The 144,179-nt window shown below is 50.2% G+C and overlaps 2 long non-coding RNA genes across 3 annotated transcripts; both read left to right on the forward strand.

The window, feature by feature from the left end:
• The first annotated feature begins 889 nt into the window (after positions 1 to 889).
• Positions 890 to 72,459, forward strand: LOC120371354. Its single transcript, XR_005584302.1, has 4 exons — positions 890 to 973; positions 1,738 to 1,924; positions 21,596 to 21,718; positions 72,359 to 72,459. It is a non-coding gene; the product is annotated as an uncharacterized LOC120371354 (long non-coding RNA).
• A 5,304-nt stretch (positions 72,460 to 77,763) lies between these two features.
• Positions 77,764 to 118,302, forward strand: LOC120371353. Of its 2 annotated transcripts, XR_005584300.1 has the most exons (6): positions 77,764 to 77,923; positions 80,245 to 80,307; positions 91,332 to 91,481; positions 101,036 to 101,122; positions 116,180 to 116,257; positions 117,998 to 118,302. It is a non-coding gene; the product is annotated as an uncharacterized LOC120371353 (long non-coding RNA). The 2 variants fall into 2 exon arrangements; XR_005584301.1 differs by lacking the exons at positions 116,180 to 116,257; positions 117,998 to 118,302 and adding an exon at positions 106,259 to 106,622.
• The last annotated feature ends 25,877 nt before the right edge of the window (positions 118,303 to 144,179 follow it).

The raw sequence follows: 144,179 nt of genomic DNA on the forward strand, positions 1-144,179 counted from the left end.
CAGCCTCAGGCACACACCTAACTGGCCTGGCACTCAACCCCCAAAGGGGCCCAAGCGCCGGTGAGAACCGGAGCTGTCTGCGACAGGGAGAGGCCGGTCACCTGCCACTTTGGAAGGTGAAACATCCAGGCTTCCTGCTGCCAGCACCTCCAGCTGAGCCCGATAAGGGATTGCTGGAAAGGATCCCTTGCCCCAACCCCTTCCTCAAGTGCCTGCGTCTGCCCACTCGCACTGGGATTTTTTCCCTACACACTTGTGCCCCTGGAACGAGGAGAGCAGTGAGCAGCAGGGGAAGCGGGCGTGGCCATAACTACCTGACTTGGGACAGGCCCCCCCTGCCGTCTACTCAAATAAAACACAAGAACAACCAGTGAAAACAAAAGGTCTGACATCAAGTGGTCATGGGGCCAGCCAGGGGCTTCCCTGTGGCTGGCTGGGGGGAGCCCCTCCCTGTGCCCCCCATGGCTGGCTGGGGGCCCTCCCTCTGCTCCCCTTTTTCACAGAGGTTCCCAAATCCAGCAGCAATTGAGCACAAGGCCCCATAGGTAAGTACAAGCCTGGCCAACACAGATGCATTATGGGAGACACCACTTTTTATGTCACTGCCCATCTGTTAAGACCTGACAGTATCTAGCCCCAGCCTGCCAGCTTCCCATGGCAGGTCCCCGGGAGGAGAGAGAGAGAGAGAGAGAGACGCCTTCCTGGATGTCCCAAGCCCAGGCCTAGTAAAGCTGCTCTCCCCAGAGAGACCCAGCCCCAGCTGGGGTGGTTGGAACACTCACTGGCCCTCTGCCCGGTTGTAATGATGGGTTTACGTGCCAGTGGATTGGTGCTAACTTACCCTTTATGACGTCAGGCATTTACAGGACAGCGCTAATTGCCCTTATAGGGGTGTTGCTGAAGGACACCTGGGACCAGGCCTCTGAAGATGGGGCAGTCCCAGCTCAGGGGCCAGCCAGCTGTGTTTGGAAAGGTGCGAATCCACCAGGAACTAATTGTGTGTTTACAGCCTCCGTGGGACGGACGGCGTCGAGCCCCGGCAACGACAGACATTGTTGGCCAAGGGCAAGGGCCACCAGGCTGTTTTACTGCTGATTCCTGCACTCGGTCCCTCCCTCAGCCCAGCACACAATGAAAACAGGCCAGGCTCTCGGGGCACCTGCTACCTCTGCCCAGTGGCCTGTTCCTGGGCCGTCCTGCAGCACAACGCAGGCTGGAGGGACACGAGTCCGTTGAGGGAGAGGGTGGACCCCAGTGCAGGCCAGGGCCCTTGAGAGAGATGATGCCTCAGAGCCACTTAGCGGAGTGCTCACCATGGATTTTCATCCTAGCATCGGGTCTGGGAAGCTCCCCCTGGGCCTGAGTCAATAATCCTCCAGATGACCCCATCTACAGGAACCACCCAGAATCCCAGACAGGGGGGAGGGGGCCCGCCCAGCACCCCGGAGTGGGGCCATTGCAAGGGGACTGCCTGGTGCCCCCACAGAGTGAGGTCGGGCCTGCTTGACTCCCACAGGAGAGGGACTAGCTGGGGTGGGAAGGTACTGACCAGTACGACGGGGTGGTGGAAGCGAGGGAGGGGGCGTGGCGGTGCCCGTGAGAGAAGGTGGAGCAGGGCTGGGTAGTCATCTCTCTGCCAGGATTTGGGAAGTGACCAAATGGGAGCTGGGCTCCCCGCCCCCCTCACAGCCGAGGGCAATGCAAGAAGCCAAGCGCTCGCTCTCTCTGCTATGGCAGGCCACAGCAGCCCAGCTGTTACGTCTGGCTTGATCTCAGGGAGCGTCGTCACGGGTGACTGAGAACCGGGGCTTGAACAGCACGTTAAGGAAATCCTCCGCCGAGTCCAAACGAGACGCGTTGCAGTGGGGGCCGGGGGAACAAGAGGGCAGCTGCACGGCGTGTCGCTTCCATTTGCAATGAGATGGTGAGTCCAAAAGAATCTCCCAGTTTAACAAGCGGGAGGTTTTAAGAGTGAGCACAATACACAGGGCAGTAATGCTGAAAGAGCGCCAGGGAGGGCTGTGCCTAGAGCCCATGGAGCTGGGGGTGGGGCAGCAGGGGAATGACACATGCTGCATAGGTTAGCTACAGAAATACAAGAAGCCAGGCCCTAGACAGGTGAGAGCAGACCCCTTCCCCCGTTTTGTTTCCATACGATGCCCTGTGTATACGCGTTGCCTAGCTAGGAGGGGCCTGCACAGATACAGCGAGAGGGGTTTGCAATGTGACAGAGAAGTGGAAAATGGCCTCTACAGGTTTGGGCTTCACATCACAGAGCAGGGAGGGGACAGGCCCCTTCCCCACTGCTGTGGGGCAACACCACCTGGAATGGTGCATCCTCGTTGCCAGATATTGACAAAGCAGGTGGGTTCAGGGAAGCGCAAGAAAAGTGGCCAGAGGGACCGATTGAAGGGAACAGGTTACAAGAGTTGAAGACGTAGCGCGTGGCTAGGGGGCCCCTTGCTTGCCCCCTAGGAGGAACGGAAAGAGGGATGTCTAGGGTGGAACAAGAGCGGTAACTATGGAGAAAAGGGGTGGACTGGAGAATGTGAAAATTGAGGCTGAATCTCAGGAAAAATTCCCTGACAGCACAATGGATCCAGATGGAGAATTAACTCCCAGGAAGGGGCTGGGAGCACCGTCGCTTAAGATATTTAAACTGGACTGCCAAAGCCCTGGAGAATAGACTGCAGAGAAGATGCCTGGCTCTGTCCCCAGAGGGGGCTCCTTCCCAACTGTGTAGAATAGGCTGGAGGGCTGCAAATACTCTCCTTTCTATTTACATTACAAGGAATGTCGAAAATTGGGAGCGGGAGGGGGAGTATTGGCTGATTGCTCCCAGGATCTCCTTGTCAGAATCCCTCCCTGCTCTGTTAGTGTCTCTTGATAGATGGCTTGCATTAGGGGGATGAAAGTGAGGCATAGCTCAGGGGTTTGGCACGACAATCCCCATTAAACGCTCACTGGGAACATGATTCCAAAAAGTATTTGGAGGTTGAATCACTTCATACACTAACTAAGCGCCGAGTGGTTCATACAGCATGGCGCAAATGGCTCTGTCAGACGGGCCTGGCATCCCTGCCGGGACAGCGACTGAGAGGGTGCTTCTCAGGGAGCAGCTTCTGCGCTGGGCTCAAGCCGCGTGAAGAGCAAACCAGACTCATAGCCAAAGCCTCGCCAGGCAGGCGAGAGCTGCTTTGCCCGGATCTGGGGGTTTAATCCCAGGGCGGATGTGTGGCTGGGCAGATATCAGGGCATGGCAGAGTGGGGCAGCTGTACCTGGAGAAGAGAGTGGCACATCTGCCTAGGGGTTAGGACCTGTGAAGAGTGGCCCTGGGTGCCAGGATGGCTCACTTGGTCGCAGCCAGTGGGGAAGCGGGTTGGCCGGGCCTTGCTTTAGTGTCTCGCTAAAGGACAGTTGTTCTTCACGCCACGCCTATGCAAGCATCGCTAGCACCCACAGCCTCAGCAGCCACCCTCTGTGCTCCAAGCGCCAGGGAAACTCTTCCTGGAGGGAGCTGCCTGCCCGCCGACCCTCCTCCTTGCGCTAGGGAGGGGGCTGAGCAGGTTCGGGCCCCCGCGGGTTCACAGGAAACACGGCTCCAACCGTTCCCATTTGCTTGGCGAGGACCAAAGAAGCTAGGGGAGTTCTCTGGGCCTCCCTGGAACCCCGACAGAGCTGGAGGCTGTGCCCAGACCTGTGCAGCGCCTTGGACCAGCATGGCACCCTTAACCCAGCGATGCCGAGCTCGACTCTCTTGTGCCAGGCTCTGCCCTTCGCACCTGCTCTTGGTGGTCAAAGGTGCAGCAGCCATTGTGAAATCACAGCTGGCAGGGGGCTCAGCCTTTGCGGGCTGGGGCCTTAAACCATAAGACAGGTCAGGTGGAGAGCGGGAGCTGTCCCTGGGCTGGCCACGTGAGCTTGATAGCTACATGGCATTGGCGGCCCATGGGTTTGCTGCTCCTCTCCCATGGGGGAAGCAGCAGGAATGAGAAGAGCTGGTGAGCGCAGCTCTGCTTTATGTTAACCCCCCTTCTTCTAATCTGCTGAGAGTGGGGTCTGTGAAACCAGGAAACTGTGACTCGAGGTCACAAACATCTGGAACGTTAAAAAAAAAAAATGGAAGAGATGCAAAAGCAACTTATGTTAATGCAAAGCCCTGAGGCTGGCCCTGGCCCACCACACTGCGTGTGGAGCTCCCGCACTGGGCTGGAGAGTGCTGGCTCATTGGCCCAGTGCTCAGCCGCAGCCCAGCCCCCCTGGCCCTGGCTGAAGGCTTCAGAGGCACAAAGGGGCTGGGGTACACACCTGCCCGCGATGCTTAGCCCTGCTGATAACGTCTCATCGCGTGCGGATGGCACGAGCTCCTGGGAAGCCACCTCCGGCTCTAGTTAATTTCTGATCCCACCTGAGCACGATTTGGCGTGAGTTGGGGGTGGTGCAGGTGCTCTGAGTTTGGGGCACCCATGAAGATCCCTGAGTTCAGGCAGCGCCCCTCGAAGTGTGAGTTTGGGGTGACTGGGCTGGGGGGGGAGCCCTGAGAGATGGGCGTGGGGTTCTCAAGCTATGTTTGGGCGGGGCCGTGAGGGCTGAGTGTGGGGTTCTTGGGCTGTGGGTGTGTGGCTCTGAGGGCCGAGCGTGGGCTTGTCGGGCCAGGGAGGTGGTGGAGTTCAGGGTTCCTCGGCTCATCACGCCTTGCCCGGCGTGACAGCGGCTGGGGCTGCGTTTCCCTGCGCTCACAGATTTGTTTATTATCATCTCCTCTGTTTGTTTAATGAGTGTGGCTGGTGGAGCTGCCTGCCAGGGAGTGGGAGGGAAAGCAGGAGGGGCCTCGGCCCCAAACACGGCAGGCTGGACCTGAGATCCTCCTTGCCTTTGTTGTTCCTGGCACACTCCCCTCTTCCCTTCATCAGCTTCCTTGGGACTGGCTCTAGAGCAGAGATTGTGTTTAATTTATATCCTGCCCCCCAGGCTACTGGCCCCTGCTGAACACACAAACAGAATGAGACACTGCAAGGTGTGGCAGGGGCCTGCGGCACTTTCCTCCTCCCGCTCCCGCTTGAAGATTTCTCCGGCACAAAGTTGCCTTGTAGTGGAGGCACTTGGCACAGTGCCGGTTCTAGCCATGTGCTCCAGGACGTATCCGTAAAGCACCAGGTGGGAGCAAGCAGCTGCACACATGCCTAGGGACGGCCCCACTGTCTGTCTAGGGACCCATATGGCCTCCTCCTGGCAGCATCTGAGTCCTGAGGAGTCGGAGGACTGCTCTGTCCACACGTCCCGCCTTTTCTGCTTCCTGGTTGCGCTAGGCACTTGCTGTGGGCCCCCCCAGGGTAAATCAAGCTGCTGGAGGCCCGGAGAGCAGGGCTGGGGAACAAACCCTCAGCAGGATTTGGTCTTGGCCATGCTGAGCTATGCTTCCTCACCTGGGCCCGAGGCAGGAAAGCACTTAAGCGCATGCTTAAAGTTAAACGTGTATGTCGGGAACGTAAGTTCCTGAATCCAGGCCACATGGAGTAAGAGCAAGCAGGGCCTGGTAAGAGCAGCAGCAGTTTCCAGGACCTTGTGGAGCAACAGTAACTTCATACGTTGAGACTGTACCTTCCTGAGAGTCAGTCCCGACAGCACAGGCAGGGAGGGAGGGTGGCTTGTTTCAGCTGTGACCATCGTGCACCCTAACTGTGAGCATCCCCAACCGCTCTACACGTCGTTAGCAATACAGCAGCAGCAGCTGCCACGCAGGGGGCACTGTGGGGCGGGAGCTACTTGAGCCTGCCAGGTCCATTGGCCCGCAAAGCCCCTGTTGCAGGTGATGTGCTCCAGGGCGAACAGAGGGTCTGCTGCAGACTTCACAGTGGAGAGGCCCAGGCTCGCTCCGCATCCTTGATTCAGCTGCAGTGATGGGTTTTGCTGCTGCTGGCGGAGAGGATGAGGAGGAGCATCATCCTCAGGAGGATGCCTAACAGTGAAGGGGTTTAGCCTACGAGGCCTGGCCACATACCCAAAGGGTGAAGAGAGGCCTGCAGAGACACTGAGGCAGGAGGAGGGAGTGGAAGGGCTGTGCCTGTGCGGAGAAGGAGACAGGCTTGGACCCATCCCACCTTCCCTGGCTGTGCAGCCCCATCTCACTCTGGAAAGAGCCCCATTTTTGGAAGATGGGATGTTTTAGCTAAAACACCTGACATTGCAGCAGCTTCTGTGCTGTTCATGAAGGGCTTTTATTCTGTAGTGTTCTTGGGCCTACTGTGCATCGTATCCATTAAAGGTTGGGGATGCTGGTACCAGGCGATGGAGCCAGTAGAAGGTGTAATGGGGTGCAAGGGAGGAAAGCCAAGTGTGCAGTAAACACCACGAAAGCCTGGCTGGCAATGAGGTGTGTGGAATCATCTCCTGGAGGGTTGGGGGGGGGGGGGGGGAGGGGAAGAGAAGGGAAGGGCAGGAGCTCCAGGGCTTGAAACACTTGGCATTCGACAAAACATTGAACAACAGACTTGAATGGAGAAATCCAGCTCTGGCCAGATGAGCTAGCTGGCCTTTTCCCGGTCTAACTCTCAGGATTCTCTGGATCTAGGATGGCAGACTGCAGACACACTGCATCTTCGGCAGTACAGCACTCAATGCTTTGCTGGCAACAGCAGGCGCTGTGCTGCTGAGGGGCTCCCCTCCCCTGGCATTCGGGGGTGCTGTGCCATCAGGTTGGAATATTGGGGGCAAGGGGCTGGGGTGTAGCCAGGATATAAATGACAGCACCTCCAGCGACATAGCATCACCTAACCCTCAGGTGAGTGGCAGCACCCCTCACACAGCACAGAATCCTCATGCACCACGGGGATGGGCCGTTCGGCCGTGGTGTGCCCCCTACTGCCATGCTGGAGCACCGGCAAGTGGAGCCACCTCACTGGCTGTAGCTCACCCAGGCCCGACCCTCTCCCAGCTGCCCCTCTTCCAGACAATGATCTTGTTCCTTTGCTGTGTGAGCAGAGTCCTCTTCTGACGCCCTCGTAGATGGCCTGGCTCGTTTCCACAGGCAGCCATTTTAACCCTTTCTCTCCCTCGCTCAGCAGCTCCCACGTTCCACAGGGGCTGTGCTGCCTCAGGCGTGCTGCCCATGGACGATGCTGCAGCTGTCCTGACCTTTCCTGCCTTCAGAGCCCCTCAAAATCCTACTTGGAATCAATCTCCACAAGGCCAAGGCCAATGGCTCTGCTCATGGTCTCTGGCTGATACAGGCCAAGGAAGAGAACCCGTGGGGGAAGCTGAACCTGCGGCTCCATTCAGTGGTGAAGGAGGATACTGCAGGTTTCCTCACCCTCTCCTGCCACTGCTGGGTCCATCCTACTGACCGGCATTCAGCATGTGAGCCCCCTGGAGGAAGCTCCTGTCCCGCCCATTAGGAAGTGTCATGACTCCAGTTCTCTATGGACTGGAGCGGCATGTGGAGGCTGACTAGGATGACTAGACAGCAAGTGTGAAAAATCAGGATGAGGGTGGGGGGTAATAGAACCCTATATAAGAAAAAGACCCCAAAATTGGGACTGTCCCTATAAAATCGGGACATCTGGTCACCCTAAGATTAGAGAATGCTGCAGGAAATGCGAGCCACAGGCGTGTGTATTGGGTATAGCCCCTGTGGTGGCCAAGGGGTGGTGTTCATATGCTAACAGGTTTGAGAGACAAGGGGGGTGAGGTAATATATCTTTTACTGGAACAACAGCTGTTGGTGAAAGAGACAAGCTTTCCAAGCTACTCAGAGCAATTCTTCAGGTCTGGGAAAGGTACTCCTGGCCCACGGTGCTACAGATTGTTTAGCATAAGTAGTTAGCACATATTGTAAGGGACCATTCAAGACAGAGTGGCCCGTTAACACCTCTGCACAGGACAAAAAGAGGGGGTTAGTAGGTTACAGATTGTTGTAATAAGCCACAAATAAATCCCATGTCTTCTGTTCAGTCCATGATTTTTAGTGTGTAGCAGAATAATGAATTTAAGCTCCCAAGCTTGTCTTTTGAAAGCGATGTGCAGGTTTCCTTTGAGAACATAAGAATGGTCATACTGGGTCAGACCAATGGTCCATCTAGCCCAGTATCCTGTCTTCCAAGAATGGCCAATGCCAGGTGCCCCAGAGGGAATGAACAGAACAGGTAATCAGCAAGTGATCTATCACTGTGATGTTCCCCTCTGGTGTTATCTGGACCGGTGATCTGCTAGGTTACTCCAATCCTTGACTCTGGGAGTCAGCCAGCCTTACCCATCTCTGCTGTGAGAACCCCCAATCCTGGGCTGTTCATGCACAGCTTCTGACATGTAAGCAAGCTGCAAGCGAATGACACTAGCCAATATCTCCGGTCCCAGACACAACCTTAGGAACCTCCGTCTTGGAATGTCCAGTTATGCCAGCTGGATGCTGCAAGCTTATACGACTTTGTCAATTTAACAAAGAAATTGATATGTACCAGGCTTGTTATCCCAAGGGGAGTCTCTGACATGCTTCAAACCAAAGGCACTGCTTCAACAACCAGTTTATTAACTACAAAGATAGATTTTAAGTGATTATAAGTCAAAGCATAACAAGTCAGATTTGGTCAGGTGAGCATCACCTCATCGCAGTCCCAAACTGACCAAAGGAAGGGGCATGACTCCCTCGAGAATCTAACAGATTCTTTCGTTGCGGCCTAGGCAGCGTCCTTTGTTCCTGTGAGGCTGGGCTGGGTTTGTTCCATACACGCCCTGATGAGGTGTGAACTGCCCCTCTGCTCTTAGAGAGGTTTTCCCTGGGTTTATTTTAAGTCATGAGGATACATTTTCAGCCTCATAACTACATACATGAAATTATAACCTATAACATTACTGTAACAATTACTATAACATCACTTTAACAACAATGCTCAGTGCATCATGAGCCTTCTGAAGACACCCAACATGACAAACTTTGCACTGGATACCACACAATCATATTATAAAGATGAACATGGGGGTGTAGGGTGTTCCCCCGAGGTACAGAGCACCACAGTTGCCCAGTCCCAGCTTCTGGCAAACAGAGGCTAGGGACACTTCAGAGCATGGTTTTTGCATCCCTTGATGGACCTGACCTTATCTAGTTCTAGTTCTTGAGGATGAGGACTGATAGTTCAGACATACAGTGACTGCTTTGTAAAAAGTGTCCACCCACAGGTGATGACGTGTTTTGTCTTGTATCGTTTTCCTGCGTGAGTTCATTCGAGAGCACAGTGATTGTCTGGTTTCACCCGTATAGTTGTTATTGGGGCATTTAGCGCACTGGATGAGGCACACCACAGGTTGTGATGGGTATGTGTAGGATCCATGGAGCTTGAAACATGTGGCGTGGCCGTGTTGATCATCCTAGCAGTGGAGACATGTCTGCCAGTTTTGCATCTGTTGTTCTGGCAGGGTCTGGTGCCACTTTGAGTTGGTGTGTCCTGCTCTTTGGGGAGCTTGCTTCTGATGATGATCCTGAAGGCCAGAAGTGGGACAGACACGGCTACAACTACACTGCATAGGACAGGTTTGGGAGACAGGCTGAGGAGCTTTTGGCCTCTTCGACAGTTGGCCACCTTAGCCTCAGCAGATACTGCCCTTGGCACAAGACCATCCGCCCCTTCCTCATCACTGGGGCAGGCCCCTCCCCCATACCAAGCGCCAGGAGGGTGATGGGCACTGAGACATGCCAGGCTTCACAATAGCACATTTTCCTCTAGCTCTGCTGGGGTGGGGGGAGGGCGAGAGGAACTGTTAAAAATGAAAAGCGAGACTCTGGAAAGGCTCCAGCTCTGTTTTAATTAACCTGAACAAGCCAGAGCTTCGGTTTCTAAGCCAAGCCGAACTCTTTCGGTTAGGAAAAGCCTGCAGTACCTGGCAGTAATTTAATAATGCTTATTTCTAGCTCTCTCATAGCAGGGCTGTGGAATGGCTCCAAACCCTCCGGTATCCCTGCCTTTCCGCAGGAAAGTTGCCTTTATTGCTATAACGCAATAGTAACAGAGATACCAGTGTTAATACCTTACCTCAAACTCAGCTGGCAGGGAAGGGCCTGTCAAAGCCGAGGGAAGAAACCCAACGGTGTGTGCGTCTCTGAGCTCTGGTTGGGCCCCAGAACACCAGCTCCACAGTCCAGTGCTCCCGGGACCACCTACACACCAGATTCCACCTACACACCACACTAGCCCCTTGCTGCCCCCTTCACACATGCTCCCTCCTCCAGGCAGGGACCTGGCTCTGACTAATAACCCTTGGCTAACACTGTCCCTTTGTCAAGGCCCTGGGACTCCCAGTGCGTGGCTGGGGAACAGACACACGCATGCAGCCAATAGGGCGAGACCAGGTCTAGGGGGACGAGGCTTTCGAGGGATGGTAAAACAGGAGTCTCTGTGCCGAGGGAAGTGGCGGGATGTGGGAGTGACCCGCTAGGTAGCGCGAGGTGTGGAAAGTTCACGCCTGCCATCGCTCTGGGAACAGCCTCCTTCCAGGGAACGTATCTGCCGTTGTTAGTGGGGCGAGGGCTCCATCCGCAGCCAGGGCAGCCTGACGGCTTCAAAGGGCCCCCGTTCTCTCAGCAGCTCCGCTCGCCCAGGGAGCTGCCAAGAACAGCAGGGATTTGGAGCGCTGGCCTCCAAGCCCTCCTGCTCCCGCCAGCTTTAAACTCTCTGAACAGCACTTCCTGAGGCAGGGGCTCAAATTACCTGCATCTCAGTTCAGGGATTCCCCCCGCCCCCCATTGCTCCAGCAGCCTTTCCTGACTGGCTCCATGGCTGCAATTAGCTTGATTACACAAACCCCAGAGAGGGGCTGGAGTGCTCCCGGTACAGCTCCAAGGAAACTCCCAATCCAGGGGGGGAAGGCAGGGGCTTCTCCCAGGTAGCTACATTTGTTCTCCAGAGTCTGCCCTGCAGGGAGAACCATCCCACCTCTGGACAAGAATAGCCACCGGGAGGTGCCTTCTGTACAGACCCTACTTTGCCCCAGTCATCTCCACTGCTGTCCAAAAGGCTGAGGCGTGCCGCTGAAGTTCCAGAGCGTGCTATTTAAAGACATGCACCCCACCTTAATTAAAGCTCCCAGGTCTATAATTCTGGGGCACGTCCCTTGTCCCACCTTTGAACGTCCACAAGCTGGAACGCTGCACCACAGAAGCTCCTCCACAGTAAGACGTGTCTAGTTACCCCAGTGACCAGCAAAGGGCTGGCTAATATTTAACCAGAGCTCCCGTAAAATTCCCCCCACCCGCACCGTCCCTGTGCCCAAGGGACGGTGGACACTGGGCAAGTCTAAATGGGAAGACGCATGAACAAACAAAATGCTTCCTCGCTCCCCACCGAGCTGGGAGGCAGCGGCACAGAACAAACAAACTCCACGCTGCTGAGCTGAACTTGGCTAGAAATGCTGCTGCTGCCTTCCTGAAAAATCCACCCAGGCTACTGACAGCTGGGGCACAGTTCAGCTCAACCCGGCACCGGGGTCACCTTCCTTGGGAAGTGCTTTGACAGCATCGGCCCATTGGTGCAATCCGGTTCACTCCAAAGGCAATTACTCTACAGAAATAGAAGGGATAAGTCGCCTCGGGCAGGGCGGAGATAGCAACACCCACAGGGGATGACTCCACCAGACAAGTCATAGAGGTTACGGCCAGAAGGAACCATTGGGATCGTCTAGTCTGACCTCCTGCCCAGCATGGGACAGAGAATCTCAATCAGCCATTCCTGCACCGAGCCCAATCCTCCCAGCTTCCTGCTCTGTTTGGTGGTGGGAGGTAACGAGGGTTCCCAGGAGCCCCCACCACGTTTCCCTGCACCTGACCCAGCGGAGAGACATGACAGCCTGTGGCTTCCCCAGAGCCAGACTTTGATTTGGCGCCCAGATCCGGGAATGGGAAGTTGGACGTTTCTGCACAGGCCCCAGCAACTTCTTTACCAAAATGAGTTAGCGGGGCGGGGGGAAGGGAGGCCACAGGCAACAGTACGTGAGAGAGCGGGAGAGCTGGAGACTGTGTGCTGGAGGTGCTGGACTCGGAAGCAGGAGAGCTACATTCTAGCCACTGACCTGCCCCGTGGTCTGGAGATTTTCTTCCCTTCCCTGGGAGCTTCTATTTCCCCTCCCTTTGTCTGTCTTTAGACTGTAAGATCTTCAGGGCAGGGACAGTGTCTGGACAGCACCTAGCAGGGGCCTGGTCTATGCTGGGGCCTAGTGTAATGTAAATTAATACTAACCATTGGCATGTTCCTATTGAGCGACTCTCAACCAGCAGAATAAAGCAGCAGAGGATGCTGAGCGTGACAGGTGCAGCACGAGACGCCTGGTCTGGGCGCTGTGCTAATGACAGGAGAGCCCAGGGACACTCCAGCGCCCTGAGTGTAAATCCTGGAGTCGGGGTAGGACTTGCTGAGGCCAGGCACTGGGCATCGAGAGGGGTTCGTTAAGGACTCCTCAGCAGGCCGACGCATCCGAGGAAAGAGCAAGAGGGGCAGAGAGAACCAGCTGGCAAATGGCACCTTGGAGCTCGAAATAATTGCAGCTCTCTGAAAGCAGCCCAGCTGTGAGCGCAGGCAGGGCACAAGCTGCGTGGGCCCTCCATGTGCTGCTCTGCGGCGGTCGTGTTAGAGTTGGAGTCCCAGGGGACAGCAGGCTGAAATTAATTGTGTAAAAGCCACTGGCCTTTCCCAATAGCCAGCACATGGAACCTACAAAAGCAGCACTGTTCTGCTTTATTGGATTGAAAACAGATGCCTGCTCCAAGTGGAGCCCCTGACACTGTCTGTGGGGGACAGGACAGGCTGTCTGAGACGCAGGGAGAGGAAATGCTGACACACAGTGCGCCAGACCCTACTGGAAATTCCAGCGGAACATTTCCTACTGGTTCCAGTTGGGAACTAGGCTTGTACAGAGTAGCAGATCTCCTAGGCGGCTCACGCCTGGGGTCAGTAATAAAGTCTACTGGCACTTTCTCCGCTACGATCCACCATGTTCCCAGCCTTTCTTGGCCTTCTCTTCAGTAGGACCCATTATAGCGTGTAAGGGTCCGGTGTGGGGGCTCGGCCCTCTCAGGAGCGGCCGGGAGCCAGGCCGCCTCACTACACGGCCTAAATCAGTAATTCAGTCTCCGAAGGTCCAAGCCCCAGGTCAGGGCGGGCAACAAACAATAGTCCAAGGGCTCAGACCGTCAGGCAGGGGCTGAGCAAACTAAACAATAATTCAAGCCCAAGCCCTCAGTCAGGGCGGGGCAACAAACAGTAGTTCAAGGAGCTCAGACCCTCAGGCAGGGGCTGAGCAAACAGAGTCAGTAAAGCCCTAGCCCTAGTCAGGGCGGGGCAACAAGCAGTAGTTCAAGGGCTCAGGTCCTCAGGCAGGAGCTGAGCAAAACAAACAGTTAGTGAAGCCCAGCCCTAGGTCAGGGCGGGGCAACAAACAGCAGTTCAAGGGGGCTCAGGCCCTCAGGCAGGAGCTGAGCAACAGCAATAGTTCAGGGCTCAGGTCCTTGGGCAGGAGCTGAGCAAAACAGCAGGTAAGTCCAGGCTTCTATGTCTGAGCGCGGGTGTGAGGGGGAGACTGCCACCCGCGAGTGGGGGGGGGCAGGGGGGACACAGGCCCACCCACTCCACTGTGTCCCAGCCCGGGGCCCTAACAGCGGCAGTTAGTCTGCTGCTGTGTCGGTGGGGTCCTGACCGCAACACACCGACATCGGCTCAAAGTCTGCTGTAGCCAGACTGGGGTCAGCTACCCCCGGGCTACTTCCCATCTCCCCCTCCATGGGTACCTGCTCATCTCTGGTGTCCGGCGCTAGGTCCCACACCATGGGCTCCTCGACGTGCTAAGGGCCGGCTGGCTCGGGCTGCCCCTCAGGACTCCGGTCGGGGGGACGCTCGAGCAGCTCCTCTGGGTACCGGGCTCGGGGCAGGCTCGGCCAGTCCTCCTCGGGGTACCGGGCTCGGGGAAGGCTCGGTCCAGCAGGAGCTCGGTCAGGAGCGTCTGTCCTCTCCGGCCGCCGGGCAGCAACTGAGCGCTGGGGCCGGGCCTTTATACTTCCTGTCCCGCCCCTTGACTTCCAGGGGGTGGGGACAGGCAGCAGTAGCTCCGCCCACTGTTCTGGCTCCTCCCTCTCAGGAGCGGCCGGGAGCCAGGCCGCCTCACTACATAGCCACACCCATGTGTTCAGCAACTTGCCTGGTCCCTTTAAAACCAGCACTGGGAAGCTGATGTCGGGCTCCAGCGGGATTCATGGGCTACAGTGACCATCCCTGCACTCAGTGGAAGGGGGAGCTGGGGCAGCAACGTCTGCACTGAGATTTCAGGCAAATGGATCAGCACCAGTACCGCCTTGTGTGCTGCCCCTTCTGCAGCAGGATTTGAACAGGGACAGTATAACTTGCCCTAGGGCTGTAGCATTGACAGGGAAGCTGTACCCTGGTGCACAGTGCCTGGTGCAACAGGTTGGAGCAGGGTCAATACAACCTGGCACAGTGCCCCCTGTACACTAGAATTGGCAGCGTCACTATGCCCTGGCACAGTGCTCCTGGCAGAGCAGAAGTGCACTCTGGCACAGGGCTCCAGCAAAGTATAATTGGAGCAGGGCTGGTATTCCGTGGCACAGTTCCCTTCATGCAGGAAAATTTGACCAAATCTAGTTCAACTGCTAGCATGATGCCTCTAGTCCAGTAGGACAAGGCAGTGCACCCTAGCATGGTATCCCCAGTCCAGTATAACTGGCACTGCCAGTGTATCTGATCCTGGGGCACCCAGTCTAGTACAACAAACAGCAGGTCTCTGGGCCGGCCACATGCAGCATGGAGCGTTTCACCCTCTTGGGTTTCTCTGAAGTGCCACTTGCAACAGCCACCTCCCTCCAGTTCTTTGCCAGTTTCCTTTCCCGATGGAAGGACTCCAGAGGCTACATTTGCATCATTGGTTTCCTTCTGACCCAGTGGAATAAGGTTCTGAGGCACAAGGGTGCTGGGGAGAGAGTGGACTTTATTCCTAACCAGGAGGCAGTGAGATATAGTGGATAGTGCACTAGATTAGGAGTCAGGGGACCCTGGTTCTGTTCCTGCCTCCACCACTGATCTAATGTTGGCTTCCCCTCCCACCCATTGCGTGTGCTGCCTGTTTAGACTGTCAGCTTGAATTCCTTGGCCTGGTTACATGAGCTGGGTTAGGGTGGCAAAGGTCAGTGACCCATTGCACCAAGGGTCAGCCTGCAGTAGCCACTGTTATGCCCGGAAACAGATACCATGAGGTGGGAAGGGGCCCCTGAGTGGATCTAGTCCTGCATACCCTTCCACAGTAAAGCCAAGCCAACACAACGCCTAACAAAGAGTTTGTTTTGAGAGCAATCCAGCCCGACGCACAGAACAGAACACAGGTTAAAAAGGCAGCGTGGGCCACCTGATTCCCAAATGACAGGAAAGCAAGAAACTCCCAAGCTCCCAAGATACAAAAAATAATCCTTGGTAGCAGGTTTCAGCCCTTAAAGCAGTATCTCCCCGCTGGACCTCTTAAACTGCCCGCTCCCTGTTCCAGGCAGACTGGCAGCAAAGCCTTTCTGACAGAAGAGAATCCCAAACACCACTTTCATAGCAAAGTCCTTCCTTCCCCGGCCTCTCTGCGGGGGCGTCTTCCAGTTTCCTCCACTACTTGGAGGTCAGGTCAAGCTACCGCTGTCCTTTCTCCCTTGGGCTGGAAGAGGCAAGCAGTCCTCCTCCTGCTAACGTCTCCCTCATTGTGAGGGAGGGCAGGTTATATGCTGCTCTTCCCAGAACTTGTCCTCACTGGCTGATGGGGGAGGAGCAGGGGAACCTGGGCCCACCTTGCACTACAAAGCTCCTGGTCCTGAGCCCTTAAAGAAACAGTAACTTGGGTTTTCCCCAGACACTAATACCCCAGGACCACGTCCTCTCTCCCAGCACCTGCCTCTGCCATTACCTGGTCCCAAGTCTACTCCAAAACTCCTGGAGTGGGGCAGCTTGGCCCGCTCTGGCCTTAAAGTGCCCGCATACCCCATTTATACCTTCCATGAGCCAAAACAGGAGAGCAGAACTCTCCTGCCCTCCCCAGAAGGGAGCTAGTGCTGTAGGTGACAAGAGCGTACTCAATGTCCGTATATATGTAAAGTGCTAGTGAAGAGAGAAAGTGCCAGTAGATGGTACTCAGAAACATGTAGCATGTGCTCTCCGAGGTGTGTAGGACCAATAAACATTGCTGTGCGCTGCGAGTGTCTGCCTTTGCTGGAGGCATAGGGCTGGACCTGTGTGCGTCACTGCATTGCGTTACACTGTGCAAAAGCTGTCTCTCTCTGCTGTCACCTGAAGAGAAGGTTCTGGAGTCCCCTGGGGCCCTCGATGGAGGAGCATCTGCCTTTCGTTGCCTGGTGACGTCAATCCCACTTGACCTCAGGCTTCTTGAGGGAATCTAGAGCAATATCTGGCCCCCTCCCGCTGATTGGCCCATGCATGGTTTTATGGACTAAGAAGTATAGCCTTGGCCAGCCCTCGTTGGGTAACACCTGGTGAGTGCCATCACTCCTGTGAGCAAAGGCCCGTGAGTAGTGGTGCGGCCGGGTTCTGGCACAACTGCTGTCTACAGCTGGGTTTCAAAGGTGCCCAAAATAAAGCACAACCTAGGAAGCAAACCTGGAAGCCACAAAGCACTGGGTCACAATGGGGAGACTGGCCTCGAGTGACGCAGTGAGGTGCCCACCAAAAGGAAAGGCTGCTACCTGCAGATCCTTCAGCCATGGAAAGCCAGTTCTGACAGAGGTTTCCACTTTCAGCTTCTGGCTAAGAGTGTGCCCCAAGCTGGGAGCTCTTCTCAGCTCACTCAGGGCAAAGCAGATGAGTAGATATGGCAGCCACTTTCCATGCAAGGTCCTGCAGACATTCCCTCTCCAAGCCATGACTTCAGTGGGAGCGGAGGGCACTCAGTAGCGCCTTTTTGGATCAGGCCCAATATTTCCATCTTCTCTCCCATGAGGCTCAGCCAGCTGTGTCACCCTAACCTGCAATCTCAGCGCGGCCCCACAGCAGCGCTGAGCCAATCAGAAGGAATGGCAAGCGACCCGGGCTGTGGAAGTGTACAGGTGACACCGCACATCAGGCCTGGCTAGTTCTGTGGGGCTTCACATACACACGCTGAGCAGCAGTGGTGACACCAACCCTGTGAGACTCCATCTGGGAGGGTAACCGAGCAACTCTCTCTCGTTGTTCTTTTCTCTCCCAGAATACACTTCTCCAAAGGGACCAGGTTATGCCCTGTCTCCCCCACTGCCCACACGCTGGGATGAGCACGAGGGTGATTGTGGAGATGATCGGCAGCACCTACACGTGAGGAAGTCCTGCCCTGACGTTTACACAGCCAGAGTGCTGCGCAGGCCGCTGGCTCCTGGTCGATCAGGCCCCGTCCTGGAGGTCTGCCAAGTGCGCCGACCACTGCCCTGAGCAGCTGAAGCTGGTCAGCTGCATGCAAGGTGTGACGGTGAGGCCGGAGCTGCTGCAGGGATTCTTGCATTGTGGCAGCAAGGAGAGGAGGCCCAGAGCAGCAGGCCATACCGGGTTGGGTTTAGAACATAGCTTCTAAGTCAAAGAAGCTGCAGGTGAGTGCTAATGTATAACTGCTGCTTATCCGCTCCATTCCAGCTCATAAATCTGGCAGCAAAATCATCCTGGAATTTACTGACTTATTCTTCACCCTCCCCACCCGCATACTGCTACAGCCATCCCATCAAATTCTGATCTCTGCAGCCAGGGCCTCTCACCCGGACCTCCTCTTCTCCCATGAAAATGAGCCCAACACTCTACTTTTCTCCATAATCTGGATCCATCTGACCTGGGACCGTCTTTACTGCCCTCAGAAGTCTCCTTCCTGTGGGACAGTGCCCAGTGCCCAGATGGTCTATCTGCCCTCCACACCAACAGCATCCTCCCCACAGTAGGTCACTCTTCCCTTTAGCCAGCAATGAAAGGGCCTGAGCTGAAACCAACGTTATGGGGGTGCTGTGCTTCTGGAGATACCATTTCAGATAAGACCTAAAACTAGGGAACTTTAATGATCTGATGGCATTTTTCTGTCAACCCCAGTGTCCTGCCCAAATTCCAGCTTGCACAGTCCCATTCTGCCTCCCTGAATTCCCCCTGCAATTTCCATGGGCTATGGAGGTCTTCTTCACGTCTTGTGCTCAGCTCTTGCCTAGAGTTGCTGCGTTCCACCCCAGAGGTGTGCGCATTCCAGTGGCGCGTAAAGGCGTGATCTTGGCCTGCCCCTTGCCGACAGTATTACGCGGGAGAATTGTGTTGTTTCATTAGTTAATGTTTGTCCCCGACGCTTGCTCTCGGGATGAAGGGAGTTAGGGACGTGCTAAGTGTCATTTTGTGTTCAGTCCTGCTGCTAATACCTTCTTGGCTTTCTTACTGCAGCGCCAATAAATTTCAAATCCTTTCCCTATTTCCCCTCCTATTCCATGCCTGTGCCCGAACCATTCGCCTTTCATCTGTAATATTCTGAAACGCTTCAGTACAGCACGGTCCCTTGAATTCGCCTTATCTAGCAAAGCAGTCATAGCCTCAAAGGACTCCAGCAGGCTAGTGAAACACCTCACCTCTCATGCTTGACTCCATCTGGCTATTCTTTAGCCTGGCTTTCCATGTGTTCCTCTGCAGAGAGTATCTAAGATGCACGTGATCCAGCCGTGGTGCTTTCCTGCCAGCAGCTAGGAGTTGCTGTCAATCTTATTTTACAGATCAGAGCCTGAAAATGGCAGTAAAGAGCACAAAAGGGCCAATTTTTAAAGATGCCTGACCACAGCCTCTAATTTTGCACCAGCCTGGGTGATTGCAGGTTCAAATAATAGTATTTAGACATCATAATAACTGATTTGCAGATGCATTTGAGACAACCACACCTAAATGCTGGCATTTGCAACACCAGCTAATTGTGTCTGCAATTGATTGTGGGGGCAAAATCTCAAGCTGTTCTTAAGTCTGTCCCCAAAATGTCTACAGCTGAATACACCAAGTACAGGCTCAGATTCAAGTCAGAGGCGGTTTTCAGCACAATTAAATGGGATGTAGAGTGACAGGTGCAATTTAAATGAATCTTCTACCTGGAATTCTGTACAAACCCAGTTTATTGCTCCTAAACATTAATAAAACATTTCAAAGCTACTTGGGAATAGGGTGAAGAACAATGGTAAGGGGTTAGAGTATGCTAAATCAATCAACGTACTGAATGGATGGAATCTTGCATTTGCAGGGATTGAAAGGTACAGGGGTCTGAGGATTGGCACTAGTCATAATTCAGCCCTAGAGTAGTGCCAAGAAAGCACGGCTGGGCCAAAAGGTCTAAGGTCCAATACTATACAGACCACCAGGGCTAAAAACAAAGCATTAAGCCATTTGACAGCTGGGATTCCCAGGCTTCCCCAGTTGCATCTCAGGAGCTTCGACGTTCCATGGACAGGAGCTCTTTGGCTCCCAGTCCAGTTCACAAGCTCCACTGTGGTGTTTGTAGGGCGCTGTTCCTTAAAGCAGAGTTCTGCCGATTCTGCCGAGTACAGAGTCCATGGGTTATGCCAGCAGAGTGTATATCCTACACATGACCTATGAAAAAATGTACAATATCCACCAAGTCTTGATAGAGCTCTCAGAGGCGTGAGTCTTTGCAGCAAATAAATCCAAATTCCCCCCAACATATAGTAGTGGAAAAAAAGCCATTTTGTGCCCTACTTCCCATTAAAGGACCAGTTGATAAAACAGAGCTGGAATTTCTAGACCAACCCATTCCTGAGAAGAAGAGAAGATAAGCATACTCCAAAGTGAAATCAATTCTTTACACTAAATCCCACAGTTCCAAAAACATCATGTCCAGTTAACCTCAAACTTTCTGCTCCAAATTCTCCTCTAACTATAAAGCACATATGGGACATTTTATGCTAAAAGAGCTTTTTCCAGAAGGTCTGGGGGAGAGAAAAGAAGGGATGACCTTATATGGAAAGGGTCTGACAGCCTTAATTATGGAGTCACTACTGAGGACACAGAATACCTTGGAGAGATGGTCAGATGCTAAGACGCTCAGGCTCATGGACAAAGGGAAGATGCCAAGGAATGGAGTCTGGGGGACAGGGAAATCACTGATGAGATGGAGCCAGTAGTTTGAGGGGATGGAATGGGCTACGTAAATGGAAAACTGACTTGAAGGGATGTGGACAGCTACCATGTCCCATTCTGCCATCACCACAGAGTTGGACTGTTCCGTCCCTGCGAGACATTTTTGGCCAGCTGAGAGTTCTGCTTCCTGCACAGAAGTTCCAGACTCTTTCCTGGGGCCCTGCTTGCAGCCCTGTCCCCTCACACATTTCAGGTCCTGAGGATTGACTACCAAGCTGTGTCCCTTCTACGAGACCCTCTGCTGCAGACTAGTTGTAGCTCCATTCCAGGTTGCATAGTGCAGCCCAGGACACAGACCTGCTCACGGGCAGCATGGAGGCAAAACACAAACATCTCGAAAACATGAAAAGCCCTGAGGGCCTGAGGGCCCAGTCAAGCAAAGCCTAGAAGGGTGAGCTTTAATGGTAAGCAGAGGAGGCTCATCAAGGCCATATTCACACAAGAACCGCAGAGTGCAAATTAATGTGAAAGACTTCCAGCGAGTCCCGGTCGTATGGGAGAGAGCTGCGTGCAGAGCTCCACCGAGCAGTTTAATCAACTCAAAAGGCAATTTGTTCGCTCTCTGTTTATAACCTTGACAAGCCAGCAAGTTATTTTTAAGCACATCACCAAGTGCAGAAGCTCTCTCCTCCAAAGACAATTCCCAGGCTGTGTCAGAGGGGAGCTCATCCCTCGCTCTGAACACAAATCACGTTGAACCAGGTAACCAGCCACTCAGAAACCCACAGACCAGAAACACTGGCTAAAGAAGCCAAGATGCTGATGTCTTTCCGTCAGCAAGCAACAAAAATCACACGGCGGTTTAACGGCTTAACTCCCAAGCGAGGGATGGAGCAGTTGGTGGAGAGAAGCCACAAAGATCAGGGAACAATGCAGAGGTGTCCACGATAAGGTCAGAGGTGCAATTATACTGACACAAAGAGAGAGAAGGCTCCAGGAACACGGCAAACATCAAGGATAGGGTTAGGGTTAGGGTCAAGGCCCAGGGTAAAATCTGAGGGGGACCCCTGTTCCCTAGTAATAAATCCAAAGCAAAATGCCCATTAACTTTGGGTGGGAGCAGGATTTGGTCCTGAAGCAGAGCCTAGAACAGGCTACTGATAATAGCTACAGTGTGGACTGAACTAAACCCTGGAAAAGAAAGCACAGGGCAAAATGAATGCAAATAGGCACCAGGGAATGGGAATCTTTCCCCAGCTCTTATTTCCTGGGGCCATGTCTTCCCTACGTGCTGTATAGGGGTCTATGGCCTGTGTAATGCAGGAGGTAAGACGAAGTGATCTAGTCTTAAAATGTGTGACTCTGTGAACACACGGCACATTTACTTAGTAAGAAAACCCCACGCACAATGTTCCCGGCAGGGGTGGGAGGGTAATGGGGAGGAACCATGTCTGATTGACATTGGTCTCTCTGTTTAATTCCCTAATTCCAGAAACCACGGTGATGGGCGCAGGAGAAGAACCAACTGGACTAGAAACAGAATCCTCTCCACAGTAACGTGAAAGGACACAGCATTAACCCAGAACAACAGAGACCTTTCCTGCCAGCTTTCCATGTAAGCGATTAGTCTACCTGTCATAGGTTCTTATCCCCATAATCTCTGATCACCTCCTAGTCTTCAACATATTCAGCCTTACAACACCCTCATAAGGTAGGGCAGCGTTCTCATCCCCACTCAGAGAGTGACTGACTTGACCAAGGTCACAGATGTCCATGGTAGAGTCGGGAATTGAACCTGCAGTTCCTAAGTCCCAGGCTAGCTCCCTAACCATTAGACCATCCTGCCTTTCCAAGAGTCACTCCTTGTTCTGCAGGCTACCTGTGCCCGCACCAGGCCTTTTGCAGCCCAAGAAGCCAGCAGCAGTTGGGATGAATGGGAAAGTTCTGTCGCTAATTCCCAGCAGTCTGCGCTCTCTGCAGAGACGCGCCGCGGATCTGATAAGTTTTGCCTCTCCGAGTCTCATTAACAAAGTGAGAAAGGGGCAAACTGGAACAATATGGCTGGAAAATAGTGACCTGGAAACCTGAGACTAAAAGCAGCTGCCTCTAAAGCACTTTCTGTCCTTAGGGTCCCAGGGCAATGTTTGCTTTGGCCCGTTGCTGCCTGGAGCACCAAGAACAGCTGTTCAGATTTGCTGATGATATCACAATTAGCAGCAAATTGTTTAATACTTTCCCAGTAACAGTCAAACCAGGGTTACAGTCAGGCGCCTCCCTGGCCACCTCATCTGGCTCATGCTGAGTCCAAAGTAACTCAAAGAGTGGTCTGCGCTAGGACAGTAGATCCAAGCGGCTGAGATCTCTGGTCTCCAAACTCTAACATACCTGTGTTCTTATGGCCAGGAGAAGCTCAAGTGTTTCTCACCATGTCCTTCCAGCCTCACACCCCAAAGTTTTCAGAAGAGACCTCTGCTCCTGGGTTCCCAGCTAGAGACGCCAGCAGGGCTTGCTGAGCATCTGTGGCTCCCACTGACGTCACCTGGGCTCTCGGTGCTCTGAAAATCAAGCCCTCAGGCTTGGAATCCAAACTCTGAGCCACCCAACCTCAGAGGCCACAATCTGAAAATTGTTGCCATTGTCTTTGCATCCCTGAGAAAACTGACCTGATGCGTGGTGGACAAGACATAAAAATGGACTGGTGGTTAGGTGGAGGGGATTGGGGTTTCCAGTGAGGAATCAGGGTGGGAACAGGTCAAGAAGCATACTTCTCTGCACACGCATGCAGGGTGCCCTCCCCGCCCCACCATGGGAAAACTGCCATTCTACCCCCATACCAGCCTCCCGCATCCAACCAGCCCCTTTCCTCCCAGCCCCGTCAGTCTCCTGCGCCACCCCCACCTACAACCCATCCCGCCTGGTATCCTACCCCAGCTCATCACCGGCTCTGTACTTTTTCTTCTATCCTCACTGACCTGTTGGCTTCCTGCGCCCAACAGCCCCAATCCTGACCCTCTCTCCCTCACATACATTCCCATACATCTTTCCCTGCCCCGCCACAGTTCCTTGTTCCAGTACCGGTCCTTCCAGGGCCACACATGGGGATCAGGGGCCACCCTCTGGCTTTAGTCCCATTGAGAACAATGGAAGAGGGAAGCCATTTTTAGTAAGGGCCAAAAAAATAAAATCACAACCCTTCCCTCCCAAAATCATGAATCTGGGACTAATCTCTGGAGAGCTGGGATGAGCTGGGCCACAAGCCGGGGGACAGAAGAGGCTGAACAGAAGGCGTGAGGACAAGCTGTCATGTGTCCTAGGCCCAACCGACCCGGAGAGCGGCCACCGCCGAGCCAGATCCGAATAGCCCCTCGCCACCCTGACCGTAGGGCCTCCCCGAGGACAGAGCATTGGCGGAGGGGCACTCAATGCAGCAACCATCTCTAGGGGGAAGGGTGGGGACGCAAAGCACTCGGATGAGTCCTATTGCACAGAGATCACCAGGAAGGGAGGGGGCCTGGTGGGCCCATTTAATAAAACCAATGGCCAAGGCCCTCACACTTTAGTAATTTATTTAAAAATTGTTTAAAAACAAATATGTTTAAAGTTGAAAATATCCCATATAAGTAAACAATTAAGTAAAAAATGAATAAATCAGTAAAAATAAAAGTATATAATATCACTACAAATAAACCACAAAAATCTGTAATTAAATTAATAAATTGCATAGTAAAGTAAATATAATGGCTATTCCTAAAATTTGTACTGTGTTACATAAAAAAGGCCCTTAGTGTTATTTGGTTACCCAATTAGTAAATAATGAAACAAATACCCAAAAAGTTTGTTCTGCCACTAAAAATTTTACCTGCATTAAAACCATTCCAATAACTAATAATGTAACCCGTACCTTATTGCAATACACCCCCTCCTATGCTATTAATGTTAATGCCTCTTAAAAGTACCTAAAAATAGTGCAGCAGCCATTTAAAATAAAAGCCAAAAACATAATAAAAAATTGGGCCAACTGAAAAAGGCCACTAGCCTTATTTCTCCTACGAAGGCACGTGGTCCTGTCCACACAGCAAAAAGAGCAGCATCCCGAACCGGTTTCTGGGAGGTGACCACTGACCAGCTTAGGCCTCTGGCAGGGACACTGTTAACTGCCACGGTTACTAATGCAGCATCAACCTCGCACATCCCGTGCACAGAGCTGATCACGTGGCTGACTGGTTACAAACCCCATTGGGGGCTGTACCCCTCCCCCTGGGCCACAGGCTCCCCAGCCCTCAAAGGTACAGACTGTATAAGTCATAGGAACCCCAGACCACCCCTAGTCTTACTAGCACACAATACACTGCGTCCCTGGGCTGGGCTCTGCAAAGAGATACTGTTGCTACACAGACCTCAGCACTGTGGTGATCCTCAGGTCCTCTGCCTTTATCTGGAGGTTCAAATGGGAGGGCGGGAATGTGTTGCAGACGTGTCTACCTGGGAAGGAGTCTTCTGAGGAACGCCTGGGCGAGAGAAAACTGCTATTGACCCACGGCTGGCCCCTATGCCACACACTTGATCAACTTTAATGTGACAGGAATGAACAGGAACCACAAATGGACCCAGGGGATCAAACCCCAAACACAGCATCTGACCCCGTCTTGGAGGGGTCATCCCCACCCCTTATGGCCACTGGAGGGGGGGGGGGAGAATGTCCTTTTCCTACACGTTGGCGACATTTGTCTAGCTTGTCATGCCGGCAAGGTCTCACCTGACTTGAATTGTGACGCTTAGCTGCTGCTGTAGAGCAAACTCAACTTCAAATAGAATCCAAGTGCTGCAAAGGGGACTGAGACGAGAGCCCAGTCTCCATTTGTTGAATATTTCATCCTTTTTGGCCTCCGGCTTTCTTTTCTGTTCCTGTGTGAGCAGGCCTCTCTTTCGCCACCTGTTTCTGTTTTACATTTGTGTTTAAAAAGCGCAAGTGACAGTCCAAAAAGTTCCTGACAACCAGGGTGTTTGTATTGCTAAATGGAAACTTCCCCTCTTGTTTCCGGTGGAGGAACAGGATTCAGCGCCTCCCGCTGGCACCGCCAGATCACACCTCCGCCCCTGCAGCTCTGGGCTCCATGGTGCGTGGATATACAGATCTGCGTCACATATGAAAACCGGCTACAGTAAACAGAAAGTGATTTGCATTGTTTGGTTGCAAAGTCAAGCACTGAAAAATTAGGGAATGCCAGGGTTAAGATTGCCCCTGCAGATTTCATTCTCCACCCAAAAAACCCTTAAATTCAGCTTCTTGTGCTTAATTTGCCCCTCTTAAAATATCTCCTTTGCTGCAAAGTTTACAAAAAGCTTGACAAGAGTTGGGCGGCTGGTGTTCTGAGACCGCTGCTTATCATGCTGACTGATACTGTCACATTGTTTCCTTGTACTCCCCCATCTGTCTGTATCCACCTGTTGTCTCCTGTCTTTGAGAGTGAGGCCATGTCTAGACAAACAGCATGCAGCCTCCTGGGGTGTAACTCTACAGTGCTCCAGCGTGCCGCACACGAACTGTCCGTGTGGACTCCGCTACCAGTCCACGCACTACAAATTTCCTAGTGAGCTTTGACCGACTGAAACGAGCATGTGTAAATGCACATGATGGGGCAGGGCCCATCTTTATGTTCTGTTTGCATGTCACCTCGCGCAATGGGGTGCTTGTCCATGACTGGTGCTCCTAGACACGGCAGTAATACCAATCAGTATGATTAATAATCATCCATGATGCTACAGTCGTTAATAACCTACTCACTTGGTACTTTTTGCATAGGGTCCCGCCTTTCACTGTGGATGAACCGTTGGCTATGCATTCTTCGTCGTGCCTGGGGTACGACTGGGCACCCAAGCCCCAGGATATTTTTTCTGCTCCCCGACTGGATTACAAGCTTTGCAAAGAGGCGATTAGTGAATAACTAATGCTCCAGTTCGCACACGGCTCCCCCTGCTTATCATATCCACACATGGTTCTTTGTACAGAACAGCCTTTCCCCAGTTAGTTGCACCACCAAAAACCTGTTTGAATGAAAAGTGAGCAAGGGGCACGAACATGACTGACCCAAGCAATGGTGAGGAATCTGAATGGATTGGTCACAAATACAGGATTCCACCTACCTTCCCAATCCGACTTGCTGGGTCCCGAAGAGGGGCTACAATGTGACTAGGGAGATCTGTGCTCTGCACAGTCTGAGGAAGACACTCCACCATGTTGGGGCCTGCTTTGTGCCGGCTGAGTTCACTTCTTGCCCTGGGATGGTGCAGCTCCGATGGTTCCCTCTTGTCTTCTCACCTCCCGTTTATAGTGAACCAGACACACGGCTAAATATCGGGTAGGGTCTGGAGTAGCCATGAGCCCTTCAGGTCAGTGATGGTTTGATCACAATTCTGACATCCCTATTCTGTATGTCCTCAAACTAAAAACCTCAATGATGGTGGTGGGAAGAAAGAGGCACCAGGAGGAACTAGCAGGAGTCTTTACCAAGGGTTTCTGCCTTCTAGTTGTCAAGGGAGCCTGAAACTGGAGGGCGGGGGGAGGAGGAGGAGGAGGCGGCGTGTTTCTAATGGGCTTTTCACTATTCCTATAGGAGGTGGTTTTCAAAAGCTCTGGTCTCACTCCGCTCCCACTGAAGTCAATAGGAATTTTACCATTGACTTCAATGAGAGCTGAGTTAGGGCCAACACTTTTTGAAACCCTACCCATGATGACAAGCTGAATGGCCAGAAACACCTTCTCCACCTGTGGCTGGCCAGGAGGTGGATGTAGCTACCCCAATCCATGCTTTTACCACCTCAAGGCTGGATTGCTGCTAGGTGCTCCTGTGACATTCCCCTTTGGTGTTATCTGGACTGGTGATCTGCTAGGTCACTCAAATCCTTGACTCTGGGAGCCACCCTTACCCTGCTCTGCTGTGAGAACCCCAACTCCTGGGCTGTTCATGCACAGCCTCTGGCATGTAAGCTGCTCCTTGGATTGTGCAACCGAATAACACTAGCCAGTATCTCTGGTCCCAGACACAGCCCTAGGAACCTCCGTCTTGCAGTGTCCAGTTATGCCCGCTGGTTGCTGCAAGCTTATACGAGTTTGTCAGTTTAACAAAGAAATTGATATGTACCAGGCTTGTTATGCCAAGGAGAGTCTCTAACACGCTTCAAACCGAATGCTCTACTTCAGGTAGAATAAACAAATTTATTAACTAAAAAGATAGATTTTAAGTGATTATTAGTCAAAGCACAAGAAGTCAGATTTGGTCAAATGAAATAAAAGCAAAACGCATTCTAAGCTGATCTTGACACTTTCAATGCCCTTACAAACTACGTGCTTCTCACCACAGGCCGGCTGGTTGCTCTTCAGCCAGGCTCTCCCCTTTGATCAGTGCGTCAGTCGCTTGGTGCGGTGTCTGTAGATGTAGGTGGAAGAGAGAGGAAGAGCATGGCAAACGTCTCTCCCTTTTATCGTGTTCTTTCTTCCCTCTTGGCTTTGCCCCCCCTTCACCACAGTCAGGTGAGCATCACCTCATCACAGTCCCAAACTGACCAAAGGAAGGGGCATGACTCCCTCGAGAATCTAACAGATTCTTTTGTTGCTGCCTAGGCAGTTTCCTTTGTTCCTGTGAGGCTGGGCTGCGTTTGTTCCATACACGCCCTGATGAGGTGTGAACTGCCCCTCTGTTCTTAGAGAGGTTTTGCCTGGGTTTATTTTAAGCCATGAAGACACATTTTCAGCCTCATAACTATATACATGAAATTATAACCTATAACATTACTGTAACAACCAATACTATAAATCACAGTAACAACAATGCCCAGTGCATCGTGAGCCTTCTGAAGACACCCAACATGACAAACTTTGCATTGGATACCACACAATCATTTTACAAGGATGAACATGGGGGTGCTGGGTATTTCCCTGAGGTACAGAGCATCACAGCTCCATCTTGGCCTCCTGCAGACAGCCCCGTGCAAACTACCCCTTGTTCAAGATATGTCAGCCTGCGTGCTAAGTGGAGTAGACTAGCAAGAGAGCACTTCACACCCATACTCCACCTCCTTCATCAGACACCAGCCCAGTCCCACATATAGTCTGAGCTCCTGTTTCTGGGCTTCAGAGCCCTAGAAGGGCTCAGACTAAGTTGTCTCAGAGGCCACCTTGCTCTCCTCCTTCTATAGCTGTAGAGCTCACTTTCAAACTCAAAGAGGCCTATGGCGGGTATGTCCTTAACTGTGGCACGTATGCCACCAGAGATCAGGCTGAGCCCAGGTCCTGTAGCATTCACACCACAATCCCAAAGCCAGGCCTTTCAGCAGACATTTCCCATGCTGCAAAACAGCCTTGCTCGACCAGACCCAGCTAATCAGCAGAGGGAAGGACAACTGGACCCTTGGCTTGATAGATCACTCACGTGTGCTTGAATCTTTACAAGGATGCCTTGATTCTATGCTGATTGGTACCTTTAAATACATCAATAGTAACAAACAATATATTCACGCCAAGGAGCTTGTCTCATTTGCTGGCTGCCTCTTTCGAGGAATGATTTCCCTGCTTCAGAAAGAGAATCTGCTTCCTCTATCAGGCCAAGGTTCTTCCCACAGAGACCAGGGATCTGTCACAATCTTAGCAAATTGGCAAGCAGAGTTTTAGCTGTGGAACTGTACCATACTACAGACCTCATTCAGGCCACTCTCACTGCCACAGCTGTATGCACACACACATACACAATGACGCGTGTGGAGACTTACACTAGGGTGACCAGACAGCAAATGTGAAAAATCGGGACGAGGGTGGGGGGTAATGGGAGCCTATATAAGAAAAAGACCCAAAAATCAGGACTGTCCCTATAAAATCAGGACATCTGGTCACCCTAACTTACACGCTGATAAACACACACATACACACACTGACCCAATGCTGACATGAAAACAGACAGGCAATCATGCACATCGTATGCACATAAGGAAGTGCTCATGCAAGTACATACATGCCGCATACAACACCATGCATGTCCACTGTACACGCTGGCATGTGCCCACGACACCCACACTTGCATCGTAGGCAAGGATTTGTGGCTTGCGCACTGTGTATAAAATGTCACATACCCCGCCCCCTGTATACAACAGCACATACAGGCCACAAATCGCCTTCCGCCTTGTAAGTCTGTGGTGCAGAATGCAGCAAAAAGCTCACAACTGTTGTGCAAGGGTGAGCCGAGGCGATGGCCTGCTGTGAGTCGGCCCCTTGTGCTCCTGCTCCATCTCTCTCAAACGGGCAGGTAAATAAAGGACATGGGATGGGCGTCCAGTAGGAGACATGAGGTTAAGCAGGCGCCTCCTTGTGCCAATGAGAGTTTTAGCTCCTCATTCCCTTCTCAGGCCTCGCTCTTGCGACTAGGTAACTTTGCAGCCATTCAGCAGGGTCTCCTTAATGCAGGATCCGGCTCCCTGCCCATCCCTTTGTATCTGGCACTTCTGTGTGCCACACGGCATCTGTTATATACATGGACATGCTGTGTACAGCACAAGGGCATCTCCGAAGAGCAGCCCTGTGGCGGATGGAACACACACGTGTGTGTGTGTGTTTGTGTGTGTACACACACGTTATCCTGTTTCACATCCATATACACTGTATACAACAACATACACATCCGTTCCACACAAGTGACAGCCTCACTAGGGAATCTGAGCCCTGTCATATCCATGGAACAAACACACATGCACACAACCAAATTCGGCTCTGAATTACGCCACTGTGAAAACAGAGAATCGCTGCTGTTTTCAAGGGAGTTATGCTAATTTACACCAGCTGAGGTTCTGGCCCACAGTGGGGTAATGGAACAGAATTTAGCCCACTGTGGACAAAGGCACACGTTCCCACAGACAACGGCATTCACGTACTATGCACAATGTTACCTTACACTTACTACTATACAGCCTATACAACACACACACACTATCTCTGTCTCACACACACGCACGCACACACACACACACACACACTATCTCTGTCTCGTGCGCACACACACACACACACACAGACACAATATCTCTGTCTCGCACACACACACAGACAGATTTCTCTCTCCTCCTAATTCTGAATGAATGAACTTTCTCCCAGAATAAATAACAATCAAATGGAAGTTATTTTAGGGCTGGTCTCAGCCCTTGGAGTTTCCGTGCCTGCTGACGGTGGCCACATTGTTTTCTTTGCTTTTCTTGGCAAAGCCCCAATGCAGGGTTCAGAAGTTATTACTATAAAAGTCAAATTGCTTTGAGTGGAAAAGATGTGGGGGGGGATGGGAAGAAATGGGATTCTTGGAACTTTTCCAGCCCGGGATAATTGTGAGCTCCGCAAAGTTTGATCCGTCTCCTGCTGTCCTCTGGGGAGCATTTCGTTCGGCTCCCAGCCAGCTGGGAACGGTAGGATCCGATGTGGAGAAGAAGGACTCGCTTGTTACAGAATTGATGATTCATAGAAAGTAGAGTGCTGCAGAGGGTCTGGCACACACTGCACTGGGGCTTGTCTGAGAGCCTTCGACACAAAAGCAAAGAGGTCTGAGTGGCGCTCCGCTACCAAGTGGAACGCAGGTGGGTTTTGTGGATAGAACCGAGCGGGTGAGGCCAGTCACGTGAGCACACCAAGGCTTGCGAACAAAGCAGAATATGGGCTCTGGTACTATGGTACTAGAGGCCATGTAGCTCTCTGATAGGTTGTCCAATGTCAATTGCTTGTCCTTGTCTTCCATGCCCTGAACACCCCAGCCCACATCTTGGTCTTCCCTCTGGCCAGCCTCCGTCCGCTGTTCATTTCCTTCTCCCATTCCTGTCTCCCCTGCTGGCCCTCGTGCCCAGAACTCACGCTCTGCTTCTTTCTCCCTTGCTGTTTTCCAGGGTCTCAGCTGGACCCGGACTGCAGCTGGCTCTTACATGAGTGTGTGAGAGAGGTCTGGGACCAGGGGGCATCTCTGCCTCTTAGGCCCCAGTTCACGAGGTTGGGCACAATTGGAGACCTTGTTCTCAGGGAACCCAAGGACTGCACTGGGCTGGCACCACTCACCTCTGCAAAAGGACTGGAGAGAAGCTGAGCCCCAGACCCTGCACTGGCCAGCTGTGGAAGTCTTTACACGTCCTGCTCCCCGTGAAGCAAAGTGGCTGTATGGAGGGCTCAAAGATCTAAGGGCATATTTCCCGACAGCCTCAGCTGCCTTGTTTGCTTCCCCGCTGCCTCTCCATTGCCAGCCAAGAGTTCAGTTCCTGCTGATCCTCCAGCCGGCGCTTCGTAAAACGAGCCTGGCTGCCTTTTCGCGTCTTCTTCGGTTCTCACCGGCCTCGGAGCCTGCTGTGCCTTCGTTACGGCTCTTCCTCCTTTTCCCACACTTCAATGCTTCCTCCCACTGCGCCTCATTACATTTCTCCATTTCCCCCTGTTCGCTGTTTGGAACTAGAACATGCTGGTATTCAGAGAATCAGAGACGTGTGGGATAGAGAGCCGGCTAGCTCCCGCACAGCCCCGCCCCCAGGGCCAACAGAGCGCTGCTCCCTATTAGAGTGCTGGGCAGTCTCATTTTAAAAGTCCCAAATGACGGGACTCCCACCAAGTCCCTTGGGACGCTGTTCCAGGGCCCAAGACCATGCACTGCAAGGAAGCATCCCCTCCTAGGCAGCCTATATTCCCCCCATCTTAACTGAATCCTAGTTACTCCTCAATGCACCAGAGTCAAATTTCCCCTTCCTGGGCATTAGAGATTGGCTTAAACCCCAGAGCATGAGGTAGTCTATCTCCTCTTGCCCATTCCCAGCTTCTGGCAAACGGAGGCTAGGGGCACCAGTGTGCTAATAGCCATTGATGGACCTAGCCTCCATGACATTATCTATTTCCTTTTTGAGCCCTGTTATAGTCTTGACCTTCACAACACCCCCTGGCAATGAGTTCCACAGGTTGACTGTGCGTTGCGTGAAGAAATACCTCCTTTTGTTTGTTTTAAACCCGCTGCCTATGAATTTCAGGTTCAGGAACCAAATTAGCGATCGACATCACCCAAAAGAGTCAGAGTAGTGTGAACTCATTGTTCCATTTACTATAGTACTATGTATTCATATTTAAACACTGTGACATGGGAAATATTCTGTGTGTGTGTGTGTGTGTGTGTGTAGATCTAGAGATATAATTCTCATATCAAAATGACTGACCAAGTGTTATTATTTTCTCCACTACAGATGGTTCATAACATAGGCAAAGCATTCTGACTGGTTAATAATTAAATCACACGGTGTTATAATATCATGTACTGCAAAGAGCCGCAGGAGCCACATTAAAGAGCCACTCGCGGCTTGCAAGCCTCAGTCGGAGTATCACCGTGTTAAATAAAAGCGGTCCTAGCCCTGATCCCTGCAGCGCCTGCCCCCCGCCCCCAGTCCTGATAGCCCCCACCCCAGTCCCTACAGACCCCCACCCCAAGCCCTCCCTCTGCTTTAAAATGTTGTCATTCTCATTGCCCTCTTTATGGATCTTTTGCCAACTTTCAATACTGCCAATGGGAATTAATTTTCCAATTAAGGTTTTGCTAGATGTTGTATCCAGAGCTTCACTTAAGCCCGGATACATGGCATCTGCTGCACTCCACTTTGCCGTTTTGTTGTCATCTATCAAATAAAACAAGCAATCAAGTTTGGCTGGCAAAACATATCCTTTTTTTCTAAACCCCAGAGCTGCTGCCTGAGGAAGGCATTGTCATTCCTGAGATGCAGAGCGATTATTTTTTTCTTAGTCAGTGTTGACATTAACCTCGGAGGATGGTAATGATCAGAATCAATGTTTCCTTTCAACTACTGTTCCAGTTCCTCTCCAGCTCATCAGGATGTACAGAAAATTACTACCGTGTGCAATGTCCCCATTCCTCGCAGTGGTGAATTCAAGCAGCTTCCCCGTTATCTTTCCATTGTCAATCAATGCCTTTCGAGCAGTACCATGTTACTCCAGGATGGTCTTTACCAGGGCTGGATTCTCTACTTTTTGCATCATAATGTTTCCCTCTCTGTAACTTAGGAATCTCTTTGATTACGCATGTTTGGCTGTATCAGTTACTGAACAGATGGCTGGGTTGTGAAAGACCACGGGAGTACGGCATCCTTGAAAGCTGGTCTAGAAATTTTTCATCCTTACTCCCCTCCAGTCTGGGGCTCGGCAGCAGGTGCTGACTGCATTTTTGCCAGCACTTTTAATTCCTCGTATCTTTAGCCAAGGTGTTTCGCTGCCATGCTCTTCGTTGTCAATCTGTATCTTGCAAATGCTTCAGTGCGAGAGACTATCACAGCATCAGCTGTATATTTCCTCCCCTGCATTACTGTGTAGTGCTGCTGTGCTGTTAAACAGACGCCACATTCCACCACAGAGTGGCTGCATTTCCGTGGGGAGTAAAGTGACCCCTGGTACTGTGGTCTGTAAATCATTTGGGGATCCTTCAGGCTGCTAGACGAATGTAAGATGTTGGGTCTGCGTTTCATTTTCAGCACAGCCCCTTTACACAGTTCTGGTAGGGTGCAGAGCCCTTAGAGGGTAAAGTTACGTATGCCCACTTGACGTCCGCTTTCTGATGCCAGACACATGTACAGCAGCCTCAGGGTGTGCACTAAACTTGTTGGTCATAGTATTAGCACCCAGGGGAGAAAAGCAAGGCGACGGCATTGATTATTTCCATCTCTGGAAACAAAACGATGGGCTGGACAGAGGCCACCATACCAGACCCTGGCAAGTGCAGAAAGAACCAGTCCAACACTTTTGTGACCATACCAGTTATCCCTCCCCAGTGCTCTAGAGGAAAATGAAGTTTCCTAAAAGGTCCCTGCTAACGTGCCCTGAGGAAATCCATTCTCTCCTTGGCCACTGGCTGAACCCAATATGTGAGCAGGGATCACCATTGTTCAGCACCAAGCCCTGTTTCACCCCAACATACTGCTGGTGTCCAAGTGATCCTCTGGTTACCCGTGGAATCCTATTGAGGTGGGTTATGCCAAAGCCTTCCGGGAAAACAACCCCAAGCTGTGATCATGAGGTGAAAAACCTGCATGTGTCTTCTTAAATGTAAGGTACTTCTATGGTCCCCATTACCAGGATCCTCACATTTTTCAATGTACTTATCCTCGCCGCACCCCTTGGAGGTAGGGCAGGGCTGTTCTCCCTACTTTGCAGAGGAGGGACTGAGGCTTTGGCTACACTTACACTTCAAAGCGCCTGCGGCGGGGCTGCCGCTGCGCGCCGCGCGCTAAGCTGCTAAGTGTCAGCGCCAGCTGGGAGAGAGAGAAGCGCCTCTCCGCACCGCCTCCCTCCTGTGGGGGATGGGTGCACAGCGCTGCCGGCCGCGCCCAGCAGTGCTGGGGGGCTACACTGGCGCTAGCTTTGCAGCGCTGCAATTTGCTGGCTGAGAGTGGGTTTGTTTTCACACCCCTGTGCAGCGCTCTGCAAATTTGTAAATGGCACAGAGGGACTAAGTGACTTTCCCAGGGTCACCCAGAGTCTGTGGCGGAACAGGAATTGACCCTTGGTATCCAAGTCCCAGGCTAACACCCTAACAACCACTGAACTCTTTCTTTCATTAACCTAAGCTGCGTATTTTTTAATTTCCAGGAAATTACATGATCCCCGCTGCCACTTTGCTTTAATAGCGTCATTAAAACTGGCGGTAGTCTCCTTTTTTCTCCAGAAGGCATTGCTATTATTATTATTTAATATCACAGTTGCGTCCAGAGTCCTCAGTCAGAACAGAGGCTCCATCGAGATGGGCGCCTCACAAATACACAAACCCTGCCCTGAAGAGTTTACGATCAGATCAGAATCATTTTAAAGCCACCACAATATACACTAACCTGGGAGGGGTTGCAAACACCACCGAGGAGGAGATCAATATAAAGAAGCCTAGAGCAGCCAGAAATAGAGACAGAAGATAAGAAAATGAGGTTGTGTTTTGATGAATGTAGCTTATTACGACTTGAGCAAAATAATCGGAAAGCCTGGTATTGAGTGGAAAGGAGACATTATAGGACAATGTTAGCTCGTGTGAAACAGTAACATGGAGAGTCTTACGGGTGACAGTGCATAGCACACAGATAATTCTTTGCAATGTCACATGGCAGCAAGAATGATCCAGGCAATTTTGAGATGCACAATGGCACTAAAAGACAACCTCTCCATGGAAATTAATAGAGGTGATAGCTCAACGCTCCTCCTACTTGACCTCTCTGCAGCTTTTGCCATGGTGAACCACAGGTCGCTGCTGTCCTGCTTACGTGACAAAGTTGGCTCCAGTCTTCAACAAGATGCAGCGAACAGGGATAGGCATCTGCTTCTCTTCCCCCAAAACCTTTCCCTGTGAAGACGCCAGGGATCTATCCTGCTTCCTCTCCCTTTCAATATCTACATGAGACCACCTGCAGTGGTGGGGAGATACACTGAGCTTTACTGCCAAAAATATGACATTACCATTCTTTTTCTACCAATGCAACCAGCTCCATGGCAATCCTGGAGGAGATCAGAGCCTGCACGAACAGTGGGGTCAAACTCATCCCAGGCAAAACTGAGGTGATGCAGCTGGTCAGAAAGGGAAGTATTTTGAGGAACTGTCCTCCCCGGCCCCTTCCCCAAACTGGTGCAAAGCCTCAGGGTCCTGTTTGACTCATAGAATCACAGAAGATTAGGGTTGGAAGGGACCTCAGGAGGTTCTAGTCCAACTCCCTGCTCAAAGCAGGACCAATCCCCAACTAAATCATCCCAGCCAGGGCTTTGTCAAACCTGACCTTAAAAACCTCTAACAATGGAGATTCCACCACCTCCCTAGGGAACCCACTCTAGTGCTCATCATTCACCCTAAATGACCAGGTAGCATCAGTGACATTTTCTTTGATCTCCAGTTGGCTAGGATGCCTCCCTTCTTCCTCCAGGATGGGGATGCGGCCACAGCTATCCATACATTCATCTCCTCCAGGCTGGATTACTGTACTCACTCTGCCTGGGTTGAATAAAGAAGCAATGCAAAGGTCATCTCCAGGGCAAACACCCCTATTGTTGTGAAGAGGTCCCTGAGGTTTTGAATCACCACACGTGCTCCAGATCTCAGATTTACATCTCACTAGAGAGAGAATAACTCCAGAAACACAGCTGCCCCTGCTACCACACTGGGGCATGGGCTTAGTGTGGACTTTAAAGGAACAGGTGCAGCTATTAAATCATAAGCAGCAATTGGGTTTTCCTTGGATGCCTCCTATCCAAGTACTGACCGAACCCAATCACGCTTAGCTGGTGAGAGCTTATGTGGGGCACGCCTGCAGGTTCCTGTGCTTGTACTTCATTTGCAAGCTTTGTGGGCACATGGACCATGTTTGGTTGTGTGTTTGTACAACACGATGGAGTCTTGGTCCGTGACTGGGACTCCTACACGCTATCACGTTACAAATGAATACGCAACTAATAATAGCTGACCCACACGAGGGCGCCTCTACCGCCTTCCTTAAGCGACGTTCCCACAGTTAGACTCCTCACCGTTAAGAATTTTTTATTGATATTTAGCCTGAAATTCAACTCTTGCCTCTTAGCCAGGTCCCCCCCGTGCCACTCTAAACAACTTCCTTCCCCTTGGGTTTACTGTACGTCCTTCAACGACTCATCCTTGTTCCTTTCCCTTGGAGGCTTAATAATGGATCTGACAGACACTCTTTGCATTCAACTTTGCCCCAGTCTCTGGGGTAGGTTTGGTTTTATTGGAGCCTCTGTTTTTCCTCTGCAGTCTGCTGCAAACCAAGAACCCTGCCAGGGTAATAAACATGTGATGTAAATCCCAAACGGTTTCTCTCCCTTCCGCCGGCAGTTGCCTCAGGAGTTCCCAAGTGGCTGGAGACTCTAGGATGCCTTCTCTATACCTTCAGACAGAGACGTTGTAAAAACCAGGAAAGCATCTGCAGGATAGAGATGACTGTGGGGAGGGGCAGAGGGAAACTGGGTAACTGGAATCAGATTATAAACTAAGTAAATAATATTACAAGAGTAAGTGCCTGTTGAGCATTGGCCTCTAGGGTCATGTTAACCCATGAACGTTACAATTAATTTACCAAGTAACTGGCTCAGCATTAGAACCCCTCCGGGTGGACCCCGGACTATGTGTGGTAACAGAAAGCAAGAGATGCGCGTTGTATTATTTTCTAATTTAAAATCAATTGCGTCTCGGTATTGAACGACTTCAGGCTCCGAGCAGCTCCCCTGTGGGCTGAGGAAAGAGAGAGGAAGCAAATGAGAGAGAAAGGGGGGAGGGGGATTGTGGGTGGGAAGGGGAGGCATAGTTTGAAAGAGAGGTAGCAGAAATTAACCTTGGAACGCATTCAAATTAAGCTGTGTAATAAGAGAACCACTTCTCTGGGCAAATTTGTTAGGATTAGGTCTAACTGAGCTGTTGAGGAGAATTCAGTGTGGCTCCCAGCCAAGGGAAAACAAGGCTCCTGGCTTCACCCACTGCAGGAGAGCCCAGGCTAATGGCTTTAGTTCAAACTTTGATAGCAAAAAAAAATCCAGGAACAAAGACACTAATTCTTCCCAAAGCCCCAGAATCTCAGTTGATACATTTCTGTTTATGTTCATTCATAATGGATACACACAGCTGTTCTTATCATTCATATTCAAATTCCATATGCATCTTTATTATTTATAACTTTAGCTTCGAAACCACTTGGAAATAGATGCGCCAGGCACAGCAATCCCCTGGACAAGCCTCTCGCCGGAACTGCATCCTGGGCTGAGAGTCAGGGTCAAGCCCCACACGTGCTCAGTCCTGGCTTCCTGAGGCCTTGCTAAAATCACTCCTGGTGGGGAGGAGTTGTCCCCATCCCCTGGCACGGCTTTCTCAATGGATCTCAGACTGGACCCTCCCTTTTCTTATGGACCCATTGAGGGCTCTTCCTCTTCAATCACAACTTTTGCTGACCTACCATGAATCTGTGCTTCAAAGGTCCATCCACCCTGTCAGGCCCATAGCAGCCACTCCCTTCTGCACTCTCTTGGCTATTCCCAGCCACCATCTTTATATTTGATGTGAACGCTACTGCTGTATTTGGAAAGCACCAGCAGCACACTAGGCCTTTTCCAGATAGCCATGAAGACAAGGTCCTTGCCCCAGAAAGGCTGCAGTCTAGACAGATATTTAATACTGGAGAGCTTGCTGTCTTCTCAGTGTGTAATGTCCACCCCGGACCCCAGCCAGATCCAGCCATTCAGATGCGAACGTACCGCTGAGATAGCAGGCACCGTGTAGGCAGCCTGATGAGCCGAAACCTCAGATGGGAGCTGCTGAAACCACTGCTAAGGCAGGACAATGCTGCCTGGGCCTTTCATTGTCTCAAGCCAATACATGTTGCTTTCCGACTCGCTTCGGAAGTGAGGAGTCGAGGCTCAAAGAGGAAACCCCGCAGAGTTCTTTTCAGTTCCATCTCTGCGAAGGTTCAATATTCTCGACAAAAAATCCCTCCTTCCTTTGTAGCTGGGAGTTATTTATACTGCACTGCAAGGCACATGGCACCTCTCAGCATTTAGGGAGGAGCCATCCTACGCCAGAAGCATGGACACAGGGTGAAGTTAAGCCAAGGGTGCAGTGAGAGGTAGAGGCTCTCCCCGGGGATGGTAACTCCCTGGGAGCGCTGCAAGGTGTAGACAGCTGGGGAAAGGAACTGGCGCAAATGAAAGCTTGGATTCTGTGCCAGCAGCGATTACAACTTTCCCCCAAATACTTAAGGGCCGTAATAAGCTGGAAAATAACGACAGGTCTGAAGTTTGGGAATGTTTTAAGAGTCTAGTGGAGCGGTGAGGTAACTCTCAGAGGGGCACACTACACTCGGATCAGCGGGAGGGGGTCTGGAACACATTCAGCGGCTCTGGGTACAATCACTGGCAAAGAGGCAATAAAGCATCACCTTACAGGGGCCAAGGAGAGCCAGCGTAGCCTCTGGGTGAGGCCCATGCTATTGAATAACGCTGAACTCACGGCTGCTCACAAAGGAAAGTGTGTTCGGAAAGAATGCAAGGCGTCTGAAAGGAGAGTTACTGCAAGGCCCAGGAGCTGCCTCTGCCCCCGAGCCTGGCATAAGTAGCTCAGGTGGGCTATGAACCTGGCCAGACTAGTTCCTTTAGAAACAGGCCTAGGAGAGATCGTCTGCAGGCTCTGATGACAGATGCATGGAAAGTAGAGGAGGTTCCTCGCAATCAGAGCTCTGGCTGGGACTCCGCCCATGGCTCCTGCAAAGTCCTCACACAGCTCTGCTCCTTACTACTCCCCCAGTCCACAATCTCTCCTTCTCTGCTGCCCTAACCCACCCCTGTTCTGCTCACATGATCCCTGCACCCATCACTTTGTTCCCCACTACTCTTCTCATGCTCACAAATCTGATCATCATCATGTGTTTCCTTCATGTGCCTCCATCTAGGAGGGTGGGGTGCACCAGTGCTGGCAAGCCAGGGTGGGACGTCAGCCCTGGAACGCTCACTGAAAGTCACGAGGGACGCCGGAGGAACAGAATGAATTGCAGACCTTCAGATGACACAGAGACAGTGTTAATGTCTCTGGTGGCTGACCTCGGCGGGAAGATGTCTATGCAGAAACCAACAGACTTCTTCATGGCCAGGTCTGCAGAACCACTGGGAATCTGAGGGAAAGTCTTCCAAATTCCTTTCCCCTTCCAGATCCTGCAGAAAATGTCAGCTAATGTGTGGGATTTGGGTTTTTTTTTTTTTTTTTTTTTTTAAAGATAATTCAACCAGAAATCCTGTGAAAAGACCAACATGAATTGTTGGGATCTTCAAGAAGTTGAATTTCTTGTTTTAAATTGAGTTTTTATTTCATCAGGTCTTTTCTTTTTAAAAGTGTCTCCTCCCTCCCTCGTATCTTCCATCCGCTTCCTTGTGATCTTTCCCCACTCCCTTAGAATGATTTCTTTTCTTCCCCTCACCCCCGGACTCCCACGCTAAAGAGCAATAAATCAGTATCAAATTGGATATCTGATGGAACGTTTGCGTCTTTTAGCATCTGCAGCCAGGAATTCAACCCCCCAGACAGAGCTCAGATATAGCTGCTCAAATGCTCACCAGCAACATTGTTAAGTTCATGTTGATATTTAAAGAGTTATCACTAGGCGTCTGCGTTAACCCTGCTAAGAACGAGCAGCAGTTCATATCTAACTTGGAGCTGTTGTTGCAGGCTGTGGAGCCAAGAATACAGTGCTGTAGCAGGATGAGAAAGGTGCGGGTTTATTTCTTAAGGAAAGCTTAGACTTTGCAGAAAACACTGCAATCTACAGAGAGACCCTAAGCCGGTGCAAAAGTGCTACATTTCTGCCGCATGCCTCTGCAATGATCTTGGTCATTACGTGTTCTTGTCTGGCCAGGCTATCCTCAGTTGAGGTGGCTTTTGCTCAAGGAGATCTCAGGTGATTTGACAGGCAATCATTCTTCCTCCTCACCTGTTGAGTGCCAGCAGTGTCAATCATGTTTCCGTCTGTTGTTCAGAGCACGCAATGCCATGGGGGAGCGCCCATCCATTGTTCTGGGCACTTTCACAATCAATACAAATGTGCACACTCAGAAATGAAATAAGCACCAACAGTAAAATAGATGTGTCGGCCCAACGCCAATCTGAGCCAGAGAGAATTTCACTTTGTCCTCCTCCTCCTGCAAGGGCTCAGACCAAAGTTGAACTTTGTGGCAAGTCTAAAGGGTTAATCTGCCTGTGGGATGCTTTGGATGCGCGTTTTTCTCCTCTCTCCCACTCCTCTTCCTTCTTCCCTCATCCCACTCTCTGGATTAGTGTGACTGGGATGTGCTGCACCCTGGAGTAGAGGAATTCCCTCACGCGCTGAATGGGGATGGGGAACCCACTGCAGCCTTTAAGCAGAGGTCACTCTTCTCTTGCGGTGCTGCCGGAGTTGGGTTGGGATGAGTACGCTATCCTGGGTGGATTGACTCATTTGGTATTTACATACCACAGTAAATTGAATTCTCCTCTCTCTCATGCCTGGTATCCTCCTATCTCTATCCCCTCCGATCGCCTCCTGCTGTGCATTCCTGCAGCTGCCCGCAGCGGCTCCATATGTTTGGAATAGACTCTAATAGTTGGCTCATGTCTCCCAGCGAAAGCCCAGAGCCAGAAGGAAAACATCAGTCTGGATGACGGGAGATGATTAAACTGTGTCCAGTCGAGGGGCATCCCGGGACCGACATTCTGCTTTGTCTGTCAGTCATTCGCTCAGTCAGTAGCTCCTCTAGCTGGGATCATTGCTCTGCATACGTAGTTCTGGCTGCCTAGACAGGATTGAGAAAGGAAGTTGAAGGAAGGGGATGGTCTTTCCAGCCCCAGGTGGTCATTTGGATGAGAGACTGGTGATGAAAACTCCAGCTTTCTCTTTTGTCAGGAGCCTCTGGCCTGGGTGGTCTAGAAGGAGGGTGGCTGAGGAGGAGATATTAGAGAAAGGCTGGAGGAACAAGGGTTGTGAGGGAAAGCAGAGAGTCTGCCTCCATCCCCAGAGTTCAGCCCCTGCACCTCCTCCCTGGTGTGTCTTTCTCCCACCATGTCCCCTAACCCCTGTGGTGTCTGGGGCCCAGATCCTCAAAGGTATGTAGCCTGCCCAGCTCCCATTAAAATCAATGCGACTCAGGCACCCAAATACCTTTGAGGATCTGGGTCTGGGTGGCTGGAGAAGGCAGAGAGCTAGCCACACTGGGACCACGGAACACCAACTTTATTAACTCCCTAGCACTGAGAGGTTGACGCATGTAAAATAAGGGGAGGATACCAGAGCAACCAGCGGGTGCCCTGCAGGAATGCGAACCCAGTGACCCAATTCCCCTGTTCCTCTGACCCCCCCGCCTAATAAACCCGTTACCCTCTCTCTTTCCCCAGCAGCCAGCTGCAGGGTGGAGCAGTGTCGCCAGGCTCAATCAGAAGGGGTGCAGGGTCAGCAGTCAGACCCAGGGTTGTGCCGGGATTGGTTGTGCAGGGCTCGGGGCCGGATTATATGGAACAATAATAGGGATGGAGGCATGGCGTGAAAGGCCAGAGCAGCAGCGCAAGTGGCCAGGGTGAATACACGGGTGCCCGGCACTCTTCCCTCTTAACGAGACAGCCATTACCCTCCGTCAGAAGGCCATGAGTGGGGAGGGGGTACTGCACTCCTTCCTCCTGCTCCCACGTCCCTCACTGCTGCCTTTGTGTCCTCCTCCTCTGAGCGCCCCATCACAGAGGCAGAAGCAGAGCTCGGCAGGTCCTTGTGAATGCTATGCTGCACTCGGCCATTTCCATTGGGGTTTTCCCCCTCGGGACTGGAGCTATGTGACGAGAGGAGGCCAGGTCTGTGGTGGGGCCGGTTGGGATTCATGGTATGTCCCACCAGCCCCTGCTGCCTGGACCCCCTGTCCTCACTCTGGGGCAGGCAGCAGCAGGGGCCAGGTGTGGGGCAGGAACCATGGGAGGAAGACAACACCGAGCCCAGAGAGACTTCACAGCGTCTGGGGAGCATGAGGCAGGTGACCTGTCAGACAGAAGGGCTCTTCCAATGGGACATGATGTGGCAGCAGCTCTTGGGGTGGAGGACAGAGGGAGAAGAGAGGCTTCATCTCAGAACCCTTATCTCTAGTGCTCTAAGGGTGAAGCAATTCCCCAGGGGTGCCCAGCGTGTTAGAACCCAGGAGCGCCTGGCTGCCAGCCCGCCACTCAGACCACGACTGTCTCTCATACCCATGTCCATTGGCAGGAGGATAAACTGCTGAACCTATGAGTTTGGGATGTTTTCATACAAAGCCAACAAGACCAACCCAGCTCCCCCTACCTGACCCACAATTGGCACTAGAGCATCTTAGAGAAGTGAAGGGCTCCATCCTCTCAGGGCAACACGGGCTGCTCAGGGACATGCCGAGGGAGGCTGGAGAAATGGAAATATGGCTAACCCAGACGTCTTCCACGTAATTAACCAACCCACAAAGTCCTGGAAGCAATAAATCCAGAAATCAGACTATAAAACCAAACATGGCAACAGCTCCCCCTGAGAACATCTCCTGCTCTGCTATGAGTTCAGAGGGAGGAGCAGCCCGCCAGCTGGGATGAGGAATGCAGACCCCATCCCCCCTTCAGGGCGGTTCCCTTAGATGGGAATGCTCCTGTTAGCAATTAGGATGCCTTAAAGGGTTCCCATTAGGGTGACCAGATGTCCCGATTTTATAGAGACAGTCCCAATTTTGGGGTCTTTTTCTTATATAGGCTGCTATTACCCCCCACCACCTCTCCCGATTTCTCAAACTTGCTGTCTGGTCACCCTAGTTCCCATTAGGGTGCTTAGGTGAAAAATGCAACCTAACTCAGAATGGTTTGTGAGGGGGTGCTCCACTCACCACTACGTATAGCGCCTCCTGCTGGCCCTTCAGGGGAATAGCTCACCAGGTCAACGCCCCTTCCCCGCCGTCTCTCTCTGGGTCTGCAGTCCCTCTCTCTCGCTCCACGAGCTGCTGCCGCCTCCTCACGACTCAGCCCTCAGGCCAGGTCACTCTATGCGTTTTCCCCTTCCGGGGTACCGGAGCCTTCTTTCAGCAGCCCTGGACAAGCTTCCCATTCACTGCCCTGTGGTGCCACTCCCTGAATGGCTGGCAGGGGAACCTCGGCCCACCCTGTACTCCGGGTTCCGGCTCAGGGACCCTCTGGCCAGCAGTCATGGTCTGTTCCCTTCTAGATCCTACTGCCTTTCCCTGAGCCCCTCCCTCCTACCTTCCTGGCCTCCCCCCGCTCCGGGTTTGCCAGCCCGAACACACCTCCCTCCTCCCAGGGAGCGACTGCAGATTGCCTCCGTGCAGCCCCCTTTCTGCTGCCAATTTCCCACCTTACTAGCCTCAACCCAGCTGGTTCCTTCTCAGCGGGGCTTCCTCACTCAGTTTGGGGATTGCTTAGCCACCTGATTCCTCTCAGCCGTGGGTTAATGAGCCCCTTCGTTGTCTTCATTAACTCTTTTAGGGCAAGTGTGGGCCAAACACCCCATCACATGGTGTGACGTTATTGATATAAATTGGGACCATATAGAACATGGGTTGCAACCAAGGTCCCGTAGTGGCACCAAATCTTAGGTAAAGGGGGTCATATAAGGTGTCTAAGACCAGGTTATGGGTTGCTGGTTATGATTATGCTGTCTGTGTGCATGTATCATTTTTAGTTGAAGTTATGTATATTGGCTCTATACTGTCTGTATTTCAAGTTGGTGATGTGCTTCTGGGTGATATCCCAGACAAGTTGGTGTTAGCTCTGCTTAGCCTGCTTGATGGCCCATTAAGGACCATCAGCTACACAATTGACCCATAGAGAGAAGGCAGACACGCCTTGTGACTCAGCAAAGTATGCAGGGACTGGCCCATGTGACTCCAGACTCCATTTTGCTGTAATTTTCCACAGTAAGGACAAAGAGGTTCTTACACCTGGAAAAGCCTATATAAGGCTGATGCATCATCTCCATCTTGTCTTCAATCCTGCTTCTTACCTCTGGAGGGACTTTGCTACAACCTGAAGCTCTGCACAAAGGACTGAATGACCTGTCCCAGCAGGGGATGTACTCCAGAGACTTGATTGGAACCTGCAGTTTATGCCATCACTGCTGCAAGCCTGAACTAAGAACTTTGTCATTACTGTATGTAATTGATTCCATTTAACCAACTATAGCTCTCATCTCTACCTTTTTCCTTTTATGAATAAACCTTTAGATTTTAGATTCTAAAGGATTGGCAACAGCGTGATTTGTGGGTAAGATCTGATGTGTATATTGACCTGGGTCTGGGGCTTGGTCCTTTGGGATCGAGATAGATGTGAGTGTTAATATTATTACTCACCTAGCACCCTTGAGTGTTCTTACGGAGAGTCTTCCCAATAACAGCCTCCATTTTGGTAGGTCCTAGGGAAAACGCTGTTTTAGTTCCTCTCTGCAGCAGCCAGTGACACACAAACACTCCTTCCAAGCTGGTGCTGCTGATGCCCAGGCACACAGGGATGTTGTGGGGTGGATAAAGGCACCTAGAGATTCTTGCTGAGGACAAGGTGCAAGGAGGAAGAATGGGTGTAGCCAGATAAGGATCTGTAGTGGCCCGAACATCCCTATGGATCTCACTCCAGATGTGATTCAGGACACAACTTCCCTTCATCATATGGAAAAGCACAGACTTGTTTAGGAAGCTACTCTGAGGGCTTCACAGCCACTGGAGGGTCCGGGCCCTGCCAGCGGAATTACACTTGGGCAGCTGTCGAATGGGACTGCCTCTCCTGTACAAACCTCAGGCTGCTGCTGAGAATGGAGCCAGGCTGCCTGCCCGGTCCCGGCTCCTGGCCCCCCACTCCCACTGAGCCCGCCCGTTCCACCAGCCTGGGCTCCCTCATCCTGTCCTGCTGTGCCAGGCCCTCAAGCCTCCTCTTAGCACACACACAGGTAGGGACACGCCCAGCTGCAGAAAGGCACAGACACTGAAATCAGCTCTGCATGGGAAGAATCAGCTAGGGGATTGCAAACCCAGAGTTAGAAGAATCATAGAATATCAGGGTTGGAAGGGACCTCAGGAGGTTCTAGTCCAACCCCCGACTCAAAGCAGGACCAACCCCAAATAAATCATCCCAGCCAGGGCTTTGTCAAGTCTTTGTATTGTCTTGTGCTGCACAGAAATCTGTACAGCGTAAACTCACGAAAATTGCCCCCTCCCTCAATGTGGAAGAAGATATGCACAGCTTTCTCCACCCCCTCCCCCCAGTTATGAATTACACAGACTGGTTTAAAGAAAACAAAACATGCTTATTAACTGCAAAGGTCGATTTTAAGTGATTATAAGGGTTAGCCAACAGATCAAAGCAGATTACTGAGCAAATAAAACAGAACACCCAAACTAAGCTCAATACATTAAAGAAACTGGTTACAAGTAGTATTTTCCCACCCTAAATATTGCTTTAGGTATTTCTTTCACAGGCCAGACACTTTTTCCAGCCTGAGCTCAGCATTTCTCCCCGCCTTAGTCCTTGTTTTTCAGATGTTCTCAGCTGTCATCCTGGGCAGTGAAGAATCAACCCTGATTACCTCACTCCCCAGCCTTACATAGGATTTGCATATGATGGGAATCCCTCGTTTCCCAGTTTGATTCCCACCCCCTACTAGTGGAAAAATACTAGCAGTCCAAGATGGAGTGCAGTACCAGGTGACATGATCATATGACCCTGCAGTGTCAATGCAGCATCCCAGGAAGCTTCTCAGGAAGGTGGAAGATTAACATTTTGAAAGTCCTATTGTTCTCCTTAATGGTTCATTAACTAACCAGCCAGTCAGATTGCATTTTGTCTGGTGGGCGTTCCCCAGGTGCAAACACAGTTGTAATTGTTACATAGTCAATATTCCTAACTTCAGATACAGAAATGATACACGCATACAATTAGGATAATCATATTCAGTAAGTCATAACCTTTCCAAGGATACCTCACCTGGCCCATCTTGCATAAAACATCTTAGTTATGCCGTATTCATATCATCATATCTCTATGAAGAATATGGGGCGTAGTGTCACAGGGACATGTACCTAAAACCTGCACTGACCCAAATGATTATTTAGACAATAATCCCATAATCTGCTCTAAACAAGCCTCTTCCAATGCACCTTCTATCACATCCGGCAAGAGCAAAATCCTCTCCCTGGCGGTGGGACGCAGCACATGGGCTGCTCCCCAAGTATTGGGATGTCAGCTAGAGGGGCCCATTGAAGTCAGTGGTAAACTTCTCACCAACTTCAGTGAGAGCAAACTCAGGCCTGAGAATGGGAGCAGACAGGGATGCTAGAAAAGGGAATAGGACCAAGTGAATTCACAGGTCACAGGCCCTAGAGAGGACTCTGAATTCCTGTCTCAGGGGCTCCCTCTACAGTTCTGAAATGGGGTGGTGCCAGCAGCGAGCATTCCTATGTTGTGCCAGGAACCCCAGTCCCCCACTGTGACAAGGGCTATCCTTCTCCAATCACAGCTATTAGAGAGGAAAGGGGTCCCATCCAACCCTTCCTCACAGGGAAACCACTGCAGGAATGTTCCCTACAATCTGTTCTCCAGGACTACGGCAAGTGTGGTTTAAATATCCCCAGTGATAGAGACGTGGGGGACTTCCACTTGTCGACCAGGAAGCTTCCCCTGAGTCAAACTACATTTGCCTTTGCTCTTCTTCACCCCATTCCCTCTCGTTATGCCCCCATGTATCATCCTAACTAATTCCATTCCCCCCTTGCAATACCCACAGCCTGTTATGGTGTCCATTAGCCATTCTCCCACCAAGCTCTCCAGGGTCAGCTCTATTTTTTAACTCCTTCCCACGTAACTCAGCCCCTACAGCGGCTGATGGGTATCCCTCATAGAGCTGGAAGGGACCCCGAAAAGTCATTGAGTCCAGCCCCCTGCCTTCACTAGCAGGACCAAGTACTGATTTTGCCCCAGATTCCTAAATGGCCCCCTCAAGAATTGAACTCACAACCCTGGATTTAGCCGGCCAATGCTCAAACTACTGAGCTATCCTTCTCCCACAATGTCTTTTGTTGCTTTTCTCGGCACCCCTCCAGTCTGCCAATACTTCCAGCAACGAGGGGCACAGAGCTGAGTGCAGAGTCCATCTGGGGTCTCCTCAAAACCATCCCGTCCCTGTACCAAACGTGAGGCCTCTCCAAACACAGAATCGCATTGGCCTATTTGTCTCACCGCAAATGCCTTTCTGGCTTGCTCCATTCTGCCCCAGGCCCAGCCATTCTGGCTTCAGGGGTTTCTCCCGCCCATTGGGTAAAAACAGGGCTCTGCTGGTTGGTGCAAGGTGCTTTTTAAATGCCCGGCTCTTTGGCTTGGAAGAGCAGGGAGGGGGCTGACAGCCCTGTGCTCCTTATGAATGACTTCCCATGCTTACCTTCTGCCTCCTCTTACTAAGCCCCTTGCCCCAAGATAGAGGCACATTTGGCAAGAACAATGAGGACTGTCCTCCCCCATTGCACCAGCACACGGCACCAGCTGGATAGTTAGAGGCCGGCCTGAAGAAACAGACGTGCTGGTGCCCTGCTCACGCTGGGCTAGAAATGCCCGGCCCCTGGAGCATAAGCAGGAGATGCCACCTTGTTAGGGATAGAGAAAGATCAGCTTTTCCTATGCTCCATGGAGCATCAGGCACTCGTCCCTGGTACAGAACGTCACTCTCCTAGAGTGCCTGGGAGGCTGCTGGTGACCCATGGTGCCTGTTTCAGACTGTTGATTCCCTAATTCCCCCCTCGCCCCTAAATCCCTTCTCCCAGCAGACATGCTCTATACAGTACAGTTTACTACATGCTTCCTCTTGAAGACCAAACATATATGCAAATCAATGGCATTTCCACATGCACCCCTCCAGCTTTCTCCCTGAAGGCATCTCTGACTTTAACTCCTCCATTTATATCGATCCATCTATCCAGCCTATATAGATCCTCTCTGCCCCTTCTTCCAGCCTTAGCTACTTCCTGCTGCCTCCTGCCCTTGCCACACATATGGCCTGTCACCCTCACCAGCCACACCATCTTCATTTGGTCTTTCTCACATCACTTGCCGGCACACGTCTTGCCTCCAGCTCCCTGTCGGGACAAAGGCCAATTTCTATCATCTCAGTTCAAACTAGACAAAGTCTCAGCGCTGTTTAACGAAGGCCTCTTACATAGCAATTGAACGTTCAGTTTTCTCATGTTCCATACTGAGGCCAGAGGCCAGGGACTCAGCAACACAAGTTAACTGTCATTTATAAAACAAGGTTTAAAATAAAAAAATAAAAAGAATAAGTCACAGCAGAAGCGCCAGAAAAAAATCTGCTCCATGCAGTCCCACCTGCAAACTAGTCAATCAGCCAGGGCACCTCTCCTTACCTGTCTTGGCAGTAAATCATCCCTTCAAAGGGAGCGGTAAGATATGATCTAGGCAGCTAGATATGGTTCAGAGCAAGAGCTTAATAGCAATAGTGATTGTAGCAGATAAGTGAATATGTGAACTCCAAGGTTTAAATTAACTAATCACTTCTGATGATTCGGATAGTCTGCAGGGGACGCAGAGGAGTGATTTATGAGGAAAGATTAAACAAACTAATTGGACCAGCCTCATCACTTAGGAGATTTGAAAGGAGAGTGGGGAGCAGACGGCAAAGCAGAACCCACAGTGGCCCCTGGGGGAAGGGTTTAGGTACCTGATTTTCAGTAACGAAGCGCAAGTGCACCTTTGCACTTACTTGACACGCACACACAGGCGCATGCAAAGAGATGATTTGGATGGATGCCTGGTTCGATTAGTGCAAACCCCAGATCTGCGTGTGCACCCGTAGCAGTGCAAATGCACACGAGGCCTGCCTTCGCCCAGGCACAGACGTTTGCGGACTTGGCTAGTGAAAATCAGGCCTTTTGTGACCCAATGGGTCTTTTTCATTTCTGCTTTTTTCATTTGTACAGTTAGTTACGGTCTGTTACTGCAGTACAGTTCTGCAAATGGAGCAGTCTCACGTTACAACCTCTCGGAAGGCCCTGGCTGAGTTTAACCCTTAACTCAGTAAAGGTTTGTTGTTTAGCACGATTGGGTCGACCCAGAGTCTCTCTTATTTATCACGCTGGGAACCTGCTGCTTTTGGTCCTCAGGACACCAAGAGAGATACAGAAATGATAGGCTTTAGGAAGCAGAATCCGTTGACGACTCCACTCTCTTGCATCAGGCTTCATCTTTCTCTAGTCAGGGCATGTGTCCTTCATGTCTGCTCAGGGCGGTCTCTCCTCTGGCTTCTTAGGAATTCTCCAGCAATCCCCTTTTGCAGCGCTTAATTTGTGTCATGGCTTGCCAGGGCTGAGCACTGCTAGGCTTGGCAGTTCATAGCCCCGACACCTCTGGGCTTGCCGCATCAGTTATGAACGTGAAAGAAATTGCTTGAGGCCCAGCACCTCTTTCATTACAAATTAAGCACTGCCCTATAGATTGTGGGGCTGTAAGCATGCGACTTGCTGGCTGGTGCACCCCTGGGTGGCTGGGTGTGGTGTAGCAGGCTCTCCTCCTTAGCGCTCCTTGCGACTCTGCCCTTCAGCCAGGTCACACAGAGTCTCCCCGTTCTGGAGTACCAACAGCCCAACCAAAAATAGCCCGTCAACTTCTTGTTGGCCCCTTGGTCCGAGTCTGGACTTGCTCGTCCCTCCCGTGGGTGTCAGGGGTTTCAGTAGCCCTTACCCCTTGTCGGGAGGGTGGTCCCCCTCACCTTCCTTGGTGGGGCAACCCAGGCCTTCCCCCTCTACTAGGTTCCAGTCCAGGAACCCTTAAATATGCAGTTAAGGCCTGGCTACATATAGGTAATAACTGGAGATATACCAATCTCCTAGAACTGGAAGGGACCTTGAAAGGTCATCAAGTCCAGCCTCCTGCCTTCACTAGCAGGACCAATTTTTGCCCCAGATCCCTAAGCAGCCCCCTCAAGGATTGAACTCACAACCCTGGGTTTAGCAGGCCAGTGCTCAAACCGCTGAGCTATCCCTCCCTCCATAGATGCTCGACTGCCTCCCTGGACCACTTCCTACCGTGCCCTGTCAGGGGCCTTTGCCTCAGCCTCTTCCTGGGTTCCCAATGTATCAGCCCTGCTCTCCCTCTGCCTTGTCCACTGGCTCACTGAAGAGCTTCCCAGCACTTTCTGATACCCGGCGGGTCCTGCTGGAGGGGAATTTCCTCCACCGCCCCGTCCTCCTGCTCCCTGCAGGCCCCAGGGCACAGAATCCGGGACGCACTCACTTCCTGCCACTCCTTCCCAGCTGCCTTGGGCTCCCTGGTCCAGAGCTACTTTCCTTCAGGGAGGCCCTGCCTACCAGAAGTCCCACCCTGCTCCCTGAGTTCAGCCACACTTCTCTCACTGAGAGCCAGAGATCTGCCCTCCTTCCGGGGACTGAGTCAGGTCCAACCTTTTAACTCTCCCTACTGCAGGTGTAGTGGGGTGAAGCTGATGGGGCCCACAGGCTCTCAGTAACTCTGCCAGGCCCTGTTTTACAATCTCTTACACCTCCATGGCATTTTTGTCCTGCATGGCTTGGATACTTCATGACTACGTCACTGGCTCACTGACAAAATGTTTCCCAGTCTCCCTTAGTTGTATAACAGAGATCTGCTGCCTGGGATCTCACTGACTGAGGCTCCCTCCTGGAAACCCAGTTATCCTATGAGATCCACCTACCCCTCCATGCTATGCCACCTCACCTCTCAGCACTTCATCTCCAAACAAACTAAGCCCCAGGGGAAGTCCCTCACCGTATCCTATTCAACCCCAGTACAGCTTCTGATCACGACAAGCAAGCAGCAAAAGGCTTGGTTTGGCCTGGCATTGAAATTTGAGGTTCCCTCTCTCCCATGACTTGCTTCAGCTCTGTCCCTTCCAGAGACCTTCTCCTGTCTCCTTCTTCCCGCTTCTCCCAGGGTGGTCCTCCCACACCCGGTGCTCCCATTTGCAGTCTCTCATTCCACGTTTGGGCCCACCCCTGTGTCTCTCCCTGGGCTGTGAGAAGGGGCTGAACCCCTGCTTGTTACAGTGACAGCTTTATTGCTGCCGTGAATTATGAACGAGAGTTGTGAGGAAGTTTAAATGCTTCTTGTCTTGTAGATGCTTTTCCTATTAGCAGATAATTTTTATTGTTCTCAGACAATGGTCTGTTGTTGTGAGAATGTAAATCACGGGCACATACTGTGCTCTGTTCTGCCCTGTGTTTACTCGCTTGCAGTCACTCACTTTCATGATCATGTGTCAGTGCATGTTGATTCCACCCTAAGCGGAAGTGCACCTTAACTTTGTGCTACTCCACTAAACCCGGCAGGAACTGCCGAGTCTCCGTCTACCCTGTTGGCTGCAATAGCCTCGAGTTTATCTCTGTGCTGCACTGACATTACATGTAATCAGCTGTAGCAGTCCCAGTTAGTGGAGTCTTTTCTCACGCTATGGGAAATGCACTTGTGGGTTTCCTCTTGTGGGAGCACTGGAGGTAGCCAATGGGCCTTCTCAGGGCTTCAAAGCACTGACAGTTGGTTGCTTCTTGGGCTGAGAACAAAGCTCGATTGAACAGTGGCCAGCAGTTGTTGTCTCTGTCCCTTGATGTGCCTCAGGCATCTGATCCCTGGTGCACGAAGACATTGCAGAGGGCGCCGTTTGCAGACAGTTGCAAGCTGCCTTTCTCACAGATGTTCTCTCTCTGCCCTCATTAAGCAGCTCGGCCTGCCCTGCTCTGAATGGGAAAGAGAAATGAGGCTCCCAGTTCAGTCCTTTCTGCATGGCACAGCATCACAGGTTTGTCTTGCACCTGGTCTCAGCTCAGCGAGGTGCCTCTTGGACAGGAGTTGATTTAGACAGGGCTGGGACTACGTTTGTTCCCCTCCCTTCAGTGCATAAATTGATTAGAAATTTACAAAGGGTGCAGCAAATTGTGCTACTGATTAAGGTCAAATCAAGAAACTTTGGAAGCTGATCTTTGACAGAAGCCCTGGGGCTCCTGGTCCAACACCAAGGAGTGAACCCTGGTCTTGGTAGCCTGAAGGGTAGCTTAATTTTCAGCACCATAAGTGCATCACCTCTTACACAAGGCCCTGGTACCGTATGGGGTAATGTGATTTTCAGCAGGGATTGTGAGCTTGACTGTGTAAATAACACAGTTAGAGCCACCGTGAAGCCAGCTGTTTTCATGTGAAAATGGAAAGTTAATCGAGTCCCAAGCAGGGGTTGCTGTGGCTGTTACGTGTGCAATAGCTACACGAAAGCCAATTCAATTTGGAGATGTTGCCAAACAAACAAACCAACCACACGTTCAGAATACACCATTGACCAGGCTTTGTGCAAGAAGCAACATTTGGAAATTGAGACTGCCCGCTAATAGCACACAGACCAGGAAGAAGTACAAGAATCCGGTGCCTTGATCTTGGTCGCCTTCCTCTTCCCCAACAGAGAAAGACGGGCAATAGGGGACAATTTCCCTGACCCCTCGAGTAGTCACTGTCACGGTTATCTGCACTGTGCAGGGTCCCTGGGATTGTCCCTGGATGGTGGGAAATGCAGGGAGTCATTCCAGGTCTAGCCAGAGCTGCTGCATCTCGTGTGTGCAAGCGCACTTGATGCACCTGATATTTTTCAAGTGATAAGGCTGGCGGAGAACCAGGACTCCCTTGTATGGATGGTCATGCCTAATGGGAGTCACACCCAGGAAACCAACATTAACATCTCTGTGGACCAGTGCAGCAGTCGCCCTTCCAGCACCCTCTGTCTGTCCCTTGGATTCTTTGACAGGAAACTGTGCTGGAACCAGTACCTCAGGAGGACAAGATGCAGGACCTTGTGAAGATCTTCAGGCTCACTGTTCAGGAGACGGCCCAGCCTGGTGCATTTGTATTATGATAAGTGATTTGCAGAAAAGCTGGGTGATTATTTTGGTTATCATCTGGCTTCCGGGCCCTCCCATAATGCCCTTGGTGTTGTCTGCACATGGAAGGTGGTGCAGTCTCTGCCCAAGCAGCTTGCTAAAATGACAAGCCACATACCACGAGTGGGAGACAAGGACAGTGTAAGCCTACCTTCAATCTACCCATTATTAGTCAAGCTGGCCCATTTCTGGGTGGCATCAGGGCAGAAATGGGTCTTAAGCATCAGTTTGGGAAGCAGATCAGACCAACTTCCCATTGGACTTCTCTCCTTGATGGTGAGGAGGTGGCAGTGGGAACTGTTTGGGGATTGCAGACCAGGAAACTTTCACCATGGTACTGTGCCATTCTGCTTCCCAATAGTTTTGTTCATTCTGTGATTTATCTGGCTGCAAGAGTCTAGCAGTAAGCTCTTTAGTGCTGCCACTTTGTCTAAGACTCCTTGTTTCAGCTGGCTGAAGTCATCCCAGTTTGAACTGGTGCAAAGGCTGTGATGCAGCCAGAGAGACCTGGAGAAGTCTGGGTTGTACTGTTGGGTCTGTTCAAGTATGGAGAAGGAATTCCCAGAGGTCTGTGCAGCCGATCTTGTGGAGAATGGCTTTGCTTTTGCCTTTGATTCAGAGAGAAAGAAATGTGGCCATCACATAGTTCCCTGATCCTGCAGTCTTCAGCTCTGGGATGGAGCTCCATGGGCTTTTCAGACAGAGGGGCTGGTTCACTGAGTTTCTTTCCCCGGGACCACTTCTCTCCTTACCCAGGGCACTGAGATCCTTTACTCACAGTCTGTGCTGTCCTTCTCTCTAAACTCTTCCATGCCTCCCTGCTCTGAGGGTTTCTGAAAAGAGATGGGACACGGGGGCTACACAGCCCCCTAACACACTGCAGTTATGGGGTGTGAGCATGTTCCCTGCTGCCCCAGTGGGATCAGGAATGAGGCCCTATGGGCCAAGCCCCACCTGGTGCTTACAGGCCCTGGCAGGAGCAGTGGGGAAGTTTGTTCATGTTTGGAAGCGGGAACCGCTGTTTGCTTTTATCCGTCCGCTCCCAGCCCATGCGCCGGTGCTCACCACCTGCAAGCCGTTTCCTAGGTAACAGAAGGACGTCATGTTTGTGTGGAGTCAGCAGCAGAAAAGCTCACGTGGAAAGTTGGTGGAAAGAGTCTCTGTAACTTACTGGAAGTCTGTTCAAGGAGCTGAAATCCCCCCTCCCAGCCCGAAAGGGAGCGGATGCAGCTCTCCGTGTGGGGAAGCCTGACATGGTGGAGACAGAGCAGCGACCGTGAATGGAGACCGGAGCACAGGACTGTGGACTAACCACAGGGCCGACTTGGGCGGCTGAGCATGTATGTAAAGAATTCCTGCGGGAGCTGGAGGGTGAAGGAGGGAATGAGCCCCAGTGCAGGCAGGAGGCAGGTGTTCTCCCGCAGCCCATCAATCCCTCCTCTGTTCCTACTCTACCTTCTGGAGACTAATTTGCTGGCAGGACCCCGCCTGTGGGGCTGTCTGGAAAGTTGCTGACGCGCCGGTTTACAGAGGAATAACTTCATCAGTGAAACATCCCAACTTCCGCCAAAGAAAAGGGGGATTAGCCTTGAAAGGGACCTGTCTGTGTGTGGAGAGGGGGAGCTCCTGGGGCTGAGCTAAACCCCTTTTGTATGCAGACACTGCAGTGCCTAATTGAGGCCTAAACATTCCTATTCTGAGCAGAGTTTCTATTCCCCAGCGGCACACGGGCTCCACAATCCTTCATTCATTACCGCTGCCTTTTATGGAGCGGGAAACCATGGATTTAGCGAAGCGGGAGATGCCAGCTCCTGATACACGGTACAGTACAGCGTGGGGCTAGGTGCCCCAGAAACCCAGTGCTGACAGGAGTGAGCAATAGGGTGGGTGATGGAGATGACAGGAGAAAGAGCTGGGCAGCTTGGGGCAGAGATGGGGGGGGGGGAAGAGGTGGGGGAACTTGGAGAGAATAGGGGAGAGTGGCCTAGCACATGGGGGAGCGCAGTTATCCATGTCACAGGTGAGCATTAACTCCTCCAGGGATGAGATCCTTGGCCTGCATGACCCCACACAGCAATGGCTTCCTTAGCCTGATTGCTAGTCCTTACCCATGGTGCGTGATGGTAACCAGATGACGTGGCAGGGGTTCTCGCCCTGACGGAGACTTGATTCAATGGGAGGAGGAGGAGGAATACCTTCCCTTTGTGTGCATGATGGACAAAATTAGACAAAAACTGGGTAACATTTACTTCGCTGTCCTGTGTATTCCCCAGTGTCTCACACACCCAGCAGCCCCAGCACCGCACGAGCTGCACTGCAGGCCAGCCAGGGGTACGCCAACCAGCCCCAGTACCTCCTGCCTCAGACACCGAGCACTAGCCAGCCCCAGTGCCGCAAATCTCACCAACCACGTAACAGCCAGTCCTGGCTCCAAACGCCTCACGTGCTGCATGCTGGCTGTCCCAGGCACCCAACACTTCATGTGCCACATGCCACCCAGCCCTGGCACCTCACGTCACCTGCCATGTACCAGCCCGTCCCGGCGCCAAACGTCTCTCATGGTGTGCATGAGCCAGCCCTGGCGCTGAATGCCTTGTGTGCTGCCTGGCTACCAGCCCGGCTGCCTCACACCTCAGACACTGCACGCCAACCAGCCCTGGTGCTTCACACACCATGTGCCAGCCAGCCCTGGTGCCTCACATCACAGACGCTGAGAGCCTGCCAGCCCCAGTGCCTCACCTCACGCCTCATACGGCCCGGGCACCTCAAGCATTGCGCACCAGCCAGCCTCAGGGCTTCACACCACCTATGCTGAAAGCCAGCCCGCCCTGGTGCCTCACACACTAAGCACCAGCCAATCCTAGTGCCGAACGCCTATCACACTACGTGCCAGGCAGCCCTCAGTGCCAAACATCCTCCAGCACCAGCCAGGCCCGGCACCTGATGCCTCCTATGCTGCACGCCAACTGTCCCGGATGCTTCATGCCTCATGCACTGCATGCCAACAGCCTGGACGCCTCACACCTCACATGCTGCGCCCCTGCCCGCCCCAGTGCTCAGCGTCTTGTCTGATGAACGCCAACCAGCCCTGGCACCTCATGGCTCAAGCACTGCATGCCAGCCAGCTTCAGGTCAGCCAGCGCCAGCCCCAAACGCCTCATGCACCATGTGCCAGCCAGACCCAGCACCTCATGTACTAGCCAGCCCTGGCACCGAACGCCTCATGAGCTGCACACCAGCCTCAGGCCTCGCCTCATTCACCACACACTGCCAAATTTCTGCTAGGAATGAGGCAGGTGTGAAAGGCTCGTTAGAACAAACTCTAAAACCAGGTGTAAATGTATTACATGGGCCAACTTAATCCCTGATTAAACCCTGCTGAGGTCAATTGAGTTACTGGAGCTGGTCAAACAACAGAAAAAGTTATTCACAAGCAATTATTCAATGCACAAATATTTCTAAAATTGGTAATGAATTATTCAGGCAGCTCTCAGAGTTATATCTGGGACAATCTGGCTCTGTCTATCCCAGAAAGAGCATTCCAGATCTCTACAGCAAACAGAAAACATTATGAGCAGTGTATGATCTGATTTGTACTGGGTGCTGGGCAAGGCACAGATGTAGATATGGTCCCCATCCCGTAAGAGCTTCCGATCTAATTATCAGTGAGAAGGGCAGTCCTGAACTGCATACAAGACCTCAGAAGGGACAGATCATTCCATTGTGACTCTAAACCAATTCCCGCTGTAGCAGCTTATGGAAAGGTGCCATTTGACCTGGGCCAAAAAGGTAACAGCTGGGAGATGTTCTCCAGATCCAGGCATCCTGGCACAAGGTTCCACTCACCGCTAGGGTGCCTCCTCCTGGTTGCGCTGGGGATTAGCTCTTTCTGGTCCAACGCCCCCTTCTGCCGCCCGATGTGTGCCCTGCCGCCTCTCTCTCTCTCTCTCAGACTCCAGGTGCTCTCCCTGCCTGACCTGGCCCTCCAGCCAAGTCACTGTGTATTTTCCCCCTTCCGGGGTATCAAAAGTCTTTCCTTACAAACTGTCTCAAGCAACCTCTCCTTTCACTTCCCCCGCGGCTGGTAGGGGACCCCGGGCCTGCTCTCTTATCCAGGTTCAGGCTCAGGGACCTGCTGATCAGCAGCCAAGCTCTACAGTGTCTTAAACCTTGTTGCTAATTCCCTGAGCCTTTTCCTACACCCTCTCCCCTAGGTTTCCTTCCTTCCCTCTCTACTGTACAGAGTAGCTGCCGGCTCCCTCCCTGCAGCCCCCTTTCTGCCGCCAACTTCCTGGCTCTATACCAGCCTGCCGGTTCCTTCTCAGCTGGGCTCCATCATCAGTCAGCCTTTCAATCCCTGTCCCTTCCCCAGGGGCAGCCTCTCTGGTTAACTAACCTAATTTAACCTGCTCTGCCTTGTGTGGGGTGGACACCCCATCTGTCACGGAGTGTGGGGGACAAGGCCCTGCACCCCCGACTTCCTGCGATTCACCAGGACTCTCAGCCAGCCAGTAAAACAGAAGGTTTATTTAGATGACAGGAACACAGTCCAAGACAGGTCTTGCAGGTACAGACAACAGGTCCCCCTTCAGTTAGGTCCACCTTGGGTGGGAGGCAGAGAAGCCAGAGCCCCGTTGGGAGGCCAGAACCCCATCTGGGCTCCCCTCCATTTCCCCACCAGCTCCAAACTGAAACTCCCTCCAGCCGTCTCCCTCAGCCTCCCCGCAGCTCTTCCTCCACCCTTTGTCTCGGGCGGAGGTGTCATATGGCCTCCAACCCCCTTCCTGGGTTCTCATGTTAGGTGCTCAGGTATCCTCCCTCAAGGCAAGTCTCCCATCCCCAATGCAGACAGTCCCAGCCAAACTCCCCTGCAACCTTCCCAGGTCAATACTTCCCACTCAGCATTCAAAGAACACATTAAGAACAGTCCCACTTCGTCACACCATCACACCCTCACTGGCTGTATTTATACATTGATTATGGTACAATTAATCTGCTGAAGCCAGACAAATTCACATGACCACTGGAACAAACTAGCAAGGGAAGTGATGGATTCCCCACCTCTTGCTATCTTCAAATCTGGAAGGCATTCCTGAGCCAAACACAAGTGATTGGACCCCATACAGGGGCGACAGGGTGGACTTTAGTGGTCCGTACTATACAGGTGGTCAGATTAAATGAGCTAATGGTTCCTTCTGGCTTTACAGTCTATGAAAACCTGCTCCTGGATGCTTAATGCAAGAAAACCAACCCAGGGATAACTTGATCAGCTCATTCCCCCCACACCAGTGCTATTACAATAGGGGGTCTGATTCACAAAGAAAGAACCAGGAAAATGGAGACCTCAGACTACACTTATGAGTTAGATCTGTTATATACAGTAATGAGCCAAATCCATCCCTCTGGAAGCCTGCGGATGAATCGGGCCTGATGTCCGCAAAGTGCTTTGGCTATGAAATGTGCTCTGTAAGTGATAAGTTTTTCATGCTACAAGAAGTGCCTTTCAACTTCCAAATAAACCAACAGAATCCAGAAGTAATACAGGGATAAAAGCATCTACTAAAGAGACTGCTATAGGACATGATTCTTTTTTTAATTAAAATAAAAAAAAAACCAACTTACATATTAAAAAACAGCAGCAGTAAGCAAGAAACAACCGCCTTCCTGAACCAGATTATTCTCCCCAAAGAGAATACAAGCTTTTCAAACAAACCAACAGAGCAACTGGAAACAGGCGGAGCAATAATAAATACTACTAATGGGCAAAAGCCCGAGGTGCTGACAGTTATCTGATTGACAGTGCTCACAACACTTAATTTGATTCAATAAGCCAAGTTGCCAGACACTCTTTGCCTTGCTATAACAACTGTACTTCATCAACATGCTAGAGACAAGCACCTCCCATGGGTTGTCTTCTGACTCAAGTGTCATGTGAACAATTCTGGCTCCAAGGTTAGAGAAGGTCTTTCATGAGAAGATCCTGTTCCTTTGCCCAATTTGGAGGCTTTCCCTCTTGCTATCATTTAGCTATCGAGCAAGTCCAACATGGGGGTGGTGGTACTTTTTAACTGAGGACTCAGATACCTATGGACTAGGACTCATTTTATTATGTGGGTTGAAGTCAAACTAAAGCCAAAGTCTTGACTAATGGATGAGAATCCATCGGCGTTTTTCTGTTTTGCTGTCTGCAAAGCATCCAACAGATTGTTGGTGCTTTGTGAAATTCTGGGATTCCATAAAATGAACATCCTAACCGAGAGACAACTTGGGGTTTCTTGTACTGTATAATCTCCTCTTCCCCTTTCTTCCCCTCATCTCCATGCTCACACACGGGGTTTACAGCCACTCTCTCCAATTCTTCTTCAAATTCATTCTGGATCCTCAACAATCTAGTGCCCACCCCCTTTGTTCCAATGAAGGCCATGGCTTCTTCCTGTCTATGTCTCAAGGCCTCTACTCCATCCTCATCCTCTCTGTTGCTTCTGACTTGATCAGTCAGACCTTCCTCCTTGACAACTCCCTAATCCTTTCCTCTCATAACCTCTCCTGGTTCTCGTCCTACCTTTCTGCCTTTTCCATTAATCTCTTCTTCGGTGGGCCTTTCTCCCATCCTGTGGCCCCTGGCCATCCCTTTGGAACATCTCTTCCTCCCCCATTCCGGGTCACTGTTGGTCACAGGAACCTCCTCTCTTTCCCCATTCTTGATCAATGCTGATCACAGGCCATTCTCTTGGTCATTCAAGCCCAAAACCTGGGATCATCTTCCCTCTTTACTTACTCCCAGGTGGTGTCCAAATCTTGCTGCTTCTTGCTTTAGAACATCCCTGAAACCTGGTATTTCTTCTCTGTTCTCAAGGCTCAGACTCCCATCCATGCCCTTGTCATCCCCTGTCTGGATTACTGTACCCAGCCCTCCTGTCTGATGCCCACATCATGCTCCCTGCTGCACCTAGTTCGTACAAAGTCCAGCCTTGCCTGTCCTTTTGAGCACATCAGCCTCCTTCCACTGGTCTGCCCTCCTCCATCGCACCCAGGTCAAGCGTCTTATGCTCATTTCATGTATGCTGTCCTTTGTCTCTTGTGCCTCCTCCTCTCTTCCCAATGAGGTCAGCTTCGTTAATCCATTTGTCCCACTTCATCAGATGCACTGAGTGAAAAATACAGTAGGCAGGTATATATATATATATTACAGCACATGAATAATATAGTATATATATACACACCTGCCTACTGTATTTTTCACTCAGTGCATCTGATGAAGTGGGTTTTAGCCCACGAAAGTTTATGCCCAAATAAATTTGTTAGTCTCTAAGGTGCAACAAGGACTCCTCGCTGTTTTTGCTGATACGGACTAACACGGCTACCCCTCTGAAACCTGTTACTTGACCAAGACCTCTACTTATTTCATTCATTTACCAGGCAAGCAATTTCATGCAGGCTGAGGTGGTCAAATGATGGGTGGGAGGGGCTTAAGGAGGCTGGAACCAAAGCGAGGGGTTGCTACGGGATGAGATGAGGGGGTTGAAAGGTGGAGGAAGGATGGGACAGGGGAACCTAGTGTGTTTAACTTTAAAAGGCCAAGCAGAACTAATAAGCCATGCTCTATTTCCTGCCCCCTCGCCCCTGATACATCTGCTTGTAAGTTGTATCCCTTTCCTGCAGCCTCTCTGTCTCCTTGGACTCTGAGCTCTTCGGGGCAGAGAATGTGATCCTCTGTGTTACAAAAGCGTTTGGGGCCCTGTGAGGATATAAACAACAACAGGTCCTCCTCCAGGTTCAACTGCCCTATAATTCTCCAAGAAGTCCAGATCCTTTGGTTGGATTTTTCTGTAATTGACAGAAATTCTCTGTCGCCTTGTCTGATCCGACAGTGGGATTCCGTATGAGAACGTGGAGAGAGAGATAAAGAGGTCAATGAAAGGGATCTAAGAAACCACTCTGCATTTCCTGTTTCCCCTCTACTGCTCCCTGCCTTTCCCTTACTCCTCCTTTACCCCCGGCACCTCCTGTGCCAGCTTTGCTATCATACCCTGCACCCCTCACATCCACTGAGTCGCCTACAGTGGGAGTTCAAGGGCAACACTTGATGGATCTTTAAAAACCGGAGAGATACCATCTGCGTCTGGGCTGGTCTCATCACGTTTCTTTCCCTTCGTGGTGCAAGTCATTTCCCCTTCCCACACGCAGCACATCAGTCCGCAGCCATATGAAGCTGGCTGCTGGGATGGGGCCATCTCTTCTTGGAGCGTTCAGAGGCAGGCAGGGAAGTTCCCTGTACAAGCGAGAACCCAAAGCATTGCCATATCTCATACAGACGGCATGCAGCACTGGCTCGCCTGCAGGAAACATATGTCACCAGTTAAACAGATCATGAAAGCTTCAATCACTTCCTTATGCTGGAGCCTGGCTGGGCTCTTACCAACAGCCGACGTCTTCAGCTGCCTCACTTGCTTTCAGAAAGGATGGGGATGACTTCAGGATCTGCCACAAAGCTTCCTCAAGCTGAGCTGAGGGGCGATTCTCACCTCCCACCCCCAGCACCGAAGGAGCCAGCTCCAGCCAAGGTGAGAGATGCTGCAGATTCATGCCGTTTCTGTCATACTCTCTCGCAGTCTCCCTCTCTAAGGAGATGAGCTGGCTCCACCCCTTTGAGAGGAGCAATGAAAAACCATCCAGAAAGAAAAACAGGTTCCTGTCAGTGCCTTGTTAGCTCCCCAGCACCGAGAACCATAATGCTCCACTCACCGCAGGCGGACCTGTCTGCAGTTCTCATTCCTGAGCTTATAAAGACGGGAGAGCCCCATCAGGTCTCAACCAGCCAATCCCCTGGGCCAGGAGCAGAAATGTCCCCTTTAGCAAAGGTTCTACTGCTCTGAAAGGCAGCCTGCTATCTCTGCGGGGGAGCAGATTATCCCACATCTGCTCCTGCAGGGCTCTTACACCGTCCTCTGAAGCAGCTGTTGCTGGTCACTGTCAGAGCCACAATACTGGTGCCAGGCTGCCTGGGCTAACTCAAGTGCATGAGTACCAGCCTCAGGGCAGACTGTTACGAAGCAGGGCGCAAACCCCACATTGGCTCTGAGTTCTGTACTTAGATTTCACCAAACATTTATTACATGTAATCCCCTCAGGCGCTATAACAGCCTTCACCTGAAATCACAGACAGTCCTCCTGGGCACTTTGGTCTATCTCACCACCCTGGGAAGTTTGCCTTTGTGATAGATGGTCTGTTACCTCCCAATCACAAAAACATCAAGGTTACTCTCAGTCCCAAAGGACCGGGCACTTACCCCAGGACAATAGCCCCTTAGATCTCACACCAAAGACAATGCTTGTAGCCAAACCTACAATAAACTAACAAGAACTAGAAAAAGGAAATAAGTGTTATTTACAAGATTAAAGTAGGCAATCACACACACACACAGGGGCGAATGAGTTACAGTCTTAAGTTTCAAAGGTAATAGAAGCTCCTATAATACGCAAGATCTATATGTCCCTTAGGACTAGCACAGACTAAGTAGCTGGGGATCCCTTGCTTATGCCTAGAAATCTTGGGCCCCCCCCTCCCAAGTCCAAGCTGAAAAGAGATACAGTTCCTCCTTGTTAGAGCTTTTTATTTCTTCCCCTTCTGCTTTGAGTTGCGCACTTAGCTGATGGGAGGAATTCGCTAGCAGGTCTCCTCTTCATGGCGGTCTCTGTGTGTGTGTGTAGGGGGAAGCAATCAACAAAGTCTTTTGTCCTCTGATGTTCCATAATAGTTTCTCTGGTGTCAATGGGCCATCTGTGTTGGGAAAGACAAAAAAAACACCTCCTGTTGGAAAGTAGCATTTCACACTAGCTCATGTCTCTTTGCTGTGTGGTGATTTACACCGATACAGCAGTTTACACAGCACACACACAAATATTACCTATAACATGGGATACCGATGTGATAAGTGAGATTAATGCATGCAGTAACTTGCAAGCAATCAATGCAGTCTAAACAGGAGGCACAATTTTATAATTCAAATGCCTATTTGAACAATACTAATACACAGGTGAGCCAGACTAATTCCAGCTAAGTGTTCGCCACTTTCATTTGAGACATGGGGTCCTTGGCACGAGCTGGCCCCTGGTTTGCCAGGGTCAGAACTGGACCAGCTGGACCATGGATCTGTTCCAGTCTGGCAATTCTTATGAGCTGCAGAAAGACCCACTGACGGGGTCAGATTCAGGCTGGGGTGGAGGGGGCTCAGTGATGAGGTCAGGCCTCTGCTGGAGGGGGAGGATGGATACCCAGTACAGTCATGTTTTATCTGCTAGTGAAAACTCCATCATCTGGGTGCAGCAGATACCACTGTGCTCAGTGCCTTATAGCTATGTAATAATAACTCTTTATTCCCTGTGGTACCACCAGTGAGGCCAGACTCTTCCCATCCACGTGCTTTCAGTACGGAGCAGTGATAGAACACCCATCTAAGGCCCTGTGTATGAGATGGTGTCTCTGCTCTGGGTAATCCAGGGCGGAAGACATGGATTCACTATCCTTATCTTGCCAATGGCATTTCCACCAGCTGGGCACAGACAATGTGTAGGCAGAGGAGAGCTCTCCTGGTGCAAATCTCATAGCTGGTACTGATACCTCCTCAGGAGACACACACACAGAGTCATCTTTCCTGGACTAGATAAACATAGCACTCCTAGCGTCTCCCTCCCTCTCCATGTTGCTTTTTCGATAGGTTCTCAAAGTTCTCCTTAAGACATGGGGACCAGATTCCCCCCCCTCCCTTCTACAACATCTGGTTTAAAATGTGTCCAATAGCCCAGTGCAAACCTCTGCCTTATAAAACACACTGCCTTGCACTTTGTGTCATCACTCATCTCTGTGCAAAGTAGATGTCAAATGCTGCCATTGTGTGGTGGGAGCAGTTTGCACCTAAGGTGCACAGGTGCCGATAACCCCATAAGGTGCCAGGCAGGTGAGAGTCAGACAGTCGTGTCGTCAGTGCTCCAGATGGACCCTGGCACATCCAGTCAGTGACACATCACTTGCCAAATACCCTCTGTCAGTCTTCTACCAGAGTCCTTTGTGTGAGTCTGAGTGATAGGTACTTTCAGTTCCCAGCGGGCTGGAAAACGCCTTTTTTTTGCTGGGAAGCTTAGCATATGCTTGTGTGACGATGCTGATGCCCGTAGTCATCTGGTCCCAGCCCCACGGCAGGATGGAAAAGCTTGCTCAGCTCCCTTGCTATGTGAACTAGCAACTCTGCTGCCTTCACCACTACAGGCCCTGGGTTTGCAACTCAGTTCTGAACTGGCCTGGCCTCACCAGCAAAACAAAACCTGCCTAGCTCAGCAATAAGACACTTTTGCTGCTAGAGCACCCTTCACTGGTGGTATTGCTAATGCTTGATGCTTTCCAGGTAGCTGTAGTCTTCTCCCATGTTACCTGGGTGGGTCATTCCCTCTATTTCATAATTATTCATACCGAATCTCATCTCATTATTTGCTGGTTTATTCTGTCCAGATGACTTTGCCATTGGATCCGGTGCTCCTGTGTTTGTAACCCATCTGATTTGGCTGGTGTTGGCAAATCTGATCATGGTTGAATCTCCACCTTCCTCAACTCACTAATGAAAATATTAAATATAAGACTCCATGCCAGCCCCTCCAGTTCCCTGCTTGACACTACGCCCCACCTGAGAACCTGCCCATTAATGATTACAAGCTAGTGTCTCTGCACCACTGGTTTCTAATGGAGTGAGTTTCTGTGCCTCAGTGTTGAGTGAATTGGCACTGGAGTTGGCTGCCCTGTCTCCTCAGCCCACGAAGGACTCACTGTTACACCCAGAGTCGTTTTCCAGGAGCAGTTTTATTCTCCAAACACGAAACCTCTAACACAAACCAGTTCCTCAGCCCACCCAGGGGCTTTCCCCCTTTGCCTCTCTGTTGGGACAACCAGATAGCAAGTGTGAAAAATCGGGATGGGAGTGGTGGGGGAGAATAGGTGCCAACAAAGCCCCATATATCGAGACTGACCCTATACAATTGGGACATCTGGTCATCCTACTCTGTCCTTCCTTCCTGCTTCAGCGCCTACTGAAGGAGCCTGTCTCCCTCTTTCAATTCCTCCGTCTTCTGCCAGGCCACCTACCTGGGAGTGACCCTCCTCCAGGGCTTCCCAGTGGAGCCAGCTACCCTTCTGCAGCTTCCCTTGCTAACTGCACTCTCTCACCCTTTATAGGCACCCTGTGACCCCTTCCTTCCCAGCTGGGTCTAACATCTGTACAGGGCCATCTGATCCTTAGCCAATCAGGTTCAGCTGGGAAGATGGCTGATTTGTCACTGGCGAGGCTGGGTCTGACCCTTCTCCAAGGGCCATCCTGCCTGTGACAGTCACTAATCAGTCTCTGATTGTCTTGCAGGGCTAAAGCTGTTTGTCCCCCCACTTTGTAAAACATCTGGGACCTTACACCATGATGAACTGGCAGGAGCAGGGGCTGTGCTCTGGGTAGATGTAAGCAGTTGGTGTTTTATAACCCCAGACCATTGGCATGGCACAGAAGAAGGAAAAGGTGCACAGCTTACTGAGAGCATCAGCCCTACTTACTGAGAAGTCTTGCTCTGTGTGTTATGCTAAGAGGCCCCCCCCCAAAGGTCCCCAACATCTTTCAACTGCAACTTTTCACTCATGACCTTTTCACTCATGTGAGCGTATTGGCTGGATTGGGGTATTGCTAGCAGTCTCCAGAGGACCCATCCGCTGCTCCTAGTGGCAGGAGGCTGCCAGCGCAGCTTTTGAATAGATCAGGCCACCGCCCCGGGAACTTTGGTTGGAACTGACCTGGCACGGCAAAACCTGGGACAGTGCCAGCCAAAATGGGACAGCTGGCAAACGTGCTCCTGAGGGACGGAGGGTTAAGATGCTGGTGAAGAGTCCTGCCCATGAGGGTTTCAGGCTGGATGACTCACACCGTCCCTTGATGTAGGATACTTTAGAACACGCATTAGCTACATTTCATCTACTTGGCTTGATTTCTCACTTTTGAAGGCAAACTTCCTGCTGAGTTTTCATGAGTCTTTTATGTACTGAATTTTGATTCAGTCATAGAATCATAGAATCGAGTATCAGGGTTGGAAGGGACCTCAGGAGGTCATCTAGTCCAACCCCCTGCTCAAAGCAGGACCAACCCCAACTAAATCATCCCAGCCAGGGCTTTGTCAAGCCTGACCTTAAAAACCTCAAATGACTGGCTTCCCAGATCCCAGCACTGAAAGGCAGGACCCATCCCCACCTCATCCCCCCACGAGAAGAGGGTTTCATGACACTGATGGCCCATGGCAGGGGGTCAGAAACTAGCCTGTGAGGGAGCCATCCAGATACTCATATTAGCCCTGGCTGAACAAACTAATCTTGACTCAGTCCTGCAAAACAGGAGTGGTTCCTGGAAGAAGGACTGCTCATCCCAGGTGCCACAAAGACAAACTGAGGATTCATGCCTCTGGTGGATAAAATATATCAGCCTCCAGGAAAGACAAATTCAACTTACAAGAGATGGTTTTTGTCACATAACTCAGTAAGAAACTTGACGGGGATGCTGGGAATTATCGGCTAAATGCTGCTGCTCAGATATGCATCCCCGGTTGTCACTGGCTACTGGAGGACACACATACGCGTGTCTGAGGGCAGGATTTAGCTCGGTTTGTCTCAAATAAGATCTCAGCCCTAGTCAGGGGATTTTCCAGAGACAACAGATGCAGGCTGATACTCTGAAGCACACCTGGACTTCCACACGTTTTTACATGTTACAGGATCTACTGTAACTCTTCAGCTTTTCGTGGTTGGAACAAACACTTATTTTCAAATTCAGCCTCTATTTCAAAGAGCCCTTTGGTTCCATTTATGTTCCATTATGCTCCCGGTTTTCTTTCTTGATGTCCATCCCTTGTCTTTTACGCAGAGCTTGGTTCACTGAAATTTACCAACTGTTAAAAATATTTGATGTGGCTCTGTAAAAATCACACACATTTAAGGCCATTTAGCACCTGAATTATGTTTTAAAATGTGGCCCAATTCGTAAGCATCATAAAAAATCTGAAATAAGTCATCTTGGAAATAACAGCAGGGAAATTACAATGCTGGCTTCCAGCTGAGGGGCCGTGCCCTGCGTACTAGTTCGGCAGCTCCGTGACTAATGCAAGTACAGAGCTGCAGGGCCTTCCAGGGACTGTATTTTAGTCATCGAGTTGGCCATAACTGGGGGCTGTTTCAAGATTGATATTTACTTAGCTCACCTCTTGTCACGAGAGTGTGTGGTTGTTTCAAGAGCCTGTGTATGTGACACTTGTAATCACCGGTTTTGATACAGACCCATCACACTGAAACCAAAGACAGTGATGGGAACCAGGCAATGGTGCAGCCATAGGGAAGCTGTATAGGATGATGGGGACTCTATGGATGCGGGGGTAGGGGGGAATAGGTGAGAGAGGAGATGTGTAGGTTGTGAGCCTGAGTAATAGAGAGGATGGTGATGGCTGAGATTGGACCCTTCACTCCTCAGTAGATCAGGATGCAGCTACCCTGGCTGAACCAGGACCTGTCAGCCGGTGACAGTGCTATGGTAGACAGAGCTCAGGCATTTTACCTGAGATGGGTTTGTCTGAGCTGGGTGAGACATACCTGCAAAAACATGAGTCTTCCCTGCGTTAGTACTCACACCCGTGATTGCCACCAATAGAGCTGCAGAGGCTGAACTGAGAGGTTAGGTGCAGACAAGCCATTGCTGTCTGAACTCTGCTGTCAGTTTTAGCACCGTAAGCTCCTGGGGACCAGGACCTGTCTCTATCATCCAGCAGCAAACACAGCAAGAAAAACACCCTTTCCAACAAGCTCCAGTTGCCTAGACAGGGCAATAGCCCAGCCCCAGCTCGGTCTGTTGTATTAGCGTTCTCTGCCGGCTCCGGTGGGAGATGACTCTACAACTGAGTTCTATAGACTTCAGTGTAACTCAAGAACTTCACTGCATTTCATTACTCTGCATTATACCCCCATATCCACACTCGATAATTCTTGCCCTCCTAGGTGTCTGCAGATACTTGTTGTGTCTCCCTTAGTCATTATTTAGCAAAAACAAGATGTACCCAAACCCTGACTTTCAGGTCAGACCCTCCAACCCCCTATATATTTGTTTCTCTCTTCTGAGCTCCCTCTGTTTTGCCAATATCTTCCGGGTAGGGAGGTCTCTAGAATTAAACACAACGTGCCAGATTCTCACAGGCATAACGGGAGTGGAAAGTCACTAGCTCTCCCCAGCGTGGGGAAGACATCTGTGAACACAGAGCCACCATGGCTGGCTCCTATGCCACCCTCCGCATCCCCCTAGCATAGGTGCACGTCTACAGGAGGCTCTAATCTACACCGGAGCCAGGACTGGTATAGAAATGGTTCCAAATTCAGCAAAGGCAGCCGGCTCCCCTTGCAATCCCCCTTCATCTGTTTCACACGTGTAAGCTAACGTAATGCCATTGATTTCAAAAGAGCGGCACATGTTTACACTTGCAGGGAATCTGGCCCATGTCCCACGTGCATTTGCCCCACAGCTATGTGGAGAGGAAAGATTATTACCTCGGTCCCATGAAGCAACACCTCCGTGCATGCAGCCTCAAACTGACCTGGCCTTTTTGGAAGCCATGATCTATGCAGACTCGGATCTAATTTGCTATCCACTGGAAGGGGAGGGATGCAGGAGGAGAGGAAGATGAGATGGGGTGATTGGAAGGTCATGCAAATCATCTGCAGGGGAATTCTCCACACAGATCCCTAGATCCTGATTGCAGACAAGGCCCTCAGCCTTGAATGCATCCCTGAGGCCAGCCTAGATAGTGTCACCAAGCTAGCATTGGCACAGGCTGCTCTGGCAGGCTGCCATGTGCAGCACAATGCAAGAGTTTGCATGAACTATGTGTCGTAAAATTAAACGACACGACGAGCAACATAAAGATCCGCAGCAGAGGAAAAGCTGCAGGCAGCCGCTGGGAGGAAATCCAGCCCATTTATCTGTGTTTCCATTCCCAATCTGTCTCCAATGTAGAAGTGGTTTCCCAGCTCACTGACCTGCTGATTCTTTCCAGAGCTTTTCCATCCCAAGGACTCCGGCTGTTCGGCGCTTTGCCCTCCTGCTTTCCTAAACTCCTAACAGATTTCTCGCCGCGTCTTCAAAGGGAACAAACCAGCAGCGATGGCCACAGCATGAGTTTTTTTGCAAAAAGCTGTACAGTTATAGCAACCTGCTGCAGCCAATGAAAGCAGGGATCGGAGGTGTGTTTTAAAGCCACCCATCCTTACCGCAGAGCTAGCAGGTTTGGGGAGTGGGTGCCATTGGAGGAAGGTGTTAATAAAGACCAACTGAACAGGCTTCAATTAGGCTTCTGGCAGGGAATCGGCTAGCCAAGTTCTGTTGTGCTGCCAGGTCATCAATGGATCCATCAAGCAGTGCCTGCAAGGCGCCAAATCTATCAGCTTCCCCATACGGATGCCATCTACAGAGAGCCATTTCCTGCCTAATCGGTATCAGCCCTGCTCCTCCCTCCCCGACAGTGTTCTTTACAGCCGGCTGTAACTGTGTACACGGTGTTTTACAGTAGGTAAATGACACACACACACACACCCCCGCCACACACACGCACGATATGATACCCAAAGACTTTGCAATGCAGGGAGACTGTACTGCCTGGGCTCTACCAAGTGTGCCCAGAGTCTCAGGGCCCGAGTTTGCAGGGCAGCCACAGGGCAGGGCTGGCCCCTGTCTTTTGGCCCCTTGGAGCTCAATGCCAATTTGTATTCCAGTTTTCACTGAGGTTTTGAAGATGCCACACTGGGAGCCCTGCAGCCCTCAGCTGCTGCCCCACAAGAGAGAGGTGGTTAGTAACACATGGAGTGTGCTTGGTATTCCCCAGGGGAGAGCCTGCGCATGCAGGATGAAGGGGCTGCACCACACAGAGCGAAGGGCAGAGGGAGCTGTATCTCGTTCTCCACGCAGGGCGATGGGAGGGGGGCTGTCCCTCGTTTGCCATGCAGTGCAATGGGGGGGGGGTGTACCTCATTCCCCATGCAGGGCGAAGGGGCTGTATCTTGTTCTCCACACAGAGTGAAGGGCAGGGGGGGCTGTACCTCATTCCCCACGCAGGGCAATGGGAGGGGGGGCCATACCTTGTTCTCCACACAGAGCGAAGGGCAGGTGGATGCTGTATCTCGTTCCCCACACAGAGCGAAGGGCAGAGGGAGCTGTACCTCGCTCCCCACGCAGGGCAATGGGAGGGGGGGCCATATCTTGTTCTCCACACAGAGCCAAGGGCAGGTGGATGCTGTACCTAATTCCCCACGCAGGGCGATGGGGGGGGGGAGCTGTACCTCGCTCCCCACGCAGGGCAATGGGGGGGGGCTGTACCTCATTCCCCACATAGGGCAAAGGGTGGGGGGGTGGCTGTACCTTGTTCCCCATGCAGGGTAAAGGTTAGAGGGTGCTATATTTTTCCCCACACAGGGAAATGAGAGGGGGTGCTGTACCTAGTTCCCCACGCAGGATGAATGGGGGGGGGGCTGTACCTGGATCCCCACACAGGATGGGGAGGGGGTTGTACCTGATTCCCCAGGGAGGGTGAAGGGTGGGGTGCACTGTTCCTCATTCCCAGGCAGGGCTTGAGCGCGCAGGGCATTCAATAGAGTCAGTGGAAGTTTTCTGTGCATGACAGACAGGGATTGTTTTGGCTTTCATGTGGTCTCTGATGAAAGGGAGCCTGAAACAGAAGCAGATTTAAAAAAAAAAAAGGGAAATTTTGCAGCGTGAGGCTTCAGCTCCCCTTCCCTATAAACAGTGTTGACAGCAGGAGATGGCAGTGATGGGCACCAATATATGAGCCTAGACAGACAGGTAATTTGAGGTAAAGTGTTTCTCTGGTGATGTTTAGGTAAAAGTCGCCGCGTTTTGTTACAAACCAAAGCCCAGCCTCCTTCCAGAATAGTAAGATGGGCAGTGGGCTCATTCTTAAAAATCCCTGGACCGCTCTGGCTCCGTGCTATCTGAACACAAGAGGATTTTCTCTCTCTCATTAAACCCAGCTGATTTGCAGCTTGGCTGCATACCCAGGAGGGTCTATTTGGCCAGATTCACCCCAGGCCGGCTGTTCCTCCCTTTCTGAGCAGGGAGAGCCGTTTAGCATTCTCTGCACCTCCAGCAAAACATTTCACTTCTTCATTTGATGAGCTGTCACATAGTCTTAAAGTTAAACCTCTTCACAAACATTTGCTATTCTGGGAAATAATTTCTCCTGTTTAAAGATTCATTGATCCTGGGTGTTTGAGAGAAAACAGCTTCCCCACCCAACCCCCCTTCCTCTGGTACGAAATCACTGTGGGGTAAGATCACTTCTGATAACAATAAACACTAGCTCGGCCCCCGGACCAGCAGTACAATTTCCTGAGCCATGGGCAAAGGGGGTATAAATCCTAAAGCATCCAATAAAGAGTGTAAATGTTTTAACATGGGAGTGTGGGTATAAATTGTGCAGAGCTTTATACCTGTAGCAGAAATACAACCCTGCTGTTCAAATGGTGTAAAACATACACCATACTGGAAGTGATTCATTAGAGTAAAGTGGCATTAATCATACAGCATTGGGTAGAGCAGGTTTTTAATCCTATACCCTCAGGTAAAGACCTACCAGCCTGGGCTGTGATCTTATCAAACCAATTCTCCTCTCTTCTAATTTCCACATCAGTGGGTCTGCTGACCAGGAGAAAAGGGAGCAATGGAGGAGGATAAGGAAAGAGAAACTGAGTGACTTCTCTGCCTCAATCTTCACTACAAGGGACAGTGAGGGGGCATCTGCTTTTTTCCAGGTAATAAAGATGAGATGCTGTAAGAAACTGTGTCAAAAGAGGAAATGCTCCTGGAGCAAACTTGTAAATTAAAGAATGAGTGTGACAGCCCAGATGGTTATACCCAAGACCTTTGAAGGGTCTTATGTTTGAAAGCCCAGATTCTTGGGTATTTAAGCACATAACTCCCATTGATGTAGGTGCCTAAATACCTTTGAGGAACCGGGCCAAAGGGCTGTTAATAAAAATATGCAAATCATACATCATTTGAATCAGCTACTCGTTAAAATAATTAAATCAGCTACTCTTCTAGGGGATGGAGGGTGAGAATTTTAAAAGGATGTTAGAGGTGACCCTGGAGATTACAGACAAGTAAGCCTTACTTCATACTAGAGAATTGGGCTGAAACGATAATTTAAAAATAGAATTTTAAAATACATAGATTAATGAGATATGGTTCCAAAGAGGATGGATTTAGACTGTTCTCAGTGGTACCAGATGACGGAACAAGGAGTAATGGTCTCAAGTTGCAGAGAAGGAGGTTTAGGTTGGATATTAGGAAAAACTTTTTCACTAGGAGGGTGGTGAAGCACTGGAATGGGTTACCTAGGGAGGTGGTGGAATCTCCTTCCTTAGCGGTTTTTAAGGTCAGGCTTGACAAAATCCTGGCTGGGATGATTTAGTTGAGGATTGGTCCTGCTTTGAGCAGGCAGTTGGACTAGATGAGCTCCTCAGGTCCCTTCCAACCCTGATATTCTATGATTCTATGATAAGGGAAAGCCAGCCTGGCATCCTTAAAGGAAAATCATGCTTCTCTAATCTACTATGATTCTTTAAACCAGAGCCTTTGGCAAGATTCCTCACAAGAGGTTACTAAAGAAATTAAATAGCCTTGGGGTGAAAAGCAAAGTATCATCATGGATTAGAAATCAACTAAGAGACAGAAAACAAAGAATAGGAATAAATGGTCATTTTCCAGCATGGCCCAAGGTTAACAATGGGCTGCCCCAAGGTTCTGTATTAGGCCCAATGGTTAAATATTTCTATTAATGATCTAGAAAAAGGGGTGCGTGGTAAGATAACCAAATCTGAAAAGGCCCCACAATTATTTTTGTTAATCAAGGCTAGACAAGTTTGTGAGGAACTTCAGAGGGACCTAACAGAAGTAGGTGAATGGGCAGCAACATGGCAGATGAAATTCGATGTGGACAAATGCATGTTACAAAGAACAATTTGACCAAAATGCAAACAAAATGTTAGGATGCATAAGGAATGTGATAGGTATAACACTGGAACTATTTGTAATGTCAGTATATAAATCAAGGATACACCCTCCCCTTTGGAACAGTGTGTTCATTTCTGGTCACCTTATCTCAAACAGATGCTCAGATAATGCTTCTAAGATACATGTGAGAGGAGGTTATTCCTATTGCATTACTGCACAGAGGCCCCAAAATCGGGGCTGCGTAGTGCTTGGTGTTGTACGACCACCAGCAAGAGACGTTCCCTGCCCCGAAGGGCTGACAGTATAAATAGACTAAGAAATATTATCATCATCATCTTCTTTCTTCTGCTGGGGAACCAAGCCACCGAGAGAGTAAGCATTTGCCCAAGGTCACACCAGAAATCTGTGGCCGACCAGGTATTGAACCTAAATCTGCTGCCTCCCAGTCTGTCCCTTAACCCCCAGGTCATCCTTTCCTCTAAGGATGGGTAAGGCTGCTATGGGGTGGGGGTGGGGGCTAACTGACTGACTGAATAGTTTTTGTTTAAAAAGTGAACTCATTGGGGCAGAGCTTGTGCCTTCCTCTCCCCCTCCCCCTCGCCCCCCGTGCGTACTGCACCCTGCACGGCACGGGTACCACTGGAAATAATACCGATCCAATGATAATGACAGGATGGCAGCAGAATCCATAGAGCTCTTCAGCGTTCGGTTGAAAATGACAAACCTCTATGGTGGTTTTGCAGTGGGTGCAGATATTGAAAGAAAGGAGCTGGAATTGTGGGAACAGTGTGCATGTAGCTGGGATGGGATGGACGTGAGAGTCAGATTGCGGGGAGACAGGACAACATGGCAGTTTGCTAGGGGGCGGGAAAAGAGGGGCTGGCATTCAGCCTGGTGCAGGCCTCTGGAACACAGAGGGAAATGCGGTGCAGTAAGGTATCCCTGACACGGCATTAGCAGCTTGTCACGTTGCAGCACTGCATCCTGGGAAGAAGGTTCATTTGGCAAGGCTCTTTGCAGACTTGACACATGAGAGATACCAGGCTCAGATCAGGGGCCTCGCCTTGAAATCTGGACAAAGCGGCCCACGAAGATGGCTTTGGGGAATTCTCCATTACAAACAGGGAGGGGAATAACCGTAAAGCCAAACCAAATACCACAGGCCGATCCAGGGTAAACAGAGGCCGTTCAGAGCGGCTCACACAGAGCAGATGGGGAAAATGCAGTGGAAATGATACCAAGGAGAAAATATGTAAACAGTGCTGAGCAATCCACATATGGAGGGGGGCAGCAGAGGGGTGGAGGGTGTGCCTGAGGGCTCTGCCTTCCCTCACGGAGTCCCCGAAGACCTTGGCTCTCGCATACACATACACAGAAAGCGGCGCTGAGGCCTGGGCCTCTGACACAGGCCTGGATTCACAGACATTAGCCAGTGCAGCCAGCCTGCTTTACATAACGCTGTCGGCTGCAGTTCTGAGAACTTGGCACTGCGGAGAAGCTCGGCAGTAAAAGCGTCTCATTTTTCTTTTGAAGGTCCAGCCTGCTCTGCTCTCCCTAGCCCAACCCACAGCTGCACAGGGGCTGGGCTGTTTGGCTCTGCCTTCCTCCAGGGGTCACTGCGGGGCCCTTCTGGCTTCCGTCCCCCCCCACAAATGTCATCACGATCGCTGCCCCCTGCTTCCTCAGTGCCATGGCAGGGCTCCCGCTGATCAGCTCCGCACCACCTGGTGCCATGACGAGCCAATGCCGCTGGGCTGCCCCCCCTTGCCACCCCTCCATGGACTTCACCTACTACCATCATCCTGCCCCTTTGCCACAGTGAGGGAGAGGCTGCATTAATTCCTCAGCAACTGGAGGACTGAAGCTGGCATCAGCCTGCAAAGCCAAAGGAGAGCTCCCCAAGAGCCACGTGTGTGAGGCCTGGAGCATGAGCCGTGGCGAAGGAGAAGTGGCCTGTGCCCTCTTGAGCCCTCTGCTGCTCGGTAACATCTCTGGGATCATTAGCTCTTTTAATGGCATTAGGCAGATAGCGCAGGAAGCACACTGACGTCTCTGATTAATCTGCAGATCAGGAACATCCGTAACCCATTTCCTGGGCATGTCGGGGCAAGAATTCTGGCTGAGCTGTGGGAGGGACTCTCCCTCCTGCCTCAGTGAAGCACAAACCAGCATGAGCTTATCTGGAGCAGAGGGAGGTGGGAATAGACATGGGGTGGCCCAACTTACTGACCCTCTGAGCTGCAAACAACAGTCTTCAGACCTTTGAGAGATGCGGGAAGTGCCTACTGGGGCTCAGGGCTTCAGCTCTGAGCCCTGGCAGGGCAGAAGCCTCTTGCTCCACCACCCCACCATGAAGCAGAAGCTTCAAGCTCTCCCTTCCCCCGCAGTCTGGTAGGCAGAAAATGGAGGGGCCAGGGCGGGGGGCTCTGTGAGCTGCACTTTAACTGTAAAAGAGTTTGGTAAAAGTGGTTTGGCCACACCTGGAACAGACGGCACTGGCATCAACTTCAGGGACTACACTGCCCTTGAAGGTGTGACTGCAGCTCAGCTTGGCTGACCCACCTAGCTTCAATCTAGCTAGAGCGGCTAAAAGTAGCAGTGAAGACATGGTGGTGTGGGCTTCTGTGCAGGCTGGACAAGGCCACCTGGAGACCTAGGTACATACGCGTGTTGCTAGCCTGCACTGGGGTCTTCACTGCTCTTTTTAGCCATGCTAGCATGGTTATGGCTAGCAGGGATAAGCTGCCGTCACTCCTTGCAGTATAGGCAGACCCTAAGAGGACGGACACCAGAAACCCAAGGCACGGCCCCATTTCCCCAGCAGTTTAGAGCTACTTGGGAATAACAAGAGAAGAGGGGAGAGTGCCCAGAGGGGGGATGTTTTGGGAGAAGCAGACTCCTGTCACCCACTCTCCGGAACAGGTTTAAGTGGCCAGCAGGTTCCTCTGGAAATAAGTGCTTAGAAACCCTAGGAGGAGTCATATGGACGACTTCAGCATCTAGTGACAACCAAAGCTATTCCTCACCCTCTGCTGCGAACTGTAACCCAGGCTCAGCTGGACTAGAAGAAACCTGCCCTGAAAAGCAAAAAAAGCTGTGACTCAGAATCCCTCAGGATGCCCAGTCCATGGCCAAGAGAGGGCAGTTGGCCAACAGGGCCGTGGAGGGACGATATATAAAATATACTTGCATCAGGTCCTCTTTCTGCCACATCTTACATGCTTCATCTCAAAACAAATTACCATTAATACAAAGAGATAATGGATCAGATTATCATTTTCTGGCGAAGAGCGAAGCTAGCTTCCAGTAGGCCCTCACTGGGCTATCGGGCCCAGGAGCACTGGGCTGTCCATCCAGATTCTGTTTGGAAAGGCACTGTTTGTAGGCACAGAGGCATCCAGAAGAAAGTGAGTAAAGACTCCTGACGGGCCAATCCTGGATTTATATTGGACATTCAACTTCTTCAATAGCTAGTTTTCTACAAATAAATCCAATATTTATTTCCAACAAGTTGCTGGCGGGAGGGATAGGAAGGAAGGACACTTCTTGAATAATCGTACAACCTTCAAGAAAAGCCATACATTACCCAGCTCTATCTGTCACTATAATTTCCAGCCAAAGTCCTAATGAATCTTTCCAAACAATAGTGTGAGCACAGGGCTGAAAATGTATTGGACCTTACAAGTACTAGGGTAAGCAATGCAGAGGTATTAATAATAACCAGGAGACATCTGGAGCCAAAGTCGTGCCGTGGGGGCTGGGACTGTACATGTAGCCTTCTGTTTGTGACCGCTGCCTAAACTCTCCAGTGGTACCAGTGAGCTGAGTAGCTGGGAGCTGGGGCAGTGCTAGGGCAGGCGGTGGGATGGATGTGTGGATTCTAAATGAATGGCACAGGCAAGTGGGGTTTCCAAAGCAACGGGGGATAGAATGTGTTCTAGAGCAACGGGGATAGGAAGTGGGTTGCCAGGGGTGGGGAGATGGACTCTAGCACTACGGGGGTGGGGCAGGGGGAGGTGGGTTCTAGAACAGAATGATGGTCGGAATGCAGTGCGGGTTCTCGAAAAGAATGGAGAGAAGGAAAGTGGGGTTTTAAAGTCATGTGTTTGGCAGGGGAAGGGAGGGTTTCAGGGCAGCCACCATAGCAGGGAGGAATTATTGGCTTATAGAGGAAGGAGGAGAGCGTTGCATCTACTCACCCATCACATGATTCTGTGAAGACAGCCATGGCGTCTGAAGGGTAAGATGGATATGAAGATGGGGATTAGTCCCCAGGAGTCCACCTTGGATACCAGAAAGATGTCTCAGCCTCCTGGGAAGAGAGCAGAACCTTGTGCTCTTAGGAGAGCATCCCTATGCTAGGCAATTGACTGATGAACCCTGTAATAGCCCTGTGCAAGAAAGAGGACGGGCTGGAGTGGCCCCTGCTCCTTATAGCTACTACCTTTAGGGGGAGGAGGTCTAACCACAGGGTAGGAAAAATCTACAGGCTAGGAAGGGAGCCCAAGTTCTATCTTGCTCCGAGGATCCACCACATCCCTCTCCATATGGAAGAGCCTTTAACAAACAGGGCCTTTTGTGATAATACCCTTGATTCGGGAGGTTCAATAGATTAAATTGCCCTGACATAAATATAGGTTCACACAGGATGGAAACCATTATACCCAAGGACGGTTGGGAAAAAAAATCTCTTCTACCTGAAACAGCATTCAGAGACTGCCAGAGATCGCAAACCCAATTTCTCTAATGGGTGGAAAGAGTCCTTATCAGAGGGCTCCCCAACAGAAACATGAACTTGAAACAGGTTTTACAGGCTGTACAATCAGAAGATACACAATAATTCAGCCAATTTTGGCCCTGGAATGTCGGTACATTGAACAGGAGTGAGACAGATTTGTGCTCCTACTCTAGCACAGAGAGTGCATCCAAGTTAACACGCTGGAATGAAAAGCACAGCTCTGATTGGCAGTAATGAAACAGGGAAAACAGCTTCAATAAACCACTAATCTAGGAATCACTTCTCTACATAGCTAATTCAAACTCACCTTTGTCCCTTTTCTCCTAAGCCTTTTTCAGTGACAAGCATGTGAGAAGATTACTTCAAGTCAGAGAGCACAGGGCAGGGTAGGAGTAAGGGGGAATTTAACTTTGCTTTCCATGGATACATGTGTCTTCTTCCATTATACAACCTGTTGGCAACAATGTATTCAGCCTGAATTTTCTTCTTTATGGTGCCCTTCTGGGGCAGACCCCTTAGCATTCAGACAGAAGAGCACATCCATTTAAATTTTCCTACTCCACTAACAAAGCCCAGCCGAAGGCTGCAAATCAGCTTGTAATAGAGAAAATGCTTTAATTAGAGCCCTATTGTTCCTTGTGTGGGGCTCCCACTGAAGTCAATAGGCGCATGGAGCACTGATTTCCATCAGGATCAAGGTAGCTGAATCATTGCTTTCCGAAGAAACAATAATAAAGCTGCCAAGACTCTTAACTAAGAGTCCAATTATACTCTGAAGTCATCAATACTCTGTCAATCCCCCTGCCCCCCGAGAATATCTTGCACTTCACGGGCTATTCTTAGACTAAGGACATACTTCTAGATTTGCAGCAGGCTTCCATTGCATAGCAGGATCACGTATTGTCACCTGCAAACAGCTCCAGAGACTATCTGCCCTCCCCACATTGCCATCATCTCTGAAAACCTTCAATCTTTAATGCATTTATGCTCACAACATCCCTCTGAGAAAGGGCAAAGCTATTATTTCCATTTTATAGATGGGGAACTGAGAAACAGAGAGACTCAGACACATCCAAGGACACACAGGAAGCCTCTGGTGGAGCAGGGAATAAATCCAGGTCTCTTGGATCTCAGGGTAGCTTCCTAAATATCAGACCATCCTTCCTCTCCCACACCTGTGAAGAACCTGCCTCTGGAGAGGCTTCAGCTTCTATTGCCAGCATCCTCCACATCAGAACATTATTTACTGAGCCCTCAAATACAGCGGGAAACACCTCAGTCTCTCATCTGCTTGAATCACTATCATGCAAGTCACATGGCCGTGGTGCATCATGGGAGATGCAGTCCAGCTAATGAGCTCAGCCCATAGAGGAGAAAGAGGATATGAGGAACTCAAACTACAACTCTCATGAAGTTCCCGGGGGACAGAAAGTCCAATTTTCGACTAGTCCTAGAAATTATAAACATTAGGACTCAGTTTTTAATTACATGACACAAGACCTGTGTCACTCAGTGCACTGGATAGACAGGGAATGAGGCAGCAGGTTGCAGGAGGAGAAAGGAGGTTCTCTTGCAACTGAGACTCTGGACTGGAACTAAGGAGAGTTGGGCTGTATTCCGGTTCTGCCAGAGATTTCTTATATGATGTTGGGCTAGACACTATCCTAATGCATACAGCATGAAGGGGGTGAATTAAAAGCGCTTTGCCAATCTTAATTCTGGCATTTCCTAACCTTTGAGTGCTTCACTTTGCAACCTTAATATTCTTTTAAACACATTTTTTTAATGTAACGTCAGCTAAGTTCACCCTATGTCTTCATTAGATCTGAAGAATCCCCCATGTGAGAGGATCAGAACTGAAAGACCAGCAGTCATCTCACCTCCAGGTAACTGGCAACCTAACAGCATCTTGTAAGGATGGGGATAGAAGGGAGATGTACAGTTCTAGTCTGAGATTTTTTAAAAATGTGTGTTGAAAGTTAGGACCCAACACCGTATCTAGGCACCTAAACAAACAGCCTGATTTTCCAAAGGTGCTGAGAACCCAGCAGCTCCCATTACCTTCGTCGCTAATGAGAGGTGGAGTTAAGCCAGGTAAGCAGCTATGGCTCCCTGAACCCAGCTGAACAGTGAGCAGAAAGCAGCTAACAGTGAGGCTCTTAAGAGAAGTCTTAGAAAGGAGAGTACGTGTGTAGATTGTAACAGAGCAGGAGCTAATTGCTTAGATACTCACAGGCTCCAACAGCTGAAAGGAGATCACTTGAGGTATGAAGTGTCAACTGAGATACAAATGGCAACCAATGGAGCCAAGACAGTTTGATGCAGTCCGCAGAAGATGTGCAAAGCCTCTATTTCTGAACAGAGACCAAGGCACGCAGCACCAGCTGCTTTCCATTCCAGAGGAGAAGATGGAGGGACTTGAACAGCCGCTCTGTGTTTTTAAGACACACCACCGAAGCCAAATTGGGTAGGTCACAAAAGGGGGCGCGGTGACTCGGCAGAAGTATGTGTCAGGGTGAGACTCCAGAGGAGGAGATGTAAAGGACAATAAAGGAAGAGAAGAAGGGAAACACATCTGGAGTCATTTAACAGCCACCCGCATTAGTTGCTTTGATATTGATAAGAGGATGATCAGACTGAGAAGAGGCTAAGGACTGAAGCAGCCCAGGTGGTGATCACAAGACAAACGCTGAAAGGAAGTGCTGGGGCATCTGCACTGGAACCAGTGACCCCAGAGGAGAGAGACTGGGTAGATTCAGGCTGACTTCAGTGGCCTGGGGAGAGAACGGAAGGATGGGTCTATGCAAGGATCTTTTGGAGACCCAGTGCCAAGTGCAAATGAATGGCCTGGTCTACACTAGTGTAACTTTAGCGCCCTCGTGGCCAAGATGGAGTCTGCTCTGCAGGCAGCTCTGGCCAAGAGAAGGCGCGCGCACGAATGCAGCAGGAAAAATCCCTTCCACCCAGGGGCACCTGTTCCAAACCCCCCAGAGTGAACACACCCACCCACAGGAAAAGTACAATGGCTATAACAAAGGGAGATATTTATTTACAGAGGGATGAGAGGAGAAAAACAACAAGGGGAAATATAGGGGGAGCAGTAGAACAGGGCTGCATCCAAACCAAGGCCCCACAGGCCCAGTGGTAGCACAGTCTGGAAGGGCAGACACTGAGCAATGCGTCTGCACACAGAGTTCAGGGGTCCTGAGCAAAGTTCCAGTCCAGTGGTGAGTCTTGGGTGCTCCTGGTCGGCTTCGGCACCAGTGAACTTTCCCACAGCAAACCCCTCCGGTGCCCTCTTCTGCCGCTCTCTGCAAAGCCCCACCTCCCCACTTAACTGGCTAGCAGCCTCCCTCCTTGTTTCCAGTACAGAGTCACAAGCCCCAGTACTCACAGCCCCACGCAGCTCTGGGCAGGCGTGATACTGGGTCCGGTTCCGGCCTGTCCTTCTTGGGCGATTCCTCCCTGGCACAGGGCTCCTCCTGGCTCCCGTCCTGGGCTGTCCCCGATCAGCCGCCCCGTCCTTCCCAGGCTTCAGGCAGGTTCTCTCTGCTTCCTTTGCAAGGGCCTGCAGGCTGCTGCCTCTCTCTCCCTCCAAGCTCCAGAGCCACCCCCGCCACCCCCAAGTTTCCCTCCTTTCTTCCCCTCACTCTCTCTCTCCCCCCAGGAAAAAGATTTAAAGGGGCCATGCTCTCTAAACCCCAAAGGGGTTACACTGGGGAGAGGGGAGGGAGGAGGGGGAAATCGATCTAAGATACGCAACTTCAGCTATGAGAATAGCATAGCTGAAGTCAACGTATCTTAGATCAACTTAGATTGACTTACTTCCCGTCCTCGCGGCGCGGGATCGATGGCCGCCACTCCCCCGTCGACTCCGCTTCCGTCTCTTGCCCTGGTGGAGTTCTGGAGTTGACGGGGAGCACGTTCGAGGATCGATGTATCGCGTCTAGACAAGATGCAATACATCGATCCCCAATAGCTCGATCACTACCCGCCAATCCAGCGGGTAGTGTAGACATACCCACAGACACTTGAGTCCAACTGACGTAGGTGCTGATGATGTTGCTGGGAAGTGATGAGAGGTGAGCAGCTGGATTAGACAGTCTCCACTTAGAGAGAGGACCAGCACGCTGGCTCGAGAACTGGCAGAACTTGTTAGATGGGCTTTAAACTGAATAGGTAGGGAGGAAGGGGGTTGTTTTTGGTTTAGGAGGAAAAGTCTAACATAAAAACAAGACAGAAGAGGGAGACGTTCTGCAAAAGAAGATGCATAATAAAAGTAAGAGGAGTAGAAATGTCCTTACATGCTTTGTGCAGAGAAGAGGCAGATGGGAAACAGGCCTGGTGAGTGAGACTGACTGATGGGGATTAGCTCCATAGCTAAAACCTGGTGGTGCAATTTTCATAGGCTCATAGACTTTAAGGCCAGAAGGGACCATCATGATCATCTAATCTGACCTCCTGCACATCGCAGGCCACCGAATCTCCTCCAGATGTTCTCCTGTGCAGGAGGGCGAGAAAGGAAAGCGAGGCAGAGCTGCAGCACTGCAGTACACGTCAAATGTATTTGCAAAGCCAACGTGGGTCAATCTTTTAATGATCAAGTTGGCAGCAAATACTTTGGGTGAAGATATAAGAAATGAACAAACAACAACAAAGTACAAAGGGCATTGGCTTCCAAGGATGGCAAGAAAGTAAGTAAGGAATACTCCTCGGTGGAAGCTTAACTAGCAGACATCTATTTCATAACTGATATAATAACCAAGGATCAAAGAGTCACCATTTATTGTCTGTGCATATGCAGACAGCCAGTAGGTATTTGTGAGTATACTAATAAATCCTCAACATTTTACTTATTTTATCAAGTATATATTCATGGGAAAATTCATATGCCTTTCATTAGTATCATGGTTTAAAAGTTTCAGGCAGCATCCACTCTGGGAGTGGAAACAATACCACGTGACTGAGATGATCAATCATATACCGTGAATATAATGAGCAGATGAAGTGAACAGATTGCGAATACTCCATAGGAGGAAATTTGTTTGCATCAACCATTCAGAGAAGAGTTATTATTTCTGTGATAGTAGCACCGAAGAGCTTCATCATTCTAGGTTCTGTACATACACGTAGCAAAAGACATTTCCTGGCCCAAAAGACTTACAATCGAAACAAACATGAGAGACGAAGGACAGGAGAAAGGAAGTATTGTACCTGCATTTTACAGATGAGGAACTATGGAGCAGAGAGATTAAGTGACTTGCCCAAGGTCACAAGGAGTCAGGGTAGAGCTGGGAATTGACTCCAAAGCTCCTGAATCCCAGCCCCGTTCCTTCGCCAAACCACAAAACCATCCTTCCTCACTTCAAAGTACCTTTGCAGAAATCGGGATTGCATCAGAAAGGATTCAGGAAATGAAAAGTGATACGCTTGTAACAAATATTATTTGTCACCATCTAACTCCACACAGTGGAGCACTCTCTGATGCAGAAAGCTCAGGAGAAACCATCTGGTGTCATGTCATGGAACGGAAGCCACAGAAAACAATGAGTAGGAATAAATGGTCAATTATCAACATGACAAAAAAACAACAGTGGGGCTCCCAAGGTTCTGCACTAGAACCAATGTTTAGTACCGATCTGGCGAGAGACGTGAGCGATGAGGTGGCAAAGCTTGCAAACTTATTTTGCAGTGAGTTAGTCAAGGCTAGTGAACACAGTGCGGGACTACAAAAGGACCCGAGACAGTTAAGCCACTGGGCAGCACAACAGCTGACGTCGACCACTGCAGGACAATGGCCATTGGTAGGAACCTTTTGAATTACTCCTGCACATTGACTGGTTCCAGATTAACTGCAACCACTAAGGAAAAAGACGTGGGTATCGCTGATGAGATATCAGTGAAAACGTCTATACAGCATGTAGACGTGCTCAGAAAGCAAATGAAATGTTATAGGGTGTATAAAGGATGGGATAGAAAATAATACTGAAAATACTGTAGTGCCGTTATATAAATCTGTCTTCAAATCAAGACTGGATGTCCTTCTGGAAGATGTGCTTTAGCCAAACAAGTTATTCGGCTCAGTACAGGGGTCACTGGGTGAAATGTAATGGCCTGTGATTTAAGGGAGTTCAGACTAGATGATCTAGATCTAGCCTTCTGGCCTTAAACTCTATGAATATATAGTACATTCTCACCTGGAATAGTGTGTTCAGTTCCAGTCACCCCATCTCAAAAAAGATACAGCAGAAATAGAGGGAAATCTGTGATGGGCAATGAAGATGATTAGTGGCATGGAAAGATGGAAAAGATGGAAATTGTTTTGACTAGATAAGCAGAGAACAAGTGAGGATATGGCAAGGATATATATACAAAGCAATGCACAGTATGGAGAAGGTGACCCAGGTACTCCTATTTATCCTTTGACACAATATAAGAACAACGTAATAATCATTGAAACCAAAAAGCCACACATTTAAATTATGTTTTTTGCATAGCACACAATTAACCTGTGTAACTCACTGCCACAAGATATGATTGAAGCCAAGACTATTCCAAAAAGGATCCAAGATTTATATGGATAAGACAAATATCCAGTCATGTGAGATGGGCTGAGGACTGGTACATTTCAAGAAAGCAAATTTTGGGAACTTAAACCTGAAAGTCATGGTGCAAAGGGATGAAGTGCTAAATCTATGGCTGTAGAAGAGGGCTGGGGCATCCTAAAAGATAACATAGTTACAACTTCTTCTCAGAAAGAAAGATACAAGGGACAAAAAAAACCCACCACATTTGATACAAGGGACTGGCTTGAAGATTTGAGGGCAAACAAGGACTGGAAATGAGGAAGGTGCGAAAGCTGGGGAAGAACCAAAAACAAGGATACAGAGTCTGTTAAAGCTTCAGGGAAAAGATCATGCAACTAAAGAGCAGAATGAGTTAGTGCTAATGAAAAGGTTACAAGGAATATGTGATGGGCTTTTACAGGTACCGAGGGAAAAGAAATGCTAGAGACAGTAAGAGGATAATAAACAAGACAGGGGCTGGAATGAATGAATGGCGTTCAAATGGCTGTTACTGAATTGCTTTTTTTAAATTGCTCTTTAAGAAGATAACTAAAGAGGCACGCTCAATTAGGAAGTAATGAAGACTTTGTAAATACACTTACGGATAAAATGCTTGTAAGGGAAGTCTTGACAAACCAAACATATATAAATCAGCTGGTCCAGACAATGCACATCCTGAATTATTAAGGGAATTTGCTAATGAACGTACTGAACCACTGCCATAAAGAAAAAAAAAGTGGTGGGGCAAATGTTCTGCTGATGGAAATGGGCACAGTGCTACTGACTTTGACCCAGCTATGCCCATTTAGCCAACAGAGAATTTGGCCCTGGGAGTGCTGATGGAGCATGCAGAGGATTTGTGCATGGGGAAGGAAATATGAATTCAAACTCTCAAAAAATAAACTAAAAGGAAGAGAGAACCTGACAATTAATAACCTGCAAATTAGTTTCAAACACCCGGAACAGAACACAACAGAGATCTGAGATTAAGAAAAAGAAATGTCAGCCCCCAGGAGATAATGGAGCCAGGAACAATATAAAAATGGGGGATTTATAAAGCAGAAACTGTGCCAGTCAAACTTGATTGCTGTTTTACATATCATTTGCACCCCGAGTGGAGGAAGGGAACTGGCAGATTAGAGCTCGCTGGACTTCACCAAGGCATTCATGGTTCAGGATCTCTCAAAAACCTTGCTCGAAAAAATTAATTGGCTTGGAAAAAATTAATTGACACTGTCACTGTGGAAGGATCAATGGCAATGTCACCATAATGAGCTGGAGAAGTCCAGTGGCTGTTACAGGGACCAGGATCGGGCCTGGTCATAGTTACCACCACGAATGTTGATAACGAGGAAAAGGGTAACCGGCATATTAATTGCATTTGAAGATGATGTGTTGCAAAAGCCGCTGAGAACAGAAATAATACAAAGGGAACTAGGAAGGTTAGCAATAGGGGAAGGAATCAGGATGGTAACTAAGCTGGAAAAATGCAAGAGTCTTGGGGGGAAAGGCATCCCAAAAACAGATACCCAATGGGCGGAGAAACCTAGGGAGTATGAAAGACTTAGGAGACCTAAGGGTGGCTGTAGGCAGCAAATTAGATAGGAGCTTGCAATGCATCTAGTCCCTCCCTCCCAGCCATCGGATACTGTATAAGCTTCCTGTGTATTAGGTCATTCTTTGAGCATTAGTGGCACTGTGCAGTGCTGGGACGGTCTGGGCCATGCTGATTGTTAGTGCAGAGGACGTACTGTATGGAATTCTCGCACACTAGTGACTGGACATTCTCTTCTAGGTCAAGGCAACAGCTGCCGCTTTTGGATCTGAGGGGGTTGAGTTCAAATCCTAGCAAGGAACAGGTTCCCCCCTGTGGGTGCTGAGGCACACTGACTGCACTCAGAGGGCTAGGGGGGTGCACAACAGGGAGAGAAGGTTTAAGTCTAAGCCTGTGAGGCTGCAAAGAGAAAGCAATTTGTCCTGGAGCAGCCCCCTGGCATGGCCTCTTCACCATGCTTTAGGGAAGTGCACACAGATTTGTTTAGCACACGAGGAAACAACCTCCCATCAAACAACAAACTGGGAATGGAGAATGGAAATAAAAGCAGAGTGCTCCATCAGAGGGGGTGTTATTTGGGAGAACTGTCAGAGCTCTCACTCCCCAGACACCTCTGCTTCTCATCGGCCTGATGGAGGCTGACGTCGTGTGAACCTTGCCGAGCAAACCCAAATTATTTTAATTTCTAAATCCAAACAGCTCCAATTATATCATGTCCCTTGTGTAGAGCCTGGTAATTCCCTCCCTCTGCTCCCCTTCTAGGGCTATTGGGACCAGCATCTGCTAAAGCTGAAAGGGATAAGAACGTCACCAATCAGAAAGTCCTTTCAGGATTAACTCACAAGCTTCCTTGGGATAGTTCATCTCTTCCAGAGCTGCTCTTTTCCTGCTTCATTGGAACATGCTGATGCCAGCCCCACAGCAAGAGAAATTTCAGGAAGAGGCGAAATAAAAAAAGGACAATGCTACAGATTAAATGGAACCTAAGTCAGCAGTAGGACAAACCTCCAGAACCACATTCAGCAATTACTCCAGAGTCAGGGAGAGGCGAAATAGACAGAAAAAATGTCCCTATCATACCGAATATCTCAGGCCTGCCATCCTATATCATCCCTCCCATGAACTACCATACAGAGAGACCCATGTATCCTAGAACTTCAGACAGCTGCAGGCTGCATCTGGCCCACTGGACTCCATAGCGATCATCCAGATGTTGATATCATGGTGAGAGGAACTTTACAAATACCTTAGATTAGATTCAGATTTAAAGAGATAGCAGGAAATTTGTAAATTTCGGGGGGGGTTGGAAAACCAGAAAAATTTCAAAAAAACCCAGCTATTTTCTGTGCAAATTTTCATTTCCAAAAAAGGCAGTTTTTCATCAAAAGCAAGCTCCCCCCGCCCGAAGTAGCCTATGCCTAAGTTTTGAATGCGTTTTAACTCTATGGAAAGTTCACAGGGTTAGCAACAAGCTGGCTATTAACTAGAGAAACAAGAAAAAGTGAAATTCAGAAAAATTCCCTAAGGGCCCATTTTAATTAATTAACAGGTTTACTAGCAAATCCAGTGTTTGTTCACACCTTACATGGGGAGGGTGCATTGTAATCATACAAAACATTTCATAGTGGAGTCCTGGTCCACAAGTAGGGTTCCTAGGCACTACGATAATACAAATAAAATAATCATCTTAACCATGGAGCCATGAGCAGTGCCTCCACAGGACAGTCCATTGGGCATTTTTTCTCCTATAATTACCACTTCCTCCTTTTGTCGCCCATTAACATTTTAACATACTGGTATTACCCCAGTATGTAATGGACTGGAACACCTAACGTTTAGGGAGCGTGTATCAGACAAACAATTTATGCAGTTCTCCCCTCTCATTTTACAGTCTCCCAGCCTGGCATCTTCATGTCCTTGCAGCCTCCTGGGTTGGGTGACTTATCCTCTTCCTGAATCCAGTTTCTCCCAGTGTCAGGTTTTCTCTGGTTCTGTTTCACTTCCCTTTGCTGTCTGCTCCTTGCCTTCTCATTGTTTTTTTTTTTCTTTCCCATTTCAGCCAAGGCTTCCAGGCCTCTGCCTCCAGGAATACACCAAGTCCCGGTCCAATTCCCCCATCTTTTATTCCAAGCTATAGTCCCTCTGATGGTTCCCCTTTCCACATGGCTCTCCAGGCAAACACACTGCTTCTGCTAAACTGTGGCTTTAACCCCTCATTCGCCTTCTCAGTGCAAAGCTTGTGCTTTCACCTCCTGAACTGACAGCTGTGCTGTTAATTTAGGCCTGGGCTGACAGATAGGGTGCCCTGGATGTGTCAGATTGGCAGCTTTGACTCTAGGCCAACTCCCTTCATCTCATGGTAGCCCGCCCTCTCGTCTTCTCCTGCCTCCAGCTTCTTCTATTCAACACTAACCTCTCTGCCCAAACAGGAGCCCTCCTTGCCTAATTTCCACCCAGCACATTTATCAGCCTCCCTCCCTCCAGCTCTGAACGAGCTCCATGTCACCTGGCTTGCGGCTGTATCTGCCCTTTTTATGACCTGGCCGGGCTTCCAGCAGCTTCGCGGGTGATTAACTTGCCAGCTCCTCCTTTCTGCTTCTTATCTGGACATGTCTGGCAAGCTGGGCATTTCTACCATGCACTTTATTCCTGGGGTGACCTCAGGTGCTGTCCCTTTAGGCGTCATACAGCAACTGCACTGAGCAACGGTTTCTGAGTTTTAGTTCTGGTTTAAATTCTTTGCCCCTGCTCACGTTACAAAGGAACCGGGGTGTCACAGGGGATCCCGGCATGTCTCTACCAAATTAAAACACCTTTTATTCTCATTAAGGGGGGGAGAGGGAGTCTCCCTCTTCTCTATCTCCAAGTTTGAAGCTAATTAATTACTATTGACTTTCCCAGCAGACGTTCTGGCTTCGGCATTGGTAGAAAGATCAGTGATTTGTGAACCAAAGGCCTCCTGGTTTGGGCCAATGGAAGAACCCGGAGCACAGCACGTGGCCCTGTGGAGAAAGAGGAGACCATTTCCCAGCTGCTCTCGCTTTAGAAATGGGAGAGAAAGTGGCTGTTTATAAGAAAGAGGATTGTTGTTTTTCTTGGAAAGAAGCGAAATCCTCAGATAGGGGTAAAATCCTGATTCCACAGAAAATTAAGCAGTATAGATTTCAGTTGGGTCTGGTCGAAGGTTTATTTCCCTCAAACAAGAGACTTCACATAAATCACTGCTCTCTCCAAGGACGTTTGAAACCTGTGATACAAAACAGAACCTCCACTGTCCATGGAGCAGGCTCTGTCTACATAAAGCCTGACAGGACAGTCGTCCATCCCTGCAGCCTGAACCCCGCACCCCCTTCACTTTTCTGCATTGTTTTCCCTCTGTCTGGTTAAACTGTCACTGTGCCTCATAAAACTCTGGCAAAGAGAGAAGATGGAGATGAAGAAGTGACTTGGCCTGGGGCCGGAAGGCCCCTGGAGGAGAAAATCAGCCAGGCTTGGATCCCAGTGACAAACAGGGTCTGGCCCATCTGACCCAGCATCCAGATAAGCCGCACCAGCACTTAGTACAACACCTGTCGTCTCTGAGCCCTGGGAGTCCCGCTGGCCAGAGGAAGAAGCGGCAGTTTCAAGGTCTTGGACTTGCTTTAGAAGAACCAAAGATCCTGTTCTTGCAGATGATGCTCATGAGTACGGAGGGGTTCAGCGTGCCCAGCCCTGTACACAACACAGGGTAGGACCTGCTCCCTGTCAGGGAAATCGAGGGAGACCTCTCCCACGCCTGCCAAATGCACAGGAGACAGCAGTGGCAGCAGGGGAATATTTGTGCTTCGGGCCTGAAAGTGACAGGCCTCACGCAGGAGAAGCGGGATGGGACTGTGGAGAAGGGAGGGAGTTGCAAGACGAGGCCTGATCTGGAGGAAGGGGATGGAAAGGACAGCGGAAGAAAGCAAAATGGAGCATCGTGAAAGGGGGATTTGGGACAAGAGACACAGGCGGCAGCAGCACTGTGCAATACCCTGAAGGGGAGGAGGACGTGGCTGGTTCTGCTGTGGAAGTTGAAGGGAAGTGGTGGAAAGGACTGGATCTTTCCACCATATTCTGGTGAACTGGGAAGCTAGAAGACTGGGGGGGAGGAGACTCACACATCAGCTATCAGTGACTGAACTGCCCTGAGAACCCCCTTCTTCACAGGCCTGTATCTAGCAATCCGAAGCCGAGGGCTGAGTTGTCGGCCATCCGGAGGTTCCTGCAAGGTCCCCAGAGGGATCGCCGAACACAACGCGTGAGCTTGTTGGGGGAGGGGAGGGCTGAGGGCGCTCAGAGCCAACGGCTGGCACATTTCTCATGGGAGGGCTGTGGAAAGGCCCAGAAAAACCCAACGAGTAACAAGCCGCCCTGCCCTAACAACCATACAAATCACTTTGGCGATAACAGAGACTGACTAATAGCGATGGAAACCTCAGCGCTAATGAAATGCAGTGAAGTTAAGCAACCGTGGAAATGCCGGCGTAAAGGAGAAGGGCTACCAAACAGACACTAATGGAAACTTAAATCCCCAGAACTAAAGTGGCATGTTTGGACGGGGGGTGGGGGTGGGGGGGCTTCTGTGTGGTCTTGGGATGGTGCTAGGACTTTTGATTTCCCAGCTGCTGCTTTCCCAGAGGTGCCCCTTATGAAAGGGGAAGTATGTGTCTGGTCCAGAGGCACTGGAATTGGATGCTGCCAATAGAAAGCAGGAGGAAATCAGTGGGTTTCTTTCACAGGCCTTGACCCCTTTGCTTTTTCTTTCCAGAAGAGCGTTCAGCACCAGCAGAAAGTGCTGACTCTGAAGTGTGCTTCCGAATGAATTCAGCCATTGCGCTGAGAGTCCTGCCTGGCACTGACAGACCATTTCCCAGCAAGCAGTGGGTAGAAAATGGGATTTCAGCTCTTCCTTTTCATGGTAAACGTTTCTGATTCTGCTGGCTGATGTGTTCGCCTCTCGAGTTAATAGACAATAAGCAGTGCAGCGTCGGTCCTATTAAGGAGATAGAAAGGACTCCATTTACATGCAGCGTGGAGAGCAGCACAGGGAGGGCTGGAAAAGAATACCCCACAAGTGTCCGCGTTGCATTTAGGCGGCTCAGGGAACAGTGCAAGGGGGGAGGGATGCTTGCTCTCTCTCCCACAATGGAGATGGTCTGGGAGGATGGATAAATTATACCAGTAAAGGCCCTTTTTGGTGATATTTCCTTTGCTTTCCAAGCAATTTGAATCAAAATGACTTATGTAAAAGCAACCTCAGCAAACGGTCCCTGCGGCCTTTCCTTTGTTATTGGGACAGAGCTCTCTTCCTCCCACACCCCTGCTTTCTTCATCTCTCTACCCTCTCTGCTGCTTTTGGAGAGCAGCAAACTAGTCTTGTGCCTGCACGATAAATTGTGCCTTGCTGGAGAGAGACAAGTAATAGGGACCAAACCCGTTCAGACACCATCCATCTTCGCTACAGTCTGTAAGGTGCCAGTGGAACAGACTGACCAGGAGTAAGTTGGGAGAGAGCACATTTGCTGTAGGATACTTATTCATTGCATTAAACCCCCCCACATTAAGAGAATGATAAAGGCACACTGACTGTCAGCTTAAATGGTCTGAAAGTGACAAATTACAAAAATTCAGTTTCTGATCAAGCCTCTTTTAAATACCAAGGCTTGAATTTTCTTTTTTTAAATGGCTTTGAATGAAAAATTACAATGGCTTTCCACTCTCCTGATGATGTCCATAATGATCTTTTTCAGCAAGGGAGAGACTAAGCCCCTGATTCAGGACAGGACTTTAATCTGTACTTAACCTTAAGAACGTGCTTAACAGCCCTTCCTGGACAGGGCCTAAGTGACGAGACGGGGCAACGGTGGAAACAGACTGTACACAAAGTGCAGTCAAATGGACAAATCGGGATTTTCAAAGGACAGGCTTCTAACTCCTTTAGGCTCCTCCCAAAGTCCCAGCGAAAAGGTGACAAGAGGGTAAAAGAGAGAAAAAAAAGCATTTGTTTTTGCTAACTTCTTTCAGTTAAAGTGATTTTAGGTGTTGCCTGTGATTGTGGTAGGTGTGCAGTTTTCAGGGCACAATCCAAGCTCGCAAAAGTCAGGAAAGGATCAAATTAAGGTTATGCCCCTAACCTTAACTCTGCCCCGGCATGTGTCGGCATTATAGAATTTACAATTTCTCAATTAACATAGCATGTGATTTTTTCCCCCCCACAACCATACATCCGCCCATGTAACTTCATCAAGTACTATGTACAAAGTACTCTGTGTAGGCCAGGAAATAGAGTCCATAAACCTAGTCTATATGACGAGTACATGGTAAGTGGTCCTTATGAAAGATAATACAGCTCAAGTAGAACAATAAAGAAGGCTGTATAGGACATGAGAACAGGCAAAAGAAACACCATGGAGGCTGGCGATGCTATTGTACAAGTCTAAAACAGAGTTGGCATAGGGGCAGAATGGAAACTGGAATGGGACCTTCCCTCTCCTACCACACACCTATTCACCTGCAGCACACGTGTGACTGAAGAGAAGCGTTTGCCTCCCTGCAGCCTCGGATGGCTAAACGGTTCTAGACAAGAGCGACAGGGAATGGGACGGCAAAGGGGGCAGGTTTTGGAGACGGTCCAAGCAAGCAGGAGGCATTTGCTCCATTGCGCCGAGCTGTTCCTGAGTGTATAGAGTCCCTCCGTGCTCTTCCCTGCTGAGATTATGGACCCCACTCCCTTACAGCCCAGCTGGGAGCCTTGCCTGCCTTTATTCTCCTGGAAATCTCTGTGCTCATGTGCAGCAGCAACCCCATACCCACTATCCTGAGGGCCTTTGTGGAGCATAGTCTATAGACGCAGTAACAGAGTCACTGCCTTCTTCTAGCTCTCTAGACCCCAGCCCTAGCCCTAGCCTTTGCCTTCTGAGCCTTGCTGCAAACCTAGTGATCTCCTGGTCCCGTTCCTCACTGGGCCTGGCTAATGTTCTCTCCCTTTGTTAGCCCAGGGTCTCCTTTAGGGCTCAGCCTCCCTGATCTGACTGGCTGCTTTGCCTCCTCCTCCAACCCTGCCTTTCGCTCCCTGGTGAGCCAGATGCTCTGGCCTACCTCCATGAGAGATCTTTAAAACCATTGCTTCACATGGCTGGCTAAGAGCCACGGTCATGGAACTCCCAGGGGAAGGGGGCTCCATTCCACAGCCCTGCAAACTGGACTAACATCCTTTCCCTCCATGGGAGGCAGGAGGGAGGGAGAGGCTGTGCTTTCGCTCTGTGTAATCAACCAGACGGAGGGTTAGAGATCACATACATAGGCCCCTTCTAATCACTCCCATCTCAAGGCCGCCTGAACCACCCCTCCTGGTTACCCATTTGTAAAGCACAAGCCCAGCATGGAGAGTGTCTGCGTCTCTGCTTTCCAGGCCAGTGCTGGAGAAAACATGGTATGTGGCCGTAGACGTGCGGGACTCACCTGGCAGCGCCTCCTGCTGGTTGTCTTGGGGAATTAGCTCATCCAGCCTCCGGAGTGCCCTCTGCTGGCCGGTGATCTGCCTTACCTCATTCTGGCCCCCGTGTCCCACCCAGGACCTGGTGCCCCTTTAACTGGGTGCTGCCCCCTGGCAGTACCCCCACAGTTCTGGGTCTCCCCCTCCCAGGGGAACCCCCACCCACTATCCCCACTTCAGCTCAGTCTTGGCTACTGCCCAGTCTCCACCTCGCCCCCGTTCACTGGGGCAGACTGCAGTTTCAGCCACTCATCACAGGCAAAGGGGTCTGGACTGGCTGCTTTTACCCACCCTCAGGCTGCCCCTCTGCAACCCAATACCTGTGTGGGCCTAGCACCAGGCCCTGCAGCCTGGGGAGTTGCTGGTCTAGGGCTTCCCAGCCCCTCAGGCCTTTCCCCAGCCCTGCCTCACTCTAGGTCCCCAGGTGAGTTCCCCAGCAGCCAGGCCTGTCTCTCTCTCCAGTCAGAGTGAGACTCCTGAGCGGCTGGCTGCCCAGGCCTTCTTATAAGGCCTAGTTGCTCAGTTTGGGACATGGCCCAGCTGCAGCCACTTCCGCCAATCAGCCGGGGTTTTGCTCCCTTCCGTAGCCCCAGCCCTCTGCAGGGCTTTTCCAACCCCTTCCGGGCTGGAGCGGGTGTTCAGCCCGCTGCAGTGGCACACATGGCTGTCACCCCCTCCTCCACCGTGCATGTGTAAGGGGACTGTTGCCCCCTTACTAACATTCAGTGGGGGTGTTTTGGCTGCTAGCTCCCAGCACTAAAAGGGGAGGGATCGATGGCAAATCAGGACCCTGAGACTGACAGTCCCCAGGAACAATGGCAAGAGGCCAATGCTCCAGGTCAGCCTGATTGACAGGGCAGGCCGGCTAATCAGGGAGACAGAAGGCCAGTGTGGGTCCCGTCCTCCGTGTGTGAGCAGGAATGTGCCGGAGTCAGACAGAGTGGGGCCGAGCTAAGGAGGAAGCAGGGGCCCAAGCTGAGCTGGAGAACAGAGCCAGGCCAGATCCAGAGGGGCCAGAGCTGCAGCCAGAGAGCCAGAGGCACAGCCCAGAGAGAGCAGATCCTGTGCTGGGAGCAGAGCTGCAGCCAGAGAGCCAGAGGCACAGCCCAGAGAGAGCAGATCCTGTGCTAGGAGCAGAGCTGCAGCCAGAGAGCCAGAGGCACAGCCCAGAGAGAGCAGATCCTGTGCTGGGAGCGGAGCTGGGCCAGCCAGAGGCACAGCCCAGAGAGAGCAGATCCTGTGCTGGGAGCGGAGCTGCAGCCAGAGAGCCAGAGGCACAGCCCAGAGAGAGCAGATCCTGTGCTGGGAGCAGAGCTGCAGCCAGAGAGCCAGAGTGTGGTGAGCAACTGGGGCCAGCCAAGGGGGGGAACCTTGGTAAAAGGGCCCAGCGCAGAAAGACACTCCAGCCAAGGGTCCATGCAGGCCAGGCTGGGAGGGGGACCTTAACCTGCCGGGGGGCTGGCACTGGAAAGAAGGATCCCACCACCCAAAGCCCGGAGGTGTGTGGTCACCACCATTTCAAGTGTCCCACCCGCAGCATTCCTGCAGCACAGCCAGGGCCTGAGAAGGAGGCCTGGGGCCTACAAGGAACAGACTGCAAAGTGCCTTGATGTCCAGAGACATTGTTTGTAATGTTCCCTGCCACAGAGCAGGGTGATGTGTTTCCCTGTAACCGTTCCCATTTATTCTTATTCTTTTCTTTAAATTGATTGTTAAGTAAACAACTTGTATTTGCTTTAAATTGTATGGAATAATCAGTGGGTCAGGGAGGTGCCCAGTGCAGAGAGGGTACCCCGGAGTGGGGACACCTTAGCCCCTGTCCTAGGTGGCCACAGCAGGGTTGGGGGTTGAGCCCCCCAGGAATCCTGGGCCCAGTCTTGTTGGGGCTACGAGAACTCTGCCAAACAGGAGAGTCCTCAAGGGCAGGAGGCCTCTGGGTAAAGGAAGTGGGAGCAAGGACTCAGATCCTTTCGCTAGCCCACTTCACCCAGAAGCCAGGAAAGTTCCCCACAATAGCGGGACCATTCCCCCGCTTACATAATTGGCGTCACGAACAGGATCCTATCCACAGGGTCCACCCCATTGGTTTACTGGTTGAGTTCTAGTAGCACTGTCCAGGCCTGGTTGAGCACTCTACCATGGCTGGAATTGAAGAACTACGAACCCAGTTTGCTGAACTTCAGCGCAGATTATCAGACCAAGCGGAGGCATTACAACAAGCTAGAACTGAACAGAGAGAAGCCTTATCGCTGGCCAAGGCAGTAATAGACCAACAGGCAGCAGAAGCTAAGAAACCCGCTACTATTTATGTCCCACGGGAGCGGAAGGTCACAGAGTTTGGTGGCTTCCCGACAAGACCAGGAGACATTACGGTAGAAGAGTGGGTCAAGTCTGTGAAGGCAGCTCTGCGTGTGCTAAGAGTACCTGTAGAAGACCATGTAGACTTCATAGAGGAACATCTCAAGGGCCAGGCCAAGGCCACAGTAAAGTTCATGGCAGTGGCAGACAAGAAAGATGTGGAAAAGGTATTTGAACTCCTCCTAGAAGTGTATGGAGACAAGGTGCCTATTGGAACCCGACTAAAGGAGTTCTTTGAGAGAAAGCAGGAGCCTGGTGAAACTATCCGGGCATATGCATATGACCTCCAGGAGAGAATGAGCAAAGTGGAGACCCTCAACGAGTTCCAGACCCAGATACAGTTCTGAAAGAGCAGCTGGTGTTGGGGCTTCGTGATGACTCCCTCAGACGTGAAATGAAAAGGAGGTTTAAGGAAGAGCCCAGTAAGAAGTTCTATGAACTCATGCAGGCTGCCATTATGTGGTCAGAAGAAGAGGAAGTTCCTGTGGCAGAGACAGCCAAGAGTAACCCCTGTACACGAAGTGGGGCCTAGTGAATGCAGCTGCTGGGGAAAGGCCCTGCCCCAAACACAGCTAACATTGGAAAGCTTAAGTGAAGCTGTCCAAAACTGGCGGTCCAACAGGGGAGATGCTGAAAGTAATGACTGAGGTGATGAAAGAAAAACTCCACCAATATGCCAAGACATCCAAGGGCCCCAGGACCCCGAAGAAGAGCCCCACTGAAGGATGAGCTGGGAAGATACATTTGTTACACTTGTGACAGGCCAGGACATACTAGCCGAGAATGTTCACTGAGAAGGAGAACAGAGTCCCAGGCACTCGAAACCAATGGGGCACCAGGAGCGAGTGGTCCATCTAGAGTAGAAGGCCAAGCAGTGGCAGAAGGATTCCTAGGCCTGTCCTTGGTGGAAAATCCCTCTGCATACAGTGAGAGGAACGTGGTCAGTGCCAGCATATCTAGCGACTTCTGTGCATTTGGAGACTGTCTAACTGCTGAAGTATATATAGCAGGGGTGAAGACCAGATGTTTGGTAGATACTGGCTCCGAAGTCACCACCATTACAGAGTCGCATTTTAAAAAATATTTGAAGGACAAGGACCTGACCATGCACAGCACACGGTTTGTACGTCTAACAGCTGTTAATGGACTGGCAATCCCAGTGGCGGGGTGCCTTGAAGCAGACATAGAGTATATGGGCCAAACGCTGCCAGGAAAATGCATCTTCATCCTGAAAGACAAAGCGTCAAAGGAGCCATATGGGAGAAGAAGTTCCAGGGATTCTAGGAATGAACATCATCAGTGAGCTGAAGGAGCTACTCTTACCAGGAGAAGGAACCAGGAGGATGAACTGTCACGAGCACTATACGAAGAATGCTGTGCGGAGTAGAGTATTGGCTCGAGCGGAGAGGCAGAGTCATTCCCTGGGCCCCAGGAGGCATATTGGAAATGTTAAAGTGGGCAGAAAACAGAAGACCATTATTCCTCCGTGGAAAGGGAAGATCCTTGATGAACACCGCTGTGTACCAGAAAATGAGCTGCAGATGATGAGGGAGAAGGGAGGGCAGTTACCTTTCTTCCAGAAAGATGTGATGGGAGACTGCCAGTTCCTGTTCACGTGCACGCCAAGGGCTGATTCCTGCACATGTGGCTAACATAAGGCGTTGCCAGAGAAACATCAAGAAATCTTTTCTAAGGATGAGGTGACCAATTATGATGACCAAGTCAAGGTCACCATGACAGGCTGAAGATAGCCTGTGAAGTTGCTCTCAATACAACTAAAGACACTGCCCAAAGTAGGAAAAGGACTTATGATCGCAAGTCCAGTGGGGCTCTCATCAGGCCCGGTGACCGTGTACTAGTTCGTAACCATAGACACCGGGGGCGTAATAAAATACAGGACAAGTGGGAGTCAAAGCCCCACATTGTAGTTGCTCACACCAATCCCGAGCTACCAGTTTACACCATTCGGCCTGAACGAGGAGGTCCTGAGAGAGTAGTACACAGGGACCAGTTGAAACATTGCACTCTTAGTCCAGACAGGGACCATAGGAGGCGTAGATCAGTACACTCTGAGGAGGCTGAAACCAGTTGGGAAATGGTTCTAGTCCCACAAACCAAATACAGAGGGGGACAGAGTGGGGCAAACCCAAACCCTAACGAGAATGGCCAGATCCCTCAAACTGACCCAGTATTACCCGAGGATAGGGAAACAGAAAATATGGGTAACGAACCACCAGTTTTAAGGAGGTCCCAGAGGGCTAATAAAGGTGTACTTCCTGTTAGACTTAGAGATACTTATTTTATTGGTTCTATGTAGTGTGTTGATGAATATTGTTATGTATAGTATTAAGAAGTAGATGTGGAGTGTTAACTATGTTAAATGTTCTTTTCATAATTGTTAATGGGTTTTTAATATAATATGATGTGGATATATGTTGTTGTTATGGGGCCTGGATGTACCGGTGTAACTATTGTGGCTGTGGCAGAATTTTAGCAGGGGGGAATGTAAGGGGACTGTTGCCCCCTTACTAACATTCAGTGGGGGTGTTTTGGTTGCTAGCTCCCCGCACTAAAAGGGGAGGGATCGATGGCAAATCAGGACCCTGAGACTGACAGTCCCCAGGAACAATGGCAAGAGGCCAATGCTCCAGGTCAGCCTGATTGACAGGGCAGGCCGGCTAATCAGGGAGACAGAAGGCCAGGGTGGGCCCCGTCCTCCGTGTGAGCAGGAATGTGCGGGAGTCAGACAGAGTGGGGCCGAGCTAAGGAGGAAGCAGGGGCCCAAGCTGAGCTGGAGAACAGAGCCGGGCCAGATCCAGAGGGGCCAGAGCTGCAGTCAGAGAGCCAGAGGCACAGCCCAGAGAGAGCAGATCCTGTGCTGGGAGCAGAGCTGCAGCCAGAGAGCCAGAGGCTCAGCGCAGAGAGAGCAGATCCTGTGCTGGGAGCAGAGCTGCAGCCAGAGAGCCAGAGGCACAGCGCAGAGAGAGCAGATCCTGTGCTGGGAGCAGAGCTGCAGCCAGAGGCACATCCCAGGGAGAGCAGTTCCTGTGCTGGGAGCAGAGCTGCAGCCAGAGAGCCAGAGTGTGGTGAGCAACTGGGGCCAGCCAAGGGGGGGAACCTTGGTAAAAGGGCCCAGCGCAGAAAGACACTCCAGCCAAGGGTCCATGCAGGCCAGGCTGGGAGGGGGACCTTAACCTGCCGGGGGGCTGGCACTGGAAAGAAGGATCCCACCACCCAAAGCCCGGAGGTGTGTGGTCACCACCATTTCAAGTGTCCCACCCGCAGCATTCCTGCAGCACAGCCAGGGCCTGAGAAGGAGGCCTGGGGCCTACAAGGAACAGACTGCAAAGTGCTTTGATGTCCAGAGACATTGTTTGTAATGTTCCCTGCCACAGAGCAGGGTGATGTGTTTCCCTGTAACCGTTCCCATTTATTCTTATTCTTTTCTTTAAATTGATTGTTAAGTAAACAACTTGTATTTGCTTTAAATTGTATGGAATAATCAGTGGGTCAGGGAGGTGCCCAGTGCAGAGAGGGTACCCCGGAGTGGGGACACCTTAGCCCCTGTCCTAGGTGGCCACAGCAGGGTTGGGGGTTGAGCCCCCCAGGAATCCTGGGCCCAGTCTTGTTGGGGCTACGAGAACTCTGCCAAACAGGAGAGTCCTCAAGGGCAGGGAGGCCTCTGGGTAAAGGAAGTGGGAGCGAGGACTCAGATCCTTTCGCTAGCCCACTTCACCGGGGTACACAGAAGCCAGGAAAGTTCCCCACAATAGCGGGACCATTCCCCCGCTTACACATGCAAGGGGCAAAAATAGGCCCGAAGTCCGCTGAAGCCAGGATCCAGCCCCATAATGCCATCTGCCTGCAACGCGCACATGGCCCCCGCTTCTCCGCGTCCGCAGGAGACGCAGCGCCGATTAGCTTTATTTTTATATAGCTCGGAAAGGGCCTTACAAACTGATTCCAATCCCAGAGATCACTCACCCAGCACTGAAAATGCAGCCACCTCTGGGGAGGAACCTGGCAGCTGTGTAAGAGCCACGCCACTGTTTAGGGTAGGAAGTGAAGACTTGTGTTTCCAGTTTAAACTTCAAGAGGAATTCAGAGAGGCAGGAGGTCATTATTCACACTGGACACCTGTGCCAACATCGCCTCTTGCTAAACGGACGTTTAATGACCACAAACAGGCAGGGCCCCGGTTTCAGGTCCCTGAAAGAGGATCCTAGCACCACTGCAAAACTGACACTGTACGAAAGTACTAGGGTAAGGACTGAGTTAGAGAGAAAAAGGCTCCCTACTGAGTCTCCAGCACCAGGTCCACAGCACCTGGGATTTCCTTGGAGTCTCCCACATTTCTAATCCGCCTCAAACCTGTATAGCTTGCGAGGGCATAAGATCATAGTCTATGGCACTATGGCCACTGGTACCCCTAACATGCCAGCTGCCCTCCAACCCACCCCCCGACCCACCCGTGGCTTTTTGTTTATGGAGAGCAAATCATGCCAGACAAAGCTGGTTGCTTTTTGGGGAGGGAACAAACCTAGTAGATTGGGAGACTAATGTATCATCATAAACCCTGATTTCTAGTGAAGCCTTTAATGGTGTCTGTTTCATGACAGCTTACTTGAAAAAAATGGATTCAAACTGGTTCGGGTAGGAGCCGTATCACCCGGGTGGAAAACAAGCCGAAGGACCGTAAGCAAAAGGTAACAATAACGCGCTGAGTGGGAAAGAGCTGCTTGGAGCCGCAAGGGTCTGTGTGAGGTTTGGCTTTATCTCACACCTTCAAGTAATTATCTAGAATAGGGAACAAACAGCACATTAATTAAATGTTCAGATGACATTACACGGAGAGGTGTTACAGACACCAGCAGACAGACAGAGGAGTAATGCAAAGGGGCCTAGTGAGGGGAGAAGTATTGAAAAAATGAAACTCAACCTGGCCAACTGCAGCTAATCCATCTGCAGGGTAAAATAACCCGAAACTCAGACGCTCCACGGGAGGGTGAGGCCTGGGGAGCCGGCAGCGGATCCAACAAGACCTCGTAGGTAATATGAGGGTGAAAAGCCCGACTGCAATTCTGGGCTGCGAATCTCTGCTATACCGGGGCACGATACAGACTAGAAGGGGGCTGTGTCACCCCTGCCTTGCAACCCTGGGTGCCTTACAATGCCTTGCTGGAGTAGCTCTCACCTGGGTCACTCACAACCAGCCTTCCAGCATGTCCTGTACTTTCTCCTGGGCAGTACAAATATATTAAGTCCATTATATGTTTAGTCCATTTTTCCAGCTTATTACCTCAAATAGAGTTAACCAGAAACTTCAATTTAAACACACTGGATTAGATAAAACAATAAAACAATTTTATTAACAACAAAGAGAGAGATTTGAAGTGAGTACAAGTAATGAGGCATACAAGTCAGAAACGGTTACAAGAAAACCAAAGATAAAATGCCTACTAGTGTCTTCTTAAGAAACAATCTTAGTTGCAAAGCAAACTTTCTCACCGCATGCTCCAGCAGATTACTGACCAAAGTTTCAGGTCAAGACTCCTCCCCTAGAGTCCAACTGTTGTTTCCTTTTGTCTTTTCAAGTACATTGGTGTGTTTGTCCTGCCTTTTTATAGTTTCAGTTTCCCTCTTGAAAAACATTTCCAGCTGAGAACCAGGAGACAGAGTCTATGTGGAAGGATGTTCCCTGCTGTCTTTTTTCACCTGTTTGAGCTTCCTTTGTTTCCCTTCCTGCTAGATGACTCTATTTACTGCTTAAATGCAACTTAAGGCAAGCACACATTCCTTTGTTTAGGACTTCTGTTGTTTGCCGACTTCTGTTTAGACAGGGCAGTGGGGTTTGGAACATGTGTTAATAACATCATACAGGGGGATTTTATAACTTCGCATACAGTGTTGCCACACATATTTGATCAGGAGAATGCTGACCAGCAAATTACGAGTTTTTAAATGATGCCTCCCAAGCAGGGCCGGCTCCAGACCCCAGCGCGCCAAGCGCGCGCGTGGGGCGGCATTTTAACTGGAGGGCGGCAGGCGGGTCCGGCGGACCTTCCGCAGTCATGCCTGCGGGAGGTCCAATGGAGCCGCGGGACGACCGGACCTCCCGCAGGCATGACTGCGGCGGGTGCGCTGGTCCCGCGGCTCCTGTGGACCTCCCGCAGGCGTGCCTGCGGAAGCTCCACCGTAGGCAGGGGGCCAGCGGCACATCTGCGGGAGGTCCCGCGGAGGCACGGGACCGGCGCCTGGCAGCGCGAGCGGCGCAGCGCGCCGCCCTGCTTGGGGTGGCGGAATTCGTAGAGCCGCCCCTGCTCACAAGGCATGCCTTGGACAAAGATTATTACAACGGTGTGCAGGGTGTGAATACAGGGGTGTATTCTGTCACAGGATCTCAGTACCGAGCATGGAGGGGCTGCCCCTCTTTGTACAGCTCCGTGGAGAACCCTTCCCCCACAGGTATTCAGTTCTGGCCCCTCAGTCACAGAGCAGGGAGGAGATTGTCCTGGGGAGACCCCACCTGGGATGTAATGCTCAGTTCTGGGCTCCTCAGCCAACTTTCCAAGTGCTTCCATTATCCCTATACATGTGCTGACACCCAATCCAAGTCCCAGCTTCTGGATACGCTCCCGCAACCCACACTCTGTCCTGCATCTTCCCCCGGACAGCTCCCAGCACCTAGGAGGCTCTGGCTTCAGGGGTCAGCCGGATGACCAGGATCTGCTGGAACACCCTACAGCACTGTGCAGTCAGTCCCAGGAGCCAGGCAGCAACTCGCAGCCTCAGCACTGACCTCCGAGCTCTGCTCAGCAGGGAGTTAGGGAAAGAATCCTTCCCACCCCGGCCTCCAAAGTCACTCTGTGGCTGCTATTGCAGAGCTAAGACTGCAGAATATCCTCTATGTCCCAGTGCACCCCCTCTGCTGTGGGTGAGGGAAGAGGGAAGGTCCAGGTAGCAGCAGTTCCTCCCACCCCACTGACACCGTGACCTGGCCCCAGCCAGGGCCGGCTCTACATATTCGACTGTCCCAAGCAGTCATGCGCGGGAGACGCCCCGGAGCCCCGGGAGCAGCGGACCTCTCACTGGCTTGACTGGTGAGGGTCCACTAGTCGCGCGGCTCGGCTGGACCTCCCGCAGCTGCGGACAGTTGGCTGGTCCGGCGGCTCCGGTTGAGCTGCCGCAGTCATGCCTGCGGGAGGTCCATCGGAGCCCCGGGACGACCGGACCTGCTGCAGTCATGCCTGTGGGAGGCCCAGCCGAGCCGCGCGACCAGCGAACCGTCCGCAGTCATGACTGCGGCAGGTCCGGTCGTCCCGGGGCTCCGGTGGACCTCCCGCAGGCATGACTGCGGCAGGTCCGGTCGTCCCGGGGCTCCGGTGGACCTCCCGCAGGCATAACTGCGGCAGGTCCGCCGGCCCAATCTGCCGCCCCTGATGACAACTGCCGCCCCACGCGTGTGCTTGTCGCGCTGGGGTCTGGAGCCGGCCCTGGCCCCAGCCCCCTCTGCAGGGGCCTTCGGGAGCTGACTCCCACAGTGAAGCTTCCCTCCACAAGTGCCTCTTACAAACACGGCACTTCACCAGAGAAGCACACATTGTATTGAACAGAGGCAGTTCTATCCTTGCTCCAAGCGCCCTTCAGCTGCCCAGAAAGAAACAAGTCCGGGGTCCCTAGTCCACACACGCCTTTCAGCTGACTTAGGCAGAGCCTCGTGGACATGTATGGAGCATGGCTATCTTGGCAGATCCAGCCCATGCAGTGCTTCTAAGATCAGTGTCAGTCCAGGACGAGCTTTCAAACACTCATAGACTCCAGCTGCTGGCAGGCAGAACGGCCCCAGAATCTCACATTTGCTTTGGCTTCCAGCTGGAAGGAGAGATGGGCAGGCACCACTCAGCTGTTCCCATCATTCAGTGCTTCATGCACACAAATCCTTCTCTGCTAAAAGCGATTCAGCACATACCGCGTTACCTCCATAAGACTGTATGAGCTGAAAAACCCATACGTGCCCAAACCATCATGAACAAAATGCAGCTCCCTCTTCTCTCCCTCCCTCCCACCAGCCACTGACTTCTCCAGCTGAAATGAAGTGGAGGGTGCTGGTTCTGCATCTCCTACCAACAGCTGGGACTGATAAGTTCCCAAGCTCTATTCTAGTCTCTAAAAAAAAGAACAGGAGTACTTGTGGCACCTTAGCGACTAACAAATTTATTTCACCATGAGCTTTCTTGAGTTACAGCTCACTAGTCTCTGTGAACCTTAGAAGCCACAGCTGGGCTGGGTATGTGGAGAGGGATTGCACACAAGAGACACCCAACTTCATCTGGGAAGTGGAGAAGGATCTTGGAGCCGGAGGAGAACTTGGATCCTTCAGAGCAAAATGCTAGAGCCCATGCTGACCTGCACAAGCCTAATTTATGTGCTTAATATACCTTAAATTTATATTGTATTTAAAAAAAAACAAGGAAATTCATAGACAAAAACTTAATTAATTTAAGGGCAAGGCTGCTACAGGAAGTTACATAAACAGAAAGAATAAATATAAAGAACGTTTCCAAGAGAAGAAAAAAAAAGACCCCCAACCATTTAAACCTGGAAACGAAAAGTTAATATAATGAACATAAAGATTCTAATTTCCTTATAGTTCAGACATTTTCCAGCACAAAGCTAGACATCGGAAAATCAGAATTACCAATTACAATCTTAACTCTCACTCCCCCTTGTTTTTTTTTCCTGGTATAGTAATACAGTTGCTCAACAATGTGTCTAATAATTCTGACATGGTGCAGGAAGTTACTTACATAAGTACAATAATTAATGCAAGTCTAATGTGTTATTTTAGGAATTATATACTTAGTATAATAGAGGAAGTACTGTAGGAAGATGTATCTTGGTTATGTACTAGGATCACTATTAAATACAAAAAATGTTCTTGCTGTAATTCAATAGTTAAAACGGTAACATTTTGCAGTTAGAAGATGCATGTGTAATGCACCTTGAAGGGTATTTTTTATAGTCTGACGCAAGGCATAGTTACTGTAGATGTATTATATGTTATGTTTTGAAACAGGTGTTTGAAGTCTTTTAAAACTGTCCTTAACTCACAATTAACTACTATGTTTCTTGGTGGCTATGTTTGGGGGGTCAGAATGAAGGTGTTCTTGGAATATATACGGTTAATTCTCACATGCATGGATTTGTGTATATGAAAAGAAAGAAGATTCAAATCTTTACATATGTTACCTCCCTCTGGGTTTCCTAGCGGGTAGGCATTGTATTTTGTGCCTTTTCAAGCATCCAGGGCATTTTTGGTGCTTCATGGATATAATAAAATAACCATCTGAACGTCTCATTTCTCAACAATTAGGGGTTAATATTCTCTGGATTTTTTTTTCCTAATATTCATTAGACTTACTGCAGCAACTTTAATTGTAGTGTGACTATTTTGGCTAAGAATAAAGCAATCCCAAAGCAAACTACGGTTAGGATAACTGCGAGCACCTCTTAACATTTCATTACAAGGGACTGTTAAGGTGAGTATGAGTATGGGGGCACATGGTCAAGCCTAACACATATACACAATGCACACACACACACAGAGCACATGCACAAGCAATTGTGTATGTGCGCACTGAAAACATACCCAAAGTGTATAATTAAAAGAAACACTTGACCAGGGCTGTAAACCCAGATTCACCAGCACTCAGGAAGGAGCACAATGCAAGGAGAAACTCTGAGTTCCATTAATCAAGAGCAAAGGCCCAGTGCAGCCAAAGAGCGTTTAGATTTATCTCCCAACTGCCTGACTTGGCTTCTCTCCCCAAACTATTTGGCAGATGCAGCAGCTGAGAAGCAGCAGCTGACGGAAACCCAGGACTTTGTGAGATGCTCCAGCAGGTTTGGAGTGATTTCAGAAAACCTGTTGGTGATCTTTGTGGTGGGACAAGTTCTCCATCCAGAGAACCTGCCGAGATCTCTGTGGCACATGGCCAGTGACTCCAAAAGCATCCACCAGAGATCTGTGTAGTGCATGGAAAGTGCCTCCAGAGAACCCATCAGAGACCGCTGCAGCGCATGGCACGTGCCTCCAGATGAAATGTGGATTCTATTCCCAGCTTTGCTGCCAACCTGCTGTGTGACAGTGGGCAAGTCACATCCCCTTTCTGTGACTCTCCTTCCCCTCCCACCCATTATCCGCCTTTTCTGTGTGGATTGTAAGACCTTCAGCACAGGGTCTGTCTCTGACTAGGTGTATGTAGTACAGCCCCTACCACAATGGGACCACAGTCTTGACTGGAGCCTGTAGATGTTGCTATAATACAATTAAATAAGAATCAGAATAATCCCTGCAGCCTGTGGCGAGCGCCTCAGGAATACCTGCCATGAGTGCAGAGTCCTTCAAGGAACTTTCACAGAGGGGAAGTCTGCCTGGCCTGGCAAACCTCCTGGTTGTATCTGCACAGATGTGGCTTCTGGGAGGGGAGCTGGGCAAGTCATTTAAACTGTGTGAATAACGTGACACTTTTCAAATAAATGATCTGATGAATATTATCTGACCAAATCTGTTTTGGGGCCAGGGGCTAAGAAGGCCCCTAATTTTCAGGACAGTGAGGTCTAAACACATGGACAGAAACGCCTGCTAGCTGGGCCTAGTCTGAAAGAGAGAGAAGCTCTGGGTGTCCCGTGCTGTCCTGAGTTGGGACATGTCCTGTCCGCTGGGCCTCCTTCCAACACACCCGTGTAGAGAGAAGGGAAGGCAAGGCCTGATGCGCACATAAGCCATGCAAAGGACAGGGGCAGAGATGGAAAGGAAAGGGGACCGGCTAGGACAGTGGAGACATTGATCGTATTTGGTGGGGGAGAAAGGAGATTAGGATTTGTGGGGGGAAAGAAGTAGAGGGGGACGGCACCCCAAAAATAGCCTCACTGGGGAATGCCCTTATCCCAAAGCCAACTGCAGTCTGAGATGTTCCAACTGGCTCTGAATAGAGCATACACACAGCAGACCGTATACAAACCAAATCTGCTCCCTTCCTGGAATGTGGCTTTACTGGTAACTTAAATAACACCAGCAAAATATATCCATTGGCCTCTGCTTTCTCCCCACATTTGTCTGCTCCTAGAGTTTCTCTGAAGATTTCCCTCAGCCTAAGGGCAGCTCCAACTCGTTATGTCCTGGTTTGAGCCAGCTGGTAGCATGAGTCATTGGTAATTGCGCGGCATCTTGATGCAAGCTCCTAGCACCTGAGCTTGGAGTGGCTCGGCACAGGAGCCCCGGGTTCCTGTCCCACTGCCATGCTGACCTTGTAACTGTAGCTTGTGACCAATGGCTCATGTCCCTGTTCCTGGAAGTCATGAGACGTTGCAGTCCTCGTCTGTGGTCACATGTGCTTCTCCCAGGGCATGGTGCAGCTATGCTCTGAGATCTGGCTCTGGCCTCCAATCAATTTCCAGCTGGAATGTAAGGTGCTGGTTTCATCCTAGAAAAGCCTGGTATGTGGTTTGGGACCCGGCTCCCTGCCTCTCGACGCGTGGGATGCTGTGGCAGTAGCAGTTGTCGTGGCACTTCAGCTCACCGTCCCCTGATTGAGATGGGAAGGGGCAACGTGCAGCGAGGGGTCCATAGCTCTGGAATCAGCTCTTTCCTTTCAGTCCAACAGGGCTCTGATTTGTTGGCATCCCAGGCTCAGGCTTCCCCGGCGGGCTGGAGGGTAGCATGCAGGGTGAGGCTGTGGGAATGGGACCATGGATTTTGAAGACATGCTGGCCCACTGGTAATGGGTGTAGCATGCCCCAAGTTCAGGCTGGGCATTTACAAATCGAGTACATCAGATCAACGAGTGAAGAGCCCATGTCTCGCAGCTCTGCCTCTGCTGCTCTATAAGATGGTCTCCAATGTCCAGCTCTTCACTAGGACTTCAGCACACAAATCCCTGTGGATCTGGGCCACAATCCCTTCTAGGAGTGACAAGCAGAGCCGGAGTGAGCTGCCCGGCGTCACTGGTTTCCCCTGGGGGAACCACTGAGGAACTGGGGAACCACTGAGCCCTCTGACCCACCAGCCTGGACTCCCTCTCACACCGTGCTGCTGTGACAAGCTGCAAAGCCCTCCAGCCTGCACTTTCACCAGCATTCACACAGGTAGGGACACACCCAGCTGCAGTTACACGCAGGATATCTAACCACCGGCTCCCCAGCCTAGGACCCCAGAGCAGTACCACCCTGCCCTGGTCAAATCTGGCCAGTATATGGGTTTAATACCCGGTCCGCCTCTCCCTCCGTGTGCCGAGAACAATGCACACTTGTGGTAACCAAGTACAGATTTCCCCCAAGCACTCCAGTCAAAGCTCACTGGTTTGGATTAAAACATAAAATAAGTTTAACAACTACAAGGGATAGATTTTAAGTGATTATAAGTGATGGCAATCTGCTTTGATCTGTTTGCTAAGTAAATAAAACGCAGACTAACTCTAAGATACTAGAAAGATAGCATATGAACTAGCAGATTCTCACTCTGAGCGATGATACAAGCAGGCTGCAGATTCTTAAGGGGCGAGCTGTGTTTGCTTTACAGCTTGGAATCCCCAGGTCTTTCATACACAGGCTAGAAATCGTTTTAGCCTGGGTCCAGCACTTTCCCCAGGTCGGTGTTTGCTGCTCGGGTCTTTCCAGGAGTCTTCTTGTGTGGGAAGAGAAGACCCACAGATGATGTCACTCCCCGCCTTATATAGTTTTAGCATATGTCAGGAACCCTTTGTTTCAAAACTTGGTTCCCAGACCAGTTTGTGGAAAAATACTGATGTCCCAAGATGGAGTCCAGAGACATGTGGTCTAGTCACATGACCTTGCAGTGTTATAGCCGCCATTGCTTACAGGCTGGCCAGAACACCCACAGGAAGGTTAAGCTATTCCACAGTCCATTGTCTTTGCTGATGGGAAATCAGCCCCATCTGGCTTCTTCATTGTTATACCTGAAAGGCTGGCTGTGGGAGTAAGCCCATTTGAATTACAGATCCCTAGTCAATATAATTTCAGATACAAAAATGATACATGCATACAAATAGGAAAATCATATTCAGCAAATCATCACTTTTCCAATGACCCCTCCTATGACTTATCTTGTACAAAATGCATCATAATTATGCCATAATCCTACATAATAATATCGCTGTGGAGACTACGGGGTGCAGTGTCACACCTGGCACCTCCCCTCCTCTGGCTCTTGTGTGATGACAGCATTGGGAAAAGCTCTCCAGGATAAGGACTTGGGCTAAGACTAGACTCAAGCTGTCCTGCCACATCAAGCCTATCCCGTAAACTCTCTTTCCATAGTCTCCACCCAGGCAGGCGGGAGCCGCCAAAGGGTGGAAGTGCTGCTGGAACGGTTCTACTTCAAAGCTGTTGAGAGAACACAAATGATGTGTGAGAGGCTGAGCTGCGGGCCTCAGCGTCCGGCACAAGAGTTCCTTTTAAGTAAATAATAGCATCTAATGAGATGGTTTAATTGTGTCACAGGAATTCCATGTGAAAGGAGACAAGATTGAGCATGTGCACTGTCATCCTGGGCCCAGCTCCAGAGTCTGCCGCGCAGCTCCTGCCAAGCACTGGCCCCATCACTGGTGCTCTGCCACATGATTTTTCAAACTACTGCAAGCAGCAGAGGCTGCTCCGGAGATAACGTGGAGCTGTTTTGTGTACACATCGGACAGCTCTACGGGACATCACTGTGTGTGTGTGAGAATGTGTGTGTGTGTGAGAGACACAGAGAGAGAAAGAAAGATCCCAGACACAGTGTGTGTGTACCTGTGTCTCTGTGTGAGATCTCGGACACAGTTTGTATATGACCCTGGACCCAGTGTGTCTCTATGTGTGGGAGATCCCAGATAGGGTACACGTGTGAGAGCAAGAACCCAGTCACAGGATGTGTGTGCATAGGTGTCTGGGTAAGTGAGATCCTAGACACAGTCTGTATGTGTAAGAGAGAAGGAGCCAGACAGTGCACGCATGTGAGATCCTGGACACATGTGTGCCTGGGTAAGCGAGACTCTGGAGTGTGTGTGTGTGTGTGTGTGTGAGAGAGAGAGAAATATCCCAAACATGGAGTATATGCGGCTGGGTAAGAGAGAACCTGGACACAGAGTGTGCGTGTATACGTACATACATCTGCCTATGTGTACCTCTGTTTGATCATCTGCCTACACACACAGGCCTAAACCCACAATGTGAGACTGCAGGAATGGCTGAGTGACTTGGTCTGTGTGTAATTAACCACCACAGCGCTGCTAAATGGAAAGTACCGAGTACGCGCAGCAAACTTGTCCCCGTTGAAGCGGTAATGTTCCAGGGGGACACTGGCACTTAAAGGCGTACGGCACCATACAGGAGTGCGCCATCTGGCGTTCCCCTGCCCCTCCCCCCGCCCCGGCAAATTAACGAAGGGGTTAAAAATAGGCCAGTCTGTAAAGTGTAGTCCCTGAACAGCAGCTATTTCTGGCAAAGACTCTTCCTGCTTCAGCCACTGTACAAGGAATGCAACAGAAAACCAGATTGCGGAGGAATTTCCAACAGCAGTAGGCTGGGCTAAGGGGGAGTGGGGAGATGGCCTGGGCTGAGGTTAAGGACAGTGGGAGGAGGCCAGGCCTGTGCATTCAGCTGGCAGCACATGCTGGGACTAACAAGGGGGACGCATCTCCTGCTGCACTGGGGGGATAAGTGGGTGCAGACGTGGCTCATCCGCTGCTGGAGGGGTAGGGGTGGGGCCAGGCTCCTTTGGGGACTCCAGAAGAATTTCTAGTGCAGCAGAGCTCAAAAGTTTGCAACCTCGCTAGTTTGGAGACACAACATCACAGAGAATCCCAGTATTTTTAAAGCTGCCGGACAGCCACTGGGGAAGACAGAGCCTGATTCTCAGCTCCACTGCAGCCCCTTCGCATCACTCCACTGCAATAACTGGGCCATCGAGTGGACGGAGCTGGTGCTCTAGGGTAGGGGGATTCCCAACTGGAAACAGAGCCTGGAGAATGGACCTTTCACATAGAATCACAGAAGATTAGGGTTGGAAGGGACCTCAGGAGGTTCTACTCCAACCCCCTGCTCAAAGCAGGACCAACCCCAACTAAATCATCCCAGCCAGGGCTTTGTCAAGCTGGGCCTTAAAAACCTCTATGGAAGGAGATCCCACCACCTCCCTAGGTAACCCATTCCAGTGCTTCACCACCATCTTAGTGAAATAGTTTTTCCTAATATCCAACCTAGAGCTGTAGGTCACACTACATGGCATGGTGGCATAATGGAATCAAAGTCTACAGTAACAACCCTTACATTCTACAGCAACATCCATTTATTCTTCTCCCATCTGCATCTGCCCCACCAGGCCGCACTCGCTCCCTTCTACTCACACCGCACTGTGCCCCAGACTCACACCTCTGCAACCCCAAAGCCACGAGACTCAGGGACCACTTCTGCCTTCCCCTCCGTACCCCCACTCCTGCACCGAGCCCAGAGATGGAGGAAAGGAGAATCGGGACCGTGGGGTTTCCCTGCTCACGTTCCTGCCTTCACACTCCATGCTAACAGGCCTGTGTTGAGCTTTGTATTAAGAGTTAATATCAGGGCTGGTTTCATGCAATTATGTCTCTTTAACTGGATGAAAGAGAAAGCAAGCACGAAGAACAGAAATGAATTCTTGGAAATTGCTCTCCAAGGAGCTGGGGTGGTTTCCTTGCTCAGATGAAATTCTGGGTAAGCAGGGAAAAAGGAAAACTTATTAGCAGCTTCCTCTGCAGTCCAGTTCCTGCCAGCTGTGCACAATTTCTACCTGAACTTTATTATCTCTGTAATAAAACTTTCAGCAGGCTGCTGGGTGCCAGCGACATGCCGTTCAGCCACCTTTTTCTCTTCCCGCCCACTTTCTATTCCTCCCCTGGCATGGGGATGTAGCAAAAGCAGGAGGGAGGATTCAGCGTGAACTATGGGTGCCTTCCCCACTCAGAATCCTGTTCTGCCACTTTTACCTGTCAAGTAATACCCTGCTGCACAGGGAGCCCACTTGCAATCATCCAAATGCCCGGCTGATGCCCTAGCCAAGATCCCAGCATTGCCAGCTTCCTCAAGCCGGTGACAAGCAAGATACCAGCTAGCTGAGCGTTCTCTATCAATGCAATTTGATTCCATTTACTGTAAGCTCTTTGGGGGCAGGACCCATCTGTTTGTTCTGTGTCTGTAGCATAATAGGGCCCCGGTCCATGCCTGGAGCTCCAGATCCTACTGAAATGCAAGTAAAAACAAATGTGAGACAATGACGCTAATCCCATCACGGCAGAAGTCAGGAAGGAAATTTTCCCTGATCAGCCCCGGGTCCCACATACTCCATGGCATAATGGGGGTCAAACTCTACAGTAACACCCCCTAAATTCTACGGCAACGTCAGTTTATTCTACCACTGGGATATGCCCCACCCACCCACAGACATGCACAACTATGGCTCATAATTGAAAATCCTCATGGATATATGAGTCATTGGTGATTGTCAGCAATTAGTGTTTTGAGGATGAGCTTTTTGCTGTGCACTCCGCAGCCTGGCTCGATGCCCCATTCCTCTGCTCCAACACACACCTCTCAACCTACAAACAGCCCAGTGCACGACCCCAGCCACAAGCAGGTGTGACACACGACCAGAAAGTGGAACCCCTGGGCTTTGCTGCCTGGCTTGCCATGATCGACAGATTATGTTTTTAGATAACAACAGTAACCTGGTTTTATGGAAATGTTCTCATTCTGTGAATTAAATACACCAATGATTAAAGAGAAATGCAGGAACATCAGCTGCAACCATAAGGAAACGCTGAATGGGTTGTCAGCAGAGTTTGGACCTTGGATGGTCAAGAACCCCAGTGCAACTTGTCTATCTAGCTCCTGGAAGGCTCTTGACATACACGAGGTGACAAACTATCTGATAGATAGTAGTAGACTGTCGGAGACAAGGAATTTCGGGGCCTATTCCTAGCTCTGGCAGGGGAGTGTGGACTAGTGGTTAGATGGGCATGACACTCAGATCTACGTCTCCTTTTTGTTGAGCTGTGCTCTCCCTGTGCCTGCCAGCGATGTGGACGTGATCAGGTCAGTGCGGGCTCAACAGAGATAACGAACATACATTTGTATTGCGACAGCAGCACCCAGAGGCGCCAGTCGGGCTCAGGGCCCCATTGCACTGGGCACGGTACAGGCACATTGCAAGACACGGTCCCTGCTCCAAGTACCTTACAAACTAATTTCAGACCAGAGACAACAGTTGGGTTTAACAAGCACCTGGAAAGCACACGATGGACATGCAGCTGGTACATGATGGGGAGGGGCCAGAGCAGAAAGCGTGCTGTGGCGTCTGGGTTCTAAGGTGGCACCGCAGCACGACACAGGGCTGCCTTTTCCCATCTGCGGTTGGCCACGAGGCTGCACCGGTTCCCTTCTAATCACTCTGCACCTTGCCACAGACTCACGCCTCTGCAGCCCCAAGGCTACGGGTCTGGAGCCTGGCGGGTGCTCGGAAAGCAGGGGGTTGTGTCTAAAGGCTTCTGTTCCGTTAACCTATCAGCATCTGCTTTCGCTGACGTTAGGTGCCTCTTCAAAACTCGCTTCGTTCTTCTGTTCATTGAGATACTGTCTAATTTACCTATAAAGCCCTTGGAGCAGGAGGCATAGCTACATGTCTATAAAGTGCCAGGCATGTCAGGGCTACCATACAAATACTCCAGAGTAGTAATAATGAGCACCGGGCCTGATGAGCCATTCACGCTGGCACTGGTGTAGCATTTCTTTTGGAAATCACATGTTGCCTTGGCACTCTGTTGCTGTGGCGTTAGCATTAGCACTGTCCCGGTGCTGCTGTGTCATAGGAAATAGTCCTGAGATTAGTGCATTAGATTCCCTCAGGTAATATTTTTTTCCGACGAGTTTTGTGTGTTTGGTGAAATCGACATTTACTGACATTTACTGATAAAAATCGAATCCTTCCAACTATACAAAAGAAATCCAGGAACATCACTCTGAAGCCTAAAATGGCTTTGAGCCAGTGTGACGCGACGGAAGCTGTTGTAGGATCACCAGTGATCTGTATAACCTGTATGCTCAAAAGGTCTGTTACACTCCCCGCCACCTCCCCTTTTGTCTCCTCTCTCTCTCTGAATACCTGTGACGTGGCTTTCCCCCTCCCCCTCCCCCCTGGAATGCTTGTGGGATGAATGGGCTGGTTGAACAGCTGGAAGATCAGAAGAGCTCCCAGGTAGACAAGGTATCTGGGATTCTAATTAGGCAGCACTAACACACCCCGTGCATGGACACTGCATGGACACTGCCCGAGATGGAGTGTGACCAACCAGATGCGGCCAAGTCATCTCTAGTCACAGGCCATGAGGAGCAGGTCCTTAAAAGGGGAAGGGGCCATGTGCTCAGGAGTGCACTCGCAAGCTTGTACCGCCCGTGAAGGCCCTTTGCCCGGACTGCCTGGCCAGTGGTTCGTTGTGTTACATTCCATCGTGCCTCGGGAAGACTTACCTTCATCACACCATCCATCGCTGCGCTGTGGGACACTTACCTTGAAGGATCCTGACATCTCCAGTGCCGTGCCTGTCCTTGGAGCGTGAGTATGCGAGTGTGACACCCTCCCCCCTTCTTTTGAGCTTAGCTATCAGAATAATAAACGTGCTGCTTTCTGCCAAACTCTGGTGGGTCATTAGTCCTCCCTAAGCTTACTAGCTGACCCAATTTCGGGTAACAGAAACAACTATGAGCACGGTTGAGAGCTCTTTTTGTTTAGAATATCACCAGGTTCAGTCATCAGGGGGATTCACTCTCTGTGGTCTGTCTTCACTCCCCGCCAATCTGCTTTCCCTCCGCTGGGTCCCAGCCCAAGAGTTTGGTCAAGAGCCGGTACCTGAGAAGCCAGGCACTGAGGAGGCAGGGCAGGTTGGGATTTACTCCAGAGAAGAGTCCAAATTTGCCCCACTCTCCTGCTAGAAACCTTCCCTGACCTCCTGCACTACTGCCCCCTCTGTGACCCTCGCAGCCCCCCCCCCCCAAACCAGTCTGCTCACAGGTGTTATCCACCTGGGAGCGAGGCCGTTTCCTAAGAGTTAAATCATGTAACTGCAATGTGCCCCTCGCTAATTAGAAAAGCTCCCCCTAAGAGGAGTCTCTGATTTGCTGCCAACGTTTCAGTTCAGTCACTTTTCAGCTATGCAATCTGACTGGAGTGAATGGCTCACTGGGGTTTCTCTAGGAGGCTGGAAGGAAGGAACTAGGGCCTGGAGCAATCCTGTGCACATGTCATCCTGCAGAGGAGGCGACTTGGGTTTTGCTCAGGGTTGTCAGCCTCCTGGGGTGAGCTCCCTCCGGACAGTGCGAGAGAGGGGGGAACTGAAAGGTGCTGTGAGCTTACTCAGACTTCTCACTGGCGGAGGGTAGTTTATTGGAAAACACCTGGAATCTATTAGACTTGGACGATAGAGTCAAGTTTTTGCCGCCTGGAGGCAGCTAAAATATAAATAGCGGCAAAGGGTTTGTTTTGACTACTTTAAATTGTGCAGGTTTCATGCCCTGAGAATTGGGAGTTCGGAGCCGCTCTTAACGTAATAATCTTCTCTCCTTAACAGTCAGGAATCTGCACTTCATTCTCTTCTCATTCTCATTCCTCACTTGGTTTGACTCTTTCCCCTGTTTCCCATCTGTTTATCACAAGCCTCCCCTTTTCCTGTGCCTTCCAGGAGCTCCAAGCAGAGGGGCTGAGATGTTACTGCGCATTTGGAAACGGAGGGGAAAGTTGGAGCTTTCAGTAAAATCTGGTAAGCAGAGAGGCGAAAATGGTTTGTTAGCGCCCAGGGTCGACCCAAGGATGCCAGAGGGCTAATCCCATTTGTAATGCCCAAAACCACGCCAGTGCAGATCCATCAGAAATATCATAGTGCCACTATATAAACCCATGGTGCACCCACACTTTGAATACTGTGTCCAGTATTGGACACAGTATTGAAAAGGATAGAGTGGAACGGGGAAAGGTTCAGAGAAGGGAAAACAAGGACGATCAAGGGTATGGAATGGCTCCCATACAAGGAGAGTCTGAAATGATCAGGATGGTTCATCTTAGAAAAGAGACTAAGGGGGAGATATGATAGAAGTCGATAAAATCATGAATGGTGTGGGAAACGTGAATAGGGAAATGTTATTTATCCTTTCACACACTACAAAGACTAGGGGTCCCCTGGTGAAATTAATAGGCAGCAGGTTTAATACAAACAAGAGGAAGTACTTTATCACCTAACACACAACTAACCTGTGGAACTCACTGCCAGGGGATGTTGCAATGCCCAAAAGTATAACTGGGCTCAAAAAAGATTTAGATAAGTCTATAAGGATAGGCCCATCAATGGTTATTAGCCAAGGTGGCCAGGGATGCAAACCCATGCTCTGGGTGTCCGTAAACCAGAAGCTATCAGAAGATGGGAGTGGAGGATGGGATGGATCATTACATAATTGTCCTGTTCTGTGCATTCCCCCTGAAGCTCTGGTACAGGCAACTATCAGAGACCGAGTAGTGGGCAAGATGGATCATGGTCTGACCCAGTGCGGCAGCTCTTATGTATGTCACTGCCATGCTGGTACCATGCCTATAATACAGTTTGGAGATAATTCCAGTTGTAATGCCCTCTGCCATGCCAATGATACAATATGGAGTAACCCTATTTATAATGTCCAATACCATGCCAATGCCAGTACATAGTTGCCAGGCTGGTACCATGCTCAGGTAAAATCCCCTCGACTTCAATGGGAGCAAAGTGGGGCCAACTTTGCATGCTTTTGAAGCCCAAGCAGCTAGGCTTCGGGGTGTCCTAGGACTTAACACCACCGCTTCTTTCTCTCCGGAGAGGAGGAGGCATAGGCCGAGTGGCATGGGCCCTGTTCGGGAAAGGCTGGTGCAAACAGCCACATCTAGCGTTGTGTTCTCAGAGGCAGGACTCTGACAGGACATCTTTCTCTCCTCCATGAGGGTGCCCCACAGCCAGCAGCCCTTACCTGGAAGGCTTTCTTTCCACATCCAGCCAGCTTTATCCTGGGTACTAACAGCTACTGAGTGTAGGATCCTGGGAGGTGATTCAGAGAGACAGACTGTCCTTTAGTCTGGGTCAGGGGTCGGCAACCTTTCAGAAATGCTGTGCCGAGTCTTCATTTATTCACTCTAATTTAAGGTGTCACGTGCCAGTCATACATTTTAACGTTTTTAGAAGGTCTCTTTCTAAGTCTATAATATAGAACTAAACTGTTGTTGTATGTAAAGTAAATAAGGTTTTTAAAATGTTTAAGAAGCTTCATTTAAAATTAAATTAAAATGCAGAGCCCCCCGGACTGGTGGCCAGGACCCAGGCAGTGTGAGTGCCACTGAAAATCAGCTCGCGTGCCGCCTTCGGCACCCGTGCCATAGGTTGCCTATCCTGGTCTGGGTAATTCCCCGCCACAGAATCACCTACGGCGCAAAGCCTCTGAAGGGGCCAGCTGTGATTTGACTTTGTTGATAACATGTTTTACAGATTTGCTGCTATTTCCTGTGAGCTGAGACGGGTTTGCTTGTGGCTCCCAAGGACAGGGAACAGGTCTGGCTTCAAACAAGGCGTACTTCAGAAATTCCATGTGTGGGGCTAACTTTGACCCTTATCAGATTTGCCCTCCTCCCTGGCAGGAAGGTACAGGAGCAGGATCACAAGGAGGCAGAACACTGGTCAGACGCATGCCTTAAACTCCGCTCCTTCAACAGGAGCGATCTCTAAATGATCCATGTGAAACTGCTCTGAATTTCTCTCATTTGATTGATGCAGTTTAAGGCCAGGAGGGGCTAGTATGATTACCTAACTAGTCTGACCTGCATAATGCAGGCTAGAGAATTCCACCTAGTGAGTCCTACATCTAGCCAAGTTACTTGTGGCTTTGCAGAGCAAATCTTTTAGAAAGACACCCAGTTTTGATTGAGAACTACAAGCAATGGAGACTCCACCACGTCCCTCAGTATTCTGTTCCAATGGTTAATTACCTTCACTGTTAAACATTTGTGCCCCATTCCCAATCTGGTTTTTTTGAGCTTCAACTTCCAGCCACTGCGTCCTGTTAGACCTTTGTCTGCCAGGCTAGCAAACTTGATATCAGACATCTTTTCCCAGTGCAGCCTGTCATCAGGTCGCCTCTTAACTTCCTCTTTGATAAATTAAATTGATTGAGATCCTTAAATTTCTCACTGTAAGGCATGTTTTCCATACCACAAATCATTCTCAGAGCCCTTTTCTGAACCCTCTCCAATTTTTAAATATCCTTTTCAGAAGTGTGGACACTAAAATTGGACACAGTATTTCAGAGGTTCTCTCACCATTCCCCCAGTGCTATAGAGAGAGGTAATATTACCTCCTTACTCCTACCTAATATTCCCCTACCCAAGGATTGTGTTAGCCCTTTTAGCCAAAACACTGCACAAGACGTTCATGTTCAATTGGTTATCTAGCATGACACCAGCACTTTTCAGAGTCACTGTTCACCAGCCTGTATGTATGGCTGATGTTCTTTATTCCTAGATGGAGGACCTCATGTTTGGCTAGATTAGCACGCATGTTGGATTTGCAGAGGCCTGGAAGAATTTCCTGGGCCTCCCCTCCAGCCTAAACCAGGAACTCTTTGGCTGGTCTTCAGAGATGGGAACAGAGGAGTCACAGAACCTGTCCCTGATCTCTTTGGCATGGAGATCTCTCCTTTCTCCTGCTAAAGAGAAAGACGGAGAACAGAGACATTTAAAATGAGACAAATAAAAAGTCAGAGCAGTACTGATGACAAGTTGTTTCCTGGTAACGCGCTGGTATTCTGGCCTAATGACCAATTAATCTGAAGCAGAGCCTCATTACAGATTCATGGGTGTCCACTGCATCACACCATTCATTCCGGCATTCAGGATCTGTGATTAGCAATCTACAGTGGAGGAGTCTGCAGGGATGGATTAGCAACTTGTTTCTAGTGAAGGGAGAATGGTAATGGGCCAAAGAAGGGGGAAAGGGATGATGGGAGGATAGGAGTAAGTAGGAGTGGGTGACGGAGTGCTCAGATTCACACACTGAGTCTGGGTCACAGCCAGCACTTGCGATAAAGGCACTGGACCAAACCTGAGGAGACCTGGGCTCAGTTCCTGGATGTGACGTAGACTGACACCTTGGTCATTTAATTTCCTGGTGCCTCAGTTCCCAATCTGCTAAATGAATGGCAAAAGGCCATGAAGTAAGCGCCAAAGCAGTTCAGTTGCTGTGACTCATGCTGCAGCATCACAAGTGGCTAAAAAGTCCATTTGTGAAGCAACAGTCCCAGCCACAGATAATGCAGGGATAAGGCACAGGGCCAGAAGCCAGCACATTACTAGCACTTGATGCCTGCTGGGCTTGTCTACACTTAACAGTAGATCGATGCTGTGGCGATCAATCCACCGGGGGTCGATTTAGTGGGTCTAGTGAAGACTCGCTAAATTGACCACAGATCGCTCTTCCGTTGACTCCGGTATTCCAACGGAACGAGAAGAGTAAGGGGAGTCAACGGGAGAGTGTCTCCCATTGACATAGCATAATGTGGACCCTGCAGTAAAAAGATTTAAGCTAGGTCGACTTGAGTTACACTACTAATGTAACTCAAATTGCGTAACGTAGATCGACTTTTCCCCGAAGTGTAGACCTGCCCTTCCCTTAGCTTTCCTCTCTCTCAACCCCTTCTCTTCAACCTCTGACTCCCTGGTGCAGTCCAGCCCTCCAGTGTAGCACGTTGCTAGCTGCATCTTCCCAGTTTGTGGTGTTGATGTTAAACGTTTTCAAGTCCATTTTCGAATGTCCTTGAACCTGAGCCCACGTCAGACCAGTGGCCTTGGAACATCCACAAGTTCTCCATACAAGAGAGCCTATGGAATGTGCTCATCGCCCACCCGGTGCAGGTGACCAAGCCAAGAGAGTTGTCTGAGTTTGAGAACAGTGACTAGTGATTAGCAGTGACTAGTGATTGCCTTCTTAGGTACTTCAGTGGCAGGAACTTTGGCTTCACACTCAATATTTAGAATATGACAAAGACAGCAAGAGCAGACGGTGTTTAGCCTTCTCTCATGGTCATGCTGCTGTAGGTAGTCCAGGTCTCATCACCATACAGCAGTGTGCACCAAATGCACGTCTGGTAGACCTCTATCTCGGTGTTCAGTGTCAGCATTTTCTATTACCCCACATGTGCTTGGTCACTTGACTAAATGTGGTGGCTGCCTTTCTGAGGAGGGAATTAAGCCCATCATCTAGAGATAAATTATCTGAGACAGTTGACCCTAGATAGCAGACACTGTGCACAACTTGTGGTGCAGTAAGCACACTTTGTACTGTAATCATTGTCTTCTTTAGACTGATGGTTAGTCCAAAATCATCACAGGCTAGTGCAAAGCTACCGCAAAGTTGCCGGAGCACCTTTTCACTATGTGTGACAAGCACGCCATCAGAGGTGAAAAGAAGTTCTCTTCTCAGCAGGTGTTTGACATTTCTTTTTGCTCTTAGATGTTGCCAGGCCGTCTTGCAGTGACTCAAGAGCAAGAATACCAAGCTCAGGGCAGACTGTGATGAAGCAGGGCACAAACCCCACATTGGTTGTGAATCCTACATTGATTTTACCAACCACTTATCAAATGTAAACTCCCCAGGCACTATAACAGTATAAACATGGAGACACAGACAGTCCCCTTGGATACTCTGATCTGTCTCGTCACCCAGGTAAGCCTGCCTTTCTAATAGATGGCCCCTTACACCAAGAATCACAACAGTATTCAGGTTACTCTTACTGCTAAAAGACCAGTCACTTACTCCAGGTCAATCACACCTTAGATATCACACCAGAGACAAAACTTATAGCTAATCCTATAATAAACTATATACAGATGTATTAATAGGAAAAGGAAATGAGCATTATATACACAGTTAAAGCAGGTAAACACACACCAGTGAGTTACAGTCTTCAGTTTAAAAGGTAATAGACACTTCTATTGCAAGCAAGTTCTGTATGTCCTGTACCTGCCCCGCCAAGAGTTCAAACAGCACAAAGATATTGTTCCTTCTTGGTAGGGGTTGTTATTCCCTTCCCGCAATGTGCTCTGAGCTGCTAACTCAGCTGATGGGAGGAATCCATTTGCATGACTCCTCTTCCTTGGGGGGATGGGGGGAGCTGAGCCACAAAGCAAAGATCCCTTTGTAGTTGTTGCTCTCACTCTGATCTCACTTGTTTTTATACAACGTAATGAGGTTGGTATCCTTCATGTCTTGTGGTAAACCTCCTTCCCTCCAGCAGGAAAACAAGACGTTGTGCAGGCGTGTAAACACAACCTGTCCTCCTTGGGTTAGTACTTCAGCTGAAATTCCCTCTTTTCCTGTAGCCTTTCCTGGTGCTAGAGAGGTGATTACCTCTTCAAGCTCATTGTCACCCATCGCTGTTTGCTTCTGTCAACGTTGCATATGAGTGGGGCAGTCTTCTTGGTTGAAGGATCTATCACTTTCTTGATAGATCCTTCTTTCTCATAGAGCTCCATTCTCAAAGGAGGTTTATGTCTTCTCGCACAGAGCAAACCAGCATGATTAAGCACCTTGCCTGGCTGTTCATTGCCATGCACCCTGAGCCATTCTGAGGTTAGAACCTGTCTCAGGAGAGGGGTTCGTGTTGCATTGGAGATACGCTGTGTATTTTGCTGCAATAACTGGAGGCATTTCTTCAGAGCATGCTGCAAACCAGTCTTTGTCTTGTACAGTCTCTTTACCAAAAGCTGCCCTATGGATATTCATTCTGTGTTCCATGATGCATCAGCATTCAGGGGAGGTGCTTGTTGTGACAGCTTCCCTGAGAGTCAGAGTGAATTGGAGACACCTTCCTTAGTCTCTTGTGTTGTTGACATTAATGCTCAGGCAACAGCTTTGGTTGGTGTGAAGGAATTTCCACAGTGAAAGCCTTATTTCACAGCATACACGCACAGGGTTCATGTCACAGTCTACACTGTGAACTGAGTGTGGAGATCATCCCGTAGGCAGTGTTTTCTACAGGTGACAATGAAATCCAGTTGGTGACGGTGTCCAGATTTGAGGTGTGTCCACGAGACCTTCCGGAGTAGGTGTTGGTAATGCACAGCCCTCAGTGGGTGCAGAGCTCCAGTAGTCTTTGCCCATTGTCATTCATTTTTCCCCACTCCATGATGACCAATGCATCGCAGCCACATTTTCTGATTGGAGCTGACTCTAGTGTTGAAGTCTCCAAGCAGATAGAGATGCTCACCAGCTGACAGCTTATTGATGATGCTGATGGAACAAGCCCTTCTCCTCAGAGACAGAATACATTGTTGGGGCGTACGTACTAATGATGTTGGCAAAGCTAGCAGTGGTAGATATTCTTAGAGATATGATCCTTACTGATGCTGCAATGGGACATTCGACCATGGGTGTTAATGAGTTTTTGACGGCAAAGCCTACCCTGTGTTCCTGGCAGTCTTGATTGATTTTTCCATCCCAGAAAAAAGTGAGATGAATCTTGCACAGAGACCAAGTTTGGAAGCCAGCACAGGGGCAGGAGATGCAGAGGGCAGGGCTGAGTTGCTATGCCAAGTGCCTTGACATTTTCTCCACCGTGGATTTGGTTCCGTTTTCTCCCCTTGCCTTTGATCAGCCAAGAACCAGCTGCAGCTCCAGATGGAGTGGATACGGTTTTTCATTCCAGTGGTATGTGGCATACCCCTTGCCTCCACTCTGTGAGTGGTTCCCAGTTTAGTCACTGAGCACCCAGCCCATGGCCGGTTGAACTGGGCTACAGTAGCAGGCTTTACATGCCCGACCTGACCCAGGTGTGAGCTGGTGCAGGTTCTCCCAGCTAGCAGTTAGGACCCACAGCGGCAGTTGCACCCAATGGTTCGTCCCCAGTGACAGCCCTGTCCAGTGGGTACAGTCCTGGGGCACAGTAGGGGAACCAGGGCCTTTCCAATTCACCAGGTTCTGACCCAGCACCCTCATAGGCTGGTTCGGCTTCGCTCACCCAGTGGTGTCTTGCGCCAGCCTCCAGTCAGCTTCCCAGGGTCACTTCCTAACCCATTCTGAATCCCAGTTGGTCACCAGCTATCCCTGGGGACAGCTGTTTTCTGGGCTTCCAGCCCTGGTCCTAGTCTCCAGGTGCTGTGGCTCCCCCATTTGCTGGCTTGGTGCAAGCTCGGCTCACGTCCTTCCCTGGAACTCCTGGAGCACGTCCTTCTCCCTCACCTGCCAGCCCCCGACTGAGCTGTCTGACTGCCTTTTAAACCCTGCCTCCAATCCGAGCATTCTCAGCATAGGCAGAGGGGCAGGGCCTCCTTAGCCCAGAGTTGCTCCTTGCCTCCCTCCTGTCCAGTTAGTGGGTTTATACATCCCATCACAGGAGGTTAAAACTACTCCCCACTGTATCACAAGTGGAGTGTGAGGATACATCCATAAACACTTGGGAGATGCTCAGATAGTCATAGAGGATACAGGAGTAATCAATCTCCCAAAACCCAGTCATACTTTTTCCACTGGACCCCGCTTCCTCAGTAAAGATCAAAAACTGCACAGATGGTTCAAGGGAGAGTTAATTGTTAATAGCGGCTGTGTCCTGCCATCTTTCTCCAAACTGCAAGTGAGAGTCTCCGCCTTGTGCCAACAATCTCAGACCTGCTCTAAAAATCCTGCATGAACACGCCTTGAAGCACTAACAATCCAAAGCGAGAGAGTGGGAAGCCCAGCTAACATACTGGATGCTCTGAATAGGAAGCTGGCTTGAAGTCATACCAGCAAGTCAAGGAATTTGAGACCTTTGGATCTGGCAATAACCCTCCTAATCTGCGAAGTGCTGCCCAGGTCATTCCATGTGCCCAAAATCTCCTTCTAGAAAACCTACCTAAACCATTGACCTCTCTGCTGACAGCCTCCTCGCTGGGGTCTGCCAGGGGTCCTACTTTGGGTCTAAAACCCACTGGATTATCTAGAACGATAGATAAATAACAAAGCAACATTGCTGTGCTACTTCCAGAGAACCCGTACCATGAGAACCTGCTCTGGATTTTCACACAGCCCGTGGGAAAATGACACTAAACTGGACTCTTGTGTCTCTTGCTCCAAGTGCAGCTCCCACCCTGGAGGGGAATTGGAACTGCATTTCTGTGCCCTCCGGAGTGGAACAGCTTCGTCTCTAGAGCCGGGGCAGTTACGTGAATGTGACCTGCCTGTGACTCGCTGTTTGGAAGGAAGCAGAGGTGCAAAGGAAGACCTATGTGGTGGCAAGACCTAGGTCGTTATTGGAGCTCAGTGGAATAGTTGGTTGAGCTTTAACCTCTAGAGATCTGGGTTAAAATCACATTTAGGTCACAAGTAAAGGAAGTGTCCTGGTCTCAGCTTAGCTGTCAGTGTTCAGAGACCACATGAATAACCACCCTCCAGTCTGGTGTGATTTGGCATGCATGCCAGGCAGCACTGGGAACAGAGACGCAGTGAGGTGCTGGTTCTGATTAAGCTAAAGTCCATTCCTCTAGCTCAGAGGGTAGAACTGTTGGTTTCCTCTAGCCCTCTTGGACTCAGGCTCTGTCGATGGGTGTGGTGCAAGAGAACAGTCCATGTAGATGGACTGGCCAGGGATGTTGTGAACTCTGACCGGTGACCTGCGCAGAAGGACCAGCCCTCACGTTTCTTTCAGGTCCCCGTCTGACCCCGCCACTGCTTTCTCCTCGCAAGTTTGAGGCCACGGAGGGCCGGCGTGGCTGGTGGTCCCCCAGCACTCCCGAGCGAGGCAGCAGGGAAAGGTATCAGTTACAGGGAAGCAGACATAAAGAGCAGCTCCGAGCTCGGCGCTGGAGCCGCACCACAGCAGCTTGGGGAAAAAAATTCCGTCAGGGAAGATTTGCTCAAACTCCCCAGCTGGGGCTTTATTACCACTCTTGCAACAAATCTGTGTCAGAGTCTTAAAAGAAAAACTATCAGGAGAAATACATAACCTTTTCTTAACATCAGCGGCTCAATTAACTAATGACAGCAAAGCATTCTCCAGTGTCACCGATCCCTCTCGCCAACTGGGAGCGGGAAGGGAACGTACACGTATTTATACAGCTGCGGGAGGAGTTTGGCTGGGGCCGGCTACTTGCAGCTTTATCTCTGACGGGATCTCCCACATGCACGTTACAGAGGAAAGCACCACTCTGTAAAAGAAGGATCTGAATACCAGCCAGGCTCTAAAAATACCTTCCCAGCCGATGCTGCGCCTAAGCCATCCCAGAGTGCACAAGCTGCAGTGATAGCCACTTGTTCCAGGCGAGTCTCCCGGTGTCCCGGCATTGGCTGGCACTGGGTGTCTTGAATTCATGCTGAACTCAACATCGTTTGTCCCACCTGGCTCTAAAAGCCAGTCTCCCGCCTCCCAGGCCCCCATTCACACAAATGCTTCCATATTAAAGCGTTTGTCTGTGTCAATTGATTCAATATAGAAATCCGACGTGTAGCCACTTGTATCTAAATAGAATCTAAATTGTTATTACAGTTCCATAGTGATGGCTCCTTGAGCATCTCCCCTCTCATTCTGCCAGCCCTGCTCCACGTTAATTGCCTCCAGCGTGCTGAAAACACGAACATGTACAATTTACAAGGAAGAAATTATCATTAAATCTCCTTTCAGATCTGCTAAATGCTGTTGTGTTTATTCATTCACCCCGAGATTGCTCCCGGGGCAGATAGCAGCAGGCAGCCTAATAAGAGGCAGATAGTGCGCACTTCTGATCAGAGGCCAAAATGAACATTAAAAGGAGGGAAACACATCGTTACACAAACCAGAGAAACAGCACTGAGTTCCTGTGGCTGATAAGCAAAGGCCCCCGGCTGCAGCAAGCCTGGCGCTCCATGCAGCCATCGTCTGTGTGTTTCACACCAAGGGAGTCTGCAGAGATCTTCACGGGAATCCTTGCTTCTTAGAAGGGCCCAGAATGGCTGCAGCTTCCAGTCTAATCTTTCTGAATTATCATTAATTCTAATCATCATAATTCTTTGCATCGTAATTCCATGCCAGGCACTCGACGTCCTGCACAGAGTTCAATGCATTTAGTCGCACAAACACCCCTGTGAGGAAGGGAATTATCCCCATATTACAAATGGGGAAACTGAGGCACAGAGCAGCAGCAGCAACTTGGTCACAGTCACACAGCGACTGGGTGGAGGAGCTGGGAAGAGACTCAGGAGTCCAGACTCCCAGGCCTGTGCCACGCCTGCACACCTGTCCTTTCTCCCTGACGCCTGATGCCTATGTCGTCTATTCCATGTTCATCCTATGGTAATTCCGTGTCTCCAAGAAGTTCTGCACTTGTCATCAATGTGCTAGGGTGACCAGACATCAAACGTGAAAAATCGGGACGGGGGTGAGGGGTAATAGGAGCCTATATAAGAAAAAGACCCCAAAATCGGGACTGTCCCTATAAAATCAGGACATCTGGTCACCCTACAATGCACCCAGAAGGGTAATTTACCAGGAAGGCAGCAGCAGCCGATGTCTCCTTTGTAAAATGGATGCTGGGTTGCTTGGCAGCTTCTTTGCTCATCCGTCCACCCAGCCTTTGGCAAGTGACTAGCCAGCTCCGGGTAACTCTGGCTGCGGCTCTGAGGAAAAGGGGCACACGCCCAGGACGGCAATAAATCATCTGCAGTGCAGTGTGTGTGTCCCACGACTCTGACCTCAGCAGGGCCGAGATTAATGGGCTGCTCGTTTAACCCAGCTAGCCCTTAACTAGCCGTGAAGTGGAGGAATGCCGCAGCGAAGGCACCAGTGGGAGCAAGCCAGCTTTGTGGGTGGCTGGCTATGAAATCACGAAGGCTCCCCCACCGCTCTTGAGAAGAGCTGTCTGGGAAAGTCATTGGTTCTGAGCAACAGCAGCAGAGAGCAAACCTGCCGCTTTCCTCATGTGCGGGACATTTTTCATAATTACAGGGAAGAGTTCAGTCACAACAGCTCAACACAACTGCAGTTAATACCACGCCAGCCGCCTGCTTTCACAACTGATCCCAGCTCCGATGCATCGCTGGTTTCAGCTTCCATTAGGGAGATAAATGGAGGCCAGACAGTCTCTCCTGATAGGCTCAGAGCAGCAGTCCCATGCTCGTGTCATCAGCTATTTACTTTGAGCTCTCGCAAATAAATAGCACCAGCAGCTCAGAGATGGCAAAGGGCCCAGAGCCAGGTGTTCCCACTCGGGGCTCCATTTCATTGCTCAGTAACTGCAGCTGGAAGGTGGGTTTCCAGAGTCTATTGGAGCGACAGAAGGGAAACCAGTCCCAGTTTCTCTTTGTGTTCCAACTGATGAGAGCCAGTTTTCCCATCTCCCCCACTCCCTGCTCAACCCCTGATTATATTCTGCCCCTGGTGTCAGAGCTAGTGAGGTCATGTGATTTCTTAAGTTTCCATTCCCGGTTGTTATCCTGGCAGTACAGGAACAATGTCTTTGCCTTGCATTATATTCTTTATTCTGGTACAAAAAGTCCTTCAGACAGGGCGATTCTCTGAGAATCTGTTCATTGCCCAGTATTAAACTCCTAGGAGACAGGGCAAACACAGAACATCGATCTGAATCCCAAGTCTCCAAATAGTCCCAGCTGAACCTGCCCCAGTGGTTGCGGTTTTTGGTCCGTTTGAAATAGGGGAAGGAACCCGTTTCCTGGTTCCAATTGCCGTAACACTCATCCTACTGTCTGCTCTAATCAATTTTGTCGTGTCTAACATTTAGATGGCAGACTTTGGGGAACAGGGATAGGGTCCCTGCATCTGTTTTCTAGTTTCACTATTTATTCCCAATCAACACTGAGCCACTGCTGCCCGTTCCCCTTCGGCTGCCTCTTCTCTGTCCTTTCACTGGAGGCCCCTTGGTTCGCCAATCAAATGCTGGGCTTTCCGCCTTCCTGCAGTGTCCTCTGCACCCAGGGGCAGTCACTACAAACCTCCCCCAATGGCATGATAGGAAGGGATGTTTTCCCAAACTGGGCTATCAAAATTCCAAGCCATGGAGAATGAACATTCCACATGCTCAGCCCTACCTGCCGGAACGTGAACCTCTATCCATCATTGGATGAAATTTCTTCAGATTCCTATGGATGCTGTTTCCAACAAGAGATGTTGGCAACACTACAGGAAACAAATCCAGCAGCCTCTTCAATGGGAGACACCGAACAATGGGTTGGTGCAAAGATCCTATTAGATCAGACCAAAACATTATCAGATGCAATGCTCCAAACCCAGAGCCCTCTGAGAGCCTCACAAAATCAAACATATCTCAAGACCAGCCAACAAAATGGCACCACTGACCCCACCTATCCCAAGAGATGGAGCACGAGGCAGAAATCCAAGTGTGTCTGTACTTGAAAATACAGCTGGCTTGTATTCACATGATTGGCCAGCTAAGATTAGTCACATATCCGCCCCCCCCCCAAATACTACACTTAAAAGAGTAAGCTTATTATATTGGAAAATAGAGAATAAATATAAATGAATTTAATATTAACTGTGCGAGATAGTGTGCAGTATATTCACAGAGTTAGGTAGAAGAGTAAATGGAAATCTTTATCACTATAGACTGCTGAATATTAATAGTTATTGTTTGAGTTACTGCAGCATGGAAAAGTCAATTATAACCTAAGTGTAAGAACGTACTGAATTATAGATAAACTAGGAAAAGAGGGAGAGGAATCGTCCCTGCACAATGCAAAAACCTTGATAAAAGAAGAAATAAACCTGATAAGAACATTAAAACAGTAACTGTCAAAATGCAGTGAACAATTCTTTATATTTCTTTAGTGCTACACAAATGCAACACTATCAAGGGTTAATGAGCTGTATATTAAATTGTCATTTCATTTCTGCTTCCTACCCAGAGAGACAGGCAGTAAAGGGGAATGGACAGGTGTGCATCTTCTGGAACCAAAGCCAAAACTTCCAGAAGAGTTCAGCACCCATCATTGGGGTCAGATTTGGCTAGAGGCTGCAACTCCTATTTGGGCACCAGAATAAGTGGCCACATTTTCAAAAGCAGTCAGACCCTTGAGAGCTGAGCTCTTTGAAAAATCTGGCCATCCGTGGCACAATTGTGGCTGCTGGATCCAGAGCATTTTTTGGGGGAAAACAAACACTTGCCCCTATTTTGGTGCCTAAATGAGGTTCACAAAATTCTGGTCCTGCCCCCCAGATGCTGAGCCCCTGATAATCTGATCCTCACTGCTAAATGTTGCTCAGAGCTAAGCAGAGTGAGAACGAGCCCCGATCTATCTATCTCTAACGTGCCCATCCCTATAGTATCTGTTCCTCTTTCCATCTATTGAATGAAGGCTGAGAGAGGCTGATTGCTCTCCATAAATACACCAGGGGATAAACACCGGGGAGGGTGCAGAGCTATTTAAGCTAAAGGACAGTGGTTTTGGCCCAAGAACAAATGAGGATAAATGGTCTATGAACAAATTCAGGCTGGAAATTAGAAGAAGGTTTCGAACCGACAGAGGAGGGAGGTTTTGGAGCAGCCTCCCAGTAGGCATTGTGAAGGAAAACGACTTAATTTGTTTGAAGAGAAAGCAGGACAATTGTATCACAGTATTGCTTGTGATGGGCGGGGGGAAAGAAGGGGGTGACAGTCAGTGCTCAGCAGCCCCGAGGGTCCCTTCTGGCTCATGTTCCTAAAATCTCAAGCTCAGCCAGTCAGCTTCAGGGGCCCGGAAGGGATGTTTCCTCCCTCTAGCAGGGTGCTGCAGGGCCCTCTTGGCTCCTGCCCCTGCTGTGCTGACAAAATCACTCGGGGACCCTCGAGTTCAGTAACCACTGGTGTCATTTATTTACAGGTTCTGCTCCCACCACCTTTTCACCATACACAGCTTGGGTTCTAGTATCTGCACCCAGGAGGGAAGAGCTATCGCTCTGCTTCTGCTCCCTTGCTCCCCTGGCTTCCTTCCTCCCTCCCAACCTTTCATCTAGCCCCAGGCTAACTGGGCGGGCAGCTGTCTCCCATTCACCAATTAGGCGCACGTTTTCCCTAGCCAGCACCAATTTAACTGGAGCCGGTGTGACAGAGAGCTGAGGCAGCAGTTCTTGCCCAGCACCCTGTCACACTCCCCAATATATTCCGGCATTGTTGCGGCGTTTTTTGGTTTTGGCCTTCTCTCCTTTCTCCGAAGCTTCAGGGATGGCCACCGCTGGAGATGAGACACTGGACAGGGCTCTGACCGAGCATTCTCTCTCGGGTGCTTGGTTGGCTGGTTCTTGCTCACATGTTCAGGATCTAATTGATCGCCATATGTGGGGTCAGGAAGGAACTTTCCCCCAGGTCAAACTGGCAGCAGCCTTGGGGTTTTTTCATCTGCCTCTGCAGTGTGGGGGCCAGGTCTCTTGCCAGGTTCATCTGGGAACATCTGACTTAATTTCCTGCCATTGCAGTGGCCTTGGTGCACCTCGGTCTCTCCTATTCAGTGTCTATGGCACATAATAGTTTAGTCTCCTGGAGGCTGTACAGTTTTGGTCTAATTTCAGTGATTGGGTTAGTGTGCAGGTGCAAGGTGGTGTTGGTGGCCTGTGATATACACTAAGTCAGACTAGATGATCTGGTGGGGTCCCCTCTGGCCTTAAACCCTACGACTATCACTTGGGTTGACAGTTAGGAAGGATACCAAAACATTACCACTACCACGAAGGCAAAGGAGTATGGTCCACTCAAGTAAAGAGCCAAGTGTTGCTTCAACTCTGGAAAGAACGGCAAAACAGAACTTGGAAATTCTGCACCAGGTCCGATTTTAAGTCCATGGGTCACCATACGCTGGTCACAGAGTACTTCTGTGTTGTATGGTACCTCAGCTTGTGAGTGTAGGTGGTGAACTTCAGTCTCACTGACAGTTTTAGTCTCCTGTCGGTGATCTGTGGCCCTGCACACTACATCTGGGCTGTTCCCCAAAGGCCGGATTCAGAGCCGATTGAAGTCAGGGACTCAAACTGGGAAGGGTAACGTGGCTTCAGTGATGGGCAAAGAAGATGGTCTGCAGCATGCTGGACTTCAGAGGTCTAATCTAAGAACCAGGGAGTCCAGGCAGAAGGAGGTTGCAGTAGAGGGGAGAGAGGACTAGGGGACAGGCCAGGATTTTAACAACAGGAATGGAGGGGGAGGGATGAATTCTGGAGGTAGAAAAAGAAGTGACAGGATTTAGTAATGGCTTTCATACGTGGGAGAGAAGGAAGTCAATGATGCCAAGTTTGCAAGCCCGGGACAAGGAAGGCTGGTGGAATTACCAAGAATGAGAAAGAAGGGAGGAGAGAAAAGGAATTCCATTTTCACCATCTTCCATTTGGCAACCCAACCTCCCATTGGAGATGTCAGATCCAGTGATGGAATGGACGGGGAGAGGTGGATTTGGGATATATTTAGTACAGGGATGGTAACTGAAGCCATGAGAATGAATAAGGCCACTCAGGGACGAGGTTTAAATGGGTTGGAGCCAGTCTGTCTTCAAGAACCAGGGCTGCAGGGCAGACTGGGAATTGTAGTCCATCTTGACATTCAGATTTGTAGTCCAAGCTTCTACCAAGGCTTGATGGAAATAGGGATGTGTATAAACACCACCTTTCCCATGGGCCAAAGCAGGATCCTGGAAGGACCCAGCCTGTCCAAGCAGCCCAAATCCTTCCAAGCCAGAGAAGCAACCCATTTCTCTTGTGTTTTATTCTGTAATGACTCTGGAAAGGTGTAGGGGGTGACCACCCGCTCCAGCCTGGAAGGGGTTGGAAAAGCCCTGCAGAGGGCAAGGTAAAACCCTGACTGATTGGGGGAAGTGGCTGGAGCTGGGGCCTCGCCCCAAACTGAGCAACAGGGCCTTATAAGAAGGCTAGGGAAGCCAGCAGCAAGCAGTCTTCCTCTGCCCGTAGAGGGAGAAGGGCCTGGCTGCAGGGGGCTAAAGACAGAGTACCTGAGTGAAGCAGGGCTGGGGACAGGCTGAGGAACTGGGAAGCTCCAGCCTGGAAAGCCTCCGGCTGCGGCCTAGCAGAAGGCCAAGGAGTACTAGGGGTTGCAGCGAGCAGCCCAGGGGTAGGCCAAGGCAGCAGGTCCAAACCCTCCTTGCCACTGCAGTCTACTCCAGGGTGTGGGGCTAGACGATGACTGGCAGTAGCCATACACTGAGGTGAGGTGGGGATAGAGGGTGGGGGTTTCCCAGGGAGGGGAAACCCTGAGAGAAAGGGGTTACTGCCAGGGGGCAGCACCCCATGTAAAAAGGCACCGGGTCCAGGAGGGACATGGGGGCCAGAGGACAGGCGGATCACCGTCCTGCAGAGGGCGCTCCAGAACTGGAACGAGCTAATTCCCAGAAGTCACCAGCAGGAGGCGCCGCAGGGGTGAGTCCGCTCATCTACAGAAAGGCATCTTGGGGTAAACCCAGAGCTCCTGTACAATTCTGCTCTCTTTGAGGAAGGCTTAAATTAAAACTATCCTGACACAGGATAACACATCCCAAGGGCTTACTGCAACACAAGAGAGAGGAAGGGAAGCCTTTTCCAGGTCACTGCAGCATTTAACACTTTCCCAGTGTCACTGTGGATCCCAGGACTGATTCGTGGGCTCAGAGAGATGTTACAGTCACTTTCCATGGTCATTCCTGGACTGGGAACAGTAGCTCTCTGTCATGAGAGGATGAAGAACCTCCCTCCCAGAGTCCTTCTGGATCTCAAAACGTCTCAGCGTGCCCAGGTGACATCTGGAGCTCTTCCTCAGAATCTTGCATGCCCTCATGTGTATGGTTGTTATCATCTGTACCATTCAGATGCAAAAGCAACTCTTTTACCCATTGTTCACGCAGGCATCTGAGACCTACCTTGAGCCCCTGGATGTGACTTTTTGGTGGACACTCATCCAGTGAGAGGGGAACTCCAGCAGGCAGATGCCCAGGCCTAAGATCTGTGTTGTACAGTGCAGCCTGGACATTATACTCAGGGCTTTGCACTTTGGACACTGGACTGTTGTGCAGAGGAGAGAGATTGGAGTAGGAACTCCTTGTAAGATGGTTCAGAACTCGATTATAGCCCCAAAGGGAGGCTTTTAGGTCACACTAGCTCCATCCCCAGGTGTAACTGTAGAAATAAATTCACCTTTTTCACTGGATTGAAAGAGGAAGGATAGAAGATTTTCGGAGGAGGTAGGTTTGTTCTCTCCAATCCAATTCCTGTTGAATAATTAATCCGTCCCATTACTGTCCGTGGCTAATGCTGTGCCATTATTTCACAATCTGTATTCTTTAAACTGGTCTCTCTGTAGGTCGGCAGTCTTCATCTGTGCCGTTTATCCCTTGAGAGCAGTGCTCGAGTTTATCGTATTACCATTCATAACAGAGAATCGTTTTCCTGGAGCAGAGGAGGGGCAGCTTGCCAGACCCAGCTCTGAGTCACTGATCTCTGGATCTAACCAGAGTGACTCAGTCCCAGAGGGGGAAGCCAATCTGAACACAAAGAAGAATAATTTTCAATCAAAGATAAAGCAGGGCAAACAGCATGTCTACACCAAGAAAATGACCCTTTGTGCTGGTGTTTGCCAGGCTTATCAGAGCAGGAAATTACAAGCTCGCCCAGTCTCTGTATCTCAGTTGCATGCATACGAAATCTCAGATGCCTGGCCGTACACTTCTACAGCAACCACAAACAGGGCACTCTCACGGTTTGAAAGAGGAGCTTCTGCTGTAGGCGGCGATGACAGACTTGAGGGCTCTGTGAAGGCCCCCGAGGTTGGTCTCTGAAGCAGAAATGAAGTAAAAGCCTCAGAGTCACGCATATAGGGCCAGATCATTAGCTGGTGGAAATGGGTGTAGCAGCAGCTGAGGATCTAGCCCATGGTCTTTAAAGGCCTCTCTTTGCCTATTAGCAAGGGCCTGCCAGCTACTGTATCCTCCATCCCCACCCTCCCCTGGCTCTTGGCTCAATTCTATTTGTACACTGGGAAAGCCTCAATTAAGGTTGCAAAACTATTTCCACTATAACCCATAATTAAGGCTGCAAGACTATTTCTACTGTAACCCCGGTCTCACTCGCTCAGGCCTTTCTGAACATTTCTCCGTTTGGCTGATCCTGTTCAGTAGTTTTGGACCTAAAAAAAAAGTGACACCACTTTGCACCCTTATTGATCATTTGAAAACGTCTGAACTGTCAACATCCAAATCTGGCCTCTCCAGGGTGCCCTTCGAGAAGCGAGGCCTTGGCAAATGCTGATAAAAATTGGATTTGAAATGATGGAATTCCAGCTGTTTTTAAAAACGCCATTTGGAGCACATGTAATACTAAGGCCTGGTCTACACTGGGGGGGGTGTCGAACTAAGGTACGCAAGTTCAGCTACGCGAATAGCGTAGCTGAACTCGAACTACCTTAGTTCGAACTACTCACCCGTCCAGACGCCGCAGGATCGAAGTCCGCGGCTCCCCCGTCGACTCCGCCACCGCCGTTCACGGTGGTGGAGTTCCAGAGTCGACAGGAGTGCATTCGGAGTTCGAACTATCGCGTCTAGATTAGACGCGACAGTTCGAACTCCGAGAAGTCGAACTCTACGCGTCGACCCGGCAGGTAAGTATAGACCTACCCTAACATTCCCTCGGTTTTACCAGTGCACGGTGACAATGGACACACCTGCACAGCTGTGTCTTCAGGTATCAAAGCCAACAGTCATGGGGCAGAAATAGAAAAAGCAAAACTGTCCAAAACATGATGCACGTCCAGAGATTGGACAAGTGTACGTCACCTGCCCAATTACTGATGAGCCAACATCTTTGCTCAGTACCGTTCCCTATAAACGGCTGGAAGGTGCAGCAGTGAATCCCAGGCAGAAACTGAGAGGCAAACTAATAGCAAAACTATTGCCATGGGAAATAAACCATAGCTGACCAGTGGTTCTTTAGTACAGAGACACAGGACAATAGGGCGAGCATGTAATAGGAACATGGAACAGGCAAATACGGAAAGATCATATCATGGCCACTCCCTGGATGGACATGATTTTCAGTCTGACAACTGTAACTACACTCACCAGGTCTTCAAACCTGCTGATGATATTCCTACTCTTCCGGAAACATAGGCTACCAAAAGCCAATAAAGACTCACCCTGCATGCTGGTACTTCTACATCCTGGTATCTCTAGTTAAAGTCACAGCTTGTGAATCACTAAAGCCACCAATACCAGCAAGCACAACATCGCCTACTGGAACATCTCAAGATGTTACAGGCCCGTGAATTCCTATGACCAAAACTGACTTAGCAGGGAAATATGGATGAAATTCAGACGTACGCGCTATATAATTATCTAATGCATGTGTGTGCATGCACCCCTCGATCTGATCTATTAATGGTGATGCTGTAACAGGAAACTGTAAATTGGGAGGAGTCTCGTATACTGGGCAGGGAGATAGTAACAGAATGAGCTGTTATGTGCATTAATCTCATTAGCTCATTTACCATAAGCCCTTGTGCGCCAATCCCTGCTGGGGAGAGGCAATTCCTTTGTTAGCTGAACTCACTTGGCAGTCAGAAGAAGCAGCTGGAAATGAAAGCGGGCCCCCAACAAACTGTGTCCTTGTGATTAAAACAAGGCCTAGAACATCATGGCCGTTATCTCTGGGCCCATACAATGGGCGAAATGCTGCCCTTCGTGTCTAAGCCAAGCCTTGGCCAGTGCAGATATGGCAGGATTTCTAGCCTGAGAAGGTATGGCAGGATATATTCCACAAGCAGCTGGGGACGCCAAACTCCTGCCTCCAGCTGTTCTAATTTATAGGTAAACCTATATCCAATGTAGGAGAGCAGTCCCAGCTGACAGGGAAAGTGTCCAGTTGTCTGAGATCAATAGCAGCCTGTTTATGACAGGCCTTTTCTCCTTCCGCTAACAATTCAAGCACTGGGTCACCGTCAGTCAGGAAGAGAAGCTGCCTTCCCAGCATTCACTGCCTGAGCAAAGGGAGAAGATGCCCAGATTTCAGCAGTGGCAGACACTGAGCCATCCTGCCAGCTCACTCACTTGTGCTCCGGGAGACAGCAGACCGGAAGAAAGTTGGGTGGGTGGTTTAGCTGTGGAGCAGGAAGGAGACTGGGTTTGCTACCACTGTATTTTACAAGCCATTAATCTGCAACAGGAATCTCCAGAACACAGGGCCCCGCCTTCATGCCCATACTCTCACTGACTTCATTAGTTTGGGCTTGAGTGAGGACTGAGTAAAAGCTGAATTTTGCCCACAGAAATCAGGCATGGAAAAGGCCTGACTGGTAATTTAGTCCATCTTTCCAGAGGTGCAGCGCTCCCTGAAGACTAAACTCCAGGGCTTTGACAAGTCAGCTGTCCTCTGCCTCTGAGCTCAGTTCCCTTTGCCTTCCCCCTCTAACTGGAAGCAAAACACGATGCATTTGCCAAGCATTTCTTAAGGCAAGAGACTGAGCAAAAGTCCAGGTAAGCATCTAACAGACATTAGCACTTACTAGCCCCTCCCCACACGGGGGCCAAATTTTTTCCACTGAAGAAATGCTAATGCAGAAGAAGCCAGTAAGTCACTCAACTGGGCCCTGCCATGGCTCTGCCACAGCTTTCCCGTGCGAGCATGAGCAAGCCACTCTGTGGGATTTGCACTCGGGACGCAGTAAGGACCATGAGCGCACGTGATTGGCTGCTCTGAAAAGCGTTGGAATTTTCAAAGCTCCAGCTGCTTGGGGACCGCGTGCTGAAAATTCCCCTGCCTTCCTGGGGCTACATATCCAGCCTCTGGGATTTCACAGAGCACTTTTCACTTGAGGCTACAGCCCCCAGCCACTGCAGGGCTCATGTGTGGCCACAGGGTACAGCTACACTGCAGCTGGGGGTGTGACTGGCCGCTCGGGTAGACAGAGCCACGCTAGCTCCATTCTAGCTAACTAGCTCACAACAGCAGTGGCACAGGCTTCAGCATGGGCTTCCCAAGCTCACCTGAACCTCCTGGGTACGTACTCACTTGGGCGACCTCACTGCCATTCCCTGGGTGCTGGATTTAGGAGTGCTGGGGTTACAGCAGCACCCCCTGACTTGAAGTAGTAATAGCAACCAGATGCCTGAATCCATCAGATACAGGATTTGCAGTTTTGTTCAATGGCTTTCAGCACCCCCACTTCCAGCACCTCTGACCCTCACTGCTATTTTTAGTGAGCTCGCTAGATTGCGGCTAGTGCAGGTATGTCTACACGAGCTGCAAGTCACAGCCCCAGCTGCAGTGGACACGTCCCCAAAGACCAGAGATGCCCTGCTCCCCTAGCAAGAAAGGCCGTTGTGGCAGGTGCCGTATCTGAATGGCACATGGTAGTCCACTAACTCAAAACCGGAAATGATCTCTGAACAAGTCAGTTGAATAATGGGTTCCTCCATGCAGATGCTTTCCAACCTCCATAAACATGATTAACACGTATTATTTATTAAGAGCGGGCCATTTGCTTGGCACTGCATGGAAACAAAGAAGAGACAGGATGGTCTACTACTTTCAAGAGGTTTATAATCTAAGACCAGGTCTACCCTAGGAATGCTCTGCTGGTTTAGCTGTACCAGTATACGTGCTCCCAGCCAACGTGCTCCTAGTGGGGATGCATCTTACACTGGCATAGCTGGACTTTTATGAGTATAGCCATTCTAGGCTCCCTCTCCACCCCAAGCAAAACAAACCATGGTTTTGCCAATCAACAAATCTGGTTTTGCAAATCCATGATTTTTCCGGCACATCCATGCTGTCAGGGATCACACCTCTTCACATCCATGACTGACATAGCTATTCCAGCAAAAGTCTGCAGTGTAAAAGGTCTAGGTGGCCTACACGGAGTCTTCTTCTATGGGGGGCTCCTCTCTTCCAAAGAGGCCAGGACTTCTGCAGCATTTCCATAATTGTCTTCGGCTCCATGTCACTTTTGGCCAAAGAAAGACTGTAGAGGGGGAACGGAGAACGGTAGACTCCTACCTAAAGCCTTCACAAGACCCTTCTTGTCGGATCAGTGTCTAATCACTGTGTGTTTGGGCCTGCAGTCAAGCTGGGGACAGAGAGGTGAAAGGCCAATGGCTGATTCACAAGCCACCCAGTTACCAGAACAAAATTCCCCTTCTAACAAGGCATGGAGCAAACAAATTATCTTTGTTGTTAGGAAATCTGTAAGCACTTATGGTTATAATTACCATCTGTGATTTCTGCAATTCAGGTAAAGTAGCAGCAGCAGCCCCAATATAGGTTAGGCACAACCCCGCAGGCTGCTAATCAAAACCAAGCCATTTGCCTTCAGGTTGATTTCAGTGGAAGATGATGTCAAACCTGATTGAACCTCCACCTTTGATGGCTTTACCTGAGACCTAACAACATCTGTGTCTCACTCGCAGTAGCTCTGAAAGGTGATACTTGTGGAACAGTAGAACCATCTGCCATCAACACGCGGTGAGAGAGAAGCAAGTTCCAACCAAAATATTCAAGGCTTCAGAAATCAATAAATTGTGATTATTTTTGTAATGTGTAAACAACAGAGAGTGAAACCCAAAGAGCTGTCCAGAAGATTTATATGCAGCTTAGTTCAAATTTCTGTCATCTATTTAAATGAATAAATAAATGAATAAACACGTCCTGTGCTAAATGTTTCCAGAGAGCAACAGCATCCAGGTTATTTCATCCTTTGTAAGAGAAACATAGCTATGGATTCTAGCATAAGGGTCAGGAAAATGGTGTGACCACATCTTCTGCGGACTGAGTAATGCAGAGCTGGGGGGTCTAGGCATGGTGGACGTGACACACATTGGTGACGGTAAGTAGAGGCTCCATTAGTGAGGGTGAATACGGTACACATGGCAGCCCTGTTAGTCTTCTGCATGGCTACAATGAAGGAGGTGAACAGGGAGATGCAAACAGCAAGTCAGCAAAACACAAATAATGACACTAGAGGCCACGGGTCAAGCAGAGTTATTCAGCTGCTAGGAAGTCTTATAGGGAAGTGTGGTGAGTCTTTCCAGCAGCCAAGTGTGGCTATCCAGTATGTCAGAGGGACAGTCCTAGTTACCACTCCGACTTGGAGAGGCAAGGGAGTCATCATTTCTTGTAGCAACTAAGAAATTCATTATTTGCAACCCAGTCTTTGAAAGTGCTGCTGAGCCACGTTCTCTGCGCCTCGGAGGATTCCCTGTTGGCCGCGCCTATTGACAGAGGTTCCCTGACAACGCCTGCCGCTAGACTAGCGATGCCGCCCATCTGAGACTGCGTGAGAGCAGTCGAGTGACTCTTGTCTCCCACGGGCCTCCTGACAGCCGCACTCTTTCCACTGGGGACAAACTCCCAATGTTGCGGCTGTAAATGAGGCAGGCAGTTTAATGAGAAGGCAGGAATACAGCTAGGCCAGAAAAGGTATATAGTGAAATATTAGGTCAGAAGTGACAATTGTGTGGGGCAGAGGGTTTTGTATCCGCTTGACAGCCGCCTCGCCCATCTACCACAAGCCTCTTTGCAAACTTTCGCACACAGTAAAGGCTCCATTTTGTAAAGGGCAAATCTGCAAGTGCACTCATCCACCGGAACCAGGAATTGTGGGTTTGCTGGGGTGCCCTCTAATTTCAGAAAGAGGAGGGGGGGGAAGAAGGGGATGCAAAAATGCTTGGAAATGATTAGCCGTGCCCTTTTGGTAAGGTAGCCAGCAGGCACAATAGGCAGGTGCAAAAGCAAAAGCATTGAGGGCTGCAGAGCCGGTTTCGCCGTGTGCAGCTGGCTGCGGTATGAACAGCCCGGGCGTGCAGAATGGGATGCACGGCTGATGGTACGACCAGCCCCAGTTCAGAGAAATAAGGTTAGCCCACAGCAGGTTCATTCACTGGCCGACGCTCACAGCGTAGCTATGGCCTCACACAGCCTGACCAAGGAACAGCTTCTTGTCCCTGCCAGCAGGACATTGAAGGAGACTTGACTCTTTCCAGATACACCTTCCATTTATTATTTGTATTATGGCAGGATCTAGAGGCCACCACTGAGATTGGGGCCCCATTGTGCTGGGCATTGCACAGTCGCAGAATCAGAGGGAGTTTTGCAATTTTATAGGCGAGGCTGGGAGCACCACTTATAGTTAAGGCTGCTTGGCACTGCCCATTATGAGAAGCGTTTTTTCCAGTGTCTCCTAACTTTGCCAGACTTTACCTCTTTGTACTAAAATGGTTCGTGCCACGCTGAATTTCTTTGGGAAGTTTCAGCTAAAACGAGTCAGCCTTTTCTCAGAAGGGGGGGTCAGGAAAAGACACATTGTTTTGTCCGTGTTAACAATATTCTTACAACTGTTTCGTTGTACGGCCTCAGTGCTTTGAAATGTAACAGTGGGTTGCCCTGGTATCATAGAATCATAGAATATCAGGGTTGGAAGGGACCTCAGGAAGTTCTAGTCCAGCCCCCTGCTGAAAGCAGGACCAACCCCAACTAAATCATCCCAGCCAGGGCTTTGTCAAGCCTGACCTTAAAAACCTCTAAGGTAGGAGATTCCACCACCTCCCTAGGTAACCCATTCCAGTGCTTCACCACCCTCCTAGTGAAAAAGTGTTTCCTAATATCCAACCTAAACCTCCCCCACTGCAACTTGAGACCATTGCTCCTTGTTCTGTCATCTGCCATCATTGAAAACAGTCTAGATCCATCCTCTTTGGAACCCCCTTTCAGGTAGTTGAAAGCAGCTATCAAATCCCCCCTCATACTTCTCTTCTGCAGACTAAACAACCAGGGATGTCTCTTTTGCAGTCCCAATGAAAATGCCTCCAAATTTGGCTCTAGGAGCGCATCAAGGTTGTGTCGGAAAAGAGGCTGTTATCTGCAGGACCACTGCCTCATTTGCTGCGGAAGCTGAAAGGTGTGTAGTGAATGAGGCAAGGGATTGCAGGAAGACAAAAGAGGGCCTGCTAAGGCAGTTTAAAGTGTCCCTTGAGAACGGGATGCTATCCCTGCCTCTGCCCCAGAGCTCCTGTGTGGTGCAGGGTGAGTCACCTGCATCAGACTTTGCACAGACGGCCACTAATTGCACATTCCTAATTTTCTGGGTGCTCAACACGAGACACCTGAGGCCAGGTTTGCAGAAGTGCAGAGTGCTCACGACTGCAACTGAAGTAGTCGGAGCTCTGCTTGGAACCTATAAAGTGCTGCAAAAACACTAAGTATTCTGACAACAAAAGTCAAGTGTCAGTCTGGGCATCCAAAACTGATGGACAATTTTGGCCTTCATCTCTCTGTGACTCAGCACCTTTTCTCACAGGAGTGTTGTGAAGCTCACAAACGCTGATGTTTGTGAGGCCCTCAGACACAATGATGAGAGCACCATAGAAACCCCTAGACGGAAATTAATAATTTTGTATTCTGAGCAGGGTCTGGATGGCGTGCAGTGAATGAAGCCTGGAACCAGATCTTGGGTGTGGAGGATAAAAAGGAACATTGAATAACTTTCCAATCACTGAATGGGTCATGTGGAAAAAAAAAAGATAGTATGTGATGATGTAACTCAAGCCTGTATCATAACGCATGTGCATCAGGAGGCCAAATTAAGGTTGCCCAGGCAACCTTATTTCTGGCATGTCCTAACTTTTTAGAGTTGACTTTGCAACCTTAATGTTCTTTTAATGTGTTTTTCTTTTGCGTGTGGATGTAATCATATATAGAATGAAGCAGGGTTCCTTCCCTCGTTTGCCTCATTCCATCCCCACCCTCACCGAATGCATTCCACATGCTCTTGTACATTAAGTGAGAAAATCCACTCCACTTTCTTACATACACAGAACAGAATGCTGGGAAATTGTTAATAGCCCAGGGGGAGGGGTGAACCCTGCCATTACGGGGTAGGAAAAAATTAAAGTGCCCATGACCAAAGTATGTTTTTTTAAATCTTAAATCTTTCTAACTAATACAAAATGGATTTTCATTAGGCTGGCAAAAGATACGTGACTGAGCTAAAGCCTATTTTCAGCTTTTGCCCCAAACAGGTGAACCACTAGAGCTGTTTGGGGGGAAAAAATAGAATGGCAAAAGTGATTCCTCCACCCCCACTTTTTTACTAAAATCCCCACCTGAATGGATTTTACTCAATTTCTCCAATTCAGCCTCCAGCAGGGACCAGGCCTTGAAAATTGCAGCCCCCAGAGGTTGTACGCAGTGTTGTAGCCGTGTCAGTCCCAGGATATTAGAGAGACAAAGTGGGTGAGGTCATCTCTTTTATTGGACTAACTTCCATTGGTGAGAGAGACCAGCTTTCGAGCTTACACAGACCTGAAGAAGAGCTCTGTGTCGCTCAATCGCGGGTCTCCCGCACCAGAAGAAGCTGGTCCGGTAGAGGAATCACCTCACCCCCTTAACCCCCAAAAGCTGAAAGTTATAAAACCTTTTCAAACCCATTAGGCGACCTCTATGAGCCCCAGCTACAGTAACACATTTAGAATTCCACCAATGCCATTGCCAGGCCCTGCAGCATCACCACATCTGTGCTTACCGCCCTCCCCCAGCCCCTCAAACCTCTGCTGACTCTCAGCAGCAAGCCCAGGACATGGCATTGATTTTTACCTCTCTTTGCAATGGTCTTGATCCCCTGGAAGCACAAGAGCTCCAGAGTGAAGGCAACAAGCCTTGCATTCTTGCAGTAACAGCATGGCCCAGCATTATTAGCAAGACGAGTCCATCTCTTGCAGGGGCAAGGGAAAGTTATTCCTCCCAAATCCAGAGTCTGTGCTGGTTTTGGTACACGCATCCTAACACACATGGTTCCATGCATGAATAGCAGCGCTCTCTTTCACAGACAGCCTAGCAAGACGCAGGTGGGCGTCTGCCTATGCCAGGTATTCTACTGTTTCTTCCTCACTTTGCCATGGCCCTCAGACAAATCAGACCACATTTATCCTATTTATTGTTCCAGTTTACCAGAGCCCTTCCTTAAGGCCCAGGGGCTAGAAGACAGAGATACAAACGTGCCTTTTCCCAAAAGTGAGCCTAGCAAGATGCAGACACGACAAGAATGATGACAGAAAAGTTGTGTGCACTGAAAGCAAGGCTAGACTAAGTTGTGGCAAGCATCTTAACAACATGCCTATAACTTGGCTTTGGAGCCACTTTCAAGGACCCCATACATCAGTGCTGTCAGAGCAGCCTGTCAGGCGTACCACAAAACAGCTCCAAAATCTCTGCTCCAGCTGCACAGGAAAATCTGCTGTAACCGCAGCATCTTCTTCTGTCATAGTTACAATCCTTGCAGGGAACAAGTCAACAGTTGCTATCGCAGAATCCTTGCAGAGTTGCCCCAAGTCCTACCCAACCACAAGTCCTACCATTCTGCTGACGGCAGAGATAAGTGCTAGATCTGCAGACTTTTGGCATGGCTGAGACCACAGGGCTGACACATTGGATGATGGAACATTTGCAGCCCTAATAGAACATTCCATCAGCCGACCACAATTGCACATGCTGTCACTCCCAATGTGTAGGAGAGGGGAGATACGGACCCTACAGAACATGCCAGGAGAGCTGCAATTAGCGTCAGGAGGGATATTTTAACCAAGACTATTTCATGCACGCGTGTCCAAGCAGCATGCTGGTGGATATATGGGGATAATACTATTGCTACTATAATTGCTGCTCGTCCTATTGAAGATGCTTATGCCAGGGGTGGCCAACCTGAGCCTG

The sequence above is a fragment of the Mauremys reevesii genome, linkage group 9, assembly GCF_016161935.1.
Source record: "Mauremys reevesii isolate NIE-2019 linkage group 9, ASM1616193v1, whole genome shotgun sequence".
NCBI classification, from domain to species: Eukaryota; Metazoa; Chordata; order Testudines; family Geoemydidae; genus Mauremys; species Mauremys reevesii.